Genomic DNA, 124,436 nt, shown 5'->3' with positions numbered 1-124,436 from the left:
CAGAGACAGACCAGGACCAAGGGGAGAATCTTCAGAAGAGCATCTCTGTGAAGGAGAAGGATGGAGACAGGCTGCTGCAAGAATGTTAGTTTTGGAGTCAAAGGTCCTGAGTTAAAATCCCCACTTCTGCTCTCTGGTTTTTAAATGAATGATTTATGGATCGAGTCATCTCTTAAGTGTGCTTGAGAACTTGTCTAACCTTGGGCAAATCACATAATCTCTCTGGGCCTCAGTTTCTTAATGTGTAAGACGAGGGGGATGGGGGGGGAGAATGAGATGACCTTTGAGGTCCCTTCCAGACCTAAATCTATAAGTGATGGGGATCAGAGCCAGTCTTGACTTGGGGTACATGCACATGCCCCATTTCTCTTCACATGGGGGTTTTCTCATCTGTAGAATGGCTATATGGCAACCTCAGGAGAAGCAGGAGAGATCGGCACATTGGTCAGAGCCCCCTTTCAAGGAGGGCAGAGCCAGTCAGAAGGTAAGACTGTGAAATGGAGGCAGTGTCTCATTGTGGGGCCTCTCCTCTCCAAACGTCCATCACCTTCCTCACCTTCAGTCCCAAGTTCTTACCACTGGCTTCAGGAGCACAGGCCTGTTTGCAGGTCCTCAGCACCCTGTTCCATTTTGACTCTCATACTCCAGACTTTGGAACTCTGTTGGGGGGAATCTCTTTGAGGCAAGGAATTGGTGCTGTGAGATCATTCCCCAGAGAGAGAGGCAGTTTCAGGAGGATACCCCAACTCCCTCAAAAGAGACAGTCTAGGGGAAGGAGTTTCTGCTGGGCTGTCAGTCAACAAATTTGGGTTAACATGTTTGGTAACTGAGAGTCAGCCTGAGAGCAAGAAATAGAGGGCCTCAGGGCCTGTCTCTGACCCCTACTGGCTCTGGGACCTTTTGAGTGCTTTCACTCCCTGCTAAGACTATAAGATGAAGAGAAGGTGCCAACCTGCATTAGTAAAGGAGTTTCCTTACCTGGGAGTTCTTTGTACTAATAAGAGTCCAATCCTTCTCTAGCTAGCTGAAGGCAGCTAGGTATCAAAGTGGATAGAGCACTGGGTCTGCAGTCAGGGGGACCTGAGTTCAAATCTGGCCTCAGACATTCACTAGCTGTGTGACCCTGGGCAAATAACTTCACCCTGTTTGCCTCAGTTTCCTTATCTGTAAAATGAGCTGGAGGAGGAAATGGCAAACTGCTCCAGTATCTTTGCCAAGAAAACCCCAAATAGGGTCAGGAAGGAGTTGGACACAATTGAAAGAACTGAACACCCACTACTTTCTTCATATCCTAATGTTGGGTAATTAGTAATGTCTGTCTCGTAATGTTCCCTTTCATGGTGAGGCGGTAGCCTTGGGGTCTCAAAGGCTTTGCTAAAGGAGCACATGGCCTGGCAGCACCTAGGAACTACTTTAGGAACAGACTCAGAAACAGATAAGAACACGCTCTAGAATGAAAGGGCCTGGATTCAAATCCAACCTCAGACGTGTACTACCTGTGAGAGGTTGGGCGTGTTACTTCTCCCTCTTGCAAAATCAGAAGCTTGGGCTAGATGACCTCTGAGTCAATAGTCAATAAACACATATGGGCCAGTTGTGCTGAGCTAGGGATACAAATAGAAATAAAAACAGATGGCTCCTGCCTGCAGGGAACTTACAATCTAATGAGGCAAGACAGCACACAAAAGAAAGCTGAAAGGGGGGTGGGGTAGGGTGGAAGGAAGGTACCCCATGCCAGGGCATAGGGACAGTCCCTTCTAGCTCTAAATCTGTGATCTTATATTCTCTGATCTACAATCCTGGCTCCATATAGCTGTATGCCAATAGTGGCTCAGTGGTTAAAGCTCTGGGGCTGGACTCAGGAAGACCTGATTCAAAAGCTCAGTCACTTCCTAGCTGTACGACCCTGGGCAAATCTGTTAGCCTCAGTTTCCTCAGCTGTCAAATGGTAATAATAATAGCACCAGCCTCCCAAGTTTGTTGCGAAGATTAAATGAGATACTTGCAAAGCACTTCGCATGTGCCTGGCACATGGCAGCACCCACTGTGTGCCGGGCACATGGCAGCACCCACTGTGTGCCGGGCACATGGCAGCACCCACTATGGGCCAGGCACTGTGCTAAGCTAATTTCTACAGTCAGTGTACAAGCACCATGGATACAAAGAAAGGCAAAAACACAGTCCCTGTCCTAAAGGAACTCACATTCTAATGAAAGAGACATGTAAATACTATGTAAATATAAGATAAATGCAGAGTAAATGGGAGAAAATCTCATTGAAAAAGCACTAGCAATGGGTGGGAGTGAGGGGATCAGGAAAGGCCCCTTCTGTCCCCTCCCTTTTTTTCCTCCCCCCACCCCAGGCATGGTCAAACCCATCAAGGCAAGAATTTTAGTGCCCAGAACAGGGGGGCCAAGCGTCATTTCCTCCTTGTAACCAGCAGAATGGCATGTACCTTGTAGCACACCCCTTCCATAACTTTTGCAAAAGCGCAGTAATTTCTGGATGGCTTGGCTCTTGGTTTCACATGGTGGACTGCGGGAATTTTCTTCATGTTGGCCTAGAATCCGGGAATGTCCGAGAACGTGACATTGAAAGCCCAGTGGTCTGGCATGAGAAGTCTCCTCCTCCCTGGATTCTCTAGTTCCTTATCCATCTCCCGCAGAAGCCCCAGGGGATGGGAAGGAAACAGAAACCCCTATGTCGAGAAAGAGGAAAACAATGGAACCCAGACACTCCTCCATGACCTTTTCTCTACTTTCTAACAGGTACACACCCCACAGCAGCTGGGTTGGTGCTGCCCCCCTCTCTCTTTGCCAGCAACCTTTCCCCATGTGCCCCTTGGTATCATAGCTGGGTCCTGTTGACCTAGACATAGGCAAAAACTCACCTCCTTTGAGTTCAACCAAGGGCCAGTCAGAGCCAACAGAACACTTCTACGCTCACGTGGGCTTTCTCATCTTCCCCTTTATGACGTATTTTAAATGGCCTCCTCACCACAGCTATTACAAGCTGTCTCCGTTCTCCTTAAGCTCATGATGCTCTCCACTCCTCCTTCTTAGCAGATGACCTCACCTCCTACTTTACTGAAAAAATGAAGGCTTCCAGGATCCCTTCTCTTCTCTCCTCCCATCGTCTCACAGAATTTGGGCAGGAAGAGACCTCAGATAGAGGTCATCTAGTCCACACTTTATAAATGAGAAAACCCAGGTTCAGAAAGGGTGTGACTTACCCAAGCTCACCTAGTGAATAAGTGATGGCTAAACCACTAAGACTTTTGACTCCAAAGCCAGGCTTCACAAAGCCATGGCACCACATTGCTCCCACGCTATCTGAGAAGAAGAGGTTACTCATTACTAATTTTAAAGATCAATTTTTCCAACTGTGCTCTTCCTATATCATCTTTCAGTATTTCCTTCTCTCTTTTCAATATTTTCTTTTCTTTTCTTTTTTAGGCAATTGGGGTTAAGTGACTTGCCCAGGGTCACACAGCTAGTAAGTGTTTGGTCTGAGTCAGGTCCTCCTGACTTCAGGGCCAGTGCTCTATCTACTGAGCCACCTAGCTGCCCCCTCTTTCCAATATTTTCAATTTTTCCTTTTCTACTGGTTCCTTCTCCTCTGCCTTTGAACATGTTCAGGTTTCTTCACTTGATCTTCTTACCCTATCTAGTTACCATCTGATTTCCCTTATTTCTTTAGCAAATTTTTTTTAGCACATTTCTTAAATAAGTGGTCTACTCCCATTGCCTTCACTTTCTAACCACCCATTCTTTGCTTTCCCCCTTATAACTTGACTTCCACTCCTATTTTTCTGGAGTCATCAAATCCAATAAGAACAATTCAAGATTATTCTCCATATTTATCTTCCTTGGCCTCTTCCCACCATCTGGCATTGTTCACCACCCTTTTCAATATTGAAACTCTCTCTTACCTTGGATTCCATGACATTACCCTGTCTGGCTCTCCTCTTACTTCTCTGATCACTCCTGTCCTTGAGCTTCTTCCTTCTTCTACACCATAAATTCAAGTATTTCTTAAAGCTCAGACATTTTCCCTTCTCATTAGGAAAGAATAGGACAACCAGAACCTGGTAGCTCACCCCTGTAATCCCTGCTACCAAGAAGGCTGAAGTTGGTAAGGATCACTTGAGTTGGAGAGTTCTGAGCTGCAGCAGGGCTAAAGCCAATTGCAGATTTGCCCTAAATCCAGCATAAATATATTGATTCCTTGGGAGCATAAAGAGGGCCATCAGGCTGCCTGCAGAGGGATGAGACAGCCCAAGTCAGAAAGAGAGCAAGTCCAACCTTTCATGGCCATCAACACGGATTGAGCCATGAGTGGTCACTGCACTGTCAGCCCATAGGAGATACAGAGACCCAGACTAAAAAAAAAAGTAGGGAAATTAATAAGAGCACAGCTGTTTCCCAAATCTTGAACAAGAGCAGTGACCCTGTTTTGACTCTGAGGTTGTCTGGGGGCAGCAGAGAAAAGCAGGGTAAACCTGGGCCTCTGGGCTGGTTTTGGGGCTGACCCATCATGCTGAAGTCATTGAACCATATGTTTTAAAAAGGAAGAGAGACATGTTTGACCTCTTGGTGGAAGATGAGGTACAATTCCAGATTATCTGGCTTCCTAGGTAATTTTTCTCATATGCTTGTATTTCTCTGTGTTGTATGTATCCCTTGGACTCTCATCCCTTCAAAAATCATATACTTTGGGCTGTGCTGTAAGATGCTTGAGATCTTAGGCAAAGGGCTGGGCAGAAATGACTTTGGATCACCAGGTTGGCAACAACCCTGTCTCTGACAGCACCTTCTAGACATTAGTGTATTCTCTTAGCTTTCCCTGATAATGCCCTTCACTCATCAATCTCAGTTGGCTGCTATGACATTTTATGAATAATTGTCTCAAAAACCTGGATCTCTAGGTCTGACTTTTTAGTGACCATCACACATCTCAGCTACTTTAATAGGCATTTCCATTGTCACTTTAAACTCAACCTGTCAAAACCCAACTCATCTTCTGGTTCCCTAAACTGGCTCTCCACCTTTCCTGCAACCCCTTAGGGCCAAAACCTCTAGGTCATCTTTGATTCTACTATTCCTCACCTCCTCCCTCCTCTCAGTCCTTAAGCCTAATCTCTTCTTCTTCTTCTTCTTCTTCTTCTTCTTCTTCTTCTTCTTCTTCTTCTTCTTCTTCTTCTTCTTCTTCTTCTTCTTCTTCTTCTTCTTCTTCTTTTCTCTCTCTCTCTCTCTCTCTCTCTCTCTCTCTCTCTCTCTCTGTCTCTCTGTCTCTGTCTCTGTCTCTCTCTGTCTCTGTCTCTCTCTCTGATCTCCTGGCATTTTCTATTCTAGCTGCCCCTGCCTGGTTTACACACTTAAGGCTGAAAATATGAACTATAATCGTTCCATTATAATCCATCTAACATTGTTGTCATCATCTTCAATTGTGTCTGACTCTGACCTCATTTGAGATTTTCTTGGCAAAGATACTGGACTGGTCTGCCATTTCCTTTTCCATCTTATTTTACAGATGAGGAAATTGAGGCAAACAGGGTGAAGTGACTTGCCCAGGGTCACACAGCTAGGCAGTGCCTGAGGCCAGATTTGAACTCATGAAGATGAGTCTTCCTGACCCCAGGCCAGGTGCTCTGTGCACTCTGGCGCCCTGTCTTTGCCCTCCATCTTGCACACCACTGCAAAATTCACCCTCCATATCATAGCCTTGTTCACCCCTTCAGTCAGCTGCCAGATCTGGTCATTTCTGCCTCTACAACTTCTCTCACAACCAGCCCCTTCTTTCCACTCATGCAGCCTCAACCCTAGTTGGCCTAGAAAGGACTCATCACCTTTCACCTGGACTATAATAGCCTCCTAGCAGCGCCACAACCGCCAAAGTGTTTTTCTACTAAGACACAGACCACATCATTCCCCTGCTCAGTAAACGCCACTAGCTCCCTATTACCCCTGGGATCTAAGACAAGTTTCTCTGCTTGGAATTTCAAACCCTTTGCTCCCTGACCCTAACAAGCCTTTCCAGCTTTATTCCATACTCCATTCAAGCCAAACAGGATTCTTTGCCATCCCTCCTAGGTGGGATTCAATTTCTTGCATTTATACCTGCTGTTCCCTGTACCTGGAATGCACCTCCACCTCCTCAAATTCTTGTTCTCCTTCAGGATTCAGTGAAAGAATTCCCTTCTACGAGAAGCCTTTCCTGATCTCTCTATCTGCTAGCACCCCCTCCCCATCACCTTGCATTTATTTGACATAGACCCACCTGTGTATGTGTTCCCACATATCCCAATAGAATGGAAAGTCCTTGAGGGCAGGCACTGGTTTCATTTCTCTCTCTGTATCTCAATGCCTGGCACTTAGTAGATACTCCATTAATGCTTGTTTGAATGTTGATTGATGGGGTCAGGAAACAGGTGTTTAACTTCTACAGGACTTCAGATAGGCTCTTGACCATATGCAGTATATATCTGAAGAGGGTTTTCCAGTCATTTCAGTTGTGTCTGACTCTTCATGACCCTGTTTGGGGTTTTCTTGACAAAAACAATGGAATTGTTCACCATTTCCTTCTCCAGCTCATTTTACAGGTGAGGAAACTGAGTTTAAGTGACTTGCCCAGGGTCATACAGCTAGTAAATAACTGAGGCTGGATTTGAACTCAGATCTTCCTGACTCCAGGCCTGCTGCTTGGTCTTCTACACCACCTAGCTACCCTCTAATGCACCACATAGTTAGGAAGCCTGTATTTGCCTGGAGTGTATTGATCTGATCAAGAAAGCATTAAATGGAAAATAAAGGTAGAGATAGCAAACTACCCATGTCCATGAGCTAAAGGCAGATATGTCATAGAATCATAAATATAGAGCTGAAAGGTGCTCATTTACCAGAAGAAGGCAGCATGAAAGCAGAAGCACCATGAGAGATTCCCAGAATTCTCAAGCAGTATTACTGAAGAAGGCCAGACTTTGGAGGATGAGAGAGGCATGGGGATCTCACCACTTTGGAGGGTCATGGTTTCCCTAGGACCGGAAAAGTAAAGTGGAGTCACACTGCTAGAAGGTGTCTAAGGCAGGATTTGAAGTCTTCCTGACTCCAAGTCCAGTGGTCTACCCACCATGGCGTGCTTTCTCTCAACAGCAAAAAAGAAGACGGATGACATAAGAAAGAACTCAGTAGCAAGGCTCTCATAATCGATGGGATGCAAGAAGAAAAATATGGCCTATTCGTGGTCTCAGATGCACAAATGTATAGAGTGAGGGTAATGATCAAAGTGATCTAGAGATCTTAATGCAAAGGAGTGAATTTAACCTCAAAAGTATCGCTACACCCCAGAACACGAAAGATGGAAGAGATATTGGAGGCCACCTCACCCAACCTGTACCTAAAAGCTGTCCTTCAGTCTTAGTTCAGTGATTTCCTGGTACTTAATCAATGTTTACCGATTGATTTGTTGGCTGATAGATGCCTCCTAAGGCTGCCTATTCCACTTTTGGACATCTCTAATCATACAGAAACTATTCTGTAAATCACAATTAAATTTGCCTTTCTCTGATTTCCATCCATTGCTTTTAGCTCTAAGATGCAATAGAATGGGACTCAAGACTGGGTTATGACATTTGAGGAGGATTTCTTATTAAAATGGAGCAGATTAGATAAATGAAATGGTAGAATGGCATTATTTATTAAGTTATACTACTGTGAGGAAAAGTATGAACTGAAAGGGGAACATTTGGCACTGAGCATTTGGAAGAGAACCAATGGAGGGAGAAACTAAAATAGTATTATGGTAGGAGTATATTCCAGACCACCGAGCCAGAAGGAGGAAATGGATGATGAATTCTGGAAGTGGATCATAAAACTGTCAAGGAAGAATGATATAAAAGTGGTAAGGGACTACTACTAGCCAGACATGTGCAGGAGTTTTCTGTCTTGAAAGCAGAGCAGCTGAAAAAAAAAGTTTGACTTGCTTTAATAATAAGCTCATTTTTAGTAGAGGAAATATCCCAGAGAACTACAATTCTGGTCTTGATTCTTAACAATAAGGAGGAAAGGGCTATTGAAATAAATAAAAATGAATTTAAATAAGTGGCTAGAACCTTAGAAGAAATAATCGTGCTGTCTTGGATTTTTTGATCAATTAAGGATGAGAAAGTAAAGCAAAGTGGCATGGACTGACTAAATTTGAGAAGAATGGATTCATAGGGTTCAAGTTCAGTAGAAATCCATAGCCAAAAAGTCTATAAAGGAAGTCAGTTCAAGGTGGCTTGTGAGGGAAGCATCGTTCACTGCGAGTAAACATGGGGTTATCTAGAATAAATCATCCTAGATTAATTTCATTTCCTTTTTTTGATGGAATATTGATTAGCGGATAAGGGAAGCACCATAGACATAATATTTCTGGATTTTAACAAGGCATTTGACAATCTCTCACAAGATCCTCATGGGCAATGTGGAAGAACATGAGTAGGATAGAATTGCCAGATAGATTTGGAACTGGGTGATTTATGGATTGGTGTCAGCCTCAGAAGAATTCTCTAGTGGAGCACCACAAGGCTGTGGGCCAAGCTCTATTCAACATTTTTATCAATGATTTTGATAAAGGTGTAGATGTCATGCTTATCAATTTTGTGGACAGCGTGAAACTGAGGGGAATAGCTGGCATGGCAAAGGATAAGATGCTGACAGGTTAGAATGATGGGCTAAATCAAAGAAGAAATGCATTCAGGGTAAGCATAAAGTCCTACAATTAGATTAAAAAAAATCATCTGTTCACATCTGGCCTCTGGCACTTAATAGCTAGGGGAAAGTCTACCTTCCAGGGTCATTGTGAGAATCCAAATGGAATGATATTTGTGAAATGCTTCGTAAATCTTAAAATGCTATATAAATGCTAGCTATTGTTAGTTATTATTTTAAAATGTGAAAGGACATAGCTAGACAGCAGTTGATGTGAGAGAGGCCTGGGAATTTCAGGGAACAGGAAGCTCAACAGAGAAAGGACATTTGTTGACTATGTGACCCTGGACAAGTCATTTTATATCCCAATGCTCTGGGTTATTCTCTAAGACCATAAGTTGCAGGGTGTGCGCTGACCTTCACCGGAAGGTGTTTTCCCATTGAGGAGTCACAGTAAAGTCACTGATATCACAGGCATGGTCCTTAACCCTAACACAAGCCACCAGTATGATATGGGAGCCAAGAGCGCTGATGTGATAAGCATGGTGGCATCCTCAGTGAAAGGTGCAGTCTGTGCCTGCCGCAAGCTTCCCTAGTCAGGGCACAAATGGAGCATTTCATCCAGTTGGAGTGAAGACATTTTAGGATGGCCATTAATAAGCTGTGCACCTCCTGAGCTGGGCAATCAGGAGGGCTAGGGAATTCAATATTCTGCCATGCTGGAGAGTAACCAAAGAGCCTGGGGACATGGAGCCTAGAGAAAAGAAGCCTCAGAGAAGGCAGGATAATTAACTCAAGTGTCTAAAGGCTCTTAGGAGGATGAGGAATTAATCATGTTCTTCTTCGCTTCAACAAGCATTTATCCAGCACCTACTGCATACAAGGCAATGTGCTAAATACTGGGAATACAAAGGAAAGGCAGAACTGGGAGCAGTTGGCAGAAAATGGAGAGATTTTGACTTAATATGATAATAATAATAACAAGAATAACTAACATTTATATAGCACTATGTCAGGCATTTGTGCTGTAATTATCATCTTATTTGATATAGCAATAATAATGATAATGATAATAATAGCATTGTAAGGTGTGCAAAGAGCCTTAGAAATATTATCTGATTTTATCCTCACAACCACCCTAAAAGGCAATAGTTATTGTGCCCATTTCATAGATGAGGAAACCGAAGCCAATCTGCCCAGGGTCACACAGCTAGGAAATGTTAGGCCAGGAAAGCTTCCTAATAATTAGAGAGGTTCAAAAATGGGATCTGTCGTCTCGGGACGTGGTGAGCTCTCTGTGAGTGGAGTTCTTCAGGGAAAGGAGTCGCAAAAGCTTAAGACTTTTGGGACATGCCAAGCTATAGAGAAATGACTTCCACAATACAAGGAGCTTTGAGAGGCTTACTGGGTCACTGAAAGGGCCAGAGCAGAAGAAGCCAGTTTCCTTGCCTTTTATCAAGGACTGAATTCCATGGTGGGGTGGAATTAGGAGTCACAAATAGGGGAAGCAACCCCTTCAAGAAAGCACCCTTTGTCCTGACTGTGGCATGGGACTCGAGAGGATCCTTGACCCTTGTCCAGGATCAAGATGGCATGGGGCAAAGGCAAGTGAGCTATGTTTGGCGTCAGAAGGTGTGGGTTCGAATCCCTGCTCTACCCCTTATTATTTGTGAGACCTTGGATAAATCACTTAAGGGCTCTGCCTCAGTTCCCTTACCTATAAAATGAGGGGGTTGTAAGTACTGGGCAATCTCAAAGTTCTCCCACCTCTAAATCTGTGGTTCTATTATCCTAGAGAACTTGGCAAGGGGAGGAATAATAAGTAATGATGCCCATTTCCCCCTATCTAAGCAAACCTTTTTCAAGGCACCCCTAGAAGTAAGTTTCCTATCTTCTATTTAATTTATAATTTGTTTAATTAATTTCCTATTGTCTGTATTTCCCTGCCTATGCCAGAGGGTCATTGTAAATGCCTTGAAGACAGCAGCCCAGTCTATTTATACAGCCCCAAAGACGAATGCAAAATAGACACCTAGCAGGTGGCTGGTAAGGGAGGAAAGCTCTGGGATCAGCCATCAGGAAATCTGGGTTTGGCTCCTGATTCTGACAGCAACTAGCTGTGTGACCATAGACAAGTCACTTACATTCTCTAAGCCTGCTTTCTCATTTGTTACACAAGGGTAAAAATACTTTCAAGTCCTTATTGTTTTTCGTGGACACGAGGTAGCTGAGGGGAGATTGGTTTTTAAACTTGAAAATACAAAAACAGGAGTGTTTATTGTGGCATTATAATGACCAGACTTGGTCTAAATGTGCTCACGAGCAAATGCATCTCCTCCTGTATTTTGTAGAAATGGAAAATTTCATATACCACCAGACTTAGTTTATGTCCATTTGTTTTGCTAAATTCCATTTTTTTTCTAAAATGATTTTAAATTTTAATAAAGAAATGTAAATTTTTGTAATGTAAAGATGGTGGAGGCCAGAGCCATAATTGAGAATTTTCTTCCCTGTGTGGAGGCCTGAAGGGAGTGTGCAGTGGTACAGGAGACCAACCAGCTTCAGGCACAATTCTATGGGGAGAGTCAGTTCCTGAGAGAGCCCCTGCCCTTTGGTGGGGTTGGGGGAAAGTGAGCCCCACTTTTAGATTTGCCATAGAGATGGAAGCTAAAGAAAGGTGGTGCTGGCCAGCAGAGAGCCTCAGCTGGAGGGGGAGGGACAGTGGTCACCAAGAGAAGGAGTCACCTATGCCTGCTCTATGTTGGCACCCTGGGCCCTCATTTGCCCACGTTCAGTTATGGCTGATCATGGCTTACAAATATCTGAATCTCCCCCAATCCCTTCATTTGTATTCTCTGTACACGCACAGCCTCAGATCACGCAGTGTCAGCATGCCTGACACAGACCCACACTTAAGATCTTACCTACACAGAATGCCCTCCTACAGACAGACCCTCACCCATGCTCCCACCCACATCCCCTCCCTAGATTGGGCCATGCAGTCATTTTGAGGGGAGGGAGGCAGTGGGAGAAACAAAGTCAAACAACCTCCAACCTTGCCTTCCTCATCCTCCACATTCCCCCACCGTCACTCACACTCATGTCCTCACCTTCACCAGCTCTCATGCTCCCGCCTACACCCTCCCCCTGGACCACACCCACACTGATGCCCACATCCTGATTCAGGCCCAGGCCCATGCCACAATCCCAGAATGCTTTGAAATGCCACATGGCCAAGGAGTTTGAGGTTGCCGTCCCCACTCGCGCCCAGGCCCTGAGGGGGATGCCAGCCAGGCGGGGGCAGGGGTGGGTGGGGGGAGCACTGGCAGAGGGAGGGAGAAGGGAAGCGGCTTCCAAACTCCAGATGCAGCAGTTAAAAAGAGGACAGAGGCAATGATCCTTCAAATTGCCACATCTGTATAATCTGCCTTTTATTTTCTGCTTCATGAACCTTTATTTCCTATTATTTATTCACCTCCCCGCCCTCCATACCCCCGCCTCCTCTCCTCGTTAGTGGGCGACATGCTCAGATGGGCCCTGCCGGTGTCCCAGCCCCCAAGCCCTCCTGCCTCCCTCCTCTCAGCTCCCTGACCCTGGGGCCTGATGCACCTGTGCTCTTCTTAGCCCCAGCTCCCTCCCAACAGACCCTGGTGCAGGCCAACCAGGGGGAGATGTGGGTGACAGCTAGAAGAGGCTGGCCTGCCCCCGTCTCTCCTGCCATGGTCCCCACCACACAGGAGGCCATGGTCAAGAGCCCAAGTGCCCTGGAACTCCTTGGTCTAGTGACACAGCAATCTCCTCATGGGTTCTGTCTTGCCTGTGACACTTCCTACAGTTGCTTAGCTTCGTTGTGCCTCAGTTTACTCCTCTGTATAATGGGAAAGGTGGAAAGGCACTATGCTAAGTGCTTTACAATAAACTAATTTGACCCTCACAATGACTTTGAGAGTAGGTGCTGTTATGATCTCTGTTTTACAAGTGAGGAAACCGAGGCACGCAGAGATGAAAGGACTTGCCCAGGGTCACACAGCTAGTAAGTGTCTAAGGTCAGATTTGAACTCTATTGTCTCATGTCCTTCCTTGACACACTCGCCCCTATACTCTATCCAGATCCCTCCCCATACACCTCTGTACTTCCTCCTCGCCTTGGGATTCCAGACACAGAAGGGTGAGGACTGGGTTTGACCACTCTGGCTGTAAGTAAACAGCAACAAATTGGGGGGAAAAGAATGATGGCTGAGGGGAAGCTAATGTCTGAGAATGAGTATCTGTATACCAGATTCCAGTATGTGTATCCTGAGAATGCCTGAAAATTGGAATGCGTGTGTGCATACTATTTCGTCAAACACATTAGGGAGATACTTGAGAATAGTGGAAAGAATATTGGCTCTGGCTCTCCGCTGGGAAGACCAGAGTTCAAATCCTGCCTCTTTTGGTTACTTTCAGTCAACAAATACATATTAATTATATACTATGTGTCAGGAATTGTACTAAGAAAGTCAAAAGGATAGTCTCTAACTTCAGGGAGCTCACAGTCCAACGGGAGAGACAAAAGGTTAACTACTTGGTTCAAACAAGATACATGTTGTCATTTTTCATCCTTTGTTTTCACAGAAGACAGGCGACATCATGGGTGACATCTTGTTTAGCCCACGAATTGGATTTAAGTGAGGCAGAGTTGCACAAAGTCCTCGCTCTCACTCTCTCTTCCACAGTCACCAAAGTCCAGTGGCAGGAGAAAAGTCACTGGTGATCCAGTGTATGGCTTTGGCATCTTCCATGTCTGACCAAGCTCTTAGCACTCCACAGCACCTGCTTCAACCACCTTCGTGGCCATTGGAACACATTGTTCTCATCTGCCCATTCTACTGGGAGAAGTCTTCACAGGCTTGGAGTAGACACCCTGCTAACTCACAAACCCATTGGTTACCCTCAACCTAGTTAAGCCCATCTATTGGGATGGTTTACAGAGGTGTGGCCACTATGCATGCTACATGTTCTTGGAACCACACAGGGTAGATGGAAGGCAATCTGACAAGGGCAGGCATTAGAAGCTGGAAGGTCTACTCCTGAATTAGTCAGATTTGAGTGAGTTTTAAAGCCAGTCAAGAAAACCAAAAGACAGAAGTAAGGGGGCAAAGGACTCCCAGAGTGGGGAACAGCTTGTGGCTTGGAGACAAAGCAAGAGCTTCGAAGAGCCTCAAGCTGAGGGACCACACACTTAGTGATGGAAAGGCAGGAGAAGGCTGGAAAGCTGGAAAAGGGCCAAGTTCTGAAGGGCTTTGAATGGTGAAGAACAAAGGAGTTTACGTTTGACCTTCAAGGTCAGAGAAAGGCACCATGGGCAGATCACTTCTACTCCCTAGCTCTCTAGGGAGCGCCAACCTGGCTTTCCTCATCAGGCACTTTCCTCTTAAGTGATTTGCCTCATCAGTAAAATAAAGAGATTGGACTAGATTACCCTGAAGGTCTCTTTTCAGTCTATAAGCCAATAATTTTAGAATTTGGGACTAGAAGGGATATTAGGAGACATCAAGGTCAACTCACTTTACAGATAAGGAAAATGAGAGTCAGTTGGACAAAGTGACTTCTCCAGGGTCACATTGATACTAAGGAGTCTAGTGAAGATTCAAACCCAGGTCTTCTAGCTTCAAACTCCATGCTCTTTCCAATATTCCATGATGATTCCCTTCTCTCTCCTCCCACTGCCTTCCTCTCTCTCCCTCTCCCCCTCCTTTCCCTATTCCTTCACTCCCAGTTCTTGGAAATGGGAACAGGAAGAAAGCTTTATGAAACAGCCAACATTAGACCCATCTATGTAGATATAGGGGTGGAGGTGGGGTGTGGGATGGGATGGATGTGGGGTTGGAACAGAAGAGGAAATCATTAGGCAACGTGCTACCATGGAATCATAGTGTTTGAGAGCCCAGAGCACCTGAGCTGCCATGCAGTCAACCCCTCTACTAAGGAATCCCCACTATACCCTACTGGAGCCTCTGCTGGGAGACCTCCAAGGAGGCAGACACCCACCACCTCTCGAGGTCATCTCCCAGCAGCAAGCTTTAGTTTTCTTTGGTTCTGCCCTCCTGGACCAAATAGGGGAAAGAGTGCTGCATCTGTACTGAGAGGCATTGAGTTCAAATCCTGGCTCTGCCATGTACTGCCTAGGTGACCTTGGGCAAGTCACAGCCACTCAGGACTTCAATTTCCTTGGCTACAAAAGAAGATGAAGAGGTTTTATTTGAAGATTCCCTTCCATCTCTAAGTCTAGGATCCTATGTTGGTGAGTAGTCATGTTCATTTCAATTCTCCCATGTCTGTGCATTCCATCCTGGCTCAGATACCCATCTCAGGCCCCAGATCATCTCTGGGAGAATCCAATTGGCTTATACAGAATTGTTGCTATTGCTGAGTCCTTTTCCAGTCCCGTTGGGGGTTTTCTTGGCAAAGATACTGGAATGGTTTGTCATTTCCTTCTCCAGCTCATTTTACAGATCAGAAAACTGAGGCAAACAGGTTTAAGTGATTTGCCCAGGGTCACACAGCTAGTAATTGTGTGAGGCCAGATTTGAACTCAGGAAGATAAGTCTTCCTGCTCTACTCACTGCTGCCCCCTTATACAGAATACAATTCTGTATACAGAATTCCCTTATTGGTGGCTCCTTGGTGGGGAGTACAGAGGACTCTTGATAGGTCTGCGGGAAGAAATGAGAGTCAGCTTGGTGAGGGCTGCAGCAACACTCAAATGTTCCTACAAATATCATCTCTGTTTCAAAAGCCTGGACTGGAATCTGCTCCAACTAGCTGCCCCAGAGAACAATTGTACTGACAATTTCTTGGATGGTATGACTCAGCACCAGGGCAATCCACCTGGTTTTCCCAGGCCCACTTTCCCCCCACTGGGGGCTTTGGGGCAGGAGGGAGGAAGGACAGGGCTTGTTGGGATAACCCTCAACTATCTCACCAGCCAAGACTGAATTTTCAGGGGTGGCTCTTGCAAAATTGGCTAGCAAGAGTTGAAGGAAGGAAACAAATATTCATTAAGCCCTACTATGTGCCAGGCACTGTGCTGAGAGATTTATAACTATTACCTCATTTTATCCACTCAACCACCCTGGGAGTGAGGTGCTATTATTATCCCCATTTTAGAGTTGAGAAAACTGAGGTAGTCCAAGGTTAAGTGACTTGGACAGGGTTGCACAACTAGAAAGTGTCTGAAGCTGGATTTGATCTTTCTGACTCCTAGACCCAGTGTTCTATCCACCATGCTGCCCAGCTGCCTCCAGGGGCCACTGATGTAGTGATGAGATCCCTGGATTGGGCATCGTGGGATATCTGTGCCCCAGCAATGCTACTAATTAGCTGTGATCTTGGGAAAGAGACTTCAACCCCAGGGCTCAGTTTTCTCATCTGCTATATGGTACAGTTAGACTAAAATCAGCAATGATTGATAAAAGCCAGGCTCCTTAAGGATAAATTTTTTTTGCAATCTGCTTAACTCAGACATTTGTCCTATGTTTATTTGTTGATGTATAATTCATTGCGTTCACGTAGCTATTGAGCATCTGTTTGTTTTCTCCCGCCTCAGACTGTGAGTTCCATGAGGGTAGAGACTGTCTTCAGACTCTTGTTGAATCTCCAGTGCCTACTACAGTTCCTGGTATGCAGTAGACACACAATAAATGTTTACTGATTTGATTGATTTGAAAGAAAGGATTAGATTGAATTACCTTAAAGCTTCCTTCCAGAACTCATCTTTCATAATCCAAGATTTCTTGGGAAAATTAAACAAGATTTTCTCCCTGAATTAATCAGGCCCCTCTATCTTTTATTGATTCAGTAAGTGTGGAATCGGGATTGTCAAACAGAATTTCCACCACTTCTCATTTTACAGGTGGGGAAACCGAGACCCAGAGAGGTTAATCGCCTTCCCCAAAGTCACTCAACTTGTTAGACTGGAATGTACGTCTCCCAACTGGGAGTAATGTTTTGTATTTCACCATGCTGTCTCCACCCTCTCTCCCAGTGGAGATCTGGCCCTGATTCTTATGAACACCCAGCTCAATTGCTAATGGCATTATTATTATTACCATAATTAATGGGACCTAATAACTCCTACAAATCTAGCCCATTACGGAATAATATGCAGAATCGGCCCCTTTCCCATATCGTTAGCAAATCTATGATCTGAGGGAGGGAGGGAAGTTGGGCAAATTGGAAACGGGGATGAAACCGTTTTCTTTGATGTGTATATATTTTTAAAAAATTCATGTCAGAAACAGAGGTTTTCACCAGCTCTTGCCAGAATGCTATCATAGGTCCCTTCTCTCCTTTTCTTCTTCCTTCTTTCTTTGCTGAAGAAATGAGGACCCGGTCGTACCCCATGCATCTATTTTCCGGGCAATTTCTTTCTTTCTGCATATAAGGTGCATGGGGGACGGGATGGGGGCGGATTATTTCATATGAGCTGTTCCGCTGAAAGGCCTCTTGGGAGGTCCGTCCCTGGTGCCTCCACCTTATCTCCCAAAGTGGGGGGCTGGGGCGGGGCAGCTGAGGACACCACCTCTGCTGTAAGGCGAGTGCCAGTCGCCGCTAATTTGGGAAAGAGGGTTCTTGTGGTACAGGAGCCAGCGGGGACTTGGGGTGTGAGCTCCCCATCTCAGTATGCCCTCCAAGATTCAGTCCTCCACTGCCAGCGGCTCCGCGGCTCCCCAAGATTTATTTGCAATGAACATGTCTGCTCGTAATTGATGGCTCCTGGGGTTTGGATGGAGGGTAGGTGCATGTGTGAAGGAGGTGCCGTTGTGGTGAAAAGGTAGGGGTGTGGGAAGGGGAACCAAGGATTGGGAAGGAGGGGGATGGAGGAAGCTGGGGCTTGGGGTGGGGGTAGGCGGGGGCGGGGTGCGTCAGTGTCGTGCTGTTTCAAATTTGATTTATCCCTAATGAGCTCTGAGCACATGGCTGCTCCCGGTTCACTCTAGGGGCCAGGGCGGCCTCCCGCAGGCCCCATCCCCCGCTCGGGCTCCGTGGCAACAGCCACCGCCCGCTCAGAAAAGAGCCAATTTCCACAATGCACAGTCCGTTTCACTCAAGGGGAAATCACATTTCGCTGCGAAAGCCTTAGGCAGCGAGTGCCACACTTGGGAAGCCTGGCGGGCTGCCGCCTCATCACAGATGGGGAGACATGCCAGTCCCCCCAAACTGGTCTCCTACCCCACCCCCCACACACTGACATCCAGTGTCCCATATCTCGTCTGGTCAAAACCCCAAGGAACCTCCAAGAAACCCTTCTCCATCCAGCCTCCCTATAGTCTGCTATCACTGTGGAAAGAACACGGTATCTGCAGTCAGAGGATCCAGAGACTTTTTTCCTCTACCTCAGTTTCCTCCCCTGAAGAATAAAAAACTTGGACTAGGTGGTTTCTAAAGTCCCTTCCAGCTCTAAAATCCCTAATCCTAGTCATTCCTCCTTTCTGTGCCTCAGTTTCCCTATCTGAAGAATAAAGGTGTTAGACTAAATTGCCCCTAAAGTCCCATCTAGCTCTAAAATCTATGATCCTAAGCTGTTAAGTCAATTCTCTGTACCCTCTATAAAATGAGGCAATTTGACTAAATGTCCCCTAAGTTCCTTTGAAGTGGTAAGTCCAAGAGTCTAGGACGTAGGACCTGAGTGCTGACCAACAGGGAAGCCCAGGAGGATTCAAATGAATAAAAGAGAGGGCCTGATCTGGCCGATGCCCGCTAGGAAAAGGGACAAAGGAATCCCTGGGACCTTTATGCCTCCATCTTCTTCCAAGTTGCTGAATGTCAGTCCAGCTGGCTTCTCCTCTAGCTCTCTGATTCTAGCCTTTGGAGAGAACACGTGATGTCCACAGAGCTCGATTGGGAGTGGAAGGGAGGGGGAGATTGTTGTATCTGTCCTGCAAGAGCTAATTCCAGCCCCATTTCTCCCCTTCACTCAGATCCCCAAACGTTCAATCTACATGTAATCATGGCAGCCTTGGAGAGTAAAACAGAGAGAAAGGGAAGGGGACCCTGAGGGAAGAAAAAAGAAAAGGAGGAAGTAAGGATATTTCCTGGAGGATTGTTTTCTAAGCACAGTGAATCCATAGTTTGAGAGGGGGAAGGCAGGCCAGAGGTCACCAAGTCCAATTCCCTCACTTTACAGATGAGGAAACTGACACCCACAAAGGTCATGAGTAATAGATGTAGGTCTGAGACCTCAGAAGCTATCAGGTGGAACATATGGGGAAACTGAGTTCACCAGAGGGGAAACGACTTGGACAAGGTCATTTAACAGTAAGTAGCAGACCTAGAGGCCCAGTCCAGCTCCATTGATTCAGCTAGGTGTCACAGTGGATAGAGTGCTGGTTGTAGAGTCAGAAAGACCTGGATTCAAATCTGGTCTCAGACCCTTCCTAGCTATGTAAGCCTGGGAAAGTCAATTAACCTGCTTCTCTCAGTTTCCTCAACTGTAAAATGGGGATAATAACAGCACCTAGCTCACATGATTGTTGTAAGGAATAAATGAGATATGTATTAAGTGCCAGCACTCAGTACGCATTATATAAATATTTGTTCCATTCTCCTCCCCTTCCCTTTCCTCCATATTCAGAGCTCTTTGGCATTGTCTAATCCCTTTTCCCACTGCCCTTGTGGTGGGGCAGAGTGGGGTGGGGGGGCGACACTTTTCTTCTTGACAAGTGGGAGGAGACAGAGAAGTGAGAGGACACTTTCCAGGTCTCTCCAAAAACAAGAAAAGCACGGAAAACAGCCCAGAGACTTGGGCCCAGCCTCCCAGCTCAACATCCCTTGGTCTCCAGCCTGGTCCTCATCTGCCCCCAAATTTGTCCTTCTCTGGTCAGTCCAGGACCATGACATCTCCTTCCAGCCCTCCCCCTCTTCCCTCCCTCTCCCCTCTCCCCTCTCCCCTGGCCAAGTACCTTAAATATACTGAGACAACATGCTCTGGGCAGCCAGCAAACCCAGAATGGGCAAGTAGTCATGAGAAGTAGAGAGAGGACAAAGAGAGTGAAGGAGAAAAAGATGGAGAAGAGGAGGGAAGCAGCTTTTATTAGGAAGGGGATCTTTCATCAGAATGAGACGCCTTGTCCAATGTATGGGCAAGAAGACAAAACATGACAATGCCCCTTGACAGACAGAAGAGCAGTTATTTTCTCAAGGAACATAAATCCTTTATAAATCTAAGAGGCTGGAGGACTGAAGCGTTACAGATGAGGAGAGACCCTGGGCCACCATCCTAGAACAGTGACAGTTTAAAGCAGAGTTACAACCATGTCAACAGTGTCTCTTGCTCTAAGTCACAGGCGCATGGGCTGCTAGATTTAAGACTGTAAGGGACTTTAGAGGCCTCTAGCCCAACCCTCGAATTTTCACAGATGAGAAAACTGAGGCAAAGCCAGCCTGGTTCATGAGAACCAGGACCCAATATCACCAGAATGAGGACTGTTGAGTGTCCTGGCCAGCTGTGGTTGTCCAGGGATTTTAACACCCCCCCCAACTGCCCAAATGGTGCTTTGAAATTCTCCTAAGGTTGCATTGGTATTCATCATCACTTATCGGGGTAATTGAGGAAGGAAAGGTAGGTGGGACTGATGGGAATCCAGGAGTGAAGACTGGAGCTGTTGGTGGGCAGGGAGTCATTAAGATCATAGCTCCAGGGTCAGAAGGGGCCTCAGAGGCCCTGGCCTCCACTGGATACATGAGGAAACTGAAACTCAAAGAGATTAAGAGATTTAGCATCATAGATCAAGAGAAGGAAAGGGCCTCAGAAGCCGTGAGTCCAACCCCTTCATTTTACAGATCAGGCAGCTGAGTTCCATGGTGGTCAAGGGAGTGAGGAGTACAGACCTAGAACTAGGAGGGACCATCTAGCTCAACTTCCTCATTTTACAGTAAGGAAACTGAGGTCATGGAGGCAAAATAACTTTCCCAAGGTCACAATCTAATAAGTGTCCAAGGCAGGATCTGAATCCAGGTCCTGACTTCAAAGTCAGTGGATTCCTGGCAGATTCCAAATGCTTCCATTCTATCTTAACTGCTCCAGATAGCAGGGGATGGGCATGCAATGCAGAGCAGGGAAAGATGAGGACCAAAAGGAGTTTCCCCCCAAACCCCAGAAAGCAAGAGGCAGCCCTGACCTGTCTCAGAGAATTTGTATTTGTGCTTGGGGGAGAAGGAAGCAATGTATGGGCAGGAGGAAAAGGAGAATGCTGAAGGATTGGGGATGGAATTCAAGAGCTTGTATATAACTGGGGGCCTAGCCAGGTCTCCCATGAGAACTTTTCGGTGACTAGCCCACAGGGAGAGGGTCACCAGACAGAGTGGAGAGGATACCTGGTGTGGAGGGAGGGAGACAAGGACAAAGGTTACTGGCAGCTGAGCTCCAGTGAGGTCCAGGTTCAAAACTATGGTGGAGGATTCCTCTCCCTCCTAGAAAGAAGGCACCCAGAATTTAATAAGGAAGGTGGCCTCAGAAAATGAGGACCATTTCACATTCCCCAAGGAGACAGCCAGCAGCAAGGGGCAATAGCCCCTAGGAGGGATTCTAAAGTAGATTTCCCTGCTCTTCTTTCCTCTCCTCTCCTCTCCTCTCCTCTCCTCTCCTCTCCTCTCCTCTCCTCTCCTCTCCTCTCCTCTCCTCTCCTCTCCTCTCCTCTCCTCACCTCTCCTGTCTCTTCTCTTCTCTTCTCTTCTCTTCTCTTCTCTTCTCTTCTCTTCTCTTCTCTTCTCTTCTCTTCTCTTCTCTTCTCTTCTCTTCTCTTCTCTTCTCTTCTCTTCTCTTCTCTTCTCTTCTCTTCTCTTTTCTTCCTTCCCTCTTTCTCTGTCTTTCTCTCTGTGTCTCTCCCTCTCCCTCTGTTTCTTTCTATCTCTGTCTATCTCTGTGTCCCTCTCTCTTTTTGCCTCCTTCTACCTCTCTGTCTTTCCTTCTGTCTCTGTCTCTGTCTGTCTCTCCATCTCTGTCTCCATCTCAGTCTATCTGTCTGTCTCTAATACATTTCACAATTGTTGTCCCCAATAATCCCTTTACCCTGGTTAACTTAGCCTTCCTTCAAGCTCCTCCTTCACATAGACACAGAGACTCTCAGAGTGAGAAGGCACCTCAGAGGATGTCTAACTCAACTCAAGCTTGAGTGAGGGTCCCCTCCACTACACAATGGACCATTGCATGATGATTTTCAATTAGGGGGAGCCACCATCTCCAGAGGCAGCCAATTAGTCAGATTTGCTCTTAAGTAGACATGGAAGGGCCATCTCCCTCCAGCCCCTTCCCTGGCCAATTGCCTTGGGGTGAGAAGGGAGCTCAGAATGGGCAGGCTAATGTGGAAAGAGGGGGGCTGGGGCTAGGCAGGACTTCTAAAGAATGGGGAGGGGCGCCTACAGAGATCTGCTTTCAGTATCAAGGCTTTCATGACTCTAAATCCGAGGTAATGCCTGTCCTGGGATCATAGCATGTGCAGGCTTCTGGGAAACTGCGTATCACAGAAGTGTAACTAGTATGGAGCAAGCAGGGCACTGTCATCCGATGGGGAGGTGTCCACTTCATTCCTGTGAGAGCGTGATTCTTCTCTGCATCTTGTGTTTTGACCTTACTTCCCAGTGCAATGGCCCCAAGCCATGACAACCATGGTCCCATGGCAGCTACCAGCTTTCCCTCCCAACTCCAAAAAGGGCAAGAGCTGGGGCTGCCTCGATCCCATCAAGATTACATTATTGTACAATGGGAAGGAGGCAAAATTGGCGGTCAGGGGACCTGAGTTCAGATCCCAGCTCTGCTCCTATCTGGGTGACATGGATGAGTCACACCTTCCCTCAGCTTCAGTTTGCTCATCTGTAAAATGAGGGAATTGGACTATATGACCTCTGAGATCTCTTCCAGCTCCAAAGCTCAGATCCTACAACAGACTGTCCCTTGTGCTGCTGCCGGCTCAACAGTTTTTGCTCCAGGTGAAAAAATTCCAAGTTCTGATATAGGTTCTGATACAGGTCCCTCCTACCACTCCCTCCCCTGCAAACTTGAGGGTTTCTAAGCATGTAGTCCACCCACACATTCTCCCTCTCATGCTCCCTTCCCATACCCCCCTCTGTTCCCTTCTCATGGTCTTCTCCCCCTCCCACACCTCTTCCCATGCCACCTCACCCCATCTCTCTTCCTTCCCATGCATGCCTCCCCCATCCCTCCTCTTTCTCACACTCGCCTCCCCTCCCACGCCTTCTTCCCAAGCACACTTCTCCCCATCCCTCCTCCTTCTCCCACTCATTTGCTCCTCTCATGCCTTCTTTCCCAAGATCACCTTCCTTCCTATTCACCCCTTCCTCCATCCCTCCTTCCCATGAACATGCTTCCCAGATCTCCTCAGCTCCTGGCCTCTTTCCCATGTGCCATCCCTCATCTCTTACTACCTTGAAGCCCCCCTCCCCTCATCCTACCCACCCACAAGTGCAAGACGTACAGCCTTTCACACACTCAACTATGTTACCTCTCCACTCACTTTTAAGAGCAAACTGGGGGAAGCAATTTCAGGACTTTTCACTCTGAGCTTTGAGGGCTATAGATACATGAGGGGGGAGCCTAATGATTCCTCTATTTCATAGTCAACTTCAAAGAAAGTTGTTGTAGGGCATCCTGAACTCCTCACCGCCGCCACCACCACCATTCCTCACCATAACTGTGGCAAAAGCAAAATTCAGATTGCTGATGTCAGTCCACTCTGGCTCTCATGCTCCAGGTTACAGGCATAAAATGCTCCTGAGGAAGGGTTCTGGCCCACTGGAGCAGGAAGCTCTCTGGTTACTGGCCAAGGATTCCAAAGCACCCTTTGGGTGGCAATTATCACCGAACTTCTGTAAAGGCAGAGGGATTCTTCACAGTCCATTGGGAGAAGGCTAGAGGCCAGAAGGGGGACAGACAGATTCAAAATCATCAGGCAAATCTAAGGCATAATGGGACCCCAGTGTCCTAGTGGTTAGCCCAGAGGTAGGGTACAGTCTTTTCCCTGAAAGGTAAATCTCTCCTTGGCAGGTGCCATTGTATGTGTGTGTGTGTGTGTGTGTGTGTGTGTGTGTGTGTGTGTGTGTGTGTGTGTATACTGCTCTCCACCCTCACCCCAACCCCCAAAGGAGACCGGGACACCACAGACCACGTCCTCAGCATTGGGAGAGAGCCCACTTGGGATCTGGTGAAATAGCATCTCTGCCTTCAGGGAGCCTGCTGGCCATTTCCTTTAGAACTGATCTTTAGTGGGTGGCTCCATCTCCTGCCTCTAACCTTCTGGCACACTTCCTAACAGTGAAGCCTAGTGAGTGTAGTTCTGATTCTTCAGGTTGAGACATCTGGGCAGATTCCATATCCCCATGCCTCTCCTTCATGACCCCACTAACCATCTCACTGCTGCCAAGAATGACTGCCTTCCCCTCCCCAGGCGTAACCTCAGAGGCATGGCTGGAAATCTCTGCTCCTTTACTGTAGCCGAAGCTTGGTGGGGGCAAAGAAAGTCATGTGAAATCACCAGACCAGTTCTTCTCTTTTGCCTTTTTACTCCATGTGCCCCCCTCCCATTGCCAGCTTTGGGAGCTAAGAAAAGTTCCTCTGACTTGCCCAGAATTCCTCAGGGTAAGTGCCTGAGCCAGGTTTCAAATGCATCTCTCTCTGACTCCTGACCCAGAATTCTTTACACGGCATGGCACTGCCTTCCAGACTTTTCTGCCACCGACAACCCTCTTAGGACCTTTGATGGTAGTCTTCTTATGCAGAGTGCTATGGAAGGACCCCATAAGCACCCAGTCTTTTCTGGGAGTCACAGGGTTCCCCCCCTTTGCATTTTATAGTTACTCACTGTTTCTTCCCCACCCCCCTCAATTGGCTGTTTGTCTCCCACATTCTCCCCATCTCCCCAAGGAAAATATGAGAAGATTCCCTCAGGAGCCTTCTTAGAAGGCTGGCCCAACACCTTCCCCAGCCAATACAGAAGTCTGAAACAAAGAAGGTTTTATTGACTGATGTGGGTGGTGGCAGGGGTTTTGAGTGGGGTGTGTGTGTGTGTGTGTGTGTGTGTCTGTGTGTATTTTTAGAGAAGCATAAAGGAGGGAAGTCCTGCTGCCACAGGGAGATAATTCATAAAGAGGTAAAGGTCTAGGGATGGAAAGAGGGATCGAATTCAGGCTGAGCTTCATTTACAGTATTTACAGACAGGCCCAATGGGATAGGAGGCTCCACACCCCCTGCCCACCCCAGGATTAGGAGGGTGTCTCCTCCCCAAGGGAGGATGCTGGTCCTCCCCAAGTTGGCAGGACCTCAGAGGGATGTCTCCCACATGGCATGTTTGGGATTAGGAAGGAGTACATGACCCAGGGATGATGTATCAGTCTAGGGAAATGGATCCCAAAGGATTTCTGTCTTCCCCTACACAGTGCATGTTTGACCAGAGGAGAATCTGCTTCTCCCGTCATCCCCAGGGTGCCTAGGGGACTTCTGGAAGAGCTTCTGGTCTGTTCCTTTCTCAGCCTGTATCAGGCCTGTGTCAGACCCAGCTGGTTGCATCTGTCAGGGGGAGGGATCTATGAGAATACCTCATAGGGCACTTTATGCTTTTCAAAGAACTTTCGCTTCAGCAGAAGGAATGAAGATCGGTGAAGAGCCCGAGGGTCCGATAAGAGTGTCCCTCAGTCCATGCCTATGAAACAGGGTATAAGGGGAGCCCAAGAAGATGACTAGAGGAGAAGAGTAGTACATCTCTCCTCCCTGCCCCCGTTCTGGGGAAGACGGGTTGGGAGAGAGAGATGGGAAGTCACTGGGAGGAGGATCCGCATCAGGGGAAGGAGGCCAGGGCAGGCTGGGTGTGTCTGCATGAGTGCCCCAGTATCCCAAGTTAGCATCACATTGCATACAAAGCCAAGGGGAAGCCAAATCTATACCCCACTGAAACTAAGTTCCCTTCCACCCCACTCCTGCCAAGGATCCGTCTTTCCACAGCCTTTTGCCTTTCCCTTCCCATCATCTCTCCTTTAATGGGGAGAGAGCCACAGTCCATAGTTTCTTTTTCTCCAAATCTGTCTCTTAAAAAAATGGGATGATTTCCTTTCTCCAGGACTCCTGTCTCTTATTAAGGAGTCTTGGGGGACAGCTTGGCCTTCCTCAAGGTCATTGTGTCTTTCACGTTTCATTAAATTAACCACACGGGGAGTTGCAAAGCTGGACTTGTGGTTATTTTTCATGTAATAAATAAAGATTCCTTTGTGTGACTTCCCGGGGCCTGTCCCAGCCCGAATCCTCCTGCCGGCCGGCCGTATGGTTACTCCCGCTGTCCCGGTGGTAACTACAGGTGGTCAAAGGCCGAAGCGGTGGTGGGAGGTGCATTCGCCCTTGAGGTGGAACTGTAATAATATGGGGAGCCTGGACAAGTTAAAAGAAATAACAACATTGCTGGTCAGAACGGAGAAGTGTACCAGAGCCTTCCCTGCATCTGCTGACCTTTAAGACAGCTGAAGTTAAACATTTACCCCCCTCCTATCTGATCATCAAAGATTAACTCCTTTCTCCTCTTATTTCCTCTTCTTCCCAGGCCTCACCACTGACTTTCTGGCAAGGGTAGGAATATTTCTCTTTTTTTTTCTTTGGGTTTTGTTTTTTTGAGATAACTTTTGACTTTCTATACCCTTGCTTTAGGGAAAGACCACATCTGGAATTCAGAAGAACTAATAGAGTAATGATGAAAACACATCTGGATGGCACTGCTTGGGCAGTGGTCATCCAGGGCCTTGAGGACCAGGCCCTAACTAGCCAGAAGGGTGCAGGGCAAGAATAGGGGTTGGGTTTGTAGGTCTTTCTCCAAGGATCCTACTGGATGCCAACATGGACAGCTTTGAGAATAGCAGGGGGAATGTTCCCCTGTTATGAGCCATAGAGTCAAGATGGCACAGAGCTGGAAGAGATCATTAGATACAACCCCATCATTTTGCAGATGAGGAAACTGAGGTCCGGAAAAGTTGATAGAGTTGGGACTTAAACCCAAGCCTTCTGACTCCCAAGTCCAGTGTTCTTCTCACCATGTTATTTTCCCCATTTCAGCTTCTCTCGATACGCCCACCCCTATTTCTTGACTAGCTAATCAACCATTTGTCCCTAAATCTTTAAACTGAAGGTTAAAAACAGGAAGGATGGTGGCGACTGATCTAAGATTTTCTCAATCTCAGTACTTTCTACAGCTCCCACAAGCCTAGTAATAGGTGGGGAATGGTGGGAAGGGGTGGAAAGAGACAGAGGGGACAGACTTAGCCAGAGACTACTCTTCTGCCTGAGATGTCTAATCTACCAGAGCCTTGGGGGGGGGGGGTTCTGATAAAGGATGATCTCCATTAGTAAGCCATTGATGGAAGGGCTTCAAGATGAGATTTCTTCACCTATCACACCACCCCAAAGTCTGGACCCCAGGGACAGTGTAACAGCAAAGCCCTCCCTCATACAGCACTACTAATGCCTTCACTCCTAGGTTCTGCTGCCACAGAACCAGCTCCTCCTGATTCCCAGTGAATCCCAGGGCCAAGGGCTAGGACAGGAGGATAGTAAGGCTGGAATCCATGAAGGACTTGACATATATTGCCTTGGAATTATTCGGGCATGGGTGCTCCCCCCTTTAATAGATTTATACTTTTATTCTCATGGTTATTTTGTGCATACTAAGGACAGGAATAGAGGCTAGATATGTGGCTTCCCTGGTGTAGGGAACTCCCAGATGAGGACACTCTTTCTATGCAGGTCTCCACCTTCTCTTCAACTTAGAGTCTTAAAGAATTGCCTAGGACTTGACTGGCCCAGGGCCACACAGCCAGTAAGTGTCAGGAAGGACTTGAATCCAAGCCTTTCTGGCCTCAAATCCAGTTCTCTATCCACTAGGTGGCACAGTAGATACTGAACTGGGCCTATAGTCAGAAAGAACTGAGTTCAAATCCAGTCTCAGACACTTCCTAACTGTGTGATCTTGGGCAAGTCACTTAATCTCTGTTTGCCTCAGTTTCCTCATCTGTAAAATGGAGGTAATAATAGCACCTAATTCCCAGGGTTATTGTAAGGATCAAATGAGACCATAATTGTGAAGCGTTTAACACAGTACTTGGCATATGTTGGTGATAATTATTATTATTATTAAATTAGGCTGGCTGTAAGTATATGTACATGTATATATGGACATACACATATATGTATTGCACACATGCAAATATAAAATATATATATATAAACTTATGTAAAGTATGGATACTTTATATAGCCTATATCTATAGTATATATACTTTATAAACTTATATAAAGTACATATAAAATATAAATATATGCATATACACATATATGTGTATGTACATGTGTGTATGCATGTATATAGAGATAGATGTATGCTTATTTGTAGACTTTTTGTCTGCTTTGATGGAGGGCTGAAACCAAGGTCTGGGTCATCATTTTCTCTGCATCTGTAGCACCTCTCTCAGTGCCCAGCACATGGTAGTTGAGTATTAAAAGCTTATTGGTTGATTGATAGATGTTTTTTTTCAGGGGAGGGACTCTGTTTCCTTCTCTTCATCCCATTGGGTGCCATGACCATAGCTCACGCCAACTGAACGGAAAGCCCAGTGGCAGACAGCCTGCCCCCTTCTCTAACTCTTCCCTCTCTGCTCACCATCCCAACGCCTCTAACTACCCTCCCTGCCCTAGAAGGGTTGGCCGGCCCCAGAGGACACTTACTCAGCAGGCTGGAGTTGGGGAAGCGCCAGGCCTCGCTGTAGGAAGAGTAGGGGGAATGGCCGTAGGCATTTCCAGAGTAGTCGCTTCCTGCTGGCATAAGACAGAAGAAGAAAGGCCTGTGAGGCATCTAGCTTGGGGGGTAGGGGGAGAAGGTGAGGGCAGCTGAGCCCCAGCGAACAGGACAAGATTTCAAAGCAGCCATTCTGAAAGTGCCTTCTAGCTCTCAATCTAGAACCTTAGGATCCAACGATCAGGTACTGGACTTGTAGTCCGAAAGACCTGGTTTCAAATCTCATCTCAGAAACTTACTAGCTGTGTGACCTCGGGCAAGTCATTTAACCTCCCTGTTTCCTTGTCTGTAAAATGGAAGAACTGGACTCATTGAGCTCTAAGGTCCTTTCCAGTTCTAGATCTGTGATTCTATGAATCAGTGTCTTCATTTCAGAGCAGAGGGAGCAGAGATGGCTGGAAGCTCCCTCTGAGAAGCTCAGAGGGGCAGGGGAAGAAGGGATATCAGCCACCATAATGGAGCCTTAGTTTCCTCAAATGTAAAATAGAGTTATGTCTAAGACCACTCCATTGGAGCTTTCTTTGAGGATCCCCATTATCCTTCCAAATTTACCCATTCAACCCAGGGACTGGTTTCTCCTAAGGGAGATGTAGGCTATACTTGGGGATGAAGTGAGAAAGGTTGAGGCTTGATTATGGGTGGAGAGAATGGGAGAAGTCAGAGAATTTTAGAATAAAGAAGAGACAGTTAGACAGCAAATAATCTAGTCCAATCCACTCCACTCCATCCTCATTTTACATATGAGAGAATGGAGCTCAGACGAAACACAGCCAGAACTAGAATCCAGATTTCTGGAACCTTAGCACTGTAAGAACATACATTTAAAACCGGAAGAGACTATGGTTCAACCCTTCCATTTTACAAATGAGGAAATTGAGTCACGGAGGTATGAAGTGACTTGCTCAGGGTCACACAGCTAGTAAGTGTCTGTGATGGGATTTGAAACTGATCTTCCAAACTCTAAGTTCATCACTATCCACTACACCCTTCCCCCAAGAAGGAGTAACAACCTATAGACTAAACCCCTGGATACTCTAGCATGCCTTGGGGTGATTGTCCTAGATTACATCAAGCAGGTGCACCTCAATGTAAGCAGACTGAATATAGGAGAATCTCATAGGTCTGGAAAAGACCTTGGAGGTCATCTTATCTGACCCCCCCATCTAACAAATGAGGAAACTGAGGCCTACATAGCTAGGATTTCAGTTCTAGCCCTCTCCCCAAGTCTTAAACCCACCAGACACTCAGGAGGGGAGAGAGGTAGAAAAGACAGATGGCAATGTGATCAAATCAGAACTAGAAGATACATTTAGAAGTCATCTAGCACAACACCCCCTCATTTACAGATGAGGAAACTGAGGCCTGGGAAAGTTACATGACTTGCCAAAGGTAGAATAAAGGTAAGCAATGGGGCAGGCACCCAAGGCAGTAGCATTGGCCCTCACCCAGCCACTGGCTTCATTCACATGAGAGCCAAGGTAAATAATGGTGCAAAGGCATGTAGAGAGCTGGGGAGGGCGTGTGTGCTGTGTAAGACCGCTTCTCCAAATGCTTTGAGTTGGGGGAAGGGAGGAGGATCCAGACTTCCTTGATTTGTGGAACTCCCATTGTGCATGATCCCTCTGTCAGTACTGGCCAATAGCTGGCCTGTAGTTTGTAGCTTTAGAAAGTTGCCCAAGGTCAACAGTGTAGCACCACGGACAGAGCACTACTTCTGGAATCTGAGACCCTCACTTCAAAATCTACTTTCAAAGTCTACATCTGATGCTTGGTGTAACCTTGGGTAAATCACTTAACTTCTGGACCTCAGTTTACTCATCTGGAGGATGGGATGGAAGGACAGAAGAGGTGGCCTCTGAAGTCCCTTCCAGTCCTAATTCTATAAGGCCAAGTGACTTAAACAAGGTCATGATCAATATATGTCAGAGGAAGGAGCTTAATCTGGATCTGATGACAAGGCCAGATGCCTATTACCAAGTCTACTCTCACTCTCAAGCAATCAAATGCACCTGGTTTTTACACTGATGGGCATTCAAGGTACCGAGGTGGTATAGTGGATACCTTGGACCTCCAGTCAGGAAGACCTGAGATCAAATCCGGCCTCAAACATTTCCTAGCTGTGTGACCCTGGGAAAGTCACTTAATCTCTGTTTGCCTCAGTTTCCTTATCAGTAAAATGGCAATAATAATAGCACCTACCTCACAAAGTCATTGTGATGATCAAAGGAGTGTTTAGCACAGTGCCTGGCACATAGTAGGTGCTTAATAAATGCTCGTGCCCTTTCTTTGCCTTGGGGGATGGCTTTTTGTGAAAAATCTGAACTTTGAACTCAATTGAATTATTTGGAAAAAGGATGGAACCGATTATGTTATAGCCAGCCCACATCTAGTCTGATTTAATTTCCCACAGTGTGCACTGTGAGCGAAGCAAGAGAAAGGGCCGAACTGAGTCAGAGGACCTGAGTTCAAGTCTTGGTTTTTCTCTCTTGCTGCTGTGTGACCTTGGACAATTCACTTAAGCCCTCTGAGCCCAGGTGTCCTTATCTGGACATGAGGGAGTCATTCTAGATGGTCTCTGAGGTCCCTCCTACTCTAGAGCTTTGCACCAATGGACTTGTCAGGATCCCTTGTATTCTGGAGATCAGTCTGCCGGATGAGCCATAGATGGGCCACACCTCGAATCTGGATGCAGCACACAGCATCTTGAGTTTAAAGCCACTGACGATAGGGATGGCTTCCTTCTTTGTCATTGTAAACGGAACTCCTAACACAGTGTCTGGCATACAGTAGGCACTTACTCAATGCTTGTTGATGGGTTACGTCTCTTTTCATTCCTTAACTCCCGCACCTGTAGTTAAGGCCACTTAGAGGTGTTATGTAAACTGTATGGGAAAGGGTCTTCCCTTATGGGCTCTCCCACCAGGTTCCAGGTCAGAGCCTCGACTACCATCCTGGTATACAAGCCGATAACTCACCCACTTAGCCCCAGGTGCCCCCCACCTTTCCCCTTGGCCAGGCCTGAGGAGTGACTCATAATTAAGAGAAAAGCACTATGCTTCCTCCTTCCTCCCTCCTCCTCCTCCTTCTCCTTCTCCAAGCAAGCTGCAGAGGTGTGGGGGAGTGAGAAGCAAGGGAGACGACTGGAGCCCTGGATTGTGATTGAGAGGCCCCATTATCCACACTCTTAAAAAAAATAACCGAATCTTTTCCTTTTTTATCTTGACCAATCTCATTTCACGCTCCAGGAGAGGAAGGGAGGGAGGGAGGGAGGCCTGGGCCAGGAGGGAGAGAGGAGTCAGTATTCTGTATTTTCAACGGTGCATTAACCACATCGCCACGGTAACCAAGGAGCAACAAGTGCCAGCTCAGCAGGTTCCCAGGGAGAGTGCAACCTCCTTCCCTCCCTCCCACTCCCTCCTCCCTCCCTGCTCTCCCCAGTCTTTCTCTCTCTGTCTCTCTCGAGTTTCAGTGTCTCTGTCATTCTGTCTATGCCTTTCTAGGTTTCTTTCTCTCTGTCTCTCTGTCTCCATCTCTGTCTATCTCTGTGTGTCTGTCTCTCTCTTATTTTTTTCTCTCTCTCTTCCTTCCCTTCCTTTCCCTTCCCTTCCCTTCCCTTCCCTCCCTCCCCTCCCCTTCCCTCCCCTCCCCTCCCCTCTCCTCCCTCCCTCTCCTCCCTCCCTCCCCTCCCCTCCCCTCTTCTCCTCTCCTCTCCTCTCCTCTCCTCTCCTCTCCTCTCCCCTCCCTCCTCTCCCCTCCTCTCCTCTCCTCTCCTCTCCCCTCCCCTCCTCTCCCCTCCTCTCCTCTCTCTCCCCTCTCCTCCCCCCCTCCTCTCCCCTCCTCTCCTCTCCTCTCCTCTCCCCTCCCCTCCTCTCCCCTCCTCTCCTCTCCTCTCCTCTCCTCTCCTCTCCTCTCCTCTCCTCTCCTTCTCCTCTCCTCTCCTCTCTCTCCTCTCCTCTCCTCTCTCTCTTCTCCCTCTCTCTCTCTGTCTTCTCTCTATCTCTCTCTCTCTGTCTCTCTCTCTCTCTCTCTCTCTCTCTCTTCTCTCTCTCTCTCTCTCTCTCTCTCTTCTCTCTCAGCACACCTGCCTCAGCATAGGGCACCAAGGGGCAGGCAGCCAGCAAAAAATTAACTCCTGTCTGGAGAGGGAAGGAGGGAGGGAGGGAGGAGCAGGTTAATGAGCAATGCTTTGGGAGGTGGGAGCCAGGGGAGTCAACACTATGCTGGGAGTGGATGCAACCTCAGGAGTACTGCCTCTCTCTCTCTCTCTCTCTCTCTCTCTCTCTCTCTCTCTCTCTCTCTCTCTCTCTCTCTCTCTCTCTCTCTCTCTCTCCTTCCTTCCCTCCCTCCCTCCTCCCCCCTTTCCTCTCTTTCCTTCTTCACAGAAAGCAGTTCCATTTCCCTCCCCAGTGACTAGAGGCAGGAGAACACTTTGCAGCATGGCAGGTGCCCATCTATTTCTAACAGGGGTCTGGAGTAGAGGCCAGAGAGCTCTCTCCACCACTGCTCTCTGACAGAAAGCCCTGGGGTGGGGGGATGGGGGGCAGTGGGGCCAGCCAGGCATCCTCTTCCAGTGTGTGCTTCCTGTCTGAGGACCAGACTCTGGAACAGGACAAAAGGAGGCAAACAGGGAGGACCTCCCATCCCCCTCGCCACATTTCCAGACTCCAAAATAGGTAGTGATCACCCTGGCTTTGAGGGACACACAGTAGGCCAGAAAACAGGATAAAGGGACTTTTTAAAGGTCATATAGTAATATCTATAAGGGACCTTGGAGGTCATCTAGTCATAGGAACATAGATCTTGAGCCAGAAGGTAACATAGAGGGCACTCAATCCAACACCCTAATTCTACAGATAAGTAAACTGAGGTCCAGAACGGTTTGGTGAGTCACAGGAGTAGCACAAAGGAGAGATGAGATCCATGTAACCATAGATTCAGAGCTAGAATGGACCTTAAAGACCCTAGGATCATCATAGGGTCACAGATTTTAAGATAAGAGGGGCCTTACAGGTCATTTGTTCATTTGATCATAGATTTACAGCTGCAAGGGACCTGAGAAGTCAGATTTTATATTTTACAGATATGGAAACTGAGTCCCAGAGAAACTGAGCCCCAAATTCATACAGATCATAAATGGCAGAACTGGTAGTCAAACTAATGTCCTCTAAATCCATCTTCCTTCCCCCCATGCCATGCTGATCTGAATCTCCCCATGCACCCCCCAACTCTTAGCCCAGCATTCTTTCCCTGCACCAAGGTTGGCCTAGCTTCCACAGATCCCCTGATGCTCTAGGAAAGCCATATGTCCACTGTCAACAAGTGTAAGTTAGCCGTTGTGAAATGCTACAGGGCTGACAGCTAGAGATAGGATGTCCCAGTTCCTTTCATGATGCCTGATCCCAGTTTGGAATTTGGCATAAACTTGGAAAGGAAAGGGCAAAACTGAGGACAGTCAGGGAACTAAAATTGCCCAAAGAGAAAAAGCAGCTTGCCTTCCAAAGGAGACAAATTCTGGGACTGCCCTTCAGTGCCTGCTGGTAACTCTGAGCCAGAGGGCCATCTCTCCACTCCCAACCTTCACCTACTCGTGTTAAGGTCCCCTCCCTCATAACCGTAGAACCCTGGTCCCCAGGCACTCTCCCTACCTGCAACCATGCCGGCAATGGCAGAAGAGGCATAACTGCCCTGACCACTGGTGGGGATGTGGGGTGGGTATCCAGGCAGCGTGGGTCCCACCATCTCCCGCCCTGGAAAAAAATGGAAAAAGAAGCCACCATCAGCCAGGATTCAACCTTTGCCACCTGCTTCTCTGAAGGAGTCCACAGTCTTTTCTCCTATGGGTTGTTCCTGCCTCAAATGTCCCGTCCCCTCCTCCCCCGTCCCCACTATGCTCCTCTCCAAATCCTATTCAAGCTTCGTCTCCATGAAGCCTACCCTGACTGCTCCACCCCCCACTGATGTCTCTCCTCTCTGAACTGGTCCAGCTCAGGAAGTCTGCAATCAGCACTTAGAAACTGCTTTTATATTGTTCTTTAACAGCACCATGAGCACTGGTGTCATTTCACCAATGAAATCAGAAACTCCCGGAGGGCAGAAGCTTCCCTCTCTATCCCGCACAGTGCCTAGCATGGTGCCGTGCACACAGTTGATCCTCAATTAATCAATCATCAAACATTTATGGAGCCCCTGCTATGGGCCAGGCACTGTACTAGCTTATAGGAATACAAAGACAAAAATAAAGAGTCATTGCACTCTGGGAGTTCACATCCTGTTGAGGGAAGTGATAAGGCTATTTAGATAGCTTCACTTGTTTTGTTTGCCCACGCCTACCTATCACAGTACCTGGCACGTAGTAGGTGCTTAATAAATGTTGTTGATTATTGATTGATTCAAGTACACACAAAAGTAAAAACAAAGTGATTAGGAGTGGGGGGGCACTAGCAGCTAGGGAAAGGGGGTGACAGGAAGGGCTTTATGTAGAGACTGATGTTTAAGATGAGTTTTGAAGGAAACAAGGAATTCTGAGAAGCAGAGGTGAAGGGGGAGCAAATTCCAGGCCCAAGCTACTTTAATAATGCTAAGCTCAAAGACACACCAGTCTCTACACTGACTTGTGGACCCCTTGGTGTGGGCAGAAGCAGACAGTGGCTTGGTGAGGTAAAACTGGACCTCACTTCTGGGTGGTACCACTGGTCTGCTGGTCTTCTGCCACCCTCCATCATGGGGTGTTTGGAATTTACAGTCAGTGCTGTGCCCCAGTGGAACTGTTTCAGGCCCAGGAAACATGCATCTGTTTCTGCCTGACTGGGAAACGGTAGCAAATGCTTTCTAAATTGTGTAAACAACAGAAAGGTGAGAGTTGTAATTTTATTATTATCATTATTATTTTAATTACAGAGGTATCCCTGGATTCTGTGACCGTAGGCCTTCACAAAAAGATACAGCATAGGCCAGTGTCCCTGGGTCGCTTGTATCATAGAACTTGTTTTAAAAAAAACACACACAGTAAAGAAATCTCTACCATGTATGTATTGCCCACAATCCATAGCAATTTCCAGGTTTTCCTCCTTTCCCAGTCCCCTGACGATCCCTCCCACTTGCCTCCTCACTCCCCACCCCCCAGGTCTTCCTCCACCACCTTTAGCTTCCTGGCACCAATATGAGTCCAGTGGTGCCACCCAAGTGCCCTCCATCTCCTCCCTCTTGTTTCTCCTCTAAGTTTTACCGGGGCCCTGAGTGGCCTCCAGCACTCTAACGTGACCATCCCCTGGGCAGTGGCTGCCTCAGTAGCAAAGCTGGCCCTTAACTCTCCTCCCACAGTTGGGAAAACATTCCCTCCATGGGTGGCTGATCACACAAGGTACTACCCACTCAACCGATACTCCCTATGAAAGCAGATAAGCTGTGGCTCCTCCCTTTCCTTAATCTGAAGTCTCCATATAGACCATTCTCCTGCCCTAAAGCCTGTTGGGAGCTAGATACTATATTGTACTAGTGTATGATGGGAAGAAAATAAGGCAGCATTGAAGTTTCCCCAAGAGTCTTCCCCGCTTTCCCTCAAGATAGGAAGCACAAATGTGAGCAGGGGACCTCTCTGAGCTCAGTTTCCTCAGATGTAAAATGAGAGTGTTTGACTACGTGAGCCAACATAGTGTATTAGATAGAGCACTGGATTTAGAGTCAAGAAGACCTGTCTTCAAATTCCACTTGCTAGCTGTGTGGTCCTGGACAAGTCACTTCTCTGGGCCTCAGGTTTCTCAAGTGTAAAATGAAGAGGTTAGATCCAATGACCTCTAGATCAATTCCATCTCTAAGTCTATGATCTCATGATCTCTCTTCCAAAGCAAACTTGGCTCCATCTATGACTTGGCAGATACAACCTAGGAAGTGATCTGAGGCTGAATAAGTTTCCATGACTGGCCCAAGGGCTCAAAGCTAGTAAATGTCAAGAGGTAGGATTTGAACCTAGGTCTTTCTAACCTCAAGCATTCAACCTATACACCCTATCAGGCTGCCCCTGAGTAGTATAACCCCCATTTTACAGCAAAGGACACTGAGGCTCAGGAAGGTTGCAATTTTTTTATAATCACCTAGATAGAAGGTGTCCCAGTTGGGACTTCAACCCAAGTGTTCTGATTCCAAGCCCAGAGCTCTTTCGATCCCACCATGCTGGTGAGGGATAGAGGGGAACAGATTCTTTGGAGTCAGGGCACCATCCTTGGGTCACCTGCATACTCTCCTGACCCCCTGAAGCCCGTGGCTCTGGCATGGACTCATGAAGTCCTATAATGCCTCCAAGGCTCAGTCTCCTCCCCCATAAAAATGTGACACTAATTCCTACCCTGCCTCACCACTGACCTCATGTGCTCTTCATAAGAGAGACAGCATTAAATAGACTGTTGCTATTACTTATTTGTTGTAGATTGTCCCCCATCTCCAGCTCAGCCAAGTTCAAATTCAGGGAAATTCAGGGAATGGTATTGTAAGCCAGACCTTGCTTGGAACAGTGAAGCCATTTTCCTGAAAGGGCTGCCTGGAAATTGAGTTCTTGTAATGCAAATCTGATTATAAATGCGTTATTTGGCCTGCAAGTTTAGATCTCTGGATGCCAGGTTCACTTGCAACACAAACAATCTATCGTCAAAACTGGACCCAATCAGGGTTCTTTAGGTAGGCTCCTATTCACAGCACACAATGGTACTGATGGAAAGACATCAGAACTGGAAACTCTGCCAAGAAACCGAGTTTAGGTCAGGGCAGTGAAAAGAGCTAAACTTGGAGCCAGAAGCTCCTGAGGTCAAGGCCCAGCTCTGCCATTCATTAGCTATGGGACTCTGGGCAACTCCAAGCCTCAGTTTCCCCATCTGTAAAACTTAAATAAGAATGCTAGTACTACCTACCTTACTTCACAGGGTTGTTGTGAGGAGAATACATTGTAAACTCTCAAGTGCTATGTTATCATGTTATTATTACCCCCTCACTTGGGAGTTTTGAGGATGAAATGAAATAACGTAAATGAAATTTATCTGGTAGAGTATAATAGGAATATAAAGGGTTTTGTTTTGTTTTGTTTTGTTTGTGGACCAAGCCTGCGATTTCATTGGGTTAAAGAACTTCCCAGGAGGAAACTCTGTCTGCCAATGTATATTGGCATCTGTTCTACAAGGGATAGCCTTAAGAGAGTTGTCTGGGACATTAAGAGAGGAAGTGACTTGGCCACGGTTATACAGCCAACCTAAGTTAGAGATTGAACTTGAACCCAGGTCTTCAGGACTCCAAGGCTGGGCTCCATCTGCCACACCAGCCTGCCTTTAAATCTACAGTATTATTATCATTATTGTCATCATTGTTATTATTATGACATGTTTGGAGAAAAATGGATAATGTGTCTCAAACGTAAATAAACATCATTGTTTTGACTGGAACACTCAGACATTTTTTTTTCTAAATGAACAGTAAAGCTACAGCACCAGAAGGAAGAAACAGAAGAGAGTTACTAATGAGACAAGAAGGCATGTGAGTCTAGGACTGAGGATATACGTGTGCAGCCAGGGGAGGGGGGGCAGGTGTATTGGATGAGGAGTGGGAGAAGGCTGCAGAGCTAGGCAATGGCAAAGATGCTGACTTGGAAGAGATACTGACCAAGGCATCGAGGGACCTGGTTTCCTAGACCTAGCTCTGTCGTTTAGCTAGCTTTCAGAGGAGAGAATGACCCTGGGCTTCAGTTTCCTCAATGGAACACCGGCGGGATGGGATGAGATGACTCCTAAGGTCCCCTTCTAGCTCTGTCATCTCCCTCGATCTTACACCCTTCATTAACTTGAATGCCCTCTTTCCTTTCCCTCTTTTCATGGGCATCCTTACCAACCACTGCCTCACCTCTATCTAGTTTTGCCTACCCTCTATGCTCAGGATTTCAGTCTTCATTTTCCCCCTCAGGTCACAATGGCGTTTCATTCATTCAATGCACACTTCAGAACAGCTGGTTCTTCCAAGAAAATGAATTCCTTAGCTTACTTCCTTGCAGACTAGGGCACTCTCTCTCTTTCTCTCCTCTGTTAACCTTTCTCCCCACCCCATTCAGATTTCTTTCACTCAAAGCCTCTTCTGTCTCTTCTCTGACCCTCTCTTTCATTCTTCCTCAAGGGTCATTAAAGACACAATTTTCAGCCTTACCCTTTCCTGATTTCTCTCGGGCTTTCACCAGTGCTTCTGAGCACCCCATCATTATCTTTCTTTATATAATTGTAACTAATAATAATCACTGACAGTCATATAGCACTTTCAGGTGTGCAAAGCACTTGATATATGTTATCTCATTCCAACCTAACAGGAATGCTGGGAGGTAGATGCTACTATTGTTTCCATTTTACAAGTGGGGGAACTGAGACAGAGAGTGGTTAAGCGATGTTGTTCAGGGTCAATCAGCTAGTAAGTGCCTGAAGTAGGATTAGAACTCAGTTCTTCCCCATTCTGAATCCAGCACACTACCCACCATGCCATCTGGCTGCCTCTCACTGTTTGCATCATCACACCCCTCAATGACATTCCCTTCTACAACAAACTAGCTCATAATCTCACATTAACTAGATTTAGAGCTGAAAGGGACCTCAGAGATCATCGACTTCTGCCCCCTTGTTTTACAGATAAAGAAACTGAGGCTCAGAGAGGTTGGGTCACTTGCCTAGTCATAAAGAAGCAGCACACTCAGGATTTTAACTAGGTCTTATGACTCCAAATCCAAGGCTGTAATAGGCAAGAATTTTTAAACTTTGGACAAATAAAAAGACGGCATTGGCTTGAAATCAGGAAGACCAAGGTCCAAATCCTATTTCTCTGAGCCTAATTTTTTTTCCCTCTGTGAAATGGGCATAATAATGCTTGTAATACCTACCTCACAATGCTGTTCTGAAGCTCACATAAGCTTGGAAGGCATTAGGAAAACCTTAAAGATGTCCCTAAAAGCCAATTATTATCACTGGGGCCTCTTTACATCATAGACTGCTATGAGCTGGAAAGTTACCAAGTCTGATCCATACCTGAGCAGGAAACCTTTTTGCAAGGACCCCAACAACTCTCGCTTCATTTCCAGGGATGAAGAACTCACTAGCTCTCAAAGCCTCCTACTGCCCTTTCAAACAGCTCTGAGTGCTATGATGTTTTCCCTTATGTTAAACAGAGGTAGAATATCTAATTCTGCCCTCTGTGGTCCTTCAAGACAGCTATTAGTATTCTCCCATTTCTCTTCTCTTTTCCAGGCTAAACATCCCCATTCTGATCCTAGAATGGCATCATCTGTCTGGTGCACTTCTCATTTGGTGCCTATCCTTGGATGCATTCCATCTTGTTAACGCCCTTCCTAAAATGTGGTACCCATGGCATTGTGACCATGGCATTAGCTTTTCTGGAAAACTGGGTCTCATGGGACCAAAAGTAGAGGGCTAAGAACTAGCTAGGAAGAATCAGTGGGACACCTCATTTTGGGAAAAGATGGAAAATGGCCAGCTCCAGAGTCAAGTTCTTTGTGGAACTGCCCCCGTTTCTAGAGGAACAGATTTGAATGTGAGGGATAGAAATGCCAACTCTTCTGAAAGAGGGTTTTGAACTGCCTGACACCTGGGTTCAAATACTTCCTATGGTACTTACAACCTGGATAACCCTGAGCAAATCAAACCTTTGATTTCTCCCTTTGTAAAATGTGGGGATTGGCCTCAGCAGCTTCTGAGGTCCCTCCCAGCTCCGTATCTGGGATCCTACTTGGGTCCTTTAACTTCCCCAGGGAAGCTGTTGCTGCATTTGTTTTTTATCCTTTAGTCCTAGGGTTGAGTCACTACTTGCTCACGAGCTTCTGCAATGGCCACCAGGCATGGTTTAAGATAATGTACTGTGATTGGCAAGTATAGGTGCCTATATGGCTGGGCTTCATGTAAGTGGGTCAACTTACCCCCTCTTAGCTAATGTGCTGATTTTGTGATCTCTGTGTTATCTTTTGTCCAACTCTCCGTTATAGTCAAGTCAAGTCAAGTCAGGTCAATCAATATACATTTATTAAGTGCCTACTTAATAGGGACAGCTAGGTGGCACTGTGGATAGAGTGCTAGGCTTGGAGTCAGGAAGACTCATCTTCCTGAGTTCAAATCTGGCCTCAGACACTTCCTTGTTGTGTGACCCTGGGCAAGTCACTTAACCCTGTTGCCTCACTTTCCTCATATGTAAAATGAGCTGGGAAGGAAATTGTGAACCATTCTAGTATCTTTGCCAAGAAAACCACAAATGGGGTCACGAAGAGTCAGACGCAACTGAAAACGACCAAACGACAAAGTGCCCGCTATATGCCAGACACTATGCTAAGCACTGGGGGTACAAAAAGAAGAAAAAGATAGTCCCTGACCTCAAAGAGCTTCCAATCTAATAGGTCAAGTCTTTGCAACTGATAAGCTTCTTGGGCTAGTAACTACATAACATTTTTTAAAAATTAAAGTCCTGTCAAGTACAGAGGCTATTGCTTCTTTTTTGTTATTAATGGAAACCTCCCTGATTATGCTTTGAAGAAAGCTAGAGACAAACCTGAGGACGTAGAGCATCCCAAACATGGGGTAGCCTGTGTAAAGAAGGCAGGAGATGGAATGATGTGTATGGGGAGCCTCAAGCAAGCCAGTTTGCCTGGAATAGAGCACGCTTAAGGAAGATGTATGAATGTAAATTAGTCTTTAGAGATTGGACGAAGCCAGATTGTGAAATGTTTTTTTTAAACGCCCAATAAAAGCATTCTTATTTTATCCTGGGGCAATAGGGAGCCTACGAAGCTTTTTGAGCAGGAGACTGATGTGATCAGATCTGTGCTTTGGGAATAACAACCTGGCAGCGATGTGGAGGTTGGATTGGAAGAGGTAGAGTCTGAAAGCAAGAAAAGAAATTATAAGTCTGTTGCAATAGTCCAAGGGAGAGGAAATGAGGGCCTTCACTAGAGTGGCAGCTGAGTAAGTAGAGAAGCCAGGATAGATATTGTTTATCAGTTATTATTCCTTCTATCTAGGTTTTTGTAGGGGTAACTATTCCATGGTATGTTTTGGATTAGTTTTTCAATTTGAGGTCATGTATTAAGTGAGTTTCATATTTTTAGACTTTTTAAAAAATCTACCCCATATTTATTTTCCTTCTTATAAGAGTGTAGCTCATGCACAATTTAATGTCAGAATGGCTGGATTTATTTACCTTCCATTCTGCCAAGTTTAAATATCTATCTGCAGACTTACTCTACCATGCCTCCGCTCTACATCCTGAAGCCCCCCTCACTCCAACCTTGGGATTCACCCAGAAGAAGCAGCCTTCCTTCACAATCTCTCCCTGTGCTTGGATTGCTCCTCTGAGAACCTCTATTTAAGGAGGTGGCCCCAGCCACCCACGGCTTCCTTCTTCTCCAGGCTGCACTCTGAAGTCCCTCTGCCATGCTCACATCTGGTACTCCTGTCTTCCTCCACCTCCACCTTGTAGCTTCCTTTTATGCATTGCCTTCACCCATTGGAACATAAGCTTCTTGAGGGTAGGTACTGTCTTTCTACTTGTATTTGTATCACCAATTCTTGGCACATAGTAAGCACTTAATAAATGCCAGCTAACCGACATTTAAATATTTGGTATACAGTGGAGAGATTTGCTAAGTATTTAAGGGCTCCCTGAAGGCCAGGCGCTGTGCTATGTGCTAGAGTGTTGGAGACCAAAACCTACTCTCACAGAGTTTGCATTCTACTCGAATGTTCTTTTTCTAGGTTATCTAATCTGGAAGCTCAGTTTAGAGGCTGACATAGAATCCCATTTTCTACTGACACTTCTGTATATTTCCCTGAGGCTGGGGCCCCCTCAGTAAAGACAGGAATCCTGACTTTGGGAATACAGAAAAAGATGATTTGTTCCCTAATCCTTCTTATCATGTAACAGCAAAACGGTTTTTGATCCTCCCTCCCTCCCTTACCAATCTCATATAGAATCTTCAGATCATAGATTTAGAGCCGGAAGCTACCTTGGCAACCATCTAGCCTAACCCTCTCATTTTACAAATATGGAAACTAAGGCCCAGAGAAGGTGACTTGCCCAAGGTCACATAGGCAATAAGTGAAAGAGTCAGGATTTGAACTCGGGAACTTTGAGGTCGAGTTCTACACTATACATAGTGCTATACATATTACACTATACACCATACATATTAAAACTAATTTGCTTTGTTTTCTCAGCTAAAGGCCCTTATATCCTCCCACATCTCTCATCACAAATACATATATGTTTGTATGTGTATATATGTATGTAGCCTTCACAGCACATCCCAAGCTCTACCCTCCTTAGAGGGCACAACAGTCACAACTGAGAAGATAATCCTAGAATCTTCTTCCTCCACTGACTGTCAGTATTTGAAGGAAACCTCTTTCCTGCCTTACAATTCTTAACTTATTGTCACTCCTCACTTGGGCTAGGACAATGCTGTACTGGTCTACCCCATCCTAAATGCAAACAGAATCATCTGCCCATTGGACCACATCATGCTCCTTATCAGAAGGATATTTCATTCCCCATTCCACCTAGTCCACTCCATCCCAGCTTCCAGAGTTGTGCTTTTCTCTCAGATCCTCTTCCTCATCTGATCTAGGCTTTCTCTACTAACTTCATCCACTTTTTCAATGTCCCTCTTTACTTCTGCTGTCCCATTTCACACTCAACCAGGTTTCTCCCACATCTTTTCCAAAAAGCTTTCTTGCATTTAACATGGCATCGGGAAGAGAAAGACATTGCCAGTCGCCAAGCAGGCAATAAACAAGAAAGGCACCGGGGACAGATGTTCATCCTGAGACTGTTTGGAAAATCATGATTTACAGTGTCAACCACTGTGAGCTTACGCAGCTGTTTATGCTGCTGGGTTGTCTGCAACGATTCCTCTCCCGTGGAAACCTAAATGGGGCCAGCCCTCCATGTGATGGCTAGAAATCTGGGCCAGCACCATGCCCTACACTATCTGTGTGCCCTCTTTTCTACTGTTAATGAATTGTCTTTCATATTAGAACTGTACTCCCACTCCCCTGAAATTACTTTTACATAATTTACATTTACTTACAAGGACACCTAGCAGCTAGGGGACACATGGGGCCTGGAGTCAGGAAGACTCATCTTCCCAAGTTCAAATCTGGCCCCAGACATTTACTAGCTGTGTGACCCTGGGCAAGTCACTTAACCCTGTTTGCCTCAGTTTCCTCATCTGTAAAATGAGCTAGAGAATAAAATGACAAACTGCTCCAGTGTCTTCGACAAAAAATTCCAAATGGGGTCCCGAAGGGTCAGACGTGACTAAAAAATATGACTGAGCAACAAGTATTACTGTTGTCTTCATCCTTCTCTGCCCCCACCCATTGACTGTTACCTCCTTGAGGACAGGCATTGTTTCATTTTACCTTCACATACTCAAAGGAAGCTAGGTAGTGTAGTACATAGAGCACTGGATCTGGAGCAGACTCAGTCTGCCTCAGTTTTTTCAACTGTAAAATGGGGATGATAATCTCCTACCTGACAGGTTTCTTATGAGGATCAGCAATTGTAAAGCACTTAGCACAGTGCCTGGCACATAGAGAGTGCTTAATAAAAACTTGGTCTCTTCCCTTTCCCCAGTGTCTAACACTGCCCAACACATAATAAGTTTACATTAAATTGGGGAAAAAAGAAAGACATCTGGGCAAGGTCCCTGCCTCCAGTTTCCATGCCTGAAGATGTTCTAGTGAACATCATTACACCCAAACCAGAAGTGAGCACCACTCAGCCCCTAGATCTCCTAGTCCCTGCCCGCCACTAGCCCCTGCAGACTTTGGGGAGAGGGTTAGTTGGACTTCCAGACTCTGAAACCAGGCCCGCCAGATGCCTCTTTCTTCCCTAAGCCTTTCACAGTGCTTCCTTGCCTCCATGCCACACCTAACCTGACTTGACAGGAGCCGTGGAGGTGGGGCAGGGGTGCAGAGAGAAGCAGAGAGACAGAGAGAGACAGACACAGAGAGAGACATAGAGAGAAGAGAGAGATGATAGAGAGATAAGTGAGAGACAGAATCATTCCGCATGGTGGAAAGGAGGAAAGAAGAAACAAGACAAGGGAGTGGGCCCCCACAGGGGGATGGTGGTTGATTGATAACCCTGTGGCCCCTCCCATGATGCCCTGCATGGGCCCCCCAGGACCTCCCTGTCCATACCTGCAAGGAGGGCCTGGCCCGTGAACTGCCCATACACGGAGGCAGCATGGGGAAAAGCATTGAAGGATGGGACCGAGGCACCAGCGGGGCCCCCTGAGCCGACTTGCTGCAGGTCCAAAAAGGCCGAGCTAGATAAAGAGGAAGGGGTGGAGCTAGAACTGGACCCATCGGGGGTTTCCTGCTTTATGGCGAAGGGTGAATGAGGATCTGCCGGAGGGAGGGAGACAAACAATGAGAGAGGGTGGGATGAGAAGGCATGCACAAAATCAGAACATGAGATGCAAAGGGGACAGGATGGATTCAGGGGGCTGGGGGCTCCTCCCCTTGGAGGAAGGGGGCCTCAGCATCACCAGGAAAGACAAGGCCATATCCCCAGGCCTCCTGCTCTGGGTCCTCCTGGGGGTCAATGAGATGGCTACCATGGAAGGGCACAAGACAAAAGCTGGGTCTGCTTCAACCCTGTGCTAATCCTACAGGTTCAGGACCACAGGGTGACCCTTATCCTTCCCTGAGTTGGGAGAAGGAGGAGCCAGGACACGAGTGTGGTTGGCCTCACCCCTCTGGCTGAGCTGTGGCTACCCCTGGGCAGATTTCTATCTGTACAGTCCACCTCTTCTTGTGTGGCCCTGGGAGCCCTCATGGATCCTTCTTCTAGCTAAACCCTCTTTCTCCCTCAGCCACACCCCAGCACAATCCCAGCCCCTCATACCTGCCACCACAGGGTATGTCTGGTGAGCTGAGAGGTTGCGGCCAAGCGGTGTGTTGGAAGGGGTCAGCGTGGCCTTCCCATCATCCATGGCACTATTGAGCAGGGGCAGAGGATAGAGACCCTGGGGAGCAAAGAAAAGTCAGTACGTAGAGAGCCCCAAAGTTGTCAGAACCAGTTCAGCAGGATGAGGTCTAGAAGTCATCCTGAGGCTCCTAGACTTATCAACAGAGGGCCATATCCCACTTTTGTACAGGCTGCCTCCAGCCCATGCCCAATGCCACCCTGTGCAAGTCACTTAATCTCTTTGTGCCTCAGTTTCCTCATCTGCAAAATGAGATAATTGGACTCAATGGCCTCTCAGGTCCCTTTTGGCTCCAAGTCTATGATCCTATGATGTACTTTGCCCTCCCTGGCCCTCAGCCTTCCTGTTTGGACACAGAGAAAGAGACAAAGTTTTCTGGGGCATGTGACTCATTGCGGGATTCACAGAATAAGTCAAAGGATTATAGTGTTGGCAGGGACTGAGAGGGAATCAAGTGCAATTGCCACAGTAACTTAGAAACTGATCCCTGAGGAATTCATTCTTAAGATTCAATCACTGGCGAAGAGATGGATGCTGTATAGCAAGGCTACTGCACTGAGCAATCAGTCAGTCAAAGAGCATTTAGCAAGCACGGTCTATGTTCCAGGCACTGTGCTAAGCAGTAGGGGAGAGAGAGAGAGAGAGAGAGAGAGAGAGAGAGAGAGAGAGAGAGAGAGAGAGAGAGAGAGAGAGAGAGAGAGAGAGAGAGAGAGAGAGAGAGAGAGAGAGAGAGAGAGAGAGAGAGAGAGAGAGAGAGAGAGAGAGAGAGAGGAAGAAAGGAAGAAAGAGAAAAAAGAAAAGAAAAAAGAAAGAGGAGAAAAGAAAAAAGAAAGTCCCTGCTCTCAAGGATCTCCCATTCTGATAAGGGGAGGACAAGTAAATAATTGTGTGCTCCCAAGACATATACAGAGCAGATGGAAGATAATTATTCAAACAAGAAAAATACTAAGGGGTGAGGGCAGGAGTGGGGATGGCCAGAAAGGTCTCCTGCAGAAGTGGGCCACGAGCCACATTGTGTACATACAGGGCTTTTCTCTAGAAGCAAGTAAAGATTAATTGTTACTCCTAATCTTCCTTAGATATTTAGGGCTAATTTTAACAAGAAATTCTTGAGATTCACAAAGGGTTTATCAGACATCATTAATATCTTGATTTTAATTCTTACCAGTCTTCATACGTTCCTCTGCAGACTTTAGCACTAATATCTCTTGGGATTTATCTCAGTCAAAAGCTTGATGCATACATATACATACCATCCAGAGACTGTGCACCCCCAAACTCTTCAAATTGGGGGGCTTTCTAAAAGTCCCTCCTTTTGACTTTTTTTTGTCTTCTCCAAGGGGACGTGGAGAAACAGCCTTGATTCTGGAGTTGGAGGGGCTGAGTTCAGAGGACCTCAGTTCCTTCACCCATAAAATAAGAGGGTTGGACAAGATAACCTCCAAGGTCCCTGCAGTAATAGAATCCTACCACCCTAACTCACTCAACTGCCCTGGTGGTCCTCTAGAGGTCTAGATGAAGACTCTACCTAGAGACCTCCCCCTCCGCACATTGACCAGAGATGGCGCCCACAGAGCCAGACACAACACGAGCCTCATACAGGCATACTGCTCCCCATCAACTCAAACACAAGCAAACCCTCCGACTGTGATTACTTCTAATTATTTTCACTGATGTCATGGCTCCAAGGAACCATGTTGTTTTCCAGTCGTGTCTTGGGCGCTTCCAGAAGCCATATTATGTCCTCCAGGACACAAGAGAACCATTAAGGGCAGTGAAGCAGGTATTGACTAAATGGTCTTCAAGGAAGGGAAGATTGGCAGGAAAGGACCTATAGCTTACGATCGGACTGGACTAGAGCTCTTAGAACCCAGAGCAGGGAAACGGAACAAAATACCTCGTTTCTAGATCATTGGGTTGTTGTTGTTGTTGTTGTTGTTTAAGCACACCTTGTGGCCACCTCTACTCCCTACCTCCCCCAATCATCAATATTCAATCAATATAGTACAAGATATAAGGTGTCCCAAAAGTCTTAGTGCAATTTTAAGAGTTTTTTTTAGCTTAAAAGTGAGCTTTAAATAGCATGAAGACTTTTGCTACACCCTTGCAATCTTGCAAGAATTTCTTCTTGTTGTTGTTTTATTGTTTCAGTCACGTCCAACACTTTGTGACCCCATTTGGGTTTTTCTTGGTAGAGATACTGAAGTAATTTGCAATTCTTTCTCCAGCTCATTTACAGATGAGGAAACTGAGGCAAACTGGGTGAAGTGACTTGCCCAGGGTCATACAGCTAAGTAAGTGTCTGAGACTGGATTTGAACTCAAGAAGATAAGTTTTCCTGACTCCAGGACCAGCATTCTATCCGCTGTTCCACCTAGCTTCCCCTTGCAATAATTTTAAATGCCTAATTCATCTTTTTTTTTTAAGTACTCAAAAAAATCAATCAAATACCTATTATGCAGTCCAAACATATGAATGATGGCTTTTTTTTTTAAACTGAATCAAGGGAATATTTTGGAATTGCGTTCACATAGCTCTCTTCATTCCTGGTGTCAGGAATCATTACCAACGACTCTTTCTGCACGTCTTTACTTGTCAGAGGCTCTTCTGACTATGCTGAGACTTAATAGCCAGAACCGAAACTTCATGAGGCCTCTGTTATCACGGGCCTCCTACATTGGCAAACTGTTAGGGGACTTGACAGGAGCCCAGGGGAATTAACATCCTGGGGCCCAAGAGGATAGTTTGCTCTGGTGCCGACCATCCACTCTGCATCTTGGGTGACTGGCCATGTGGCTTCCCTGGGGTGTTTTCCTTTCTCAAGCAATAATACACATTTGGTTATGCCATGTTAATGTTGTCTAATAAATCCAAGTGTATGTAAAGTACACATATGTACCCATACACCTTCACATCATAGGTCTAGGGTCAGAAGGGACCTCAGAGGTCATCTGGTCTGACCCTTTCCTTTTACAGAGAGGGAAACTGAGGCCCAAGGAATTTAAGTGACTTGCCCAAGGCTGTCCAGGTAGTAAGCAGCAGAGATGGGTTTTGAACTCAGGCCCTCTGACTCCAAAGCTGATGTTCTTCCCACTGTACCATAGTGCCTGCTTGTCATTTCTAGAGAAAGAATAGCTTTGCCCTCTTACCCCAAGTGAGTGAGTGATTGAGAGTGTGAAAGAATATGTTAAGATTCTTAGTTAGCTCTGAGAATGAGTGAGCTCATGAGAGGATGTGCTCCTTAGCTCTGGGCAGAGAAGTTTACATTCAGGGCCTTTTCTTCTGTCTGGCAAAGGCCAAGGTGAGAGGCGGGGGGGAGAGATTGGTTGCTCATCAGACAAAGAGATTATATCGGCAATGGAAGAGTAAGAGATATATGGCAGGAGGGCCCCAGGCTTACAGAAGGACTCAGAGCCCAGCAAGGTTTCTCATCTCCACATGGGCCATGATGGATGTGTGCATATCAGTCCAATGCCAGGCTTCTGTCTCCACTTGTCTCCATTAACTTCCCCCATCTCCTAGACCTGACTAAGCAAGTTGTCCTGGAAGGAGGGGGGGGGGCACTGCTGAAAAATGGAGCCGGTCTTCAGGAAATGTTGCTTCCACAGAAGCCTTCCCCAGAGTCATGGCCGGGTTTCATTGGCTCTCAGCAGGCTGGCTGCTGTGTGGTCCATTGTTCTCCTGCAGGCTGGCTCAGTCACATGGATCGGGCTCTCTCTCTCTCTCTCTTTCTCCCTCCCTCCCTCTCTCTCTCTCCTCTCTCTCTCTTTCTCCTCCTCCCTCTCTCTCTCTCTCTCTCTCTCTCTCTCTCTCTCTCTCTCTCTCTCTCTCTCTCTCTCTCTCTCTCTCCAGACTCTTGGTGCAGACCTCACTTCTCTCCATGGAGTCAATGACACCTTCTCTGCTGACTCGCTGATGAACATCCAGGGCCTCTTCTTAGACTTGCTGATAACCTGTTCTCCATTGGCCCCCTCTTTGCAGCATCTGCTGCTGGTAAAAATCGCTGATGCATAATCCCTCCCCAGCTGCAGGTGTTGGCTTGGACCCAGCTCCCCAGAAAGCCATTGGCTACAATTCACTTGGTTACTGGTATCCCTACTGTAGACTCAGTCAAGCTGGCTGCAGAAGGAGAGACACCCAACAGCCATTCTCTCCAAAGAATGCCAAGTGGAGGGAGCTCAAGCTGGAACACTGAGCTTGGGAACTTTCCCAATCTCACTTTCAGGGGGGCCAAGTGAAATATGGAAAGCAGAATCAGGCTGGGTGACCCAGGGGGCAGCAAGAGGAGTAAGTATAGGAAAAGTCAACAAGCTTCTGGTTGAAGGATGGAGGAGAGGGAAGCAGGTGGCTTGGCGGGGGTTGGGGGGGGCTGGGGCTGAGGTTTTCTTAGTATGGTAAAATGTCTTTCCTTGATGTCTCAACAATGTACCTCCCCAAGATCCCCAGTCATCCCTATAACTCATTTTGTCTGCCCTAGCATTATTATTTGGAAACTCTAGGTTTCAGCCTTCATTTCTCTAGTTTGTTATTATTGTTCAGTCATTTCAGTCATGTTTGCCTCTTCATGACCTCATTTGGGGTTTTCTTGGAAGAGATACTACAGTGGTTTGCTATTTCCTTCTCCAATTCATTTTACAGATGAGGAAACTGAGGCAAACGGGGTTAAGTGACTTGCCCAGGGTCACACAGCTAGGAAGTGTCTGAGGCTACATTTGAACGCAGGTCTTCCTGACTCCGGGCCTGGTGTTCTGTGCACCATGGCGCCACCTAGCTGCCCATTTCTCTAGACCTGTCATCTTATCTGTCCTCAGTGGCTTGGGCAGGCTGGGCCAGGCTAAAGAGGACCTTGTCTGGAAGGGATGCAGAGAAATAAAACATGGACTGAAAGGTATGGGGTTTAGGGGGTTGGAAGAGGGAAGTCTTTTGACAGTAACTGAGTGATGTGCCAATTATCAGCCAAACAAAAAGCGTATTAGACTGGGAGCAGAAACTTCAGGGGGGGTGCTGGTAAATATTTAACAACCAGCTCTCCCCTCCCTCCCCCTAAAACGCATGCACAGCATGTTTTTAAATTTAATCTTCATTATCAACTTTTTCTTCTTTACTTTTTCAAGTTTAAACAATCAACAAAACAATAAAACGAATGCTGATGTGTAATGTTTGCCCATTTCAGAGGTATAAAGGCTCACACTGAAAATTTCACAATCAACTTTCTGAGAGCCTGCACAAGCTGACTCTCTAACACTAGCATTGTTACTAGTTACCTGTGCATCCCTAGCAAATCACCAAAACTCTTTGGGCCTCAGTTTCCTTATTTGTAAAAGAAAAAGATACTTGTCCTACTGATAGGCGGCCTGGCATAATGAAGGAGGGTTGGACCTGGAGTCAAGAAGATCTGGGTTCAAATCATATCTTGAACATTTAACTAGCTGTGTGAGGAGCTTGAAGGGAACTTAAAGGCCATCTTGTCCACAAATCCTCATTTTATAGATGAGGAAACTGAGTGCCAGAGAGGCAAAGGGACTTCCCCAAGGTCACACAGGGAGCAAATGGCAGGATTCAAACCCAAGCCCTCTGACTCCAAACCCAGCTCAATTCCCACTGCACCAGGATGCCTCAGTTCCTTCATGTGTAAAATGGAGAATACCTCAGAGGGGCTGGACCAGAGAGCTTCTCCAGCTTCATGATCCCATGATGCTCAAAGGTTTGTTATGAGTAGCAAGAGAGGGGTGATATGTCCTGGTTGGGAATCAGAAAACATGTACACAAGTCTCCTTTCCCTAGTCCTTTGTATGGGTTATGAGTTTAACAAGTCATTTTATTTACTTGCACTTAAGCTTCCTCATATGTAAAAGAGGGTGAATAATACCTAACTGACTCAAAGACACAGTGGGAAAATCCCTGGTGGGTTTAATTCATCTCTACCTATGTAACAATGTCTCCCCTTATCTGTAAAATGGTCAGATTCGATGAGCATTAAGGACCATCCTTGGTCTAAATCTGTGCTCCTACATAAGACACTCTGGGAACCTTAAAAGCAGATATTTGGAGACATGTATTAACATTACTGAGCTCTCAGTAATGTTTGTCAAAGGGTTCTAAAAACTATAAAACAAGGTTTCGTTTTTATTATTGTTACCTGGGGCATTTGTGTGTGTGTGTGACAGAGACAGACAGAGAGACAGAGATAGAGACGGAAAGACAGAGAGACAGAGAGAGATAGAGACAGAAAGACAGAGACAGAGAGAGGGAGAGAGAAAGGGAGATAGGAGAAGAGAGAGAGAGGGAGAGACAGAGACAAGAGGAAGAAGAAGAAGAAGAAGAAGAAGAAGAAGAAGAAGAAGAAGAAGAAGAAGAAGAAGAAGAAGAAGAAGAAGAGAAGAAGAAGAAGAAGAGAGACAGAGACAGAGTGACAGGAGAAGAGAGAAAGATAAAGACAGAGAGAAAGAGAGACAGAGAGGAGAAGACAGACAGAGACAGAGAGAGATCTAGATCTGGACAAAATGCTTTGTTTGTTTCTTGTGGACTCATAAGAAGTTTTGGAAACAGGCCTCCAGGTCTCATGGTGCTCCCCTCCCAGGGGGCCCAGGAACTCACCTGCTCGCCTTTGGTGTGGCTGGGAGATGGGTAAGCCTCCGTGTAGTGCTGCCTCTCAAAGGGACAGTCCAGTGACTCCAGGTGATGCTGGCTGAACGTATCGGTCCTCAGGTGCTTCCTCGGCCCGCTCCCACTGCTCTGAGAGTCAATGCTCAGCCGGCAACTGTCCTGGTCACCTGGGAACCCAGCATGGAGGATGGCCTCAGAGAAGGCCCCAGGCACCTCATGGCTTCCTCTTCCCTAGGGGCCTCTCTAGCGGAGGGGGGGGTCCCGTGCATTGTCCCAGGGACTCCCCCTAATGTGTGACACCTACCAACCTTGGCCTGCCTAGACCCCCTTAGAATGCCATACTCATTGGGTTTGAATGAGCATCCTTAGAAGATACTTAACATATAGTCTAAGAAGCAGAGCGTTAAAGATTGGGCATTAAAGACATCCCAGGAACTAGTTCTGTCCCTAATGCTGTGTGATCTTGGTGAAGTGATTTCCCCTCTCTGGGCCTCAGTTTCCATCTCTGTTCAATGATCAGATTACATTAGGTGACTACAAAGGGCCCTGTCAGCTTTGACATTTTCGGAGTCTACGAATCCCATTCCAGGGCAGGTGTTCTTCCAGCATCTTCCCAACACACAGGCCTGTTCTGATCTATCAGAGATGTCAGGGCCCTTGGGGACAGTATCTGCCCTCTTTAAGCACAGATGGAATGAATCTGCTCCTCTCTTCCGAGGACTGGGGAAACTGGAACCATCAGGTTAGTCATTGTGGTCTTTAAGACCTCAGGTGGGAAGTGTGGACTCCACTTTCCCAAGTGATGGCTGTGGCCAGCTACTCTTCACCTTCCCCCAGGGGCTTCCACTCCCCAATCCCTCCCCTACTCACTGTCATCCATTTTCCTCTTGCTGTCATTGCCAGGCTGAGCAATCCCCAAGAGTCCATTGATGGAGTAGGTTGAACCTAGTGAATCTGACTGTGGAGACTCTGGGGGTGTCACAGCTGAACTGGGGACTGGAGGGGAAACAAGACAGGAGACAGGACGGGTGTCAAAGTGATTCTCCAGTCCCCCAGGCAGGGAAGAGCAAGACTCTTCGGTCCAAAGAACAGAGGGCTAGAAGGAGGCAGTGTGACGGCAAAATCCACAGAGAGCCAGCCTCTGAGTCAAGAAGACCTGGGTTCAGATCCCCACATAGGGCTGTGTGACCCTAGGTAAGTCATTTCATCTCTGAGTGCTCCCAGGAAGCCCTTGATGCTATAAAGGGTAGAGCATGTGGCAATCTGCATTTCTAGAAGGTGTTTCCTTACCTCACTGAGTTCCTAAACCAAAAAAGTAATGGTCCATACTGCCCCCACCCCACCCCCACACATCAAAAAAAAAAATGAAAACTTCTCTCAGCTCTCAGTCCTGCCCATTCTGGAAAGAGAGAAATCAAGACACCGGATTTTATCACAGTTCTGCCATTAACTCACCATGTGATCTTATTCAAGTCACTCTCTTCTCTGAGCTTCAGTCTCCTCAATTGTAAAAAGGCAAGGTAGGGGAGGGAGTGCGGACTGAATGAGCTATGAAGTTTTCTGCAAGCTCTGAAACTGTCTCTGATTTTTAGCTTGTCCCTTTTCTGGCCACTCTTCAGAATCCAGCAGGGCTAGGGACATCTCATGCCTAATGTGTGAATATATCAGGGCATGGTCAAATGTGTATGCGTGTGTTCATGGGAATGCATATATGTGTGAGGATATGGGAATACAAGAGAGTACATGTGTGTAAGAGATTGTATAAGTGAGAGGTAGAAAACATAGAGCAGCCTGCTAGGCATAGAGTCAGGAAATATGGGTTCTAATCCTATCTCAAACACTTATTAGCTGTGTGACCCTGGGCAAGTCACTTAAATGCTTAGAGCCACAGCTTCCCCATCTATAAAATGGGGACAAGAACCCTTGTAGGACCCACCTCTAAGAGCTGTGAGGAAAGGTTACTAGGAAAACCTCAAATCACAAAGCCAATGTTGAGTCACGATAACACTGATGACTGATGGTGTGCATCCGTGGGTCTGGAGTTGGGGTTACTGGTACTTACTCAGGGTGTGTCCTGGACTCAGAGACTTGGAAGCTACACAGCTATCCATGGGGAGGTTGAATGGCTGCTGCACTTTGGTCCGAATAATTCTATTGGGAAGAGAAATGGGAGGATGTTGGGGACACTGGGAAGTCCAAAGCTGCCATAGCCCCAGCTTTCAGGTAAGACAAGGCTCTTTGGAGTCCAGAGTTGTCTCATGGGAGAGAGAGTGAGCTCTTTCTATACCCCAGAGATGGAATGCTCTACTTTCCCAGAACTCTAAGGGGTAGGCACCATCTTGGAAGGACCTTGATTCAAATCTAGTTCTGCCTCAAAAAAAAGCCACTTATCTTTTTTTTTTTGCCTCTGTTTCCTCATCTGTAAAATGAGAGGGTTGAAATCTATGACCTCTAAAACCTGAATCTATGAGCCTATAAGCTCATTGTGTCTTGGAAACCAGCAACATTAGACAACAGCATCAAGGAGAAGGGGACCTGCCTGCCATATCTAGATAATCAGGGAGCTGACTAGGGTGGCAAGTCCTATGAGACACCTAGCTAAAATCCAGCTGCTTAGCCAGCTAATTCAAGGGACCACCCATATAAAAACCCTTTGTTGAGGCAACTAGGTAGTACATTGGGTAGAGCATGGGGAATGGAGTCAAGAAAACCTGAATTCAAATCTGACCTCAGACACTTACTAGTGTGTGACCCCTGGGCAAGTTACTTAATCTCTCTTTGCCTCAGTTTCCTCATCTGTCAAATGAGAATAATAATAGCACCTACCTCATAGTGTTGAGACAATAATTGTAAGATGACTAGCACAGAATAAATATTATATAAATGTTAGCGACTATAATTATTATCTTTATTATTACTGAGAAAACTAGTATACAGTTTGTAAAGAAAGGAGATTGAAGATAGGTTTCCTCTGAGAAGAGGAGGGCAACCTTCAGCCAGGATACCCCCAAAAATCAAAATGTAAAGGAAACAGAAGGAAAAAGAACTTCTCTTAATTGAAATAAATTTAACAAGCATTTATTGAGTTACTTGCTTTGTGCCTAGCTCTGTGTTGGGCGCTAGAGATCCAAGTCAAAAATCAAAGCCTCCCCGTCCTTAAGTTCGTATTCTACTGGGGAGAGACAACATGCCCACAGCTTAGTTTATATAAAGAGCAAATTCCAAGTACTTGAAGGTAGCAGAGGGTATGATCACAAATGGATAGTTTAAGAAAGGACTAGTGGGAAAGCGGCACCTGAACTGAGCTTTGCAGAAAGCTAGGGATTCTCTGAGCTGGAGGGGAAAGAGGAGAGCCTCATCCTTATCTCAGCCATTCACACAGCCCCTGTACAGGCAGTAGAACAATGGCCTTTTCTCTCTATGCCTGAGGTCTGTGGCACCTTCTAGCTGCCCACCATTTCCTCCCCCAACCAACTTCCCCAAGGGACCAAAGCCATTTCGGGAGCCTAAAACTCTATTCTAGTCTGTTATGTATGGAAATGATATGCTGGGGCCACCATCCAATCCCTGCCCTAAATCCTCCCTTCCCTCATCAGAACTGATTCGTTGGTGACTCCCACTGGCAGGGCTCTGTGCCTTTCTCCTCTCCTACCTGTTGATTGAGCTGACGCTGGGGACAGTGTCATTGTCACAGACCCCTTCAGCCAGGAGCCTGTCCCGAATCTCCCAGGCGAACATGGTTGGATTTTGTCGCTTGTAATCCCCAATCTTCTCCACCACCTTAGGGGTGGCCACCTTTGGCTTCGAGCCCCCAATCACTCCAGGCCGGATGCTCCCAGTCTCGTAGTACCTACTCCAATAGAGAACGCCAGAGAATTACCCAGTAAGCAAGTGAAGACAGAGAGGGTAGCAAGCAGGAGAGTGGGATAGCAGAGTTCAATTCTTCCTGGCTTTAGTCTGTCCTGTTTAGGAGTTCTTGAGGAAGAAAATGTGGGCTGCTGAAATGGGCCTCCAAAGGGATGGTTTTTGGAAAGCTTCAAAGACACAGGACAGTTTAGCAGAATGAGTACTTGGGCTGGTATTAGAAGAGCTGAGTTCCAATCACGCCTCTAATACTTTCTACCTGTGCAACACTGGGAAAGCCACCTTGTCTCTCTGGACCCTGGTTTCCTCAGCTGCAAAATTAGGGCAGTTGAAGCACATGATCTCTAAGGTTTCTTCTATCTTTAAATCTCATGAGGTTCCCTACCCCTTACCCTCAACCCCAAAATAGGATACTCACCCTTTAATAGGATCCTAGACCTGGAGTTACAAGGAACCTCAGCGATCATGGAGTCCAACCCCGTCAACTTACAGATAAGGCCCAGAGAGGTAAAGTAACTTGTCCAAGGTAGCAAGCATCAAAGGTGGGTCTGAAGCCAAGACTCCTGACTCCACAGTAGGGGCCCTTTCCACTGTGCCTTGCTGCTTTCCTTCTTTACTTCTTCAGCTGTCCTCCCCATATCTCCAGTGGGGTTTGCTCTTTTAAGGGGTACCTGCACTGGGTGGGAGGTTGGACCCACTTCCACTTATTTATCTGTGTGACCTTGAGCAAGTTACTTAAACTCCCTGGGCACCAGTTTCCTTATCCATAGGAGGGGTCTAGACTAGTTGACCTTTGCAACCCCTTCTGGCCCTAAGTCTATGATCCTGTGACCCTATAACTTCTAACTTTCCTTCTACCCTAAGATTCTAGGCTAAGAAGCCTAATGGTGCAAGCTATAGGCAGAAAAGGGTAGCTACAGGGAACCTGATTTCATATTATTCAATCAGCTTGGCTTGGGTTGAGAAATTCGTCACTTTTTCCTCTCTGGCTCTCACCATTTCACCTACCCAGGTATCCCAGCTCCCTCTGCGACCTCAGGACTGGCTCTCTCTGGCCTCTGTTGCTACTTAACCCTTACTTTGTGCCCTTAGTTCAAGTCTGGGCTTGTTCTCTTGCTCACTAGGTCCCTGGACAAGTAAGGTTCTGTTCCCAGTCTCATTCATTGGTCAAGATGAAAACTATTGAGCCTCAACCCATAACTATCCCTAAAGAAAGACTTGCTAAAGAAATTGCCTAAGTTAGCCTTTTTTCTTTTCTTTTTGTAGCACCTTCTCAAGTTCCTTCAAGTGGAGTCCATTATCCATAGGTAATAAAAACAACAACAATACTACCATATATATATATATATATATACACACACACACATACACACACATATATATACACATATATACATATACATATATATGTGTATATATATATATATATTTGATGTTTGCAAAGTAGTATGTATAACTATGTACATACACATATACAGATACATGGATATATACATATGCATATGAGTTTGTGTATGTGCATATACATCTATAGATGTGTATGTATGTATGTGTGTGTGTGTATATATATAAAATATATAATTTGATTCTCAAGGCAATCCTGTGAGGTAGGTGCTATTATTATCCTCTTTTTACAAATGAAGAAACTGAGGCTCAGAGACATTGAGTGACATACCCAAGGTCATGTGGCTAGTATCCAAGGTGAGATTGAACTCAGATGTTGCTGACTCTAACTCCAGCATTTCTGTGTTTGCATCCTCAGTATCTTCCACAATGTCTGAGCATAGTAGGTAGCTTGGTGTGATAGACAGAGTCAAGTTCCAAAGACCTAGGTTCAAATGCAGCCTCAGATACTTAATGTGACCTAAGATAAGTCATTCAATTTCTCTAAATCTCAGTTTCCTCAGCTATAAAATAGGGATAATAACTCCTACCTAAGGGGACATTGTGAGGACCAAAATGAGAAAATGTAGACAAAGGGCTTTGGAAATATTAGAATAAATGTCAGCTATTACTTTGGCTTTTATTAATAAATCATTTATTGTCAATGAATAATAAATTATTAAAATAATTATTAGTGTTATAACGAACCTAAATTCCTCAATAAACTAACTCCTGGGGCTCTAAGCCATGCTCCCTGATTTATCTTCAGAACTGACTTTCCCTCCTTCCCTTTTCTGCTCTCAAAGCTATCAACTCTTTTTATCCCATAGCTCTGCTCTAACTCTGAGCCCCCATCCCTAGTTATCATGCCTCATATCGTAAGGATCCAAGTCCTTCATCTGGCCTCTCTCTGCCTCTACTTAAACAATATGAGAACAGAACAATAGCACACATGGTGTGAAACTTCTATGCCATCCCTCAGTCCCGCTCAGAATGAGGAAACCCTTAAATCTGCAAGAGAATGTGGGGGATACAGGAGACAGCCATTATTATAGTTCTCTAAACTCTCAGATACAAGAGCTTCTGAGGATGATATTCTGGATTAGAAGTGGGTTGTGTTAAAGTCCAAGGGTGCTTCTCTGCCCAGGGTCCAATCAGATCATGTGCTCAGCCTTAACTCTGTGTCAGGCACTGTGCCAAGTGAGGGAGATACAAAGAAAAGCAAAAGCAATTCCTGCCCTCAAGGAGCTCCCATTCTAATGACAGGCACAACATGCAAACAACTATGTACAAACGCTATATACACAGTGTAAGTGGGAGATCATCTCAGAGAGAAATGGAGGGATCTAGAAAAGACCTGGTAGAGGGGTAGAGAGGGGGAAAGGAGGGATCCAGAAAAGGCTTTCTGCAGAAGGTGGGGTTTGAGTTGAATCACCAAGAATACCAGGGAAACCTGGAGGCAAAGGAGAGGAAGGAAAGCATTCTGGGCATAGGAAATAAGCAGTGCAAAGGATGAGGGTGGGGCAATGTAGTACTGTGTTCTAGCAATAGCAAGACAGTCTAGATCATTAGAGGAAAAGCCCTGGGAAGGGGAATGTTGGAGAACAGGGCAGCCAAAGGCATTAGGCAGCAGAGATGAATTTCGTGCTTACCTGCCCAGTATCTTGCTGACACAGCCGTGGCTGACCCGGAGCTGGCGAGAGATGTCACAGGGTCTCACACCCTGGTGGGCCAGGTCCACGATGCGCTGGCGTACCACCTCAGGGAGAGGCCGGCCATTCACAAAGGCTCCACCCAGCTGGTTCAGCCCCCCATGGCCTAAGAAAGAACATCCCCCCATTCCCAAATGGATGGGAGGAGGAGGAAATAAGAGAATTGAATGAAAAACTTGCTTGCCCCCAACCAAAGCTTGCCCATTTGTATTTTGGCATATGCCAACCATGTGTGGCAGACATCTACCTCTAGTTTTCTTGCAAGCAACAAGTGAGCCCAGCACCCTCATCGCTTTAATCCCATCATAAATAGACCATCTGAGAAAGGTCTGTTGGCAGTAGGGGAGGAGAATGAAGTTAAGGATTCTCAGGAAGAGAATGAGAAGGGATGCTTTCCAAAATACTGAAGGATGGGTAGATTCAGGGGCAAACAGAAAGGCCTTAGGGGGTCAAGGACACGGCTGATCTCAGACACACCTCAGTCCCAGAGTAATGGGTTTGAAATCAAAAAACCTAAATACAAATCCTGCCTTTGTCATTGTCTGCATAACTTAAGGTAAATCGTCTTAGTTTCACCATCTGAAAAAGGAAAGTGTTGGACAAGATGGCCTTTGGGGTCCCTTCTAGCTCTAAATCTTTGGTCTTATGATTCTTCCGTTGTCCTCTCATACAGAGAAAAAGAAAATCTCTGCTTTTCCCTTCTCTACTCTTTTTTCTAATATTAATTTATTTATTTAGTTTTAGTTTTCAGCATTCACTTCCTCCTTCTCTACTCTTATGCTCCTAAGGAGGCAGATAGAAAAAACATTGTCCTGGAAACCAATCAGGAGATCCGAGTTCTAGAGTTAGCTTCTACTATTCACTCAATGTACAATATACAGTGTCCAACCTTAGATATATCATGTCCCTCTCTCAGCCTCAGTTTTCCCAACAATAAAATGCCAGGGTTGAGCTAGAATTTGGGGTTCTTCACCTTTTTTCGGGCCCCTTTGGACTTTTTGTAGTATGGTGAAACCTAGGGACATTTTCAAAGAATAATTTCTTTAAATGTATAAAATACAAAGGAAATTAACTACATTGAAATACAGTTGTGAAAACTAGTTTAAAAATCAGGTTTGGGGGCCCTAGGTTAAGAATTCCTGGCAGATAATCTACAAGGTCCTTTCTACTTGTGATAGTCTAGGATTGAGTCAGCCAAAGCTATTTCATCAAATTTGACAATGTTTTCTTCTTCTCTTCCCTGATATAAAATGTTCAACAAGACTTAATTCACCATTGGGCTACAGGGCAGTCCCAGTCCTCAAGGACAACTGGACCTGATGCTTATGTTTTACAGAGAAACCACTAGAGTGCCCATTAGTTCACCCACATGCTGTACCCCCAAACCTGTCCCTATTCTTCTCCTTCACAGAAGCAATGTAGGCAATTTGGAGTGGGAGGGAGAGAAGTAGTACAAGAACTATCTCAGGTCGCATCATGACCTGGAAGCTAAATGCCTTTCCTGCCTCTCCCTACTGCACCTATGGCAAACACCCATCTATCTCCCTTGGCACCCTGAAGGATGATGATAGTGGAGCCAAGATGTTGTTGCCTCTGATCCTGGCACTCTTTAAGGAACTATTCCCCTCTCTCAGTCCCTGCTCTCCAGCAACACCAAGCTTTGCCTTTATTAGCCCTCTAGCTATATAGTTCTTACTCCTCCCTGAATACTCCTTTTTTCCCCTCCTTTTTTCTCCCACTCAATATCTACACCACTCTAAGTGAACAGCCTCCCTCTCCCCAGTCTCTTGGACCCTAGAGCTGATTATTCAGCATCCTGCCATCTCTACCCTCTGCCCCTTTAATCTTGTTCTACAGACAATGATGAGTTCAGGAGAGATTTGGGTAGTTGGAACTTTAGGGGGAGGAGAATGGAGGAATGAGACAGGCAAGGGGAAAGAGACATTCAGCTGTCCTAGGGATCAGCATTTCTAGAAACTTAATAGAAAAAGCATGGGGCTAGGAAGTGGGAGATTTTCCTGCTAGTCCTTCCTCTGCCATGTGGCTTTACCAAATCATTTCATCTCTCTCTGCTTCAGTGTCCTCATCTGATGAATGATGGCAATAGGGTGGAAGGTCAGATGTCATGGTCTCTTTAACCCCAGTGGTTTCCCTGTATTACAATATTGTGTCGTCAGGGAACACCATGATCACTGAAGAATCAGAAACTCTGATGACTCCATGAGCAATGGAAGATACGTGGAGAGGGAGAACAGACTGCACCATATTACTGACCATGCCCTATAGAAGTAGTATAGGAGAGGCACCACAGGATGGTGGAAAGAGAAGCAATTCTGGTATCGAAGGACTCCAGTTCCAATTTCTGTCACTCACTACATGGGTAACCTGGGCAAGTCTCTGGGTATCAATTTTCTCACTTTTAAAATGAGAGGAGCTGGTCTAGATAGCCTCTAATATCTCCTCTGACTCTACATTTCCAATCATATTCTATCATCAAGGATGATGAGAAAAAGAGGCAGGCTGGCCATGTAGCAACAGTAATAGATAACCCCCAAAGAGCCTATGTACTAGGATTTAATGACAGTCAGGAGCCAAGAAAAGATTTTGGCAATGTTGGGTCCAAGCTAAGAAGGTAGAACTTAATAGGAATAAATGTAAAGTATCTTACTTGAGTTCAAAAAATCAGTTTCACAACAACAGGATAGAAGAGGCAAGGTTAGACAACAGCTCACCTAGAAAAGATATGGGGGTTCTGGTGAACTGGGAAGTTCAATATGAGTGTACTGTGTGATATGGAAACCCAAGAAAATGAATGAAATCTTAGGGTGCTTAAAAGAGTCGTGATCTCCAAAACAAGTAACAGTATTGCAGGAGAAGAGGAAGAAGAGGAAGGAGGAGGAGGAAGAGGAGAAGAAGAAGAAGAAGAAGAAGAAGAAGAAGAAGAAGAAGAAGAAGAAGAAGAAGAAGCAGCAGCTCCAATATGTTTGATGGAAACTATGAGGATAATTTATACAAAGACACGGATAAGACTGCATTGAATAAGAGGGCATGGAAGGGCCATGGCCACTGGTTGAAGAATGTCAATGAGATCATGGATATATCCAAGCTCTAAATAATAAAATCTAAATCACATCACATTTCATTTTTGTGTCTCAGTATACCCAATGGAGGAAGGGTATGTGTGTGAATGAGTTCTGCCATCTCTTGGAACACAGAGTTCCTTGAAGGGATGAGAGAGAGAGCCATAGTGCTATGTCTTAAGATTTTATGGTTGTGTGAGAATCAATTCTAGTTCCTAGCTGGGCAAATTAGAAGATTGTTCTGGGGCATGTGGCCCACTTTTCCAGAGCTTTCAGAAGTCTAACAAAGGCATAACAGCTGTGCCAACCATGCCATGAGTCTAACAACTCTATTGACAAAGTGTTACAAGGTTTATAAAGCTGAGGCCTGGGAATGACAAGGTGGAACCTCCAAATCAGACCACATCCTGAGTACTGCATTCAGTTCTGGGCACCATATTTTAAGAAAGGCGTTGGTACATGGGACAGTGGTCCAGGATGGAGATGGCCTTGACTCCATGTCATATGAAGACCAGTTGAAGGAACTGGGCAGATTTAGCCTACAGAAGAGAAAACTTGGGGGAGAGGGAGAGGGGAGAGTGGACAACATGATAGTTTTATTTGAGGGGTTGTCATGTGGAAACTGGATTGGTTCTGTTTGGCCCCAGAGGTCAGAAAAGGAGCAATGGGTGAGTGTTGCAAAGAGGCTGACTTAGACTTGATATTAAATAAAATTTCCTAACAACCTGAGCTGTCTGAAGTGGAATGGGCTGCCTTGGGAGCAGGATAGGTTTCCCTCATTGGAGGTCATTAAAAAAGAAATTGGGTGACCATTTGTTGGATATGCTGTAATGGGAATTCTCTTTCAGGTATGGGTTGGTCTAGATTAGAATTCAGAGGTTCCCAAACTTATTTGGCTTACTGCTCCCTTTTCAAAAAACATTTAATCAGTGCCCCTCTGAGGTTAGGTTAACCCTTATTTTTATTCAACATCCCCCCAATTGCAACCAAGGCAACTACAGCCCCCACCCTGGATCGGTCCAGCACCCCCAGGGGGAAGCATCACCCACTTTGGGAACCAATTGGCTTCTTGAGTTCCTTTGAACCAGAAAATTCTGTAATTCTGTGAAATTCATGATCAGGGGCAAAACAGCAGGATTTCAGTTTGGTGACTTGTGATCTAATAACTTTCCTTGATGGAAATGGAAAGAAGTTGGGGAAGGGGAGGGGGACGAGAGGAAGGGAATGTATGTGTGCGTGTGTGTGTGTGTGTGTGTGTGTGTGTGTGTGTGTGTGTGTGTGTGTGCAGATTCACAGAAGAGCTAGATTTGTAAAACCACTTAAGTCCTATTTATAGCAAGGGTGGGGACCCAGACATCCAGTGCCCATTCTCACCCACTGACTTCAACAGTCAATTTCCCATTAAAAAAAAAAAAACAAGGGGCCTCTTTGATGTGGGCAGCAGGACAGTGGGGGAAACATCCCTGTCTAAATGTGGAAAGCAAGGCATCCTGCCATCTTCTGGTAGTGCCAACAGTTTGAGCCCAGTGACCATCTCTGCCAATGTGGTGTAGGGTAAAGAAAACTGGGCTAGGGATTCAGAAAGTCAAGGCTCTAGTTATAGGATCTCAAGGCCACAGGTTCCCCATACCTGTATCTAGTCCCTTCCCTGCCCTTAGCAAATCTCTGAGCCTCAGTTTCTTCCTCTGTAAAATGGTCATTTCAACTCTATCTATTTTGTAAGGCTGTTGTAGGATGCAATGGAACCTGCAATCACAGAATTACAGAATCTCTGAGTTGCAGAGGCTCTCAGAATTCAGTACCTGACCAACATAATGAATGTGAATGTGTTTTTAAAAAAACCAATTTAGGCAATGTAAAAACAGAAGATGCCAATAAATATTTATTTTAAAGAATTAAATGAAAGGGATAGTGAATATTATGTTACGATCATAGCAGAGTCAACACAGCATGCCAGATAGCTTGCCTTGAAACCAGAAAGACCTGGGTTCAAATCCAGATTTTTCCACATATTGGGTATTTGACCCCAGGCAAGTCACTTAACTTTTTGGTACTCTAGGAAACTCACTAAAACTGTAAATTTCAGAGAAAGTGAGATCTACTTTGGTAGAAGGGAAATACCTCATCTGGGAGTTGGCAATACAAGTGAAATCACTTCTCCAGTCACTTTCCAGCTAAGTGGCATAGTGGATAAAATGCCGAACCTGGAGTCAGGAAAACCTGAGTTCAAATCTAACCTCAGACACTTATTAGTTGTGTGACTCTGGGCAAGCCACTTAACCTCTTTCTGCCTCAGTTTCCTCATCTGTAAAATGAGGATAATCATGGCACCTACCTCCCAAGGGTATTGTGAGGATAAAATGACATAAAATTTGCGAAGTGCTTTAGCACTGGTTCTTAACAAATGCTTGGTTTCTTCCTTCCTACCCCCCTGTTTTAGGGTCATAGAGCAAGGGCTAGAAGATATCTCAGCGAGCCCATGGTCTAACCCCATTATTTTACAGATGAGGAAGCTGAGTCTCAAAGGAGGCTAAGTGATGGTGAAGGTCACAGAGAGGTAAGATTTGAACCCAGGTTTTCTGACTCCAGGTCCTCTTCTGCACTTGCTCCACTGTGCCACATTGTCTACTGTCTTCTGCCTTTAAGAGTGATTTGCCCACTGTGAGGAGTGGGCCTCAGACACTAGCTTGGAAAAACCTTTTTATTGGGGGCAGGGGGTAAGCTGGGCTCACAGCCAGTGAAGTGAAAAGTGCCCTCCAAAGTGCCCTGCCTTCAAATGCCCACAGGCGAAAAATTAAAAGAAAGGGTATCAGACTAGATGAGCCCCGAAACCCCCAAGATTCCCTTCCAGCTGTAATCCTATGATCCTATAAACGGATAACTCTACATCTCCTGGTTTTGATTCCTTGGTAGCCAACCTGAATCTGCCCCCTGAACACAAGGGGGCGCTAAGCAGCCACCAGAGCCAGCCTTTGCGGACACTCGGTCAAGCTTACAATTGCTGCATTTGCCGAGTTTCCTTGTAGCCACATCATAATCGTTGCTAACATTCACACTGGGCTTTGTGGTTACAAAGTTCTCATTGACGAAATTGTTCAAGGTCACAAGGCTAGTAAGTAGCAAAATCAGGACTTGAACTCTGGTGCTCTGATTCCAAGACCAACATTCTTCCCAACCACAGCACAACCTGGTTCTGTGACTCCTATAGCTGAGTCCAAGGTCGACAATAGCATATGTGTGTGTCTATATAGAGAGAAATGCATATGTATGTGTATGTATGCATGTGTATAGAGATATACATATATGTATATGAATGTATGTATAACACACACATATATATATTTGTACAGTCACACAGCAATAATAAAAATAGCTAACATGTTTATAGCTCTTTAATGTTTAGAAAGTACTATCCACATTTTCTCATTTGATCCTTACAACAAACCCTGGGAGGTAGGAGCTATTAAGCTCTTCATTTTAGAGATGAGGAAACTGAGGCTAGAAAGTTAAGTGACTTGCCCAAGATCACACACTTAGTAATTATCCCACATAGGAATTAAACTCAGGTCTAGCCTGATTCCAAGACTCTTTGCCCTACCCCCTGAGCCACCTAATGCCCTCCCAAGGAAGTAGCATTGCAGAGACTAATGCCCAGCTCTCAAGGCTTCTATGGTCTAGCCAAGTCACTTCACTCCTTCCCTCAAGATTTCTAGCAGAAGAGCAATAGCTCACTTATATAGGTAGAAAGGGGTGTGTGTGTGGTGTGTTGTGTGTGTGTAGACTATACACACACACATATATGTGTATGTATACACACACATATATGTATGTATGTGTATATATATATATATTTCCCAAAAAACTTGCTACTATATCAGCTTTCTGGCGCATATGTATGTATGTATGTGTATATATGTATATGTATATGTGTGCCATGTCTGACCAGAAATACTGGAAGAAAGAAATTCGGTAGCAATGCCTAGAAAGAATATCCTATATATCCATGAAGAGGGTATGCTGGCTAATACCCAACATTAGCTTGATAATCTCATATTTAAGGGAAACCCTCTCTCAGAGGTCATTTACCAGCTCAATCAGGAAAGCTATAAAAGGAAAAGAAAGGCTATATTCCCAGGACCACTGACTGTTCTTTGCATTAATCTTCAGCCAGCCTATCTCACACAAGAAAATGAACACGGCCTCCTTAAGAGTCGGAAGACTTGGGTCTTAGTCGAGACATTTCACTATTTGCTAACTTTGTGACCACAAGAGAGTTACTTTACTATCCCTAGACCCAGTTAACTCATCTATAAAATGGGGGTAGTAGGAGCAAACCAATTAGATCATGGAATTATTGACTAATTATCAATTCTGACTGCAACACAGTTGGTCGCCTGAACCACTGGAGGTTACAGGATTAAGATTTGAAAGAGCCCTTAGAGAATGACTAACCCAACCCCTTTGTTTGAACAGAAAAGTGACTTACCCAAGTATCAAAGGAAAGATTTGACTGCTGGGTGCTCTGACTCAAAACCCCAGGCTCTTCCCAGTATATCACCTTACCTGGGATCATGCTTTGTAAATTGGAAGGCATTTTACCAATGTGTGAGATCATCCTCAGGGGATGGCACAACACCCTGAATTATAGACTTTATACTGCATGAGGGCCAGTGGCAAAACGGGGAGAGTTTGGGGGTTGAAGTGTAGAGAATACCTCCATTAACTCTGGATAAGTACCTTGGCCAATCCACCAGAGATGTCCCACCAGGTGGAGTCTGCTTCCCTAAGGACCTGAAAAGCAAGCCCGGGTTGTAAGACCCAGGAGGAACTGCAGAGGCATATTGCCTATATCTCTGCCTTCTTTGTCACCTGCACCAAGATCCCAGGACACAGGGAGTGAAAGAACAATACACAATGAGTCAGACCTGTAAAGCCCTCTTACTTCAACAGGTGTTCAAACCCAGCAGAGGCAAAATGGCTGGCATCACCACTGTGGGCATGCCCTCTCTGCTGGCTTCCCATCCACTCCCTCTACCCCACCCCAGGAACCTATTGTCCTCAAGCTGGCCCCTGAATGCCCTGGGCTCCCCACTGTGGGACCCTGCCCCAACCTATACTCTCTGACCATCATTCCAGAACTGTCCTTCCTCCTTCAAAATGTACCCTTCTGAGTCGCATTCCCTGAAGGGAGATATCTGTGAATATGCTAAGGACTAACCACTGCCTCTCCAGTTATTCCCCTCTCCTCTAAGGTAGCATATTTACATTTTAATGGGGTCCTCCCAGAGATCTATCAGAGAATTGCAGAATGTTCAAGGTCGAAGGGATTTAAGAGGTCATCTGGTCCAAGTTCCCCATTTTAGGTGGGAAGGGACCCGGAGATATGATGCACCATGCCCACCAAAGACATCCAGCTAGGTGGATTAGAACCAAGGTGTCCTTCCTTAACCCAAAGGGGCCATAGCAGCTCTTCCCATGTATGAGGCCAGACCCATTGGTCCCCAACTCTTCCCGGGCATAATCACCCAGGTGCTACCCCACTGTCTTTCCTTTTCTTTTCTTTCTTTCCTTTTCAATCCTCTCTTCTTTTATAGTATTTGTTCCTTTTTTTTAAAATTTGTGTTGTTCCATTTTCCCAGAACTCTCCTGAACCTAGACTCTTTTCTCCTCTGCAACTCTTCCCTTAGCCTGTCATTTTCCTAAAACAAAAAAATGCCTTGGCCTTTGCATCAACCTGGATCACACTAAAGTTTGGCAGAATCTCTTGGCCTTCCCTCTCATCTAGGTCATCATATTCAATCATTCTGACATCTCTGACGACCCAGGGTGGTCTGGCAGCTTCCATCAAACCCTCTGGAAAATGTGTAGGAAATAATGGCAGCTCAGCAGCCTGGAAGGCTGGGCTCCTGGGCTCAGGGCCTGCTTTGGCCACTGACTTGGTGTGTGACTCCGAGAGAATCCTTTCTCCTCTTGGTACCCACCATATCTGGTGGTGAGGGGAGTGATGTGAGATACAGAACAATAACTAAAGGTTCGATGTCGGTCAAGGAGCATTTATTAAGAGTCCACCACATGCCAGGCATTGGCTAAGAGCTAGGGATGCAAAGAAAGGCAAAGGCCAGTCCCTGTCTTCAGTGAACCTCTCATAATTTTAACTCAAAGCTGGATGCTGGGAGAGAGACCAGAACAAACATCATCGCCTCCCATGCTCCTCTCCATTGAATTACTGATTTCAACAAATTTGACTACTTTGAGTATTGAAATATACTGAAGGAACTTAAATACAGGTTTGGAGCTGCTAGGGCCCAAAGACCTCCAGAATAACTAGGGGGTTGGAATGTAAATGGGAATAACAAAAAAGAAACTGAACACTGTAATTGTAATAACCTTGCTTGTCCCTGGAACTCCTTTCTTTCTTTTTTTGGTTGGGCAGTGGGGGTTAAGTGACTTGCCCAGGGTCATACATCTAGTAAGTGCCGTATGTCCGAATCCAGATTTGAACTCAGTCTTCCTGAATCCAGGGCCAGTGCTCTATCCACTGGACCACCTAGCTGCCCTTCTTTTCTTTCTTTAGAGAAGTAAGGGACTATGGGTGTGGAACATTGTATATACTGTTAGGCTCAGTTGACACATTGGTTAGTTTTATTGAAATTTTCTTTCTTTTTAACTTTTTTTGTAACAAAGGATGACTCACTGGGCTGGGAAATATTCCAAAATCAAGGTGATATAAAAGCAAGAGAGCAATAGTGTTTTTTTTTAAAAGAGAGAGTAGCAAAAACATCAGAATGAAATGGAAGAAATCAAGCCAATTCTGGTACCAAAAGCTGGTAAATTCCCTCTGTAGTAAAGATTTTTGATCATATGAATTGTATTGAATATTTTGCTCCAACACACCCCTGAATCCACAGTCTCACTGATGTGGACATTCCATTCGCTGATGCATATCACAATCCATCTATTCCTGTCCAGGCTTTACAATTCCTGACTATATTCTTCCATAGCTTCATCACAAGCTCTCCCCCAATACATATCCCTCTATACTGTTAAATTATTAGGTACAAAAATTTAATGTTTTAGAGGTTCCATAGAACACAGGACACAATGTGGTATAGTGAATGGCAGGAGTCCTGAGCAAGGTCCTGGAGTCGGAGGGCCTTCCCCACTTACCAACTGGCTGACCCTGGTAAGTGACAACTTCTTTGTGCCTCAATTTCCTCATCCAAAGGATGAAATGTCTGACCAACAGTGTCTAAGGGCCCTTCTGGTTCTCAGTCTGTGCTCCTGTGATCCTCTGACCATTCCATCTCAATTTTTCCTCTACAAAATGAGGAGGCTGGTCTAGACAGACCCTACGGTCTCTTTCAAACCTAAATCTATGATCTTACAGCCTGGGCTCAAATTCCATCTCAGATTTTACTGTCTGTGTGACCTAGGATTAGTCACTTAACTTCCTCAGCCTCAGTTTCCTCAACTGTAAAATGAGCTTAAACTAAATAGCCTCTGAGGTTCCTTCCAGTTCTATGTCTATGATTCTATGATAATATAGTTTTAAAAATACTGCTTCAGTTCTCTCTCTCTCTCTCTCTCTCTCTCTCTCTCTCTCTCTCTCTCTCTCTCCCTCCCTTCTCTCCTTTCCTCTCCTCTCCTCTCCCCTCTCTCTCCTCTCTATTCCTCTCCATACCTCCCTCTCCTTCTCTCTGTCTGTCTCTCTCCTCTGTCTCTCTCTGTCTCTGTCTCTCCTCTCCTCTGTCTGTCTCCCTCCCTCCCTCTCCTCTCTCTCTCTCTCTCTCTCTCTCTCTCTCTCTCTCTCTCTCTCTCTCTCTCTCACACACACACACACACACACACACACACACACGCGCATCCACACACCCAAGCAGTGGGTCCCAAGACGAACGGAATCAGTTTGACTCCCACCCTCCCCACCTTCTTATACACAGGCCTACCCTGTTACACTTCACAGCAAACCCTTCAAGGCAGCACTAAATTTGATGAATGCTCAAGCAATGCTAATCAACGAGCATTTACTGAGCACCTACTATGGGCAAGCCCCTTGACTAGATGTGAAGAGGTATAAAAATGAAGAAGACAGCATTACTGCTCTCACAGATTAAGGCATCATAGCATTTAGAGATGGAAGGGGTCTTTGCTGTTCAGTCATTTCAGTCATGTCTGATTCTTTTGACCCCATTTGGGGTTTTCTTGGCAAAGATACTGAAGTGTTTGCCATATCCTTCTCCAGCTCATTTTACAGATGAGGAAACTGAGGCCCAGAAAGGTGAAGTCTGCCAAGGATAGAATAGAACAAAGCCAGGATTCCCCCTCAACAAATGAACAAGAGCATCTCAAGCCCTCTAACTTCCAACCCAAAGAATTTACGAATCTAGTTGGGGAAAAACAAGACTTAAACATGTGTGGAATTAAATAACAGCTCAAGATTTAAATAACAGTTCAAGATGGGGATAACCAAGCTGTCTCAAGGCAGTGTGTGATTAATGGCTGAGTGGGTGGCACAGGCAGTGGGAGAAGAGGGAGGAGGAGAGAGCCCTGCAGGCCAGCCAGGATGAGCCGGGAAAGCTGGATGGAGAAAGCATGCCTTGGGCTGCATCTGGAAGGATGGGGTCAATCTGGAGAGGCCAAGAAACTGGTCCAGACAGGGGCCAACAGACAGAGAAAGAAAAGGTCAGGAGGGGGCCAATATGGTTAAGGCTGGAAATGACTGGGAGATAGCTCCCCCACAAATGGGTACAGAGGATTCTAGAGCAGGTACAGGGCTTTAGGTTTCAAGTCTCAAGACCCTCTAGTCCCATCTCATGTGACATAAAGGAAACTGCCACCCAGAGAATTTAGATGATTTGCCTAAGGTCACACAGGTAATAGGTGGCACAGCCAGGATCTGAACCCATATCCCCTAACTCTAAATCTACTGTACCATAATACTTCCTCATTCTGGGGAGAGCTCAAGAGGGTCCCTAATAATGGAGGAGGTTATCTACAGTTGTTATTCAGTCATGTCTGACTCTTCATGACCCCATTTGGGGTTTTCTTGGCAACGATACTGGAATGGTTTGCCATTTCCTCCTCCAGCTCATTACAGATAAGGAAACTGAGGTAAAGAGGGTTAAATGACTTGCCCAGGGTCACACAGCAGTAAATGTCTGAGGCTGGATTGAACAAAGTCTTCCTGATTCCAGGCCCAGCACTCTATCCACTGTACCACCTAACTGTCCAGATTATCTACAGACCCTTTGACTATAATACTAACCTTCATTCTACTGCTTTACATGGTTCACCTCCCACTCACCCCCCTATAACACAAGTATCACTTTCTACAACAGATCTTTCCTGATCCACCCACAAAATTATCATTATATACTATATATATGCATACACATATATTTTCATATGCACATATAGCTATTTTTTATGTTTTGCAAATGTTGATGTTTGTACATGTTATCTGCTGTAATAAATATAAGCATCTTGAAGGCAGGAACAGTTTTGTTTTGTTTTGAGGCAACTAAGTGTCTTGGACTTAGAGTTAGGAGGGCCTGAGTTCAAATCCAGCCTCAGACACTTATTAGCTGAGTGACCCTGGGCAAGGCATTTAACCTCTCTCAGCTCTCAGTTTCCTTATCTGTAAAGTGGGGGATAGTAATAGCCCCAATTTCACAGGTTTGTTATAAATATCAAATGAGATAATATATAAAGTACTTTGAAACCCTTAAAGAGTTATGTAAATGTTCAATATTATTATTTTATTTTTGCATCAACATGTTGCCCAGCTCAACACATTGCCTGACACATAGTGTTTGATAAATACTTGTTCATTGACTGATTGATAGTAGTCACAACAAATGGTTATTGATGAGAAATTGCAATTTAGGTTGGGGGGAAATGGTTGGGGGGGGAGCCTCAAATGCCAAATGAAGGAGTGTAGACTTTACCCTGAAGACAATTGGAAACCAATTGAAGGCTTCTGAGCAGGATGAGAATGGTGTTTTAGGAAGCATTGAAGGATGGGTTTAAATATAGGAGAAAACAGGTGTAGGAATAGACTAGAGGTTGGGAGAGCGGTTAGGAAGAAAACACAATAATCCAGATTGGATGGGATGACGGTTTATACTTGAGGGGTGGTAATGGGAATAGAAGGAATAGAGAAAATTGAGACATAGAAACACCAGAAGCAAAGGATCATGGGGAACGAAAGGAAGAAGTCAGAGCTTTGATTTGGGGGTAGGGTTCGTTTTTTAACACAAGTGACTGGGAAGACTACGAATGGTAGCACCATTGACAGTGTCTGGGAGAACACTATGGATCCCAGGGTGAGATATGTTGAGTGTAAGGATACAGCACCACATCCATAGAGGTACAGAAACGAAGGGGGCAGTTGTGAATGTGGAACTGAGGCTCAGGAAAGATGTCAGAACTGTAGGAGTAGATTCCGAAGTTATTCTTTCAGAAAAATGTGAGTAGATTAAATCTGCAAGGAAGAAGATAAAGGAAAGGAGAACAGAAAAGTAAGGATGTGGGGACAGCCTGAAGTTACAGTTGGGGGAAGGAAGAGTCCAAGAGACATTGAGGACACATTGCTGAAAAATATAATGCCTCTCAAATTCCTCAAACTCCCAAGTCTCATAATTGCTTAATTACCAGATTCATATTTTCCAGCCTGGTGGTTATGCTGGACAATGAAAGCGGTGGAGATACTCCAATAATACCTGGCAAATAAGCCCCTCCCCAGAGCTCCCACCTGGGTCTCCCTCTGTTACATGAGCTCCCCAAGGTCTTCTCCAAGGCCCTTCCCCAGGTAGTCCCCTGTGGCCCAGCAGTCCCCTGGTAGAGTCCTGGCGCTCAGGCTGCCTTTATTTTGTCCCATCCTTGCTTTCCGGGTTGGTTTTTTTTTTATTTTCCCATTCTTTCTTTCTCATTTTTACACACCCTGCACTGGGAACGTCCTCTTCTAAGTGACTTAAGTTTCCACCCTTAGTCAGAGACCTCAAGAAAAAAAAAACTCATCTCTTTGCTGGAGGCTTCTCAGACTGAATAGGAAAGGGGCCATGGGAAGGAGGGGGAGGATGGAGAGGAAACATGCCCTGCTTCCCCCTTCTAGGGGAGTAGTGGAAAAAGCACTGGACTTGGAAGATACAGGGCCTGAGTTCAAATCCTAACTCTATTACTCATCCTCTATATCACCTTGGGTGACTGACTTAACTTTTCTCTGGGTCTCAGTTTCCTCATCTGTAAAATGAATAGATTGGATTATATGGCCCTTGGGTTCCCATCCAGCTTTAGAACTCTGGTTGCTTCCCCACTACCACACGAGAGGACTCTCTCTAGAACCCTTGATCTTCTTCTCCTCTCCCTCTCTCACCCTCCCAAGTCTCAGGGCAAGGCCCACCAGATTGGGGGCCTAAGAAGTCATTAGGAGCCAGGGGAACTTTCCCCATCAAGCCTGTGACATCACTAGTTATTAATTTCTTCCTGGGCTGGGTCTCTGTGATTACATCAGCCCAGGCTGCTGTACTCTCCTCTGTGCCTCCTTGTTCATTGAAGCAAAGCAGAATTGAAGTCAGGAGTCCCAACCCACCAGCTCCTCAGCTCTTGCTTCTGCTGCTGGGTTATATTTGGACCTGTTGCCTAAAACCACACATTAATCTACACTTTTCTCCTTTCCCACCTTCCTCCTGGGATTCTCTCCTCCCCTGCTGTATCCTTAAACTCAATACGTCTCACCCTGGGACCCATATTGTTCTCCTGGACACTGATAATAGGTGGCCTTTCATTTACACTAGATCATGGGGGTCAGGGCTGGAAAAGACCTTAGAGATCAGCTAGTCTGAGCTCACCCCCCCCCTTCAATTTTACAGAAAGGAAACAAAGCTAGGGAGGAGGGAAGAGACTTAGCCAAGGTCTCATAGAACACAGCACTGCACCTGGAGAGAAAACCCTGCTTCTTGCTTCAGATGCCAATTAACTGGATGACCCTGGACAAATATAGCATTTAACCTTTCTGGACCTCAGTTTCTTAGCTTGTAAAATGAGGAGGTTAAATTCAATGACCTACAAGTTCCCTGCCAACTCTTCCCCTAAGATCCTATGGCCCGATGATCCTAGGCAGTCAGTAACAAAGTCAGAATTCAAGCCTAGGTCCTCTGGCAGCAAACCTAGCACTCTTTCCTATACACTGGGCCCCCTCTCCAGAGGAGGGGTTGGGTCTTTGCTTTCCCCTAGCACAATGCCAGGTGTGTATGTGTGTGTGCTTGTATGTGTGTATGTGCGTGCTTGTGTGTATGTGCATGTATGTGCTTGTGCGTGTATGTGCTTGTGTATATGTGTGTGTGTGCTTGTGTATGTGTGTGTGTATGTGCTTGGGGGGGGTCATGGAATCGCAGAATCTCAGAGTTGGGGGAAGCCTGTAAGGCCCTCTAATCCAAATAAAATCTAGGCAAGAATCCTTTTGAAAATGTGCCCAACAAAAACTTATCCCTAGGAGCAACCAGGAGAAAAATGGGATCAGGGTCCCTCAGTCCTAGCTGAGAAGAGTAAGGGCCAGGAAGCCACAGCATTGATGTTAACAGAAGCACAGAGAGCCAGATGACACAGATATCTCTAAAAAGAAACGCAGCCTAATGTGTGGAGGATCCTGGGGTTAACCTCTACTTCTACCACTATGGCAGGATCCTGAGCAAGGTTCCTCACCTGTAAAATGGGCACATTGGACTCTATGGTCTCTGAGATCCCTTCCAGTTGGAAACATTCCATGAGCCTATCACCCCATATCCTACCAGCAGTGTGGAGTCCAAAAGAGAGGAGTGCAAAACCTGCCTCCGATACTTGCTAGCTGTGTGACCCTGAACAAGTTGTTTTACATCTCTGAGTCCCAGTTTCCTTATCTGTAGAATGGGAATAATAACAGTGCCTACCTCCCAGTACATAAAGTGCTTTGCCAACCTTAATGTGAGCCATCTTTATAGCTTGCTACCAGCTATAGCCCTCTACAGAAGCCACCCTTCACCACCCTCTTTGCCTTTTCATTTTGATCAAAGTCCCTTTTCTTTGCCCTGCTTTTATCTTTGTTGGGGGTTCTCCCACAGCTTTAATTCAGAATCACAGAATTTCACACAAGGACCCTCAGCATCTACCTAGTCCAATCCAAACCCATTCCCTATTAAGTCTCCTCTTTCCACTATTCTCCTTCCTTTTCTATCTTCCTATTCTCCCCTGCCACCTTCACACACACACACCCTCTGTCTCTGTCTCTGTCTCTGTCTCTGTGTCTCTGTGTCTCTGGCTGTTCCTATCTCTGTCTCTGTCTGTCTCTGTCTCTCTGTCTGTCTCTCTCTGTCTCTGTCTCTCTCTCTCTGTGTCTTTGTCTCTCTGTCTCTCTGTCTCTCTCTTTCTCTCTCTCTCCTCCCCCCTCCCTCCCCTCTCCTCCCTTTTCCATCAACCCTGGTTTTTCTTTCTCTGTTCTGGATTTTGCCCAATCACCTTGTTTGCCTTTGTTTCTACGCTTTTCTCCTTTCTCAGCTTCCTCCTGGGATTGTCTCCTCCCCTGTTCAGCCCCTTCTCTACCTCCATCTTGCCTCTCCTTCCCACAGCTCCCATCCCACCCAGTGCACATCACCCTCTCCAGCTCTCTCCCTTTCACCTTCTGTCCTCCTCTCTCCCTAGCTTCCTTGGCCAGCCATTTTCCCCTCCCTCTGTAATCTTTATTGCCTGCATGACTGCTCAGGTTCTATATCCCATCTTCCCCTCAAAGGCATTCACAGCTCGGCTGTTATTCTTGTATTAGCATTGAACCCATTAAAGCTAATTTGTTTGCCCTAATCTCCATTTATTTTTCCCTAGTTGATATTAGATTTCCTTCTCTATTGCTCCAGCATGATTTTCTCTTTGTCTTCCTAATGGTCTACCCCCCTCTCTCTTTCTCTATTAATCTGGCTTGGCTTCACCATGTGGTTTCAAGCCCTTTCTTTGCCTCCCCCAGCCCTTTAAATTAACCCTGTCGCCCCTGTCCCAGGAAGGGCCCCAATACAGTGACTTCTAGGAATGGAGCAGCTGTGAGTTTCAATGAACCTTCAAGCTTAGAGTGAGGATGAATCTTTTTTTTTCTTTTTCTTTTTTTTTTCCAAAAAAAGCACCTGGGTCTTCTCACCTGGACCCCATCACCATCCTACCTGAAACACTTACTGCCTGTGTAATCCTGGGCAAGTCACTTCACTGCTCTCTTCCTCAATTTCCTCATCTGTAAAATAAGAGGCTTGGGCTTGACAGCCTTGAAGGTCATTTTCAGGTCTAAATCTATGATGCTATGACCTGAAAAACTCATGTCCCTGTGACTTCTTTCCATAGAACCTGGGCATTAGGAAAGACCTTGACATCATTTATTCCAAACTTCTGCCTGATGCTTAAATTCCATCCACAACATCCCTGATGAGGGTAAATTATCATTAGGCTGGAGGCCCCCGTACTTCTCTCTCTCTGTATGTGTGTGTGTGTATGTGTCTGTCTGTTTCTCTCTGTCTCTTTCCTATAGTCTCTGTCTCTATTTCTGCATCTGTCTCTGTCACCTCCTTCTCTCTCTTTTTCTCTCTTTGAATCTGTCTCTTCCTCTGTCTCTGTCTCCCTCTCCCCCTTCTCTCTCCTCCCTCCTATCTCTCTCCATTTCTCTGTTCTCTCCTCTTCTCTTTGTTTCTCTTTCCATCTCTTTGTCTCTGTCTCTGTGTATCTCTCTCTGTCTCTCTCTCTTTCTCTCTCTCACTCACACACACAGAGAGAGAGAGAGAGAGAGAGGAGAGAGAGAGAGAGAGGAGAGAGAAGAGAGCTGCATTTCCATAGCCTTGAGGAAGCTGGAAAATAATGAAGCCCTAGAAAGCTTTTACTGGTTTCTTTTACTCCAGTCAATGCCCTAGATCTCAGTTTACCCATCCATAAAATCAAAGGTTGCACCAGAGGATCTCTAAGTTTCTTCTAACTCTAACATTTTATGAATATCTAAGCATGTCAGATGTGCCCTATATGAGGCAGGGATTTGCCTTAGATTCATAATCTTCCATTCTTCTGATGTATTGAAATTGTTTGCCTAGGTTTGACTCACTGACATATCATGACTGCCAATTTTAATTTCACCTAGATGGCATAATGGAAAGAGGGCTAAACTTGGAGTCATGAGAGCTGAGTTCAAATCCACACCTTTCCCCTTACTACTTGTGTGATCATGGGCAAATTGCTTCAACTTTCTGAGCCTCAGTTTCCCAATATGTCTTAGTGTTCAGGCTGAGAGCTAAGTTTCCCCCACATTTCTGGAGAAATGAAATGTCTCCCCAGTTTGTGAAGTCCCAGGACTGGCAGGCTCCATAGTATCTCACAAGGTGTGTTCTCCTCACCCCTTCAGGGTGGGTTCCATCTTCCCATGAGACTATCCCTGAGGGAGAAGAGGTATCCAGAGCCCCTGCTCACTCCCCTTGGAGAGGACAAGGAGAGATATGATCTGCCCAAAGCATGCCTCCCCCCAACACCCCAACTTTTAATCATGTCTTGGTTTCTTACTCTGTAACCCAGAGAAGGGTAATGTCTCCCTAAAACTTGTAGGAGGGATGATAGCAACAATAATGAGAGAAGGAGGAGGAGAGGTAAAGTTTGCAGAGTATTTTACACACCTAAGATCAATACAGAATAGGAATCAACTTTAGAGGTCATCTAGACAAGGAGTTATGAACCTGGGGTTCATAGGGGTCCATGGGGTCCATAGACCATCCAAGGGGTCTGTGGATAGACTTCAGTAGACCTATGAACTTGGATGGGAAAATAATTTCATCTTTATTTTCAATATAATTGGGTTCCACTTAATCCTATTTATTTTTATTTTACAAATATTCTGAGAAGGGGCTCATGAAACAAAAAAGGGTAAGAATTCCTTCTCTAATTGCAACCCCTCTCCATTTTGTAGACGAGGAAACTGAGGTGTAGAGAAGCTAAGCAACATGCCCAGAGTCACTTATCGGAACTGGGCTTGAATGTCAGGTTTTCCAAAGCCCAAGGCCAGCACTCTATCCACGAGGCAACACTGCCTCTCAGGAATGATGGGGGTATACTTAGCAATGACCAGCTGTCAGGAAGGCATGTTGGAAGCTCGTCTCCCCTCCATCACCTCCAGGTCCCCCTGTCCCCCCAGATGGATTACTTGGCACAGTTCCAGGAATCCTGCAGCCAAGTTATCCTCCTTACCCTTCAGCAGTCATCCTGAGGCCAAATAAGCCAAAAACCTAAAAAAGCTACCTAGAGACTTGAAAGAAAAGGGCCCCTACTTCTCCACTGTGCTTGCTCCAGTCTTCGAAGCTCCCATATCTAGTGATGGTAATAAAGAACCTGGTTTTGCTCCCCCAGAGACCCTAGCTTTTGTAGTGTGGGAGTGGGCTATGCCCAAACCCCATGGAAGTCCATACCCAACATCCCAGTGGGATCTTTAAGCTAGGCAGAAAGGAGGAGGGTTGGAGTGCCAGGAAGGTCTCTAGTACTGGTTGTCAAAACTGTGGTCAATTTCAAGGTTCTCCCCTAAGGTGAAGGCTTTCTAAGGCTTCCTCTAAGGCTTTCTCTGGAGAACTATGCTAAGTCAAAGACAAGCGAAAGACCCCAAAGAACTCACAATCTAATAGGGAAGACACATGAAAACAAAGAAATATGTACAAGCAAGCTATAGAAAACTGAAAAGAACCTTAGGGACCATTGAATCTACACCCCTTTTACAGATTCGGAAACTGAAGCTCAGATTATGCAGGGAGGGGACACCTATAGTAAGTGTCTGAGGCAGAATTTGAATCCAGATCTACGCTAACTCTAAGACTTATACTTGAAGAGCCTCTTGTCCACTCGTGGGAGTCTGTGATTCTCTGCATTTGGGCTAAGGTCTCCAACTGAATTTATTTTATTTCCTTGAGTGCTTAAGCACCTACTATGTGTCTGACCTCATGACTAGAGGACTAAGTGATGTGATTTAAAAAAAAAAAGTACAATCCCTGCCCCCTAGGTGCTTACAGTCTGTAGCAGTGGTGATAACCATCCTCAGTCCTAGAAGTGTACAAATAAATTGTACCTAAAGAACAGAAGAGGCTGTGATAGGACATTGTGGGTCTGGCAGGTGTTTGATTATTGTAAGAAGCTGGAATTCACTGGGAACAGTAATAGGAGACAGATGGGCAGGTGTGGGGGCAGGGATGGTGACTGGGTGGGTGGGGAACTAAGGAGTTTGGAGGGGGAGGGGAAGAGGGATGAACTGAACTGAGGGCAGCAGCTGCACTAAGCAACCAGGCGAAAATTAGTTGAGGTTGATTTAGAGGCAGTTAGAGATTCAAGCCTAGGGACAGGGAGGGGAAGCCTCTTGCAGAACCCAGGCCTCAGGGTTTCAGGGCCCCAAACTGTGAAGTTTAGAATATTCTGGTCAGAAGTCAAGACATCGCCAACCCCACCCCCAAATCCGGAATGCAATCCCTCCTCACCTGCCCCACACAGAAAGCCTAGCTTCTTTCTAAGCCCTGCCCAGGTGCCAGCTCCTACCACAGGCTTTTCCTCAACCTCCCAATTATTAACACTTCTTCCAGAAAGTATTTTGATATATATTTTATATCTGTGCGTGTGTGTATATGTGTGTGTATGTGTATATGTGTGCGCATGTGTGTGTATGTGTATGTATGTGTGTGTATGTGTGTGTGTGTGTGTGTGTGTTTCCAATTAGTAGAATGTAAGCTCACTGAGGGGTGCTATTCTTTTGTTTCCAAATTGTATCCCATAGAGCCTAATACATGATACTTTGTAGGTACTTAATAAGTATTTATTGAATATAATTGAGTCCAGGAGAAGGAGCAATTAATTTCAGTTCAGGGGATACAACAAAGTATATTGTAATCAGGAATGAAAGGGTGGGGAAGAGCGAAGATTGTGTGATATAGCGGACTGAGCCAAGAAGACATGGCCAGATTCAAATCCCACCTTCGACTCTTACTGGTTGAGTGACCTTGGGCAAGTCACTTAGTCATCCCTAGGCCTCAATCTCCTCATCTATAAAATGGGGGAATTGGACTAGACAGCATCTACAATTCCTTCCCATTATAAACATATAATCCTAGACTGTGCCCGGAGGCCAGTTAGAAAGGATTCCACATCCCCCCAGGACCGAGGTAAGAGGGACAGCTAACTTGTGGGGTGGAAGGGGTGGAAACAAAACAAAAGAGGCCCACTTGTCAATCTTTTGGGCCGAGAACCTGTTGCCAAGCTGAGCACCTATAATTTATTTACCTGTATGTTTAACTTGGCTGACTTAGAGCGTTGGGACTGAAATGACTCAGCATAGAAGTACAGGGGAAAGGCAAAGGGCCCAGGCCACAGTCTCTAAATCAGAAGCTGTGGTCTTTAAACCACCTTCCTTCTCTTCGATGGTCGAAGTAGCAAAACTAACTGCAGAGGGGCTTTTGTCTGACATTCCCCTTCGAGTGTTCATCACAGGAAGAAGTGGCTTACAAAGACCAAACAAACAATGAATAAAAAATCTTATGGCAATATATAATCATACCAGGAACAATGGGACATAGTTTGTGTGTGTGTGTGTGTGTGTGTGTGTGTGTGTGTGTGTGTGTGTGTGTGTGTGTGTGTAGCCAGATCCTGTTTACTCAACATGATCAGGGAATGGGGAGTTCCAGTTAACTGAGTGTTTTAATTAACTGAGAGTTTGTATTTCTTTCTTTCTTTCTTTCTTTCTTTCTTTCTTCTTTCTTTCTTCTTTCTTTCTTTCTTTCTTTCTTTCTTTCTTTCTTTCTTTCTTCCTTCCTTTTTTTTTTTTTGGCTAGGCAATGGGGTTAAGTGACTTGCCCAGGGTCACACAGCTAGTAAGTGTCAAGTGTCTGAGGCTGGATTTAAACTCAGGTCCTCCTAACTCCAGGGCCAGTGCTCTATCCACTGCACTACCTAACTGCCCCTGTATCATTCTTTCAACAGTATGCGGTAGATGTGAAGCTCTCTAAAGGCAAGTGCTAAGCTGTTTTTCATCTTTGCATTTCCAGGGCCTACTACAATGTCTTTCACACAGTTCATGTTTAAACAAATGTGTCTGCAATTGAGCATTGGCCAGTGTCAGTAATGTGGAAAAGATTGCTCACTTCTTCTGAAATCAGGGGACCCAGGTTCAAAATGTCGTCTTTGACCCTTGCTGTCTGTGTGACCTTAGATGAGACCCTTAACCTCTTCAGATCTCAGTTTCCCAATTTGTAAAATAAACATCTGCACTAGACAGATTCTCTTCCAGTTACAAATCTATGATTCTGGATGAATAATAATAATAATGACTATAATACTGATAACACAGTTACATAGCACTCTAAGATTTACAAATCACTTACCTACCCCATGACCAACCAGTGGGGCAGATAGTTTTCACAGCATTTAAAAGTTAGAAGAGAACTGAGCAACCATCTAGTCTAACCCATGCATGAAAGGACCCTCCCCAGCTATAACATACTGGATAAGGTATTGTCCCGCCTCTTTGAAGACCACCCCCAAGAAGAAAGAATCCACCACGTGTATTATTACTATCTTTTTACTGATGTGGAAGATGAGATTCAGAAAGATTAAGCTGCCAGGGGTCTAGGGGGGAGCCAGTTGTTAAATTTAAATTTTCAGGGTATGAATACCCATATTTTCAGTATCTATACCTTGGAAGGCAGCAAACACTATAAATCAGGACTTAAATTATTACTTTGTTGATTGTCTAGCCTTAAGAAAGCAATAAGAGAAAATGTTAATAATGCACATTAAACTTACAAGTATGCCATGTGTACATTCCCCCCTCCCCCTCCCCAGTTGTTAAACATTTACCAGTAGACCAGTGGTTAAGCCTCTTGCCCAAGGTCCCACAACTAATAAGTACCAGAGTCAGGATTCTTATTCAGGTCTTCCTGATTTCAAGTCTGGCATTCTTGCCACTATCTCTTAACTGCCTCAGGTCTAGAAGGTTGAGCCCATATTGACCCCAGCACAAGTCCTTAGAAGCTGGTTTCTAAGGACGTCCTTGCCATGTATCTATTTATCATAAAATCAGAGCACAGAATGTGCAGTTACTTGAACTTTCAGGTTGTCTGGGCTGCAGATAAACGGAGTTTACTGAATGTGTTTTTGGTTGAATAGAAAGTTGGAGAAAGATGGTCATGGGGCTGAGTTAGTCAAGAAAGCTTAATAAAGGCTGAGTGGACCCTTCCTACCTCAGCCCAAGTTTCTTCACGTTGAAGTACTCTGGACCTCCTGTTTTGGTGACAAGGTCAGAGTTGGGACCATGATGGGCATGTTCCCCAACACCCTGACCTACCCTAGCCTCCAACCTGAAATGGGGGGACAGAGAGGACTGCCAGAGGCTACAATGCTGCCTGGTAGCTTTCTGCCATGATTGCCTCCAGCCACTCCTTCAGTAGCCCTTTTTTGTGATGAGTATAACACATGCCTGGTCAATTAGTGGGTATTCTTTTCCTCCAATTGGCATCAAATCATCCTATTGTCTTTTTACCAGTGTTCTCTTCTTACCCTAACCTGCTCTCAAAGTACCTACGTTTCACATCCTATATTATACATAGACATAGACATCATATAATATACATATTCACATCAGTCACCTCTCCCAAGAGTCACCCAGGGCTCCACTCTGGAGTGTGTCAACAAGCCTACCAAATTACCCATCTATCAAAAACACATTAGCATATATTACAATTATACTTGCCCCAGCCTCAAATCCACAACTGATTTGAGGGTGGGGGAATTTTGACATAGAGGCTTTGGTAGTCTTACCCACCAACTCCATCTTCCTCCTCTCTGACTTCCGCTCCCTCCCACCCACATATACAGAGTCTACTTATGCCACTTTCTCCTCTTCTTTTTGTGAAGCAAATGCCAAACCCTCCCCTCCTACTGTGAACTTTCTGTCCCTGGAACAAGAACAGGTCAGGGCTGTTCAAAGTCCCAGAACAGAGCTGGCCAAGACGAGTGAGACCTTAGGAGAAGGGATGGGGCACTCAAGGGGAACGGACCTTGTGCCAGTCAACAAGTGGAGCTGTCAAGCTATGATGGCCACCTGCAATCTCTCGGATGGCCAAAACAGCAGAGCCCACTGTTCAGGCTTCCCTGAATGACTGACTCTGGAGTAAGAGGTGAAGCTCTAGACCAATCCTCATCAAATTTTCCACCTCTGTCTTGCAGGTGCCCCGGACACCAATCTCTGTATCACTCAGTATTTCCCTGCATCCCCCATTGCTTCTCCCCCTGCCACAAAAAAAAAACACTACCCTCAAAATCACCTTTTAAATATAGACTTCACTAACAAAATAACCACCCTGAGTTACCCTCTCAGGACTCCTCAGTACCTGCCCTTGAACTGGCCAACCATTGCCAGAATGATGGTGCTTATTGGGTGGCATGAGACTAGAAGGCTGTGGATGTCCTTTGACAAAAATTGACCAAGAAGAGGCCTCAGTTTCCTCATCTGTAAAATGAAGTGCTTGGACTAGATGGCTTCTGAGGTCCCTTCCAATTCTAGATCTTTGCCTCAAAAGCAAAATGATATAGGTGTAATTTATTTTAAGGGGAGGAAGGAAGTCTGTGAACTTTTTTTTTTAATTTGGTTAGGCAATTGGGTTAAGTGACTTGCCCAGGGTCACACAGCTAGTAAGTGTTAGGTGTCTGAGGCCAGATTTGAACTCAGGTCCTTCTGAATCCAGGGCCGGTGCTCTATCCATTGTGCCACCTAACTGCCCCTGTGAACTTGTTTTGTAAAATATTTTGATAACTATATATTGATGTTATTGGTTTCCTTTGCAATCTTTTGTATTTTTATGCATTAAAAAAACTATTCTGAGCAATGGTCCAGTCAGCTTCACCAGACTGCCGAAAGGATTCATGGCACAAAAGAGGTGAAGAACTCATATTTTAAGCCAATTTCCTGTACAAAAATTTGGACTGAGGACTCCATTAATCAGTCAAATGTAGGAAGGACTAATGAAATAATACAACAGGAAATAGCTCATACATAATAACAAGTAGAATCCATTGTCATATCCACCTCATAGGGCTGCTGAGAGAAAAGTACTTGGTATATCTTAAGGCACTTCAGAATTCTGCGTGATTATTTTCATCATCACGTGATTCTTCTAACAACCCTGTGAGGTAGGCTCAGAACAATTAGGGACTATATCACCTTGGCTACTGGGAATTCATGCCCCTGCTATCATCACCAGCCATGTTTTGAAGTCTTCCTGTGTGCAGATCCTTTGAGCTAGTTATTTAAAAAAAAAAAGGTCTTAACAATAATCATTCACATTCCAATAAAATCTTATAGCTTCTGTGGTCCTTTTCTCACTAGGAATTACCAGTCATAGAATTATAGATGTAGAGCTGGAAAGGACCTTAGAAGTCATTAAGTCCAGCCACCTTATTTTACAAATGAGGAAACTGAGGCTCAGTCACTTGCCCAGGGTCACCCAGCTAATAAATATGCAGGGAAGGATTTGAGCTCAGGACTTCCTGATTCTGAGTCCAAGACTCTATCCACTGCACCACAGAGCTGCTCAAACATTAGTTTCACCATTTTATGCATGAGAAACGTGAATCTCTGAGAAGCTGAGTGACTTCCTCATGATCTCAAAGCTTCCAGGTCTATCCCTCTAAACTACTCTGCTTTGCTGCCTACCTTATAAGTGAGGATCTGGATCTCCCTAACCCCCACCTCTCAGCCCTCAGCAATATGAAGAGGCTGTAGAGTTGGTCTAATCCACTCCCCCATGCCCTCATTTTACAATGTGCAAACTGAGGTCTGGAAGAGGGACATCCTTTTCATCTCGAAGTCCAGGACGCTGGGACACTAACAGCAAAGAGGTAGCAAGCAGTCTTGGGATTCTATGCCAGGCCCTCTTATTCCAAACCCAGTGCTTTCTGGATTGTGCTATGCTGGAGTTAAGGTTGGAGAGGAACGTGAGCTTCCGGTTTCAGAGAATGCGGGTCCCTCCTGCATCTAAATCTATGATACTAGCTAGGCATAGCCGATAGGCGCAATCTGCTAAAATTGTTCACCAGCCCTTAGCCACTCAGAATATCTGAGCCACCCCTACCCCCTCCTGAGAGGCTGCCTAGAACAATGGGAAGAGTGATAGCTTTGGAACCCGCAGGCTCTGCCCCTGGCTACCTCTGTGACCTTGGGGAATCACAGGATCTTCGACAGAGCCTGCAGAGACCTAAGAGGCCATCAAATCCAACCCCCTCATTGATTTTAATTAATTTTTATGTTTGTTCTGAATTCGACAAACACCAGAATGAGCATTTGTATTTACAGAGTAGAACAAAATAAGAGGATTTTACATGAAACTGCAGGTCTCTATTATGTACCTCTCTGGATTCTATTCTTAAGTATATAATAAGAGCAACCTGTAGCTTTCAAAGCTGTTCTGCTTCTCCGGATTTTTTCTAGCCTTCCTTCTGTTCTTATTTCTCCATTAAAAAAGACAATGATTCTCTCTCTCTCTCTCTCTCTCTCTCTCTCTCTCTCTCTCTCTCTCTCTCTCTCTCTCTCTCTCTCTCTCTCTAGCAAAACACATTTCCACATTACCAATCCCTTCTTTTTATAGTCAAAGAAATTGAGACTCATAGAGGTTATAGGTTGCCTAGGGTTACACAGCTAGGAAAGTTCTGATGGTGGACTTGAATCTCAGTCTGTCTTGATATGAAGTCCAGTACCCTTTCCAATGGTTCACAACATTTTTGCAAACCCCTTTCAACAACAAAAAAGTATTTTGAATCCCCTTCAAAATTTAATATACTACTTATACATACTCCTTACAATTATTTACCGTGTAAGGCATCATCATAGAAATTTTAGCATGAACCCCTAGGACCATTGTAGGAAAAGCCAAAGGGTTTGTGAACCACCGAATGGTAACCATTGCACCATGTTTCCTCATCTGTAAAGTGAAGGTATTGAATTAGATGACCTTCCAGTTCCCTTCTGCCTTTCAATCTATGATCGTATGAACCTCCAAAGTCCCTTCCAACTCTAAGGCTATGTCCAGAGAATTTGGGTTACATGAACTCAAGACTTCTCAAGAACCAATCTGTAAGCCTATATTAAGAGTCTACTATGTGCCAGGTACTATCCCAGGCCCTAGAAAATAATGTCAAAAAGATGTGCTTGGAGAGAACCAGAAGAATAGGAAACCAACAAATCCACCATTTAAAAATTTGGTAAAAGTAATAACACAATGGAACTCATAGCTGTTGGCTGTGCCACTTTGTGGAAAAGCAACAGACACCTACAAGGAGGAAAAAAAAAATAAAGGAGTAGGAGGGTCTGGCAGAAGAGCTAAAAGACAAAGGGTGCCAAGGATCAAAGTTAAGGAGGTTATCATCTGAGTGAGTGGGGGGATTTCCTGTCCATATGGCTGAAGGCCCAAAGCCTAAAAATATATGTGTATTGAATTTTAACTGGATTTGCTAGAGACAAAGTTCCAAAATGTAAATGTAGGTTTTAAATATGCTAATGTTTGCTCCTAAAAGACAATGAGATCCGGAGGGGACCTCCTAAGAAGGTATTGGAGGATGAGAGGCCCAGATGTGGGCTCTATGCTAGGGATTAAGGAAAGCATTTTAGGAGTTAGAGAAAGAAAAGAAGAGAAAGCTGTAGAGGGGTGGGAGGCTGAGCCAGAAGGGATGAAAATAGCATTAGTTGAGAGAAGAGGCGGGGGAGTGGCCGGAGGGAGAAAAAAAAATGCTTTGGTGTAGGCATTGAGAGAGAGGTTTTGAGCTAGGAAAGCCTGAAAACAGAATTTGGGGGGTGAGTGTGCACCCAGAAAAAATAAAGGCTGATTGAGGAAGATTTCTATGACTGGACCAAGGATCCAAAGAGACCCTTAGGGGAGGGATAAGAAGTATCTTCGAGGAGTGGACATTTCTGGACAGAGTTGGGATCTTCTGTGACCCTCAGTTTAGGGGTTGAGAGGCACATGAGGGCACTGTAAACAGTGCTGGCTTTGCACTCAGGCAGATTGGTGTTAAATCCAACTTCAGACACATAAATATGGTTGTGGGTCCTAAGCAAGTCACTTAATTTCTCTGCATCACTTTCCTCATCTGTAAAATGGGAATAACAGCACCTAAATAAGAGGATTGTCTTGAGGATTAAACGAGAGGATAGGTCCAAAGATTTGGGGCTTAAAAGGACCTTAGAGGCCACCTGATTCAGCACCTCCACTTTACAGATGAGAGAACTGAGGCCCAAGGAAGTCAGATGGTTTGACCGAGGTCTGATGTGTGTGAAGTGCTTTGCAAATTGTAAAGTGATGTAGCGATGTCAGCTGTGATTGTGTAGTTCTTATATCTGAGAAGAGATCATTTTCTGCCTGACAGCAAGGGATAGAAGCGGGGCACAGAGAGAAAGAACTAGATTCCTAAATCATCAAGTGACCTAAGAAAAATGGTGGCAAATTGGATCGGAGATAGAAATAAAGGGACGCTGTCAAGGAAGTCCAGAGTGAAAGGAGAAGGGCTAGAGCAGTGAGCCAGCTAACCTGGGAAGGAGGGACAACCTGGTTAGGAGCTGATTAATGAGTGGGCCTGCACCAAGCCAGATTGAATAATGAGAGACCGTGTACCGTTAAGTTACCTAGTCTGTATATCACTGAGGCCTGAAGGTTTCCTGACTGTCACCAAGGGTTTCACATTTGAAATGGCTGACTATACCTTCTTCAATTTTTTTTTTTAAAAAAAGTCATTTTTAGCTTGAGGTACTATGGTTAGAGCTTTGTATTTGGAGTCAGGAAAGCTTGAGTTTGAATCCTGTCTTGGGTACTTAGTAGCTATGTGACCCTAGGCAAGTCACTTAATCTGTGTGTGCATGTCTGTCTGTGTCTGTGTCTGTGTGTCTGTGTCTGTCTCTCTCTGTGTCTCTGTCCATCTGTCTCTGTCTATCTTTATCCCTGTCTCTATATCTGTCTCTGTCTCTCTCTGTGTTTCTCTCTCCCTCCCTCCCTCCCTCCCTCAGGAGGACCCACCTTGAAGGCCGTCATTCAGAAGAACGAATGTGAAAATGTGTGCAAAGCAAAACCCTGCATTGGCACATGAGTGCCAGCCTCCATCACCTTAAGAAGCTAGGAAGGACAGTCATGGAGTTTTAGAGCTGGATGATACCTCAGCACCCACCTAGTCCAATTCATACTTGAAAGGATCCACAACGTAACATGATCATTCAGCCTCAAACATCACCTAGTCCCACCAAACTCATTTCACAGATGAATTTGAGGGAGTTTAAGTGACTTTCTCAAGGTCACCCTGGTAGTAAGAGACAACAGCAAAATCAGAACCCAAGTCTTCTAATTCTAAACCTGGCCCTCTGCCTTGATTTTTCTCACCTGATAAAGGAGGGGGTTGGACTCTCAGATGCCTTTTAGGTTTAATGTTCTGTGATTCTAATGGGAAAAGAACTCAAGGAAAGACACCCCCTCCCCCTACACACACACCATTGGAGCAAAACCTCTCTTCACAAACTAAACGTACACACAAGTATGTCCTTAGGTGGTCACAGCAGTCAAGTGCAAGCAATTTAAAAACAGCCCAGTAGACTTCCATTTGAGGATTGACCTCATCCAGCCTCGTCTTCCATTCCACAAAGAAATGGGGAGATACAAGGCTCCCGCCACGATGGTGGCGGGTCCCCCAAAGACTCTAGCCCTCCCAAGAGGTCCTTGGGTCTCTGAGGACAGCTCTATCTCCATTACACTGAGTGTCTCTCACAGCAATCCATCAGTCAAGGAGTGCTTGGACTGTGGAGTCTGCTGAGCTGCCTTGATGAGCTAACACCAGAAAGAGCTGGGATATCTAGCCCAGATGATAACAGTAGCCCTGGAATGTTTCTCAAAGCTGAATAGATGACCGGAGGATTTCAGCTGAACATGCAGCTTGAAGGAAACATGGTGAAAGTGGAAAATGTCATTATTCAGTTTTATTCAATCCTTTATTCCCTTATATTCCACCCCTCCCCACAACCAAATATACATGTATCTATTCTTTCTCCTACTGCCTGCTAGACATCTCCACCTGAATGTCCTTTCGATGGAGACAGTTCCTTATTGGAACGCTCTCAAACTAAACATGTCCAAAACAAAATTCATTGTCCTTCCTCCTAAACCATTATTTCTATTTCTCACCTAAATTGCCTTATTTCTGCTGAGGGCATCGCTATCTTTATCCTTCCAGTTACTCAGCTCCCAGTCTCAGAACCACTGTCAACTCCTCTCTTCTTCCTTCCCTCCCCCCCATCAATTGTCAAGTCTTGTTGATTCTATTTTCTCAACATCTCCAGCATCTGTCCCCTTCTCTCTATCACCACTACAGCTTTAGTCCAGGCCTTCATCACCTCTTACATGGATTATTGGAAGAGCCTTTTCATGGTGTGCCGCTCTCTTCTACCCCTTCTCCGATCTACCCTCCATACAAATGCCAAATGGATATTCCTAAAGCACAAACCTGACTATATCATTCTGCTACTCAAAAAACTGCAGTGACTTCTCATTGACTTTAAGATAAAATATAAACTTTCCCATTCACAATTTAATGCCCTTTATAATCTTACCCCAGCCTCCAATCATATTCAACTGCATATGATCCCCCCTCATGCACTCTATACTCCAGCCAAAATGACACCTACGCGATGTTCCATCTGCCATCTCTGAGCCATAGGTGGAAGGCTGACCTTCTACTCCTCGATTTCTGGACTTTCAAGACTCAGATCAAGTGCAATCTCTTTCAAAAGATCATCACTGATTCCCCCAGTTGATAGTGCCAACCCTGCCAATATATTTGTGTTGTGAACATCCTGTTTTTACTTATCTGTGACCACATTGTATCCTCCCAGTGGAATGTAAGTTCCTTGAAGACAGGGACTGCCTCACTTTTGTACATGTATCCCTAGCACCTAGCACAGTGGCTGGGATGTGGTAGGTGTTTAATAAATGTTCTCTGATTTATTCATTGCTTTGAGAAACAGCGAGGTATAGTGATGGTAAAGCTGGCCTCAAAGTCAGTAAGACCTAGACTCAAGACCCATCTCTGATAATGCTGGTAGTTCAACCCTGGGCAAATCATTTAACCTCTCAGAGCCCTAGACAACTCTTTAGGAGAGTTAGCTAGGTGGCTTAGTGATTAGTGTGCTGGACTAAAGTCAGGAAGTTTAGTTTAGTCGTTTTTCAGTTGTATCCAACTCTTCATGACCCCATTTGGGGTTCTCTTGGAAAAGATACTGGAGTGGTTTGCCATTTTATAGATGAGGATACTGAGGTAAGCAACTTGCCCAGGGTCACACAGCTAGTAAGTGTCTGAAGCTGGATTTGAACTCAGGTCTTCCTGATTCCAGGCCCAGCACTATATCCACTGTGCCAACTAGCTGCCTTTGAAGGCAGGAAGATCTGAGCTCAAATCCAGCTGCAGATATAAGTATCACCTACATGACCCTGGACAAATCACTTAATCTCTGTCTGCCTCAGATTCCTTCTCTATAAAATGGAGATAATACCTCCTTTCTTGGAGAGCTATTGTGAGGGTGCCATGTTCATTTAGAGCTTTGCAAAGTTTAAATGCTAATTATGATGATGATGACTTATCTACGTACATTGTTAGAAGGAAATTCCTCATCACAACTCCCACTAAGGAACTCAATACACTGATAAAATCAGAGGTTCACAGGTCTGAAATCTTGGTGCAAAAAGGGTTACAAAAACAATAACCCTGCCTTTCCCCTTTGTTATAGACTGGGAGGGCTGGGTGCATATGGAACAGGACACATGCCATCAAAATTGATCACTATGATGGTTAGTTTTGCTAAGCTGCTTTTTTCTTCTTTCTTTGTTATAAGAAATGGTTCTCTACATCAAGCAGGTATACCTGAAAGTCAATGCAATGCCAAAACAACAGACCTTATTTAAAATAATATAACATTTTCAAAGTAATCACAGATCTGGAGCAAATACCTATGTGTGCATGTATTCATCTCTGACACACCATCATAACCGCTCCACATAGTTTTGAAGTGGACAGCCCAGGTCCCTTCTGTTGGCAGCATGTGAAGAAATTGGATGATGACTTAGGTGCTGTGAAGCCTCACATCTATAGACGGAGCTATTTTCCTGAGGCCTGACTTTGATGCCCCAAATCCTATCCTTTGTGGAAGGAAAGGCCATCAGGCAAGCTTCCCAGATTACCCTTCATCCCCTTTTGCTCTCAGGAAGCTAGGCCTCTCTTTTGTGAGGTGTATATTTCCTGTTGCTGTCAATCTGTTTGGAAGAGCTTTAGGAAAATATTTTTAAACAGATTTTTATTGATAGCTTTTGTTTTTTATTCTGCTTAGATTTCATTTTGTATCTCTCCTCTCCTCCCCCTCTCCCAGAAAGCCATCGAATGAAGGAAAGACAGACAGACAGACAGACAGAAAAAAAGAAAGAAGGAAAGAGAGAAAGAAAGAAAGAAAGAAAGAAAGAGAAAGAAAGAAAGAAAGAAAGAAAGAAAGAAAGAAAAAAGAAAGAAAAAGGAAGGAAGGAAGAAAGGAAGGAAGGAGGGAGAGAGGGAAGAAGGAGGGAGGAGAGGAAGAGAAAATAATTCCTCAAAATCGACATTGAAAATATTTGAATTTGTATGCAGTATTCCAAAACCATGTGCATAGAGTACTGAGTGTGGAGTCAGGAAGATCTCAGTTCAAATCAGCTCTAGACACTTACTACCTGTGTGACCCTGGGCAAGTCACTTAACCTCTTTTTGCCTAAGTTTTTTCAACTGTAAAATGGGGATAATAATAGCACATACCTTTCAGGATTATTGTGAGGCTCAAATGGGATAATATTTGTTTATTAATAAACAACCTTCTGCAAAGGAGGTATCTTCTCATAGTGAAAAAAAATTAAATGGAAAAACCAGAGCTCCAAGTTCATATTCCTCTTACCATCCCACAAGATTTCAGAGGTGGGAGAGCAATTAGAGGTCACCTAAACTGATCTATACGCATGTGGGAATCCTCTCTACAATTTCCATCTGAAAAACTTCCAGGGATAAGGACGCATGGTTTAGTGGAGAAAGAGTATTGGGTTCAGAGTCAGGAAGTTCTGAGTTTAATTACTTCCCCTGACTTACCAGTTGTATGACTTTAAACCAGTCATTTACCTGGACCCAAAGCTTCAGTTTCCTCATCTGTAAAATGAGGGGGTTAAATTAGGACAAAGACCCCAAACATGCTGCCCAAACCAGATTAAAATGTAATTGGAAAATATTTAACAAAATGAATTCAATTCAATAACACTTATTAAGTACCTACTATATGCCAAGCACTGCACACAAAAATAAAAAACACAATTAAACGTAGATAGTATTACATTGTAAAATTCACTATGCAGCCTAAAGGGACCCTTATGTACAGATCAGTGGGTCCCGTCTCTATTTCAGTTTGACGCCATTGAATCTGGATATCTTGAAGATTTTTTCTAGCTCTTAACATTCTGCAATTGAATTAGATGATTATCTAAAGAACTTTGTAAACTCTAAAGCACTTTATATGTCAGTTATTATTAACTCAATATTATTGAGTTATTAAGTCAACACAGCCAGAGACAAGGGATTCCATTTTTTGACATCTGTAAGCATTAGAGGAAACATGGGAGAGAGGGCTGACCATGAAGTTGGGAAGGCCGTCAGTGAAAATCCTGCCACTGGGGCATACTCACTTAGATGTGACCTCAGTGCCTCCTGGGAACTCTGAGATTATAAACTACTGGCAAGTTATATATTGTATCCATGGAGGGAATTCCCACACTAGGAGTTTCCGATGCCAATGAAACCACAGGTCTAAATTCCTCAGAAAAATTGTTAGCTTTTACCTTACATCAAGCCAAAATCTGCCTCTCTCCTACCACTGTTCCTCTTTGTCCCTTCTGGGGACAAGCAGAAAAATTCTAATCCATTTTCTATATGACCAGCCCTGAGGACTTTGGAGTTACTTCTCAGATCCCACTGAAGTTTTCTCTGCTCCAGGCTAAACCTCTCCAGTTTACTTTAGCCTTGTATGGTCTCTGGTCCTCTACACCTCCCAGGTGCCATATCCTGTGATCCAAGCTTCAGACCAAGAGAACTGGGGCCTGGGTTTTGTGTTCCATTTGAGAATAAGCCTTCGGGGGTAGCTAGGTGGCACGATTGATGTCTGGTCCTGGAGTCAGGAGGACCTGAGCTCAGATCTAGCTTAGACATTGACTAGCTGTGTGACCCTGGGCAAATCACTTAACACCAATTGCCTCCAAAAAAAAAAGTCAGTGTTCAGCTGAGATTCATCTCCATTTCTGAGCTCCAGGTCTCTCCATCAGTCAGTTAGCTAACTGAAAGATATGTATAGGTAAGAGGTACCAGCCACTATTAAGGACAGTGCTTTACCCATGGTCCACAGCTAGTAAATTTTGGAGAGCAGGCATTTGGACCCAGATCTCTGTTGACTTCACATCCAACCCTCTAACTACAAAGTTCCCTGTGCTGTGCTGGAGAGCTTGAGGGGAGGAAAGAAGTGATGAGATAGAAACAGAAGAGATGGTCCTTGTCCATGAAGATTGGACAGTCTATCCAGAAGACTTACGAACACCAATGGAAAGCTACAAGACTAGAAACTGAAGTCACCAGTCAAGTGGGACAGACAGAGAGTTCTGGGTTTACTCAGAAAAGGGATAGGGGCAATGAGAACTGAGCACAGTGATCCTGCCCCAGCTTCAGATTCTCTAGGGACACTAACACCTTCACCTCCCCCACCCACCACCCCAACAGTGGCTGGCTAGTTCTAAACCAGGAAGAGAACGGTTTCTGGACAAACAAGGGGGGAGGTAAGGGAAGAAAAATAAGCATTTATATAGCACCTACTATGTGTCGGGTACTCAGTACTAAGTGCATTTACAAATATTATCTAATTTGAACCTTACAACAACCCTGTAAGCTAGGTGCTACTATTAATCCCCATTTTACAGTTGAGGAAACTGAAGCAAAAAGAGGTTAAATGATCTGCCCAAGGTCACACAGCTAGTAAGTATCTGAGATTGGATTGAATTCCTTTCTTCCTGACTTTGGGACCAGGGGGTCTATCCACTGTGCCATCTAGCTGCCTTGTTGACAGGTTAGGGAATAAATAGATATCCAGGATTGCGGTGGAGGGCTGCCTCATCCAGTTGGGAACCAACTGGATACTGCCAGCCCTCACCAAGAACTCTGGCGGCAGTTTGGGTCCATTGAGCCATTAAGCAATTACTGTGGGGATGATTTGCCAATCATATGAAAATCAGCTGGTTTCTACATTCCGGCTCCCATTCCAATGATTGTTACCTCTTTAAAGATCAGCAGCACCAGGTGAAAGGTCCATTTTGGCCCATACAGACCACCCCAAACAAGGATTCTCTCTGCTTTTCTGAAAGAGTAAATTCACTGGGCCAGCCTCAAGAAGGTTTTCTTCTTGAAGGTGATGAGATTGAATCCCCAGTGACTGTTTATGATGAATGACCTCGGGTTCTCCTGCTAATCTGCTTTGTGTTCGATTTGTTCATTTTTTTTTTTTTGCTTTTACTCCCCCTCCATTTCTTTTATGACTTTCTTTGGAAGATGGTATGGAAAAGGATGGGGATTCCCTGGGTTTTTAATCCCTCCAACAAATGTAATGAGAAAAATCCTAGACTGAGAACCAAGTGACTGGGGTTTGAATCTCAGCTCTGCTGTGTTCTAGCTTTGTGACCTTGGGCAAGTTGCTTAACATCTCTGGGCCTCAGAAATGATTAGGTTGGACTCAGTCTTTAAAGTGCCTTCCATGACTTCCAGAAGGAATTCTAGTAGCTCACTGCTTAATAATCTGGCAGCTCTCCATGTCAGCCTCAGCACCACTTACCTCCAAATTTCACTCCATTTCTAGCTCAACTATTCTAAGGCTTCTCCCCATGGCATCCCTCTTCCCCTTCTCAAAACCAGACTCATCCATGTTCTTATGCCAGTTCTTGCCCCATACTTAAGCCACTCCTGATTCCACCATCAAAACTATAGAAAGGTTGGGTAAGTCAACTGTGACCAGGTATTTTTCCAACATGGAAAGAATACTCCCTGCCTAGATCAGGAAAATGAATTGAATAATAACTACACCAGAGAGCATGCTGGAATAAAGTGCAATGTTTGTCCTGGTTTTAGAACTCCTTTGGGAACACACAGCATCATAGATTTTTGAGAAGGAAGATGCCTTAGAGATCACTGATTCCAACCCATTGTTTCCCAGATGAGAAAACTGAGGTACAGAGATATTAAGTAACTGGCCCATGGTCACACACATAATAAGGAGCAAAGTGAAAATTCTAACCTGAGTCTCTTGAATCCAAATCTATGCCTTTCCATTATATATTACATGTTGCATAACATTTTGATATGACAGATAATATTTTGTGGGTGTGAGTTGGTATGGTTGTTAATATTATCAATGATCATAATATTATCATATACTGATATCATGTGATGTCAATAATGTAAGGATAAAAATAATTATAATACTTAACATTTAGAGGCTGCTTGGAGTTTTGCAAAGTGATTTACAAATATTATCTCACTAGATCCTTACAACAACTCTGTGAGGTAGGTGTTCTTATTGTTTCCACTGAAGAATTATTTTGCACTTGAGGAAACTGGAGCAGAGAGAGGTTAAGCAATTTGCCCAGAGTCACACAGCTAATAAGTTCCTGAGGCTGGATTTGAACTCAGGTCTTCTGGACTCCAGGTTCAACACTTCATCCACGGTACTGCCTATCTCACATTTTGCCACAGCTTTAAAATGTTTTTAAATACATTGTCTCATTTAATCTTCACAATATCCCTAGGGAAAAGGTGCTGTTATTATCCCCATTTTATCTACGGGGAAAGTGAGGTTAGTGGCTTGTCCAGTGTGATAGGACTAGTTAATTCAATGGATTTGGAGTAAGAAGACTTGGGTTCTCATTCTGATGCCTTCATTCCCTAGCTATGTGACCAGGTAGTCATTTTAGATAATCATTTAGAGAATATTCAATTCCTTAAGCCTCAGTTTCTTCCTCTGTAAAATGGAGTTGATATTTTGGTGGGAGGGAGAGAGACTGTCATTGAATGGAGGCTACATTTGTAGTGCCTTACATCAAACGATCATTGATCTAAACCTGGAAACCATCTCTGGTGCCAGCCAATCCAACCCCCTCATTTCCCAGATGGGATTACATGAGTTATTCTATGTGGAGTAGTTTGTAACATTAAAATGCTGAGCTGGGGCGGGGGGGGGGGGGGGGAGGTTCCCAACCTATAAAACGAAGAGAAGCTCATCAAGGGATTAACCGAGAATATTTGGTAAATAGTTTCATTACCCCACTGAAACATCCCCAAAGTCATCATGTTAGTGAAAAAAATTACATTTAATAACTTTATGATCCTAAAAAAATGTCATTATGTACCACATAAAATTCTTTATGAAAAATCAATGTCTTTATCTTACTTCTTCAATGTAGATGCCTGGTAAACTCTAGACTGTATTTTCTTTCATATTTCATGTTGAACAGAGCTGTGGGGAGCTTGTACATGGGCATGGAGACACAAAAATGTTGGGAACCCCTGTGCTAAATCAATAAGGGCTATTAATGATATGAGTCTGTTTATGTGAATTGGGATTACATTGTTCTGAGAGCTGCCTTTATGTGACCACACTGACACCCTCACACTGAAGACCTTTCACAAGCTAAAAACCAGACAAGGGAAGAGTAGATTTTGAGCTAGGGAAGCTGGATGGGTGAGGTAGGGTGACCCCTGGTTTCACTGGTGACTTTTCACCAGCCTCCTCTTCACTGTTTTCTTGCCCTCTCATGGCCCAGGGCTCCTTATGTTCATTGTGAAGAGGACAATCCCATGGCCCCTCAATGAGACCCCCTGCCACCCCTGACTCAGCAGAGCACAGATCAGCAGGGAGGGCTAGAGAAGCTGAGGCCTTGGAACAAGATCAGATTAAGTCATTTCCACCCTTGGATGGGCCACCAGACCCCGCTAGGTCCCCAGACCTTTCCCCTAGGTTGGCTGGACAGCTACAATATGCTGCTGTGCACTAATTAGTACTAACTATTCAGGTCACCGGGAGGTCACTTAAGGAAAACAAGAGGAAAAGACAAAACTAATGAGTGATGTGGTTGGAGGCAAGGGAAAAGGGAGAAGAGAAAGAAGAAAGGATGCCCCTCTCTCTCCTTTGGCCCAAATCAGGCTGCTGACCTCACCTTGGGGAGAGATTTCCCACATTTTGATTCAACAAATATTTAACTGCCTGCTATGTGCCCAGCACCATGTTAAGCATTGGAGGTTTAGGGACAAAATGAAGAAGTTTCTACCATCAATTCTACCATTATGTTCTCCTGGGGGCATATGACATATGTAAAGATGGATATGACATGTATGACATGTGTACAGATGCATGAAACTAGGCAGCTACTGCCTAGCGAGAAAACAAGAACAAAATAAGCCAACCTGGTTTTAAAATTTGATCTGTGGAGAGAAAAGGGGTTGGGGAGGGTGAGTGGCTCAGAGGTGGGGAGACACACATATGGTACCTGGGTCCCATTAAAGAGGAAGGCATCAATGATGCCACCAAAGGCCACTGAAGCAAAGGCTGCCCCACTGACCACAACCCAGCAGTGGCAACATCTGGCTGCTTTTTGGACAACTAGGGCCCTGTCCTGGGAGGGAGGGAGTCCTGATATCATGTTTGACTTGCAAATCTCTGAAGATGGCTCTCAGCATCCACCAAGGATCCCAAATTCATGTCAGAACTGGGATGGAGGTCAGGGATAATGGGGAGGGGAGGGGGAGAAGAGAGAGAAATAGGGAGAGATGATGATGTTAAAAAAAACTATACCAAGAAAAAAGGGGAGCTGATGTAAATGGACATGGTATGTTAGGGACATTGATGAAGAAAATAACCTGGTTAAATGAAGCCTCTTTGCAATATTTGCTATTTCCACCATAGGTCATTCATCTGCCATCTTTTTTCCCATAGGTTGGAATGCTTTCCCTTCTCTTCCTCCTCAGTTCCACATCTTAAAACCAAACCATAACTCCTCCAAGGCTTAGTTTAAGTGACACTTCCTAAAAGAGGACTTTTCTGATATTCAAAGTTAGGAGTAGCAATGGGTCCAAGAGAATGTGTTAGGCACAGCCTCACCCAAGCCAGAAGGCAACTCCACCTCCCACCCCAGACTAATATGGGTATTTGGCAAGTGTTTCAAAAGCCAAAGCAAATCTCTTCCCCTATCCTGAGCCCTGTGGGACTGCCTAAACTATAGTTATCTAGTAAACCAAGAGAAACTAAGGACCCTGAAAGATCAAAAACCCCAGAACCAGGGAACTTTAAGGAGGAAAAAAAAAAGCACATTTCCTTAGCACAGGGCTCTGCTGCTTTTCTTTCTACTGAGATAGAAGGCTACAAAATCTGTGTGGCACATTGGAGAGACCATTGGACTGATGTCAGAAGGCCCGGATTTGAGACCCGGCTCTGCTACTTCTTGCTTATATGACCTTGGTCGGGTGTGACCTCTCTGATCTTCCATGTGTTCATCTGTAAAAGGACTGGATGATCAGCTCTGACAGTTTAAGAATCTATGAGAGCATTAGCTTCTGTCGGGAAAGGACTTGGGAGGCAGCATGACCTAGTGGGCAGAATATCGGGCTTGGAGTTAGAAAGACCTGGATGCAAATCCCACCCAAATACCCCTCACCTGCTACCTGTGTGACTCAAGGCAAGCCACCTCACTTCTCTGAGCCTCAGAGTGCTCTTTTTTTTTTTTTTGTCTAGGCAATGGGGTTAAGTGACTTGTCCGGGGTCACACAGCTAGGAGCCTCAGATTCTTCACCTGTCAGGTGGTGACAATAGATCTAAAAGGGATGATAGAAGCCATCTTGTCTAATCCCCTCGTTTTAAAGGAAACTGAAGCCCAAGGACATTAAACCACATGCTCAAGGGCACACCAGGGAATGAGTATCAGAAACAGACTTTGAGCCCAGATCCTCTAACTCTAGGGACAGCATGCTTTCCACTGTAACTTGCAGCACTTGACAAAGTACTGTTGTTATGTGAATCCACTGAGATAATGTGTGTAAAATGCTTTCTAAACTTGCAATCATTCTCTAAAAGAGCTATTATTAGTACTATTTCTCCCAGCATACTTGTCACAAAGCAAGGCCGGGCACATAGTAGGTGCTTGTCAAATGAGCCGATGAACTCCAAGCTGCTTTCTTCCCTGAACAGACACTCCCTGAACCCTTAGTGGGAGGCATATCCTTTTGTCCCACAGAGATCTCCGGCTGGGGTTCCCCTCTGGTCCTCCTTGCCTTGTCTCATACAAGCACAGCCTCAGAGACAATTCTCAGGTTGGGGAGCAGCCTTGGGGGAGAGATTTTTTTTCAATCTTCCCCTAATGTCTGAACGTAAGCAAATGCATGAATAACCCTAAATCTTGGGTGAGAAGTTGAACCAGAGTTAGTTTTTGTTTTTTTTATTTACCCACATTGGTCCTTTTATCCTCTGTGTGCAAGAGCCCCAGAGTGAAGCTTACTCAGTCCAACTCAAAGCTCAGGACCTCACTTAATTGATAAGTAGAATCCAATTAAAAGTCAAGGTGCCCAAGATGGACCAGCTGGGGAAACAGAAATCCAATAAGGTTAGAACCCTGTTTTCTTGGGGCCACACATTTCCAGGCACATCCTCCATAAGGCCTCCCTCCATTCTAAAATTAGTGTGAATTTCATTCCTCAGCTGATCAGGGGGAAAGAGTAGGGTAGCCTGGCGGAAAAACCAAATGTCCAGCCCCTTTTCAATCTTCTCTCAATTCATTTCCCTCCACAGGCAAAGGAGATCTGTAGCCTGTGATTTTGTCTATGTTCAGAGGCTCACCACCACCACCACCATGCAGCGGGGAGAGCTGGGTCACCCATGCAGATCTGAAAATACAACAAAGACATTCAAGGTTCCGTTTTCACCAGCAAAAAAGGCAAAGCTGTGCAAAGGAATGGTCTTTTCCTCTCCTTCTCAAGGACTCCTTTAATGGGAAAAATGCACCAATAGATGAATAAAAAATTTCCATCAAAAAATAGTGAGATCACAGCTTATTCTGAAATAAACATTAGAAAAACTTTGGTTTTTTTTGAAATAAATAACTTTTAAAAAAGAAAGAAAGAAAAGAAATATCCAGACAAATTCAAATTGTTTTATGAGAACCAATTAATAAATGCTAATTCATTCGGGTATATCTCCATTAAATTACTGTTCGATTTAATTGCAGGGGAATTTTCCATTACTAAACTCTCCCTTGCTGAATTTTTGCATTATTTATATATTTTTTCAGTTGCATTAATAGTGAGGTTGGTATGCGATATTATCTGCCATTTGTGCGCCTTAAAATGTTTCCTCATTCTTGCAGCTTCGTGTAATTTAGGAGAAGTCTCCTTAAAAACAGAGATTTTGTGCATACATGATTGGAAGACGCTGGCTGCTCTTAACCTGAAACAAGAAGATCTTTTCTGGTGGTTTTGCCCTCATTCCTGAGTGTTTTCCTTTTGGTTAATGGGTGAAGGTTTCCAGTGCCAGAGCACCAGACGCTGGAATGAGCAGGAGCACGCACGTATACAAACCTGACCGTGGACTTAATTAATGATAAAGACAAATAAAAACTGGAGCTCTGGCTCCAATCCCCTTAAACTCGGGCTGCATTGCCCTGTTCCCTCTCTCCAGGGTTACGGGCAAGAAGGATCGCAAATGTTTGAGATCCTGCCTGTTTCAGTCCCTCACCGATGTGCTTTTATTTGTGGATAACAGAGATGAAAGCTGAGCAGGAATTTGGTGGGGCCAAGGCTGACTATGAGAAAACATGACTGATTTTCTTACTCTGACCTACAGAAAATCATCCCTAGACCCTACTGCGTTCTCTTCCCTTTACTCCACACACCTATATGGCCCTCGTTTATGAAACTTTCCTTTCTCTTGTTCCTTCTCTGTCTCAGTCTATGTAATTTTCTCCATGGTTCTCTTACTTTATTTCTCTTCTCTTTCTCTCTGAACTCTTTTCTACTGCAAAACTTTCTGGGATGTGAATGATTAAACCACAAACTCCGAGGTTTTGGCACGAGAGGGCATGTCACGGTAAGGAAAAGTTCACCTTCATACCCAGCTCTATCAATAATTTCAGCAGGATGGTAACTAGAGAGTATGTCTTATAATTGGCTTTTGCAAATAAAGAAAGACTTCTACTCATTTGTTTATCCCTGACCTAACCCTTAGTTTGGAGACTGCCTTCTGCGCATTTTATCCGGGGAAATTTTTTTTGGTTACTGTCGATTGGTGTAACCTAGATGCACAGTCCTATCTATACAGAAGCTCATAACCTTGCAACCCGCTATAAGGAAGTAATGCATGGAGGAGGGTGTAATATAACGTTCTATCTATTTCATTATAGTAATTGACGTTCTTTTAAGGAAAGACCTCCTGCTGATAAAATCAAAATTCCTTTGGATTTGTTTTCTTTTATTTAATTCTCTTCCCCCCCCCCAACTTCTTTTGCTCCTCAACAAAAGTATGGGGCTTCCGGGTAGTTTCTGGTAACTTGAAATAAATTAATCTCCCTCCCCATCCCCCCCCAAATTCCCCAACGAACGGGTCCAATAGACATCAAAAAAAGTGTCACTCAGAAATAATGACTTCTTATCCATCAAGAAGGGCTATTAAAGTGACAAAGCCTCAAAAGATACTTATCTTCAAACTAATTCACAAGGTAGCTAAATTATCTCCTAATTAACTTTCATTGATGAAGGTGGGAGGATGGTCCGCGCCTAAAACAAAGATGAATTGAAAAACTCCAATACGGCTTTATGCTACTCGAGGCTAGGTCATCATCCTTCCTGGGGAGCAAGGCTACATTTCCAGCGCCCTCAAAGGGGGTGGAGAAGGCGGGGGCAATTCTTCCCCAAAGCAGCCCTCTCCCCTTCCCCTAAGGACAGCGAAAAAGAAAGGACCTAGAGAAGTTTGGGGCTTTGCTTTTTCTTTTCCTGAGCCTAAGCAATTGTGTTCGAAAGACTTTTGATTGATTTGGTGAAGCGGAGAACGTAACCAAACTTTTAATGGGAGTCTCATCAGTTGGGCTATATTGCTGAGCCCCCTTTCTTCCAAAAACTTGTCCCTCCGCCCCCTGCCGCGTGAAGACTTCTGGGTTAGGAATGGGGGCTTCTGTGGGTGCCTGGCCAAGTACCTGGAAACACTTGGCAGCTCTCCTTTGTTCTTTCTCTGGGGCGAAGTGGGGTGGTTCCGTTGTGTGCTGTTCGGAAATTGGAGACAACGAAAAATTGTTCGGCGTCCCAGAGAACGAACTACATAGCTGTTCAGTCCCCTCCGAAAAGAAAAGAAAAGAAAAGAAACTGCTTGACTGTGTCCCCGGAATAAACGGAAGAGTGAGAATGCAAAGGAGTTGGCGAGTGGCAAAAACGAACCCGGTTTTTAAAAGAAAAAAAAATAAAGGGCTGACCTAAGATCTGACCAGACCGGACAGAGACCGTCTACTTAGGACGGCTGAGAACTTTTTTCAGGGATTTGCATTTCAGGGATGGTCAATCTGTCAGGTGGCCCAAGGGCAGGAAGGACCCAGAGCTGCAGCGAAGTCTGGCCCGACTTCCTTCGTTGGAAAAGAGGCTAAGGAGAGAAGGCCCGAGTATCCTGCTCCAGGTGAAAGAAATCCTACTTTTCCTTCAAGAGTCTGAGATACTTAGAAATGAAAGCATCTGGGATCGGTGGCGAGGGAGCATTCGTGCCCCCCACTTTCTCCCTCACACACAGCACCCTAGTCTTGCAGACGGTAGAGGATCTGTGGCTGCAAAAAGGAGATGGTGGGCTTTAATCTGGGGAAAACATCCAACGAATTTGACCACAAATATGGAAGGGCTCCCCTGGGCTGTAGGTTTGGGGAATGGATGTCGAAAAGAAATAACTCCATTAAGGAGCTGGGAAACCAGCACAATTAATACAAATCGCATTGGATTTTAGGCTTCTATACTTAGACACAGTTCTGTCCAGCTTTGTCAAGCTTTTCACCAAATTCAGAGAGAATCCCTAAAGAATTCTCTCTCCTCTTTCCTTCCTCCCTCTCCTATCTTCCCTACATTTCAATTTCTCTCCCTCTTCTCTTTTCTGTTAATATTTGTCCCTTTGTGTGTGTCTCTCTCTGTTGCTCTAAGTGTGTCTCTATCTTTTTGTGTCTCTCAATCTCTGCCTGTCTTCCACTATCTTTGCCTGTCTTCCACTATCTCTGTCTGTCTTCCACTATCTCTGTCCGCTTGTCTCTCCCTCCCTCTGTTACTATTTTTCTCGTCTTTCTGTCAAATATGTGTGTGTACACATCCAGCACATATTACATAAATTAAACATACATATATATTTCCTATTTATGGCATAGTCGGAAGTGGGCGCGGGGCGGGGGGGGAACACCTTAATACTCTAGTCAGACGCGATCATACAAATCTACTTGGATTGGAAATGACTGTAATTTTATTCTCCAGGCCTGCTATTTAATTTTGTTTTTAAGTGAAAAGAACACTCTGTGTGTGTGTGTGTGTGTGTGTGTGTGTGTGTGTACCCGTATGTGGTTTGTACTCGCTCCAATTTAGTGCCTCTGAAAAGACACGAAACTACAGAGAAAAATTAGAATAGCTAGAGCTTGGGGCAAGATCGACTCCTCGACATGGGCCTGGGGCTTTCCGACCCAGCGCCTTCAGAACTACAGCATCACACAAAGAACTGACTAGGTCCCTGCCTTCATCTCAGGATAAGATGGTCAAGGTGGGAAGGCCAAGAGCGGAGAGTGGAAGGGAGCCCGGAGTCCTGAGGGCAATGCCTAGTTTCCAGGGATCAGCGGCAGACAGCAACACAGCAACACTAAATCACATGCCTGTCCCCAGGATTTGGCTCAATCAACCCACCCCAGCTTGGGCGAAACGGCGCCTGGAAGAGTCCTGTTTGCCCCTGGACGCTGGTGACAGTAAATTCCTCTTCCCCCACCCCAAGTCCTGGAAAAGTCAAAACGAGACCAAGAAAGGAGACTTCCGAAATGGTACAAATAAATTATCATAAAACTGAGATCACTTAAAAAAAGAAAGAAAAGATTTTCTGAAATAAAAGGATTTATTCTTCCAAGAGTTCTCAACCTTCTACCCATGAGCACAAACCACCTGAACTACCCTGTTCCCCAAAGCTCCCTCTATCTAGCCAGGATTTGGAGGAGGGTGGGTGCTCCCTTGACCCTGCCCTCTTCTTTATGGCAGAAACTCCTTCCTAGATCTGAGCCCTCAGTGCGGAAGGCCCAACGGCCTCCGATGCTGTTAGGCCAAAGGGAGACCTCCGCTAGTGCCTGCCGGGCTAGGTACCGGGACAGAGGGCAACGTTTTGCTTAGGGGCAATTCGAATTTCGTTTGGACTGGGTCCGGTATGTTGCCCAGGGAGATTTCAGGCAGACACTCGAGTCAAGAGAGGAAGATTTCCCGAGCCTGAAAAGATTGTAGTGTCTGTCTGCGTGACTCTCGATGTCTGAGCGTAGTACGCGGGGTACGGGAGAGAAGAGTCGGGGAGGGCCGGCAGGCAGCAGCCTCCCAGCCCAGGGGATCCTGGAGCGGATGTGGGGATAAATAGAGATCTCTAGTACCGGGCAGCCACCGCGCTTGGCCTCTTTATTATAACAAATGTTCCGTTTACAGAGCGGGACTTCATATTCACCCGGAATTAATCTGAAATATCGATTTCCTCTCACTTTGCCGGTCCAAATCGATAGCCCTGTGCCCTGGCCCCATAAATCGCCTTCGCGGCTGCGGGCGTGGGCTCCATCTAGCACTGCGTGCGGGCTCCCGGCCCTACCGCCCTGGCACTCCGTGAGAGCCCCCACCCCACCCCCCACTGCTGGAAGCGCCCCACCCCCACCTCCGTGCCCTCCGAGCGGTTGAGGGTGCAAAGCCCGGAGAAGTGGCTACTGACTCCCCCAACGCTACCACCTGCGCTACGCCGGCTGCCTCTGTGTGGGCCCAGCCCTGTACCGGGGGTCAGGAGAAGGGGGAAGGAGATCCCAGCTGCATTTGGAGAGGATGAAGGGAAGGGGAGCCTAGGCCTGGAGGACTGGGAAGTGCGGTTCAGTCACCCCACAGTGGGATACCGGCTTACAACCCCTTGCTTCCCTAGCCTTAGGGCAGGGCATAAGGAGCCCGAGAAAGACCCCAAGTTTCGTTTGCGTTAGAACCCTGTCCCGTCATCCTGGTACCTTTGCCGCCCTCGCTCTTTCTCTCTGTCCTCGGAAGGATAGCCTCTGGTTCTGGCCTGGGGAAGCAGCCTTCTCCTCCTCCGGCCAGGCTCGAGCCGTGCGCTACCCTTCTCGGGAGGAGTCTAGGACTCAGGGACCAAGCCAAGGGACCTGAGCGATAGAAACCTTTCTGGCCCGGCCCGGGGTTTGTAGCCTAGTCTAGGCGAAGCCCTCAGGTTGGACCGAATGCGAGAGGATCCGTGGCCTGCCCTTGGAGGCAGCCCCTCAGTGAGCCCACGTCCGCTCCGTCCGGGCCAGGGGGCCACAGAGCCAGCAGGTGGAGGAGAGGTCAGGACCCCTCCAGGACAGAGGGCACAGAGAGCCTCCAAGCCCTATTCCTTGGACTCTGCACTCGAGGAAGTGAGCTCCAAACGCAAGCCCCAGACCGACGGGCCGACGATCGGACGGACTGACTGACGGACGCACAAGCACACACGCGCCATGAGTGCTCCGGCCCTTGGTGCCCGGGGCTTCGGACCACGCCGCGTACCTTACCCGAGCGGATGGAATTGTGAGGCATGGTGAGGGAAGCGATCACGGCCCACGCAGAGGGTTCGGGGATCCCGGACACCTTGTCCCGACAGCACCGGCCTCCGTGCTGCTCTGCTGGAAAAATTCAATTGGCCGGCAATGAGCCCCGCAGCCCCTTCCCCTAGACCCCCCACTCCCTGGCCCCGACTCAGGGGCTAATCCGGAGACCATCAGTCCTCGATGGGTTTTGAGCCTGAACAGGACCACTCTTTCTTGCAGTTCCCCCATGAGCCGGACCAGCTGCGGATTTAGTGCGGTGAAGGCTCCTTCGAACCCCGGCTCCCTCTTCCCTCCTTCCTCTTCTCCCTTCCATTCCCACCTCCTTTAACCTGGGGCTGAAAAGCTACCCAGGACCTATCCCTGTCCCCTATATCCGCTCGCTCCCTCCTTCTCGCCCCTTCGTACCTGACCCGCTGCGGGCCCTCGGCTGCTTTGACTCCCTTGGGAGAATACCCGGCTCCCTGCACCTTCACTGGTTCGGAAGTTTGTTCCCATCCACCCGGCATCACCGACCGGTTTTATCCCGCCGAGGCCCTGGGAGATGGGTCTGGCGAGGCTCGCAGGCCGCGGATTGGCTGGCTGGGTGCAGGGGGGCGCGGGGAAGGGGAGGATTTTGCAAGGGGGACATGGCTGAGTGGACTCAGGAGTTAGAGACATTCGCGGGAGCTTCTGTTTACAGCCTGAGAAGAGAGGAGACAGCTGAGCCCCCAACAGCAGCAGGCCTGGGTTCAGGGCCACTCGGTCCCCAGAGGAGGGGGCTAGGGTGGCAGAATGGGGGAGAACAGAGGCTAGGAGTGGAGGACACCCCAGAGATAGTTCCTTCTGGGAGGAAAGGAGCAAATTGTTTCTCTAGTGGACTCAAATTCTTCCTCAATCCAGGGTTAGCTACTTTCTCTCCCAATCTTTGCCCACTGGGTAAATAAAGGGTTTTGTTTTATTGTACCTTAATTTTGAGGATTTCTTTTTAATGTCTTTTTTTTCCCTAAGTCAAAAGCCTTCTGAGAGAGACAAAAGAGGAGAGAAATGAATCCGGGGAACTGACTAAAGGTGAGAAGGCTCAGTCTCCTCTCTCCTGGAGATGCCCACCTCCCCCCCCCACCCTTCCCTACCTTTCCTACTCCAGTCTTAAGATGTGCAGAATCAGGAAACTCTCTCAGGTTGTCAAAACACATCATTAGATTTTTCACTATTATTATTTAAATAATAATGAAGATGATATTAATGATACTAATAATAAACTATTGGATAAGTGATGTCTACCTACCATCTGTTAACTGCTTAGGACTCTCAGTTGGGGCTACCCTTGGTTTCTGCAACTTGAGGAGCAATGCGGACCCAATGAGGACCCAACCCCAGGATTAAGCTCAGCCCAGAAACTAGGGAGGAAAGAGAAGCAGGCTGTAAAGGGGGGAAGCAGGGAGTTCAAATACCTTCCAAGGTTCAAGTGGGAAGAATATTGAAAAATCCTCAAAAATGATGTAATTGAATTGGCTTACTAAAATGGTCCTCTTAAGGGAATGTGTGTGTGTGGTGGGGGAGAGATAAGGCAGATAGATGAGAAATGAGTAATTGTTGCAAGGAAAAAGAAAGGGCTTTCACTAAAGGAAATATCCTGATGTAATGGAGTCTTGAACTAGAAGCCAGAGTTCCAGTCTGCATTCTCCAGGACAACTGAACTAGCTGTAAAGCACTGAGGAAGCCATTTCACCTCTCAGTGCCTTAGTTTCTTTCTCTGTCAAACCAGCGGGTTGGACTACAATGAGTGTTCTTAACATTTTCTGTGCCATGGACTCCTCTGGCACTCTAGTGGAGTCTTCTCATAAAATAAGACACGTAAGTTACAAAGGAAACCAGTTATAGTGAAATAAAATGCACTTTTCCCTCCAATCCAAGTTTATAGATCCCTTGAAATCATCAGAGGACCCCAGCTTGAGAACCCCTGGACTTGAGAATTTCTAAGGACTTTTCCATGTCTGAGATTCCAGAAATCTATATGTAGATGAGAGAAAGGGACAAAGGACAAAATGGTGATAAATGCTGCCTCCCTTCTCCAACTCTGCTACCTCCCCCACCCCACCCCAGCATTTCCCCAAACACATCATGTTGAGTGTGCACTATGCATGGAGGTAATGCAGGAGGCTAAGGGGGTCTGTGTGTGTGTGTGTGTGTCTGTGTGTGTCTGTATGTGTGTGTGTGTGTGTGTGTCTGTGTGTGTGTGTATAGAGGTGGTAAGGAGGTTCCACATCCAGAGAGAATGAGAAAGTGACATCTCAGAGTGAGAATGGAAGAAGAGTTGGGATTCATCCCTAGGAGAGAGGTTGTCTCTCATGTCTTAGCACATGTATTGCCTGCAACAAGAACAGGGTGACAGAAGTGCCCCAAAAGCTCAGACAGGGCACAAACTCTCTCTTACCTGGCAAAAGAGGAAACACCAGGCTTCACCAGGAGCCCAGAGACCTGCAGGAATGACACAGCAAGTCCCAGACTAGCTCAGCTAGCTCCAACTGGTTCCTGTCTCTGCAATGCAGGAGGCTAGAAATTGGAGAGGAGGGAGAGACAGAGAAAGAGAGACAAATGCAGAAGCAGAAAGATAGACACAGAAAGAAAAGAAACAGAGAGAGGGAAGAGAGAGAGAAAAAAACAGGGAGTAGGAAAGGAGAGACAGAGAAAGAGAGGATAAGTGAAGACCTAAGGAAAAAAATGGAAAAATTTTGTAGGAAAAGAGGTTCCCCCCCCCAAAGGACTTCTTTGGTTCATCATTAAAAATTAAAAAACAAAAATATTTCCCTTGAACCTTAACTCACCTCTCTAAATATACCACATGTGATAATAATTTTATGATCAAGACAAGTTGGCATTTTGAATTACTAAATCAACAAGGAGACATTAGATTTTTTTTAAAGAATGATTTGTATGTACCTACTTCCTCTAGATTTCCATTTAAAGTATTTTTTTTCCTTTATGGCTCCTACTTCAGTATTTTCGGTGTTAAGTCCATTTTTCCCCCCATAGATTTAATATATCTAGAAAATTCACATCTCTAGTTTAGACTCCAGTATATACTTGATGAAGAAATTTTTTATGCACAAGTCAGGCAATTCACTGGCTGAGTCCCCAAGTCCCAAAATCCCTAAGTCCAAGAACCAGCAAGAGAAAATTCAGATGTAGATTTTCTGTGCCTCAACAGACATTCTTGAGCTCATGGGAAGGTGTCCTTGGTGTCTCAGTTCTCCACTTTCTCCCTTTGGGCAGGCATATCAGGACCTAGTCCAGACATTCCTCTATCTGCAAAACTTTAGCACATTACATTTATAATGACAACTTACATTTCTTTTTGCCTTAAAGTTTACAAATAGCTTTCTTCTTGAGGTGAATAATGCAAGTTATCATGATGTCCACTTTACAAATGATGAGAATAGCAATTATAGGTAGCATTTCCATACCACTTCTTAATGTTTGCAAAGCACTTAACAAATATAAACAAATTTTATCCTTAAGCAAACAAAGGCTAGATGATGTACCAAGGGTCACATAGCTAGTAAGTACCTGAGGTGGGATTTGAACACAGGTCTTCCTGACTCCAAGTATAGTCCTCTCTTCATTGTACCACCTTGCTGTAAGAAGGAAGTTCAGAGGCAAAGTAATTTGCCCATGGTCCCACAGCTTGTAAGTGGTCCTCTCAGGATTCAGACTCAGCTCTCTTGACTCCAAATTACAGTTTCTCATATTTAGAGTTATATGGAAACTCAGAGGTCATGGAGTGCAACCCTCTTTTATTTTGCAGATGAGGGAAGTGAGGCCAGAGGGATTAAATGATTGACCAAGGTCACATAGGTACTAAAACCAACACTCTTTCCATATCTTTATTCGTATCCTTAACATTTTTGCTTTTTACAACTCATTTTATTGCACCTAGATTTGGAGTTACATCCTAGGTGAACAAAAATTCCAATTGGTCAATTAAGAAATATTTATTAAGTGCCTATTGTATACCAGACACTGTGCTGGGGATTCAAAGATAAAAGTGAAAATCAAGTCAACAAGCATTTATTAAGCACCTTCCTATGTAGCAGTCCCAGCATCTTAAAGGAGCTCACATTCTGTCAGGTGTACCACATGTATACACATGTAGCATGTATATCAGTATGTATACATTTATACAAAGTGTACATATTTAGATTTAAAGCTCCTTTATGAGATTGTTAGATTGTGAGCTCCTTGAGGGGAGAGACTGCCTCCTCCCCTCTCCTTTTTCATCCCCAGTGCTTAGCACAATGCCTGGCACATAATAGGTGCTAAATAACTGATACTTATACAAAATAAATATATAATAACTTGGAAGAAAACAGCAGCAGCTGGAATGGGGGTTGGGAGGCATCAGAAAATCTTCCTGTAGAAGGTTGTGTTTTAACTGAGTTTTGAAGGAATTCCAAGGGGTGATCAAGAGTAGGGAGTGCACACCAGGCATGGGGGACAACTAGTACAAAAGTATGGAGGTGGGATATAGACTATCACTTATGAGGAACAAAAAGAACACTAGTTTGGCCGGTTTTCCAGGTCAGAGAGCTACTTCTTCCCTGTTTCTGATACCTATTCCATAGCTTGGTGGTTAGAAGTTTGCCTGGGTTCAAGTTCTGTCTCTGACTTTCACTGGCTGTGTGACCCTGGACAAGTCATTGTGCCCTCTCAATGCCCTAGGAAAACTCTCCATGAGGAAAGAGGAAAAAAAATCTGCCGATCTTTATCTGTAAAGGGAGTTCCCTACTCTGATGAAAACACAAGGCTGAGTAACAACAATACGCTGTGACTACTCCAGGAATTAAGGACCCTTCCACTCTGCAATACATAAACAAGGAGTCAGAAGACCTGAAATCTAGTTCTGACTGCCACTAACTTGCTCTGCAACCTTGAGCAAGTTCTCTCCCTTCTTTGGGCCTCAGTTTCCTCACCCATAAAATGTGGGAGCTCTGAAACCTCCAACACTAGGCTTCTAAGTAATTGGGGGAGTTGGGGGTGGAGAGAGCTCTCCAGGCTTCAGAACAAAAGAAACTTCATGAGGACAAAGGTGCTTTGCTAGATGTTTCTTGGAGAGTTTAAACTCATTTAATGAAGGTTCATGTAAGGGTTGTTCAGTCATTCAGATGCTTTTCCCTACTCTCCAAGCCTATCTCTGTACAACCATACAGCCTTTGGGGGCCATTAGCCTGTGGCAACTCAAGCACCATTCACACCTCTTACCTAATTCAATTTCCAGTTCTCTAGAAAACCAAGGCTAGCAGATCTCACTGGTCTATTGCCTATTGTGGTGACCTGAAGCGTACCATTGGACCCAGTCTGCACCCCAAATCTCTCTTTGACTTGCCATAGCATCTCTCCCCCTTCCTACCTGGAATACATTCCTGCCATTAACCTCTCTCCTTTGGGTTAGATAATAAAGGCAGATCAAGACTTCCAGAAGACCACCAGACTGGGGGGAGAGGGTTGTATCAAGAGACCCAAGTTCTCATTTAGGTTCTGACACTAGCTTTGTGACAATGGGCAAGACACTTAACTCTCTGGGTCTCAGTGTCTAACATAAAAAAAGAGAAAAAGGAAAATTAGGACCAGATGATCTTCGAATTTCTTCCTTAAACAAGCAGCTAGGTGACATAGTGGATAGAGTGCTGGGTATGGAGTGAAGAATACTTGAGTTCACATCTAACCTCACTTACTGGCTATGTGGCCCTGGGCAAGTCACTTACCTTCTGCCTGCCTCTGTTTCTTCATTCATAAAACGGCAATAATAATAGTATTTACCTTGCAGGGTTTATGAGGATCAAAGAAGATATTTGTAAAGCAGTACCTTGCACAGTAGTAGGCACTTAACAAATGCTTTCCCTCCCTTCCTCTTTCCTCCGGCTCCAACAGTCAGTGTTTCTATTGAAATAACTACGAGTGAGGGAAGGGGAGTGAGAAGAATCCCAGCACTAGCCCTTTCTCAGCAGCTAATTAGCAGGGATTAGTTTATCAGGGAAAGTAGTTATTCTCTTGAAGATTAAGGAAGCCCAAGATAACCTAAGGGAATGAGATATGGAACAAATATGAGGATTTGCTTATGTGTCTAACCTTTTCTGTGTCTTGAATCCCTTTACCATTCTGCTGAAACCAACGGGCCCCTTCGCAGAATAATGTTTTTAAATAATTAGAAGAAATGCTAAATTGCAGTTAGAGGTTAGTAAAAATAAAGATGTACTTTCCCCCCATCCAAGTTTATAGACTCCTTGAAATCCATCCATAGATAGGCTACGAGGACCCCCGGTTAAGAATCATTGATGACGTGGAATAGAAAAATCCCTGAATTCAGCCTCAAAGGACTTGTTTGGGTTCTAATCCTGGACATGGCTTTTACAGGTTTGGGAAGCTAGTAACTTTACCTCTCTGGGCCTCAGTTTCATTATCGGTAAAATGAGAGGGTTGGATTTAATGATCTCTGTAATCCCTTTGAGTTCTAAACCTAGACAGAATCTGACAACCTTTTGGGCTTCAGCAGGAAGAGTCGACCCCAGATAATGAGGAGCCAATGTTCAGTGCCCAAAGGGGATGGGGATAGGTGCTGGAGAACAAATACTACTTTCCCCATTTTGCCCAGGGACTGCACGTGCATGCATAAGTATACACACACACACACACACACACACACACACACACACACACATTCACTCACTCACTCAGACCCCAGCAGCATTTCCCACTGGGGTCTTTTCTGACAGATTTTCACCATCACAGCAGGGATGCCCTGGATTCCTGCAGTGTGCCCAAAGCCTCGGCAATGTCTGCCAGCCCTCCCCAGAACCTCCAGGCTGCCAGGGCAGTAGGGATCAATCATTAATTTCTCCCCCAGGGTTGCAGCTGGCAGAAACAGAGAGGCAGGTCCTGGCAGGTGAGAGGAAAGGTGCACTGATCCCCAGGGAGCCCATTGGAAAATGCCATCCATGGGCATATTTTTTAGTCCATTGTTGATCTGAGAGCAATCTGTACCTCAGACTTTGTAACTAAGCCTTTCCTTTCCTTTCCTCTCCTTTCGCTTCTCTCCCTGCCCTGACACACAAGTATAGAGGGATTTTGGATACTTTTGAGATCCTGTTTGGTCCAAAGGAGTTCAAAGTACTGGAGAGGCATCCTGAATAGGAAATAGACACTGAAGTGGAAGGGGAATGGGGGAGGAGTGGGGAGCAGGAGATGAATAAAGTGGAAGCAGGAATGGACAAAAGAGGAGGGAGGGGAACAAAAAGAGGAAAGAGGAAAAGAAAGCAACATTTTAAAGAGAGGAAAGCAAAAGCCTTTTAAAAAAAGTAAGTGAAGTATTAGAACATAAACATGAAAGACTGTGGTGTGGTGGGAAATTCACTGGGACTTTGGAGTCAGAGGACCCTCTGCTTGAAGGCCCACTGTACTATTTACTCTATTACCTGTGTGGCTTTGGGCAGGTCACTAGACATCTCTGATCCTTTGTTTCCTTATCTATTAAACGTTTGGGTTCAGACTAGATCCCTGAAGGTCCCGTCTGTCTCTCATGCTTGGGTTGTACCTCATCTTCCCTGCCACTTTCTATATCGCACCCTTCTCCCATCGTGAGTAGAACCCTCTTGGGACATAGGTAGTGTCCAGGGAGATGTCGGACTCCAGCACCTGGAGAACTTTATTCCCGTCCCATGAAAGAGCAGCTGCCTCCCCCCCCTTCACCCCCCATCCCCTGCCAAGAATGTTCTACTGACTCCCCCTCCTTTCCCTCTTGACAGAACACCTGCCGGTCCAACCCCAGAATAACAGGACTCAGAACCCAGGAATCCTCCCTCCCTAGCCAACACCGAGGGCATTGGAGTGTGCTAGCGCTCCTGACAGACAGCCACTCTTGGGCAGGTGCCAAAGGAAAAAACCCAAGCTCAGAGCCTTCATCAGAGGCAAGATTCATTTTGTCCTCCATGGCCTCCAAGTTCCAGATGTTCCTGCTGTTCTGTGCTTCACAGAACAGCTGGGTGTAACCCCTTACTTCCTCAGACTCTTTGGGAAAGGACTACAGACCTTGTACAGGGTGGGTGTGAATCAGTGAGCTACCAAGCCATCTATGATTAGGAGATGAAACTCAACCTTTTACACTGCAGGGAAGACCAGCTTGCTTGGGCTTTCAGTATCGGGACAGGACCCAGTAGTGCTAGGCAGAAGCCTCTTGGGGGTATGAAATCCTCAATTCAATTCAACAAGCATTTATTGGGCCCCTACTATGTGCCAGGCACTATGCTAGGCTTTGGAGAGAGGATACAGATGAAAATAAAACCAAAACAAAACTTAGCCTCTGCTCTCAGGGAGGCTACATTCAATGGGGGAAGGGAGGCAAAACCTATGGGCCCCTTCTCAGAATAATGTTTTTTAAATAATTAGAGGAAATGCTAAATTTCAATTAAAGGTTAGTAAAAATAAAAATGTGTTGTTTCCCCATCCAAGGGAGAGATAATGCTAATAATTACTCCATGTCAGACACTAGGCTAGGTGCTGTTGATATAGATACAAGCAAGCAAGACAGTCCCTCCCGTCATGAAGCTTTCGTTCTAATGGGAGAAATCGACACATAAAGGGAAATGAGAGCTGGGGACTGTGTGGTGTGGAGATGTGTAGGAAGTGGCATAGAGGCTGTTGGAAGATGGAAGGAGTACCTACTACGTGCCTGGCATTGTGCTAAGTGCTTTACAAACATGTCCTTTAATTCTCCCCAAAACCCTGGGAGATAAGTGCTATGAAGATCCCCATTTTACATCTGAAATAATGGAGGCACAGAGAGGTTGAGTGATTTGCCCAGGGTCACACGGCTAATCAGTCTCTGAGGTTGGAATCCAACCTAGGTCCCCTGAACCCAAACTCAGTCACTCTCTCCATTACTGACTTCCTTCTGCAAAGTTAGAGATGTCCTCAACCATCCCTGATTTGCCTCAATAACTCGTTATGCACCAGTCTTCCCTAAATTTATCTCAATCTTTTTTTTTAAGCTCTTTATATTTTTCAGTTTGGGCCAGCTCTTGATAAGATAAAGGCAGAGGAAACCCTCCAGGGAGTCTGTCCCTTGACCTCATTGTACATCCAATTATCCTGTATTTTTGCTTCCCCAGCCTCGAGGAGGAGATGAGGCATGCAGTGGTGAAGAAAGTCTTCGATGAGTCAAAATGGGGTCATTAGTGGGTTGTGGAGAAATGGGAGTATAATAGCAATGGAGACCATTGTGGGTGGTGGTCCAAAAACCCTGGAGAAGGAGACAGCTGTGCCTTGAATGCAGAAGGGCTGAACCAATTCATATCAACACCAACAGTGTTCATGAGCCTGTCTTTCCACAGCCCTTCCAGCATTAGCTATTTTTGCTGTTCATCATCTTTTGCCATTTGATGGGAATGAGGTGAAACCTCAGAGTTGGTTTACTTTCCGTTCCTCTTACTTTCAGGGATGTGGAGCACTTTCTTTCATGATTACTTACCATTCGCCTTTTTCTGAAAACTACTTAGCGTGCTTTGCCTATTAATCTGTTGGGGAGAGATTCATTTAAAGATCAAAGAAGAGGAAGAGGGGACAGAGAAAGGAAGGGGCAGATATAGGAAAGGGACTTTCCCAACCCTGAGCAGCCTCCGTCTCAGCACAAGTGTCTAAACTAAGAAAGGTCCCGATTCCAAGATCCTGATTTCACCTCTTAAGACTTTGCTAGAAGGGTCCCTTCCCCACGCTTTCACAGTCAGAGTGATGCTGAGTCACACGGTCATAGGTTAGTCTCCTCCAGGCCAGGGGTCTTCTCTCTCCTTTTGGTAGGCCTCAGCTGCTCTCACTAGAGTGACTGGGGAGGAAAAGTGGAAGGTGTACTGAAGGAGGAGTCAGAAGACCTCATTCTAGCCCTGGTTTTGCCTAGCTAGTTGTGTGATCTCTGGCTAATCACTTCATTTCTCTGGGCTTCAGTTCCCTTGACTAAAATTGTATGTGCCATGGAAAAGGGTAAGATTTAATGATCCTTTTGAGTTTATACTGGTCCATGAGTCTACAAGAACATCGTATTGTTGATGAAACATCCCTTTCTTTAATGAATTTTCTGTTACCAGCTCTGGCCATGGATCTGATGGAGTCAAGGTGAGAACAAGTTGCCACTGTATGTGTAAGTGGGTTGTAGGTGTGGAGGGAGAGGTAGAAGGTTGGTCTGGGACTCTTCTATCAGGCAGCTGGTGGCATAGTGGATAGAACCTTGGGCCTGGAATCAGAAGGACCTGGGTTCAAATCTGGCTTCAGGTGCTTACTAGCCACGTGACCCTAGGTAAGTCACTTAAGCTCTGCCTCAGTTTCTTCAACTGTAAAATGGGGATAATAATAGCATCCACTTCCCAGGAATCCAATGAGACAATATTTGTAAAGCACTTAACAGTGCCTGGTACATAGTAGGCACTATATAAATGCTTATCCCTTTCCCTTTCCTCCCTTCCCCCCATTACCCTGGCAACTGCATCAGCTCCTGCCTTTGTAGCTACTCCAGTCTGTGAGCCAGCTAACTTACTCAACAAGCATTTATTAAGCACTTACTGTGTGCCAAGTCCTGAGAATACAAAGGCAAAAATGAAACAATCCTTGCCCTCAAGGAGCTTACATTCTATCACATACAAAGCAAATACAAAGTAACAATGAGGAAAAAGAAGGCACTAGAGAGCCGGGGAAAATCAGGAAAGGCTTCCTGTAAAAGGGGGCCCTTGAACTGAGTCTTGAAACCATGGAATCCAAGAGACAAAAAGTAAAGAAAAACTCTTTGGAACAAAGACACAGAGAGGGGAGGTGGGGAGTCACCGGTACAGAACAATGAGGCCAGTGTGGCTGCATGATAGAGTTCAAGGCAGGGAATAATATACTTGGCTAGACACAGCCAAGTTGTGAGGTGCTTTCGGTGACCAACAGTTTAAATTTTATTATAAAGGTACTGGGGAGCCACTGGAGTTTATTAAGCAGGGAAGTGACCTGCACCTTAAGAAAATAATTTTGGTGACTATGTGTTACATGGATTGATTGGCAGAGAGATCAATTACAAGGCTATTGCAATTGTCCCCCCCCCCAGGCATGATCAGAGTCTGAATTAGGGTGATGGCCATGTGAGATCACACCAAGAACAGCTCCCCACCCCCAGTCTAAATGAAAGTGCTTCATTTGCCATAGCGTGAGGCCAGGTGTCTACTAGAATGGTGGGCAAGTGTGCATCTGCAGAGATTTCCACCAGGCAGGAGGCAAGAAAAGGGGTCACTGGTTCAGGACCCAGGCTCCAGGTTCATAAGACTTAGAAATAAAAGGGACCCTTGAGATCAGGTTTTCTTCATTTTATAGTTGGGGAAACTGAGGCCCAGAGAAATTAAGTTGACTGAAGGGCACACAGTAGTAAGGATCAGAGTAGGGTTAAATATCTCCCAAGCCAGTGGCCAACAAGCCAGTTAGGCAGGTGGCCGTCGACAACCGTCTTTGAAAGCTGTGTCAGGAGAATTCACGGATGTCTCCTTTTTGCTCTACTTGCTCCTTCACTACCTGAGAATTCGATGTGTGTCTCAGAGAGACCTCCTCCTAGGCACTGGTGCCATTTGGTGTGAGCTGGCCCTCAGCTGGGCTTGTAGAGATGCTTGTTCACTGCACGATAATATGGGGGAGGCATACTGGACTGAAAATCAGGAGACCTGGAGTTCTACCATGAACAAAACACATAATAATAGTAACTCACATTTATTTAGCCTGTCAAGGTTCACTAGGTAGCTGCGTGGCCTTGGCCAAATCAGTTAACCTCTTCGGCCTTTGTTTTTTCCTTTAAAACACGGCAGAGTGAAAAAGGCACTGGGCTGGTAGGACCAGAGGCCTGGATTCTGCTTTGGGCCCTGCTGCTTCCTATCTTTGTAACTGTGGGAAATTTATAACCTCCTGAGCCTCAGTTTCTTAATCTGTAAAATGGAAGAGTAGGGTTAAATATCTGCTCTGCTTGCATCTTGGGGTTATTTTTCAGGATCTCATGACATTCTGAAAATGAAAACACTTTAAAAACAACAATGCATTACAAATTTTAGCTATTATTATGATAACCTCTAAGGGTCTCTTCTGGACCTAAAATTGACTTATTTCTGATAGCCAGTTCCTCAACAGTAGAGCCATCTTCCAAGGCAACTGCAGGTTCAGTCCTGAGTTTTGTATAAGGAGTATACCTGATAGAAGATTTTTAAGTAAAATATGCAAATCAACCACATTACTGGGTTCTCCACTCCCAACTCCAAAGTTTTGATGGCTTTATCCATAAGTCTCTGCAGAACATGCTTCCCATAGCCCAAGTTAAGGTAGGGTTTGTGACCTAAGGACTCCTGTGTGACTGCTGCATGGTCCTCATTGGCTCCAGTGGCAGAGTCACCAGACAGAAGAGTCATGACCTAGTTGACTAGTCACTGGGGGTTCTTCCCAGCTTTTTGTACTGGGCCTCGCCCTCACCTGACTCTGACTCCGGCCTTAGAGGATGCCTCTAACCTGTCTCCCTCCTCCAGAACAGAAGGGTCCAGCAGGTGGCTCCTCCCCAGTGTGGGGTACCAGATTCAAATGTAATTGGGAAATATTTAACAAAATGAATAATAATTCAATAAAACACAGAGAATATTATTAAAACTAAGTCAGTATGCAGCCCATAGGCATCCTTATATTCAGATTAGTGGCTCCCATTTCTATAGGAGTTTGACACCACTGCTCTAGGATCATGGTAGGTCAATTTCCTTGGTCATCATTGATGGGCATTGACTCATGCATTCATAGACTCAAAGAAATCTTAGAGATCGTCAATAACAATAATAGCAATAATATTAACCAATAATCATGTAGCATTTCAAGGTTTGCAAAGCACTTCCTGTTACTTCATTTGATGCTCACAATAGCACTGGGAGGTAGGCACTATTAATATCCCCATTTTACAGATAAGGAAACTCAGGCTGGGAGAGGTTAAGTGACTTGCCCCAAGATCTTACAACTAGTGACCAATACCAGCACTCTATCTACAATGCTATGCTACCTTCTCTCAACTATCTTAATGTGCAAATGAGGAAGCAGAGGTTCAAAAAGGTTAGCTCAAGGATATGACCAGATCATCTGACTCTACCATGATGCCTTCCTCTGCTGCTTCCCAAGACCAAATTTTTCATGATTTCTCAGGAAAATCTGAGTCCCAAGGCTCACATCTGTATGACGTGACTCTCTAGCCAGTACCTTACATCGACATCTGGGACCTGGGCTTGGTCAGTAGAAGAGAGGGAGCTGCCCCATTCTCGAGAGCAATGGAAGGAAACTAAATTACTTCTGCCTCTGACTGGGGGTGCTCTTCACTCTTAAATACCAACAGCCCCTTGGCATTCAGCTTTCCCTGTGGGCTCCATATCTCTGGACAAAGGTCATGGTACCTCCCCCCTCACCTCCTCCAAGGGACATGTGACCACTGGAGTCACTGGGTTGGAACAACCAGCACAATCAGGTCATTGTGCTAAACATGGCGGTTGCTTGCCAAGCCACACCCCATTCCAGGTGATGCCAGACCTTTTAAAGGGCCCACTCTTCAAAATCCCAGAGCTGGGGAGAATTGGTACAGATGGCCCCTGGAGAGGATAGGAGTGGCCCAGAGTTCTCTTATGAATCACATTTGAAGCTCCTACCTATGCTTCCTGCCCTGACACATGCACTCTCCAGCCTAGCCTGAGTCTGGGTTCTGCCCTGCAAAGGGCAGAGGAGTGAGCCTGCCCCACGTACCAGAGCACCCACGCAAACACATACCATTATTCCCCTTACAGTTTAACTTTGGGTGACGTTTCTCCATTAGCCACTGTCCTCCGACATTCCCATCATGTAGGAAAAACAGCTGGTTCCTAACTTGGATTTCTCAAAAGTACAAAGGTTCTCCTCAGATCCTTCTCAAGTTCAAGGCTTCCCACTAATCCATGCTCCACCACTGAGTGGGCTCCTTGCCATAGGGCAGGCCACATCCCTCTAATAGTAACAAGCCTAAGTCAGAGCATGGAGTCTGGCTATTGTCATTTTTTCCTCCCAATTAGGTAGTAAACTACTTGAAGGCAGGGATCATATCCTCTTTGCATCTCCCTTATCCCATTAGGCCTAAGACAGCTTATACTCAATAGAAGCTTAAATGCTTATTGCCTAGCTGACTGATTGAGTCACAATCCACACACCACTTTGTGAATGCCTGGTTGCCTTCTGAGAAGGCTGGTTCCTGCTTATACCTTGGGAAGATATTGAAGTGTTTTTCCTCCTGTCCTTCCTTTTTCTTTTTCTTTTTCTTTCTTTACTCCCTCTCTCCTTTCCTTCTCTTTTTTCTTTCTTTCCTTCTTTCCTTTTCTTTCCTTCTTTCTCCCTCTCCTTTTTTCTTTTTCCTTTCTTTTCCTTCCTTCTTTCCTCCTTTCCTCCTTTCCTTCCTTTTCTTTCTTCCCATCCTTCCTTTTCTTTCTTTTTCTTCCCTTTCTTTCTTTCTTTCTTTCTTTCTTTCTTTCTTTCTTTCTTTCTTTCTTTCTTTCTTTCTTTCTTTCTTTCTTTCTTTCTTTTCTTTCCACTGGACTTGAAGTCAGGAAGACCTGGGATCAAATCCTACCTCCTCAGACACTTACTAAATGTGATCCTGGCAAGCCACTTAAACTCTCTCAGCCTCAGTAAAATAAGGATATTAATAATACCTACTGTTATGAGGATTAAATAGAACAACATATGTAAAGTGCTCTTTAAAATCCTAAAACATTGTATAAATGCTAGCTATTATTTCTGTCTCCTTCCTTCTTTCTTCTTTTCCTTCCTTCCTCTCTTTGTCTTTCATTCTTCCCTCCTTTGTCCCTCCCTCCTTCGCTCTCTTCCTTACAGGACATGAAGTCCCGCCCCCTCATTTTACAGGTGAGGACACTGAGGCACAGATAGGTCTAGCTATTTGCTCAGGGTTTCACAGCTAGTCAAGTGTCTGAAGCAGGATTTGAATCTATATCCTCCTGACTTCAAGTCTAGTGCCCTATGAATTGCTTTTTTTCTTCTTAAAATCCTGGTCTCCTGATTTCAAGTCACCCGTTTTTCTTCGACTGTATCTCTCTATCTTCACATGGAGAGCATGGGTGTAATGGGAAGAGTCCTTGTCCAAAACCTGGAGACTTGACCCAGATTCCCTATGTGACCTCAGGGGCATATGAGGTGCTCAGGAGGACTAGCATCTCTGGTGGGAAGGCTTGCCCAGCCATTTTCAGAGCTTCGCCCATATATACCTGGCAGGTAACTCCCACCTATGGCTCCAAGAAGCTGTAGCATTACAGCAGCTGCACCCCAGTAAACATCTCAGCAGATGGGCTAAACCAGTTGAGGGTAACCAGCAGGCCTCAAACCCATTACTCCCCAATGAGGGGCTTCTACCCCAAACCTTCCCCAGGCAGAATGGGTAGATGAGAACAACTAGTTCCAACAGCCATAAAGGCGGCTGAAGCAGGCCCCGTGGAGCACTTAGAGCCTGATCAGACATCGAAGACACCACGGTCACCCACTGCATCCAGGCCATTGCCAGCCACCTTGACTATGGTCTTGCCACTGGACTCTGACACTCTGGAAGAGAGAATAAGGCTGATGACTTTGCACAACTCACTTGTCAAATGCATCCTCATTAAGACATCATCCGTGATATCCTTAGTACTCTTTGAAAATGGGCACACAATGGGGCAGCTAGGTGGCGCAGTGGAAAGAGAACTGGCCCTGGAGTAGAAATCTGGCCTCAGACGCAAAAGACTTACTAGCTGAGTGACCACGGGTAAGTCACTTAACCCCATTGCCTAGCCAAAAAAACCAAAACCCAACCCCCCAAAAATCCGAAAATGGACACACAACCATGTGACCTCGAAGAGCTTCTTTTGGCCTCAGTCTACTTATCTGTCAGAGAGGAATAATAAAACAGCTTCCATTTTATACAGTGCTTTATAAGTTACTTTCCTTGAAACTGTTCCACAAATTCCACAAATTATTCTGCTCATTTGACAGACACAGAAAGAGGCACAGAACAGTTACATGGCTTATTCATTATACCCTGTTTCCTCCCTCTTACACCATTGTGAAACGTGGTAGTGTTGGGATGATCACGTAGGTGAAAATTAACCCTCTCAGATTTCAAATTTCAGAGGGAGTTTTTCTCCCCAGGAAATTCCCTATACTAGTGAAAGCACAAGTGTGGTACCAACCCCAGAACTCAGTGCAGTGCCCAAGGCATAGTAGGTGCTTAATAAATGCTAGTTGACTGACTGACTTGCCACCCAACCTCACTTCAGCCTAGCCACCACCTTCTCCTCTGTCTCCCACAATCCTGTCATTTCCTTCCTCCAGGGCATCTCCTCTGCATAGAGAGCCCCGGACTTGGAATCTGAAAACCTAAACATCAGTGTCACCTGTGGGCGCTGTGGGCAGAGTGCCAGGCCTGCACTCAGGAAAACGCATCTTCTGAGTTCAAATCTCGCTTCAGACACTTACTAGCTGTGTGACCCTGGGCAAGTCACTTAACCCTGTTTGCCTCCATTTCCTCACCTGTAAAATGAGCTGGAGAAGGAAATGTCAAAGCACTCTAATAACTCTGCCAAGAAAACCCCAAATGGGGCTATGAAGAGTTGATACAACTGAAATGATTCAGCAACAATAATAACAACAAAAGTCTCAGCTGTACTATTTACTAGCTGTGCTAGTCCCAGCTGTTTTTAGTACAGGGAGCAGATACTGGAAGACAAGCTGGTGACCTTGAGCAAGGATTCACCCTTCAGAAGTCTCAGGGCCCTCATCTGTAAAATGAGCTGGCCTTGAAGTTCAGCACAAAAAGTCAGAGGACCTGGTTTTTTGTTTTTTGTTTTTTCCTATCTCTACTCTTCCTCTGTGCATGACTTTGGTCAAGTCCCTACCCTCTCTGGCCTCAGTTTCTTCATCTGTCAAATGACAGGGCTGGCCTAGGTGATTTCTAATGTCCCTTATAGCTTTGGATCTATGATGCCAGAGCTCAAGGGTTTACCTGGGGACCTGCGACACATTTCAGGAGGTTTCATGAATTTGGATGAGGAAAAAAACGACATTTTTATTTTCACTAACTTCTAACTGAAATTTATCATTTCCTTCCATTAAAATTTCAAAAATATATATATTATTCTGAGGAAGGGCCCATAGGCTTCACTGGACTGACTGTCCAAAGGGTCAGTGAGACCAAAACAGTTTAAGAACCCCTACCAGACCTAGAGGACCACTGAGGGAGCCATTACTAGCAGGAAGGGCTCCTATTTCTCCACTTTTTCAAGGCAAAGATTGGGGAGGGGTGCGTGTAGAGAGCCTGCCTTATCCCAGGGCTCCCGGACTTCCTGTTTCCCCCTCCTCCCCATCCCCCCTCCCAGGAACTGCGGCTGCCTTGCTCCAGTTCCCCCCTCCTGCTGCCTGGGCCTCCAGGTGTCTTCTTTTAATTAAAAGTATTTAGCCTTCCGCTACATTGGCCCTCATTTGCATGGAATCCTTCCCTTTATGCAGCCTCATTATCAGAACAATCCAGGAGGTTAACAGAGCATCCTCGCGCCGAGTCCCGGGCCATGGGGGCTGCGTGCTGCGTGCACTCTCTCCCCCGGGCTCCGCGAGGCGCGGCAGCCTGGCCAGCTCCAGCGTCACGGTGCCTCCCCACGGGACAGGGAGCGCAAGCAGCAGCAAACGGAGCGCGCCGGGCGAGAAGCCAGCCTCGGCAGCCCCCTCCGCAGGCGGAAACCGGGACGGATTGAGGAGGGGGTGGGGAGGAAGCCCTGTGCTAACTGGGGGCCCTTTGGCAACTGCGCAAAGAAATGGAAAGGGGGAACTGGCCTAGTTTACAGTTGGGGAAACTGAGGCCCAGAGAAGGGAGTTGGAAGAGACAAAGTGCTTGAGGTCTAGTCATAGTCAATAAGCCTGGGGAACCACCATGCGTCCATGATGAATCATCATCACTAAATTTATGTAGTGCTGGACAGTGCAGGTGAAACTGAAGTCAGAAAGACCTAGGTTCAAATCTCTTCTCAGACATTTACTAGTTGAGTGATCCTGGACAAGTCACTTGACTTCTTTTTGTCTCAGTTTCCCCATCCATAAATGAGGGAATTGGACTTCACGGTCCCTAAAGTCCTTCTAAATGATACTATGATACTCTTACTTATACACATTATTGGTTAAGTCAAACCTCACAATCATGCTGGTTGGTAGGACCTACAGGTATTATCCTCACGTCTG

At 45.5% G+C, this 124,436-nt stretch overlaps 1 protein-coding gene across 5 annotated transcripts; it reads right to left on the bottom strand.

Annotated features, from left to right (window-relative positions):
• Nucleotides 1-24,682: 24,682 nt before the first annotated feature.
• Nucleotides 24,683-106,825, bottom strand: PAX8 (paired box 8). Of its 5 annotated transcripts, none has more exons than XM_020963685.2 (12): nucleotides 106,545-106,825; nucleotides 106,104-106,211; nucleotides 59,030-59,195; nucleotides 55,783-55,983; nucleotides 54,193-54,281; nucleotides 53,001-53,126; nucleotides 52,122-52,297; nucleotides 45,443-45,563; nucleotides 44,734-44,940; nucleotides 34,159-34,260; nucleotides 28,444-28,530; nucleotides 24,683-26,103 (listed from the first exon to the last, which is right to left on the bottom strand). In XM_020963685.2, the coding sequence occupies exons 2-12, from the start codon at nucleotides 106,126-106,128 to the stop codon at nucleotides 26,027-26,029; spliced, it is 1,377 nt and encodes a 458-aa protein (XP_020819344.1). In that variant the 5' UTR covers nucleotides 106,129-106,211; nucleotides 106,545-106,825; the 3' UTR covers nucleotides 24,683-26,026. The 5 variants fall into 5 exon arrangements, with proteins under 5 accessions (XP_020819344.1, XP_020819342.1, XP_020819341.1 ...); XM_020963683.2 differs by having other exon boundaries at nucleotides 28,444-28,533; nucleotides 106,104-106,214; nucleotides 106,545-106,823; XM_020963682.2 differs by having other exon boundaries at nucleotides 28,444-28,533; nucleotides 106,545-106,823.
• Nucleotides 106,826-124,436: the final 17,611 nt, after the last annotated feature.

The sequence above is a fragment of the Phascolarctos cinereus genome, unplaced genomic scaffold (assembly GCF_003287225.1).
Source record: "Phascolarctos cinereus isolate Bilbo 61053 unplaced genomic scaffold, phaCin_HiC Scaffold_2;HRSCAF=192, whole genome shotgun sequence".
NCBI classification, from domain to species: Eukaryota; Metazoa; Chordata; class Mammalia; order Diprotodontia; family Phascolarctidae; genus Phascolarctos; species Phascolarctos cinereus.
Note: the sequence above shows the minus strand (reverse complement) of the source record. Positions and strands in the feature narration are given on the sequence as shown.

Excerpts from the sequence above, each read along its gene's own strand:
- PAX8 (XM_020963683.2), bottom strand. The coding sequence starts at position 106,128 with ATGCCTCACAATTCCATCCGCTCGG. Across the intron at positions 45,564-52,121 it reads GCCACACCAAAGGCGAGCAG|GGTCTCTATCCTCTGCCCCT; the intron begins GTGAGTTCCTGG and ends TTTGCTCCCCAG. Across the intron at positions 34,261-44,733 it reads GGGCCAGGCCCTCCTTGCAG|GGCGGGAGATGGTGGGACCC; the intron begins GTATGGACAGGG and ends ATTTTTTTCCAG.